This window comes from Xenopus tropicalis, chromosome 1 (assembly GCF_000004195.4).
Source record: "Xenopus tropicalis strain Nigerian chromosome 1, UCB_Xtro_10.0, whole genome shotgun sequence".
Taxonomy (NCBI): domain Eukaryota; kingdom Metazoa; phylum Chordata; class Amphibia; order Anura; family Pipidae; genus Xenopus; species Xenopus tropicalis.
Window position 1 is genome coordinate 87,292,645 of NC_030677.2, and position 105,920 is coordinate 87,398,564.

Below are 105,920 nucleotides of genomic sequence, written 5' to 3' on the forward strand. Positions count from 1 at the left end.
ATGCCTACAAGGGTAATTGAATGTTGTACTACTATGTACTAATGCTGCGTGGCTGTCAAAAGCCAAAGTCAAGAGAGCAGCCTGGTAAATGTTCTCCTCCTCCTCCTCCTTTTTTGTAATATATTGTTTATACAGGGCAGCTTTACAAGTCCTCCTCTCCCTTTGCTTTCCAAAATGCAAGTCACTAATGCCTACAAGGGTAATTGAATGTTGTACTACTATGCACTAATGCTGCGTGGCTGTCAAAAGCCAAAGTCAAGAGAGCAGCCTGGTAAATGTTCTCCTCCTCCTCCTCCTCCTTTTTTGTAATATATTGTTTATAGAGGGCAGCTTTCCAAGTCCTCCTCTCCCTTTGCTTTCCAAAATGCAAGTCACTAATGCCTACAAGGGTAATTGAATGTTGTACTACTATGCACTAATGCTGCGTGGCTGTCAAAAGCTAAAGTCAAGAGAGCAGCCTGGTAAATGTTCTCCTCCTCCTCCTCCTTTTTTGTAATATATTGTTTATAGAGGGCAGCTTTCCAAGTCCTCCTCTCCCTTTGCTTTCCAAAATGCAAGTCACTAATGCCTACAAGGGTAATTGAATGTTGTACTACTATGCAAGGGCCTAAGACAAGAGGCCAGCACTTACCTCATGTATCTGACTGCTTTTCCAAAGAAACAGATATGTTTACAAGTGATAAATGTTAAATATTGTTTATCATGTCTTGTATTTTTGTTAATGTTTCTTATTGCCTGGCTCTAGGGGCGCAACAAGTGTAATGCAATAAGTGCTTTGCACTTTTTCTTAGCCTTTGTCCTTTACGGGTCAAGCATTGCTGGGTTTCTAATGCCCCCTAGGCCTACAGTAACTTTATATTTCTTGTGGAAATGTTCACATGTTTTGTTTTTTAAAAAAAAAAAAAAAAACATCTATACACTTTGTTGGATGTTTAAAGTATTGATTTCATATTTATTATGACTGTCATTAAAGAGACATTCAAAATGGCTTTTCTTTACTTTATTTTGCATCATCATTTTCTAGATCAATTTAGTTGTAAAAGGCAGGAAGGTGTAAAGGTGAAGTTATTGCTCCAGCCAGTAAGGGGCCATTGATTGGAGGGAACACAGGCAATGGGATTTCACACAGCTAGCCAAGAGTCGCATCCTTCTGAGTCTCAGCAGCAAACAGCAGTCTCAGCAGCGTGCAGTCTTCTCCCACTGTGAGCAAGTGAGGGAAATTTCCTAAAATAACAATGATTCAATTAAGCCAAAAAAAATTGCTTTTTTTTTAACCTTGAACACCATTTAATTTCTGTTTAAACAGTCCCTTACTCAGTATTTGTGGGTCCCTTTACAAGAGCGCTTAATCCAAGCATAAGAGGTGGTCAACTTGATAGGGATTAGGCCAGCATCTGGGGCAGTCCCATGGATCCTGGCAGGATGTCTAGTTGGTCTTATCATTCAGAATGCATTTTGTGTTTTGTTTTGTTTTTTTTGGCCTGAAAGTGAACATATTATTCTGTAACAAGCAGTAATATTATTGTTTCTTAAAGGGGACCTGTCACCTTAAGAAACAATTCCAGATTATTTTCTATTGTGTTTTTCAAGCAAAATAAACTTTACTTACACTATATAAATTTATTTTTATCTTATTTTCTTCAGCCATGGAATTCACAATTGCAACAAGCGGGCAGGGGCCATTTTGTGGACACTGTTATTAAGGCAAGCTTTGAATCCTGCCAAAATCTTGTTAATGTGCCAGTATGGGGGGACCTGATGCCCATGTACATGCACTGGTTACAAAATAGGATGGTGAGGAGGGAGGGGGACTGTGAGGGGCACAGTGATATCTAAGAAGTTCTGAATTGAAAGTGAAAGTAACTGTCTGACCCACCCCTATGCCTGAGGCATAAAGGTGGGGCAGGCAATATATGATTGACAGTTGGGATTTTTAAATGCTTTTATAATCGGTTTGGATGTGTTAATAAAAAAATGAGTTTGGGTGTACTTTTTAATTTGAAATGGGCTTTTATTATACAGTTTTTTATGCCTGGGTGACAGGTCCACTTTAAAGCAGAGTAAGTGGTAGTCACCTGAAAGTGGCACTTAGCAGCAAAGGGCACAATGCCTGGCACTTCTCCATAGCAGGTCCGTCTCCCAGATGGTTGGTAACAGCAGTGACAGGTCCAAGCAACAGAAATGAGGTTTTAGCATTTCACCAGCAACATTCAAAAGCACCAAAGGATTTCAGTGGGGGTAGCCACACAACACAGTAGATCCCACAAACCTGAAAGTAGAATTACTTAGTAATGCTAATAATTTAAGGACAAGTGAACCCCAAACTTCATTTAGCCCTAATGGAAAACACACTTAAATTGACTGGGGTTGACTTGTCCTTTAAATGGTTGACTATTTTAACATGACGGATTTTTGTTTGTAAGCGTGTTTACTTACACCAGAAGGTGTCCCGGGAAGGCCTATACTGCTAGGGGCTCACCAGCACATCACAATCAGCGGGCTCTTTATAATTAAGAAAGGAAAAGATTTGATTACATTTAAAGAGACATTGCACTGAAAATGTGAACAAACTCATCATAAGCATGATAATGGCCATTCATTGTGTGTGCTCTACCTCAACACTGTAATGAGATCCCTCTATATCAGTGATCCCCAACCAGTGGTTTGTGAACAACATGTTGCTCCCCAACCCCTTGAATGTTGCTCCCAGGGGCCTCAAAGTAGGTGCCCATTTTTGAATTTCTGGCTTGGAGGCAAGCTTTGGTTAAATAAAACCCAGTGTAAAGCCAAACAGAGCCTTCTGTAGGCTGCCAGTCCACATAGAGGCTACCAAATAGCCAATTATAGCTCTTATTTGCACCCCAAGGAACTTTTTCCATGCTTGTGTTGCTCCCCAATACTTTTTCCATTTGAATGTGGCTCACAGGTATAAAAGGTTGGGGACCCCTGCTCTATATCAAGGCCTAACACCAATCAATCACAGTTGTTTCTGCACTGGCCAAAGTCACTTATGTTCATACAGTGCCAGAATTTACTACAAAAACAAACCAGTAACTAAACATACACATTTTTGTTGTCATCATTCATTTTCTTCTGGTTAACACAGTTGCAAGGGCAAGTTAAACACATTTAATGAGGTATATTATCAAGTGAATGATATGGTCAGCTTACAACTAAAGTGTGAGGCAATCAGCTGATCACGCACTCTTCTCCCCTGTGGTTGGTTATCCATGCGCCTGCCAACATACCCCTTAATCTCAGGTTCCAGAGCATAATTGATGTGTGCGCGTAGGCCATGATCCATTGCAACATTGTGCAACATGGCGCAGACAACAATGATCCCTGAAACCTTAATGGGGGAATAAAGAAGAGCTCCACCAGTGACTGAGAGGCATCGGAAGCGCGACATGAGCACCCCAAACAGGCGCTCAATCACATTGCGCGTCTTCCGATGGGCACAGTTGTATCTACGTTGGGCAGGTGTGCGGGGAAAACGAACAGGGGTCATCAGCCAAGGCAGAACCCCATATCCTGCGTCTCCTAGAACAAAGGAAAAAATAGGAGTGGAAGCACATCCACCCCTTGATTGAAAAGTTACATACACATGCATGTGACAGATTCCAAGGCTGCCTCCCATTTAGCAAATCCCAGCTATTACACATGCTCAGGTGTGAGGAGTTAATTAGTCCATCAGAAACACAGAAGTTCAAAGAAATGCTTTCTAAAACTACCATTCCCAAGATGCTTAGTAAAACAAGGGCAAGTAAAGTGGTGTTAATTTGGAGATACATTTTGGTACTATCAAGAACTGACATGATTACATAGTGAAATTCTACTGCACATTATATTAGGCCAATTGTATGCACAGAGGACTAATGGGTGTGTGTCGGCATGACCAATTAATTAATAGTTGTGAAAGTTGAGGTAAAAAAATGGTAAAAAAGTACTTACCCACCAGCCAGCCCTGCGGCTGTGCAATCAATGGCTCCCAGGCAATTTGGAAAATGGCCAATGAGGTAAAAGTCTTGCTTTACCGTTGTCCACTCTGCCTCAGTTGAGGGAAAGGAAATGAGCCTTTGCGAGTGCGGTAGAAGTGCCCTCAGCACTTGCCTCAGTATCCTGCTGAAGGTGGGCTGGCTCATACTGACAAGGCGTGCGGAGACCTGCTGGAAACTGCCACTGGCCAGGAAATGCAAAACTGCAAGCAGTTTGCTTATCCCGGGCAGGGCCTGAGACCGTGCCGTTACAGGATCTAGCTCCTGCCTAACCAAATCAAATACCTGCAAAATGGTGGCACGGCTCAGGCGGTACATCCGCCTGAAGGGAAGGGACACCTCTCCAAAATCGACGAGGCTGTCTGATCCTAGCAAGTGGCAAATGAACTGGGGGCTCCTGCTGATCAGCCTCTGCCCCCTCTAAAACCTCTAAAGCTGCCAGCAGTGCTGGAGCAATAACATCATGTTCCATGTTTAGGCAAACTGAAGTGAGTTCTAGGGGTTTTATACCTTTGGCAGCCTTTAACGAGCAAGCTGTGCAGTCTTTAACTCTTTCCTGTTTGTTTATCTGAAAAGGTTAGGGCAGCCTGTAAATGACTATATTTTGCTCTAAACACAAATCACACACAAACTACTCAACTTCCATTTGAAAGCCATGTATGATTGAAAATCCCTATTTGTATGTATGTATAACTTTATTTATAAAGCGCCACAAGGGTACGCAGCGCTGTACAATCTTACAGAAAACAAAATTACACAGAGAGGACAAGTGATATAATAAATAAATACAATAAATATATATATATATATAAGTGCCATGTGGTATGAGACACAGTTGGTTTAATTTCCCCTTGAAAGCCATGTATGATTGAAAATCCCTATTTGGTTTAATTTCCCCTTGAAAGTAGTAAAAGGACAGGCTGACAATGGTTATTCACTTTTTGGATTATTTTCGCCTTCAACACGAAAATTTCGGCTATTGAAGGCTTTGGTTACGATTTTTTCGGGATACAGTCGGATGTAAAATCCGACTGTAGCCCGAAAAAATCGTAACCCAAAAGCGTTTATGAATTCCGTATTTTCGCATGTTTGCGAATTTATCGTGAAATTTTCCGAAAAAGTCGTAAAAAATACGAAAAAGTCGTAAAATACGATAAAGTCGTAACGGCTCCGCAAAACGATACGAAAGCGCCGAAAAAGTCGCAAAATTACCGATGATTACGAAAAAAACGGATTCGGACGCAATCCGACCATTCGAGCCAGAGTAAATGTGCCCCCAAGAGTTAGCCTCTCTCTGGCTTTCCTTATGGCAGTACTGACTACTGAAATTGCAGGAGAGAAGGCACTTTCCGTCTGTGGAAAAAGAACACCACCCATTAGTCCAGCACATTACAAAAGCTGCAGATGCTGATAGATGTCTAGATCAGATGACTAGAAAGCTTTGGGAGAGGCTTTTAAAGATACAGCAACAGCAACCCACAAAAATCTTTAATAAAACTATATTTGAAACTTGCCTTGACTTTGAACCAACTGTGTATTACACTGCCAGCAGTAATGCAACTACCTTAACAACTTTACACTTGCAATAAGTGGCAGTGGTTTTCGCGCCACTTCGCAACATTCGGATCCGTAAATTTTGTGACTTTCAGAACGCAACCAGATATTTTCGTGGTTACTCCGAATTTTTCCCATATTGTGATTTTACCACAAAAAAAATGGATTTTAATGAATGGGCCCCCATTTGTTTTGCATATATCCCCTTCGTTCACAAGAACCAACACATTTTCCTAAAACATATAGCAGCTTTCACCCGGCCATTTTCCCTCTCACACGTCATCAGTTACATATACAAACAGCACATGTGCGCTGTAAAGTTCATGCAATTAAGAATGCAGGCTTACACAGGCAGAACTTACTTTGATAAAAAGTCCTGCTTGAATTGAGCAAGCACTGTAATGTTTAAACTGAGCTCAGGACAGAAGGTTAGGAAAAAAACATGTTTCTCCAGTAGAGGGCACAACTAGAGCAAAGTTTCAGCAGTGGCATCTCTTCACTGGCTGCTAAAAGAAGACAGTTCCTGAGTGAGGAGGCCGAGTAAGTTAGAGGAGAAGGAATCGTAAGTGATTAAGGGGATGCTCAGACTTACTATTAACCTTTTAACAACTGGACTGACAGATATTTAAAGATTTTAAATGGGTTGTTAATTAATTTAAAATAATTATTATATTATTATTATTAATGATTACATTTTTTGGGGGGGATTTACATGCCCTTTAAAAACAATCTATTTTTAAAAGTAATCAATCCCACCCCATTACTATGAAAGCTGCTTTTTACATGGAAAACATGCAAAAGTGCTCTTTTAGGCTAATGGTAGGCAGGGCTAACTAATCTCCTTCTGCGAGGGCAAAAAAATGCCAGAATATACCTTTGTAAATCCCATCATTGTTTTCTTTTTCACACATTTTCAAGGGGAAGTTAATCCCCTCATTGTTTTCTAATTTGCCCAGTTTCAAATTAAACTTAAACACATTATTGTTTTTCAAGAATGAGTGCCAATGCACCTAAAATGGCTGCTGGAGCAAATAAAGATGACTCATGGAAACAAACATCCATTTAATAATACTTTCAGCTCGAAAATTCTGGAACCCTGATTGAAATTAATACGAATATATCCAACCTCAAGTACACGCCACTTTCAAGGCCAGAACAACCCGAGTTTTAGTAAATGTGTCCCTAAATGTAAAAGCAAAGAATAAAGATAAATGGTACATGACTGCAATTTTGTGGCCCACAGTTGCCACAGCTTTATTGTTTTTACCAATAATACACTGGCATCACACAAGGCAAAAAAAGCAAGTCAGCATAAGTATAGTGCATTTTATGTTAAGTGATGTAAGAGCAGCTTTATTACATTACAAGCAGTTTCTGTTTTTTTCTATATATACATGGGCGTTTATATAGTACATTTAATATTTAATTTCATTGACATGAGATTCTTGCCATTCAAATTAACTTCCACATCAGCCACCCTTTTTGGCTGGAGATATTCTGGCTTGTGTACATGTTTACTTAATAAAATTAGAACAGCAGCAGAAAGTAAGGAGAGCATATCAGCTGGACAACAGTGAACATGAATATCATTTTAGAATATATGTTTCTTCTATTCATTGCAGTTTATTCATACATGGAATCTTTTGTGAAATTGTTTCTGCCAGTAAACAGGAAATCAGTTGCTGGAAATATTGTGTTGATTACAGGATCAGGACATGGCATTGGACGCAGAACAGCTCTTGAATTTGCCAAGCACGAAAGCATTCTTGTCTTATGGGACATTAACCAGGTAAGGAGCATATGTTATTTGTTCAAAGCTAATCTAGACTGCAATCTATAAACTTTGCATATATCAGTTCTGCATTAATGATACAGGTGACTGAAAAGCCTTCACCTAGTGGCAAACTGATAAGATTCTGGGGGCAGATTTATTATGCAGTGTAAAAAACAGAGTAAAAATTTGCCACACATATAGCAAGGCTGCAAAAAGTGAGATGCAATTTCAGAAGTAATGATAATCGGCATGTTGCACCTGCTATTTCCCATAAGTTGGTAAAGGCATGTATAGGCACAAGTAGTTTTTGTGAATAGCGCCAATGCATGCATAGTTTCTTGTTAAGATAAGAGCTTGTGTTTGTAAAATGAGATCTCTGTTGTACAAAATGCAACATGTTACCGTGTGCTAACACTTATGTAACTGTATTTTATGATACCAAAAATTAACGTAGTGACTAAAACGTGCATCGGTCAAAGCTTCCTTTTCCTTTAGGTGTTTCAGTTTCCTCTTATACTCCAAAACATTTTGTTAGGTTAACTGGGAGGTAAATAATGACGTTTTTTTCTAAATGACAGCATTTGCAATAAAAAAATTGAACCATAATGTACTCCTAATTCAAGGTTTGTTTTGTTACCAGTAATTCGTTATGCCATACTGAACTGCTGTTTAAGCAAGCACTGAACTTTCAGTGCCAAAATTATGTAATGTTTAACTAATCCAGATTGGTAGGTAAATAACGGAATTATTAACTATGAACAAAAGATTTTGGCACATTCCTCCAGACAGATTTGCAGGTTAGTCAGATGATCCTTGTTCCCCTATATCAAATAATGGCACAGATTCACCACTAGAATGAGATCAGGCATTTTTAGGGCTGTAGGATTTTCACATTTTTTGTTGGTGAGCATATCTAATGTTAACTTAGGGATCCTTGTTCTGCTAACAGATTCAATTTTAACTTTTACCCAAGCATTAGCATTTTATTAGAATGAAGACAAATCTATTGCATTTTCTGTTATAAAACATGCCCAGTTCCTGCCAATAAAAAGCAGCCCAGCATCATAATGCTACTGCTACCACTTTAAAACTCTTAAAACAATGTAGCAGAGGCCAGTTCCCCTTCAGCCAAGACTCTTACAATGGGGTATACCATGTCTATGGAGCTTATCAAAGGGTGAACTCTCACATTCTTCACTTGATAAATATTTCCCTACAAATCAAATGAAAAGAAAGGCTGACTTCCCTAATTCTAGCTCTGCTTTAGCTTCACTCTTTGAAAAATATGCACCAATACCTTGAATGCAGTTTGTATGTCCTTTATAAAAACATACATATTTTTTAATAGTGTAACATGTAAAATGTGTTATTTTAAAAATGTAAAACAGCAGAGCGCATGAGCTCCATGACTGGGTAAAGACGTCTCTTGCCTGAGCTCCGCAGTGAGAGGCCAAAGGATCCCCCAAAATCAGCACCCAAAAGCATATAACTGAATGGGGGATCCCCATACAACAACGGGAACACATGGGGAAAAAACAGAACCGTGAACCGGCCGGAACAATGTCACCGTTCCTCCATAAACCCGCGGCCTCAGACAAGCTGCGTAGAACACAAGATGGCGACGAGGACCCGGATCAAGCTTCAGAAACTAGCTCACCCGCCAGGCCACTCAGCCCAGACATCCGCTCGCACTCTTCACCTCAGGCAGCAGCAGCAGCCGATATACAAGCTCCTATCCCGGTAACTGCTGAAATATTAACACAACAACTAACAGCTTTACACAACTCCCTCACAGCAGCTATAGCGGGAGCTGTTAAAGACGCAGTACAGGAACTAAAGGCAGACTTGGGCTCACTATGCCAAAGGGTGGACAAACTAGAAACTATCCCTGATAACCTGATAATTAGACAGAACACTATGGAAGAGGACCAGCTAACCCTCTTGGAGGAACTAGCTAGCCTCAAAGCACATTGTGAAGATCTGGAGAATAGGAGCCGCAGGCAAAACCTTAGGGTTAGGGGGGCCCCTGAGAGCATTCAGCCAAAGGACATTCGGCAATACCTTAGATCGCTATTCTCTAAATTGTGCCCTGAGCTACCAGCAGAAGCATGGCGGTTTGATAGGGCACACAGATCACTTGGCCCCCAATGGCCAAATCAGCAAAACCCCAGAGACATCATAGTCTGTTGCCATTATTTTGAGAGCAAGGAGAAGGTATTGATGGAAACTAGAAACCTATCATCTATTGAATTCCAAGGGGCAAAACTGCAGATTAACAATGATATCTCCCCTATCACACTGGCAAAAAGGAGAGAGCTTAAGCCCATAACACAGCACTTGCGGGCACACAATGTCCCATACAGATGGGGCTTCCCCTTTAAACTGATAGTCTCCATCAAAGGGCAACAACACACCCTCTCCGACCCATCAAAAGGCAACAGGTTTCTCAACACCCTGGGCTTACCACCCCTACAGACAACCAAGGATAACCTAAAAGCCCAAGCCCCAAAACTGATCCCAGAGTGGGAAACGGTAGGTCCCCGCCAGACCCGAACATCGCCTGCAACCCCATTCCGAGCCGACTCCCCTACATGAAAATCTACACAACCCATAGGAACAAATGCTCCTACTACCAGACTTAGAAGGGGAAGAAAGTACTAATGACTGTTCCATTAGGCACACTTAACATGCCTCTCAAGCGGAAGAGGCTACCATCGTCTACGGCCTAGTCCTGCCAGCCATGACGCTCCACCAGACACTGGTATCAAGTGCCAAAATACCTATAGTGTCTCCGGTTACCAAATTTCAGGTAACACCAATGACTGTACAGGTTAAAGTTTTTCAAGTTTACGGTTATTTTTGGACATTTCTTTTTGTTGAACTACAAAGGCGATACAGTTCGCAACCACCCTCACATGTGGACAACTTGCCGGCAAAACTTACAGAATACAGAGACCCAGAAGGGACCACTACAACCCCCACAAGCACAGACGACTTCACAAACCAGACCCGGGTCAGAAACAACATTTTTACAAGGGAGGGGGGCCCTCAGCATAAAAGACCCTACCTCACCAAGAACAGCAAAGGGTCAACTCTCCAATCAACCAAGCCTCAACTCTCAACTCCCTCCACAACAACTATGCAACATAACAAACAATTTTATGTGGACCAAAAAACTTCCAACCATGCCTTGATGACACCAGGATCCGCACCACCACGAGAAGAGGAAGCAGAATTCCAAGCAGACAATGACAGGACAAAGAAAGGACACTCCTTTTCACTCCAGAAAGGACACTACGCTGGGTATAAAGGTACCAATGTATGAGCTTTACAATAGCACACATTACAACCCTGAATCCAAATGATACGCTTAATATCCATGAATGTAAAGGGCTTGAACAGCCCCAGAAAGAGTACCCTAACAATTAAAGAAATTACAAGATTCAGGGCAGACATAGCCTTTATACAGGAAACACACTTTAAGAGCACAGAAACCATTAAATTTTTTTTCTCGACACTACACTCAGTCCTTCCAAGTCTCTGGCCCCCACAAAAAAGCAGGGGTCACTATTCTAGTCCATAAGGACTGCCCGCTATCTATCACTAAACAAATAACAGACCCAAACGGACATTATATAATGCTACAAGGCTCCTACATTGGTACTACTCCAATTACATTACTCAATGTTTATATACCAAATGTTAAGCAGATACATACATTGTGCAAAATTTTATCTTTAGCATCCAAATACCCCTCTCCCATAACAATAATTGGGGGGAGACTATAATGTAGTATACGCTGAAATTCTGGACAGGGAATCCCCACCCTCTAGATCCTCACAAGCCCCCCAAAAATCAAAACAATTTCGGGCTTTGATTAGATCCCACGCTCTGTTTGACCCATGGCGTATAAACCATCCCAGGGAAAGGAGATATACCTTTTACTCCTCCCCACACAAGACCTCAATGAGGCTAGATTATTTCTTTATTTCCCAAAATTGTCTCAAATTCCCGATAACTACCTCTATTCAAGCGATCTCCTGGTCAGATCATGCACCCATACTCCTTAATATTTCTCTTTCTCCCTCAATACAGAAGCAAATTCACTGGAGGCTAAACGAAACTATTTTAAATGACCACAACAACAAAGAAAACATAGGGAATCTCATTAAAGACTATTTTGCACATAATAAAGGATCCATAGACTCTAAATCCCTTATCTGGGAAGCCCATAAGGCAGTAATTAGGGGACACATCATCTCACTTACCTCAGCAATGAAACAAAACAAGAGGCGGGAATTGCAGGACCTGGAATCCAAACTTCACAGCCTAGAAAAATCACACCAGCATCATCCAAACCCTAAGACAGTACAAAAAATCCAGGAGCTTTGCTCTTCCCTAAAGAAACTAGCCATAAGCAACGCAGAAAAAACACTTATTTAGGCCAAAAGGAAATACTATGAAATGGGAAATAAAGCCCATACCCTCTTGGCAAACCAATTGCGAAACCGCACTAGGCAATCTCAAATTTTAACTATAAAAACCAACACTGGAGAATCTTTACATAACCCGCTTCAAATAGCCCAAGCATTCCACACCTATTACACCTCACTATATAACCTGTTCCCAATATCTCCCCAAACAAACACAACTAAATTAGCACAGCTTACTCAATTCTTAGAAAACTGCAACTTACCTACACTAACAAAGGAACAATTAGCTCACCTCAACAAAGAGGTTACCAACAAAGAAGTTCTCCAGGTCCTGAAATTCCTCCCACCCCATAAATCCCCCGGCCCAGACGGGTTCTCCAACACTTACTATAAAACCTTTCAGGATCTCCTTACCCCAATCCTAACAGAACTATTTAACAACTTCCTCCAGGGCACAGAAAAAATCCCAGACACTATGGGCCAGATTCACTAAAGTCCGAAATAAGGAGTGCTATTTATAGCATGCGTTAAAAATCTTATCACTTCTTATTTTTCGCTCGATTCACTAAAAGGACACTTGTCATAATTAAGAAGCGATGTTCTTGGCGTTATTTATCTTGCGACAACATATTTTCAAGCAACGTGCTGCGTAATATGTTGTGCGCTGCGTAATATATTGCTTGAAAATATGTCGTTGCAAGATAAATAACGCCAAGAACATCGCTTCTTAATTATGACAAGTGTCCTTTTAGTGAATCGAGCGAAAAATAAGAAGTGATAAGATTTTTAACGCATGCTATAAATAGCACTCCTTATTTCAGACTTTAGTGAATCAGGCCCTATGTTGTCCTCCTATATAACGGTACTACCAAAAGAGGGCAAAGACCCCACACACTGCAATAACTACAGGCCCATAGTGCTCCTCAATAATGACCTAAAGATCTTCACTAAATTGTTAGCAAACCGATTGGCCCCAATACTACCCCATTTAATTAACTCTGATCAAGTGGGTTTCGTCATGGGCAGACAGGCAGGGGACAACACCCGGAGAACAATAGATTTAATAGACACTATACAATCCCAAACCATCCCATCCGTAGTCCTAAGCCTTGACGCAGAGAAAGCGTTCGACAGACTCGATCAAATTGCTATACACAACCCCCTCAGCCTACTTGAAAATGAATGAGAGCACAGGGACACCAATCCACATCAATAATGGCACAAGGCAGGGGTGCCCGCTCTCTCCCTTGCTATATGCCCTCAGCATAGAACCCCTAGCAGCCAGGATAAGAGGTCATCCTGATATTGCAGGTATCACGGTAGGCAAGGAAACATACAAGATCTCACTCTTCGCGGATGACGTGTTATTGACGCTTAGTAACCCCTTTGTATACTTACCCAATCTACACAAAACCTTAACAGAATATGGCACCCTTACGGGATATAAAATAAATTGGACAAAATCTGAAGCCCTCATGTTCCACCTAGAAGAGAAAACTAAGAAAGCCCTGCAAGCCAACTTCCAATACAAATGGCAAAAAGCCCACATTAAATACCTAGGGATAAAAATAACACCACATTACCACCAATTATACCATGCAAACTATGCTCCTCTGATAAAACAAATTGTGTCAGACATGCAAGAATGGAAACAATACTCCACCTCCTGGTTTGGGCGCATAGCTGCAGTTAAGATGACCTTACTCCCCAAACTGTTATACCTCTTTGAAACCACCCCGGTCCATATCTCCAACTCAACATTGGGGTATATTCAAAAACAGATAATCAAATATATCTGGAACACAACCAGAAATAGAATACCACAATCAGTTCTACTAGCTAGACGGAACCAGGGAGGCCTAGCAGTCCCAAATGTTAAGAAATTTTATGAGGCGACCCACTTACGCCAAACTCTAGCATGGCTACAACCCTGCGCCCCCACTAAATGGGCCAAATTAGAGGCGTACTGGACTCAACCCCACCATATTAGCAACCTGTTACTATTGCATAATTTTAAGGTTCAGGCACCATATCCAGCCCCAAAATCTATAGGGTTCACCCTAGACATATGGAAACACTACAACAGGAAATACCATATATGTAGATATCCTTCCAACCTAACCCCACTCCTAGCGAACCCTGAGTTCCTACCAGGTCAACAAAGACCCTTCCAGACAAACTGGGCAGGACACGCTCTAACAAGAGCTATAGACTTTGTAAACCCACTAAATCATAAATTGTATACTTATGAAGAACTTCTCAGAAAATGCAAGTGGAATACTGACAAAAAACTGGAAAACATGCGCAAAATGGTAGTCTGCACCCAGCAGAAAGAAAGCGCAACAAGGCACTAATGAAATGGTATCTTACCCCAAACAGAATCTCCAAATTTACCCTAATAGCAGCCCCATGTGCTGGAGAGACTGCCATCAAATAGGTACCTTACATAATGTACCATGGGCCTGTCTTAAAAACATCAATAGATATAGAATTACCCCACCTTCTATTGGGACTCCCCCTCCCTAAGACCACCAACTCAAACCAAAAACTGGTCAACCAAATAGCCACTGCAGCCAGACTAGCAATTACTGCTAAATGGAAATCCACAGTAGTCCCCACTATCCAAGAAGTCATCTCCAGGGTGGACAACAACAGAAAATTGGGATAGCTGGGACTACTTTCAAACAGTGGAAAACAATAACACTCTGCCCACCTGAAAAGGGGGCTCTCCCAGAAAGCTACTCAATGACACCATCACAATAAATCCAGTAAAACCGGCAACAATACCACAAAACTTGCCTTACTGTACTGAACTATAACTCCATGTTAAATAATGGTCCGTTATATTTCTCTCTTATTTAAAATGATTTTTTGGGGGGTTTTTTTTCGGTTTACTCTCTTTTCTTCTCCCTTGATGGTTATAAATGTCTGCCACTATGGATAATGACGTACAGATAGTGTAAAGAGACACGAAACAGTTTGTGCAAAAAAAAAAAAAAAGAAAGAAAGAAAGAAATGTTTTCTTGCCATGCTATCACTGTAAAACAGAACAGAACAGGACTACACCTAGGCAATGAGCTTAAATAAATAAAGTATACCATGTTACTAACATTCCAGATCAATGTTGTGCCTTGTACTGAACTGAAAGTCAACCGATGCGACTAATCCCCCTTCCCTTTTCCTTTCTGTACCCCCCAAACTTTTTTCTTTTCAATAAAAATTGTAAGTTACAAAAAAAAAAATGTAAAACAGTAAAAGCAAAGGTTTTTCCCCTTTTGTTCTCGGCATCATAATTTATTTATGCTTTGCACTTTTAATGGTTGTGTCCCTTTTGATTTGCTTAACCCACTGCCTACCAATGACATATGTGCTTCACTGTCAGCAAGCAAAGTGAAATCCTGCCAACAACATAGCACCTACATTTCTAGGTTTAAGGTCACCGCACAGTTCCCACATCTCCTTTTATAGTAAGGGGGTGTCACTATGGATGCCTATGGAGCTCTATGCATATGGCCAGTTTTATTCTGTTAATTCAGTTTGAACACGAACCCCACATGTAATAACAAGCATAAAGTTTGCCCAGGTGCAGTAATCCATAGCAATCAATTAGATGTTTGCTTTAAAAGGGTGACCAATAAATGCTCATTGATTACTATAGGTCATAAGAAGTACTGTATAGCAAATTTTACTCATGATATTTTGTAACCCCCAAAGCACCTTTTATATTATTCCCGAAATGTGACTGGATGTGTACTAGAACTGGCAGAGTGAAATCCAGTTGGTATTTTGAGCATTATACTTATCTGTGCTTACATTATGTTTCTTTGTTCTGTATATTTAACATTTATGACCATTTATTTGGTCTACTCCCTGGTTACACCCAGGTTTGTTTATGAGTAATATATTGAACAGGTAAAACTATAGGTGGATCTGATTTACTAAGAAAGTTCAGTAGCAATTATATTTACAAATAACTTTAAAAACATTGCAAATATATAATTAATATATATCTTGGAAAGTTGGTAACACCCTGAAAAAGATATGGTGCCTGGGTGCAACGTCTGAGTAGACAGTGATGTAATTAACTTTTACTGGCAATACTAGTACACAATTAATTCCAAAATAGAATTATTACCAATATAAATTAAATAAAATAAACATGGTGCCCAAACTATAGACAATGTCCAAACAATTTATGCAGAACTGGTGTACTGTCAATAATGGTATCAAACCAATTGTATACAAGAAATTTAAACAGGGTCTCTAAATTAATACAGCATCACACTTCTGCATATTTAAATAATTTATAACTGCCTGTACATTTTGCTAGTCCCTAGTGCTAACACTTGCTTACACCATGCTATACTGGATCTAGTGGTCTCTAACAACCCAGAATGTATTGCAAATGTGCAAAGTGGTTGAACACCTGGGTAATAGTGACCATAATGTTTTTCATTTAAAGTTTGGTGCAATAAACAAATATACACTGGGGCAACAAAGACCCTGAATTTTAGAAAAGCACATTTTTGCTCCTTAAGGGCTTAGAGATTGGAGCATTATGTTTTCTGCTAAAACATAGAACAGACATGGCTGTCATTTAAAAATGATATAGTTTATTCCATTAAGAAGTAAATGTAGAGGAATTAAGAATCACCTTATGTGGGGTTAATTCGGAAGTAAAGAAGTAATTAAGAAAAGAAAAGGAAAGAATTTAAGAAATATAAATCAGAGGGGACAGAAGCTGAATTTAATGGATATAAAATGACTATAACAAGTGTTGTAAAACAGCAATCCAGAAGGCAAAGATAGAAAATGAGGAGTGTATTGCAGCAGAGGCTACAACTAACCCTAAAAAGTTTTTTAAGTATATTAATAGTAAAAAGATGCAGGTTGAAAGTGTGGTCCAATTGAATTATGGTAAAAATATGTTTACAACGGATACAGAAAAGGCAAATGTGCTAAACTAGTTATTTTCTTCAGTGAATACAGTAGAGGAGTCAGAGTGCCAAGACCCACCCAATATCTGCAGTGTTGGATCTGCTCATCCTAGTCAGTGGTTGACATAGGATATGGTGCATAAACGTTTATTCAAAATTTTTTACTATGGCCTCTGTTTCTGATATTCTCACACTCCCTTTCATCTAGTATGCAGGGTCGGACTGGGGGGTGCAGGGCCCACCAGGGCTCCCGCCCCAGGGGCCCTGCAGGTGCCCCAGCCGCGTCCCCTAACCACCCCCCAGGGGCCCCCCTAACCCCCCCGAAGGGCCCCCACCTGACATCCTCCCCGAGCGCGTATAAATTGAACGCGTCGGGGAGGAACAGTCAGTAGCGGGGAGCGCCGGCAAAGGTCGGACTGGGCCGCTGGGGCCCACTAGGGCCGGGGCCCACCGGGATTTTTCCCGGTGTCCTGGTGGCCCAGTCCGACCCTGCTAGTATGGTACCTATAGATTGGAGAAAAGCTAATGTAATTTCTATATTTAAAAATGGATTACAATCTTAGCCTGGCAATTATAGGCCAGTAAGTTTGACACCTGTGGTGGGCAAGTTATTTAAAGGCTTGTGAAGGGATCACATACAAAATTATGTTATGTAGAATGGCATTATGAGATGTAATCAGCATGGCTTTATGAAGAACAAATTTAATTTTTTTTTATGATGAGGTTAATAAGAAGCTGTGGAGTGCCCCGTTTGAAAAAAATAACAAAAGTGGTTAACTAAGATAACCATGGCAAGCTTTCAGAACATTTTAGTTCCTTTTTCAAGCTGATAGAGCTGTTAAAAGGTGCAAAAATTCGAGGGAGCAAGGGGTTATTCTCCCCCGACTCCGTCCCTCTAATCTAAAGGGGTGGCCTCTGGTGCGTTGATCGCTTTTATGGGAAAAAAGAACACCCCCTATCTGCCTATAATCCCCTCTAATCTATTAGTACAGAGTAATCATGTCCCCTCGCAAGTGCCTCTTTTCCAGAGAAAACAACCCCAACCTCTCCAGCTCATTAATATCCTTCTTAAAGGAACAGTAACACCAAAAAAATGAAAATGGATTAAAGAAATTAAACTATAATATACTGCTGCCCTGAACTGGTTAAAGTTGTGTGTTTGCTTCAGAAACACTACTAGAGTTTATATAAAAACCCTGGTGTGTAGCCATGGGGGCAGCCATTCAAAAGGAGAAAAGGCACAGGTTACATAGCAGATAACAGATAAACCCTGTAAAATACAATGGTATCTAATCTGGTATCTGCTATATGACTTGTGCCTTTTCTCCTTTTTTCCAGCTTCAATGGCTGCCCCTATGGCTACACATTAGCTTATTTATATAAACTATAGTAGTGTTCCTGGAGCAAACTAGTTTTACCAGTGCAAGGTAACAGTAAATTATATTTTAATTACTTTAAAATTACTTAAAATTTTTTGGTGTTACTGTTCCTTTAAGGGCTGGAGCCCAAAACTGCACCGCATACTCAAGGTGAGGCCGTACCATGGACCTAAAGGGACCTAAAGTGGCAAAATTATGTTTTCATCCCTTGAGTCAATGCCCTTTTTTTATACAAGACAGCACTTTATTTAAAAGGGAAAAAAGAAAAGCTTTTAAGAAATATAAGTCAGAGGGGACAGTAGCTGTGTTTAATGAATATAAACACTATAACAAGTGTTGTAAAACAGCAATCCGGAAGGCTAAGATAGAAAATGAGGAGCGCATTGCCGCAGAGGCCAAAACTAACCCCAAAAAGTTTTTTAAGTATATTAATAGTAAAAAGATGCAGGTTGAGGGTGTGGCCCCATTGAGTTATAGTAACAATATGGTTACAGCGGATACAGAAAAGGCAGATGTGCTTAACCAGTTCTTTTCTTCTGTGTATACAGTAGAGGAGCCAGAGTGCCAAGTCCCACCCAATAGCTGCACTGTTGCCTCAGTTCCAACTACGCAGTGGTTGATACAGGATATGGTGCTTAAAGGGTTACACAAGATAAATGTAAACAAGGCACCTGGGCCAGATGGAATACACCCTCGGGTACTGAAAGAGCTAGGGTCAGATTTACAGTTGCTTTTGTTTCTGATATTCTCAGACTCACTTTTATCAAGTATGGTACCTACGGATTGGAAGAAGGCTAATGTCATTCCTATATTTAAAAAGGGAGTCAGATCTCAGCCTGGCAATTCTAAGCCTGTAAGTTTGACATCCATGGTGGGCAAGTTATTTGAAGGCTTGTTATGATCAAATACAAAATTATGTACTGGAGAGGAGAATGGCATTATGAGCAGTAATCAGCATGGCTTTATGAAGGACAGGTCATGTCAGACCAATTTAATTGCTTTTTATGATGAGGTAAGTAAGAAGCTGGATAGTGGGGATGCAGTAGATGTAATCTATTTGGATTTTGCCAAAGCATTTGATACCGTTTCCCACAAACGACTGCTTTCTAAACTAAGGTCTACTGGTCTTAGTGAAGTCGTTTGCACATGGATAGAAAACTGGCTACAGGATTGGGTACAGAGGGTGGTTGTTAATGGTACATTCTCTACTTGGAGCAAGGTTCTCAGTGGGGTCCCTGAGGGTTCTGTATTGGGTCCACTTTTGTTTAACTTGTTCATAAATGACTTAGGGGAGGGTATTATAAGCAATGTGGATTTAATGTGGATAAATATAAGGTCATGCACCTGGGATGTAAAAATATGTAAGTCATTTATACCCTTAATGGGACTGCACTAGGCAAATCCATAATGGAAAAGGACCTTGGAGTCCTTGTAGGTAATAAACTTGGCTGTAGCAAGCAATGCCAGGCAGCAGCTGCAAGTGCAAACAAGGTTTTGAGCTGTATTAAAAGGGGTATAGATTCACGGGAGGAGGGTGTTATTCTTCCCCTTTACAGAGCACTGGTAAGGCCCCATTTAGAATATGCTGTTCAGTTTTGGTCTCCAGTGCTCAAACGGGACATTATTGAATTAGAGAGGGTCCAGAGAAGGGCAACTAAGCTGGTAAAGGGTATGGAAAGTCTCAGTTATGAAGAAAGACTGGCCAAGTTGGGTCTGTTTACGCTGGAGAAGAGGTGCTTAAGACATGATTACTATGTATAAATATATAAGGGGATCATATAATAACCTCTCTAATGCTTTATTTACCAGTAGGTCCTTCCAATGGACACAAGGGCACCCACTCCATTTAGAAGAAGGGAGGTTCCATTTAAATATTCTGAAAGGTTTTTTTACTGTGAGAGCTGTGAATGTGTGGAATTCCCTACCCGAATCAGTCGTATTGGCTGATACATTATATAGCTTTAAGAAGGGGCTGGATGGATTAGCAAGTGAGGGAATACAGGGTTATGGGAGATAGCTCTTAGTACAAGTTGATCCAGGGAATGGTCCGACTGCCATCTTGGAGTCAGAAAGGAATTTTTTCCTCTCTGCAGGAAAATTAGAAAGGCTTCAGATGGGGTTTTTTTGCCTTCCTCTGGATCAACTAGATAAAGTTAGGCAGGTTATACATAGGCATTATGGTTGAACATGATGGACGTACGTCTTTTTTCAACCTAACTTACTAACTTACTTTTATCTCTATTTTAGCTTGCCTGATAGCTTTTTTGCATGCTTTATTTGCTTCCTTGTACCTGATGAAAGTTTCTGCTGTCCCAGCTAACTTGAATGCTTTAAAAGCATGTTTTTTCTTACCAACCTCGACACTAACACTTTTATTCAGCCATAAAGGTTTTGCTTTGCGATACCTCTCCTTGCTTACAAGGGGAATATACTGTTGTGTATACTTGCAAAGTAATGTTTTAAAGATGTTTTATTTTCTTTCTGTGTCTAACCCTAGACACATTGCAGAGATGCCCTTATACTGGCAAAGTCTGCACGTCTAAAATTAAGCATTTTAGTTAATCCCTTATAGAGCTGTCTCTGCAGCATTATCTCAAAGGAGACCATGTTGTGATTACTGTTCCCCAAATGCTCACCTACACAAATGTTAGAGATGAGTTCAATATTATTAGATATTACCAGGTCCTCATTCCTAGTAGGTTCATGAACCGCCTGAAATAAAAAGTTGTCATTTAGCATATTTACAAACCTATTAGCTTTTCCTGACTTAGCCACCCCATTACTATAGTCAATGTCTGGATAATTAAAGTCTCCCATAATAACAACTTGACTGAGTTGTGAAGCCTCCTCCATTTGCAACAGTAGCTGCGCTTCATCCCACTCACTTATACGGGGTGGTTTATAGCATACACCAATGATCATTTTCTTTGTAACCTTCAGCCCTACTGAAATTTCTACCCAAACAGATTCAACATTTTCATTGGTAATGCCTTTACTACATGGCTTTAAATCTGACTTTACATAAAGACAAACCCCTCCACCCTTTTTAATCTCTCTGTCCCTCCTAAAAAGTGTGTAACCATTTAAATTCACGGCCCAGTTGCATTTTTCATCCCACCAGGTCTCAGTGATACCAATTAAATCATAATTTTATTTATCTATTATTATCTGAATACCCCCTGTTTGTATTAATGTATTCTACTGTACAGCGCTGCGTACATAAGTAGCACTTAGATATAAAGATAAAGATATATATACATACATACATTTTCAATACATGCAATAGCCTGCAGCTCCCCTAATTTACCCGACAAACTTTGCACATTAGCCAGCATGCTAACGGAGAGTTAGAGCTAAGGTGAATATTAGTCTGTTTCTCTTGTAACAACAGAAGCTCCATATCTGATAAACTATATGCCCCCCTCACTCCTCCCCCACAACCCTTTGCTAGTCCCACTGCCCCGTCTACACTATCTTCCATAAAACTCTAGCTCACCCACCCCCCTTGTCTAGTTTTAACACTCCTCCAGCCTCTTAACCATTCTCTCCCCTAGCACAGCGGACCCCCTTTTATTGAGGTGCAATCCGTCACAGCTGTATAGATTGTACCCCAAAGAAAAGTCAGCCCAGTGCTCTAGGAACCCAAACCCTTCCTTCCTACACCAAGACTTTAGCCACGCATTTAGCTCCCTAAGCTCCCGTTGTCTCCCTAAACTTGCACGTGGCTCCCGCAAAATTTCCGAAAAAATTACTTTGGAGGACCTTTCCTTAATCTTAGAGACTAGATCCCAGAACTCACTCTTTAAGGTCCTCCACCTACTATTATTAAATAAGAGAGGGTACAGAGAAGGGCAACTAAGCTAGTAAAGGGTATGGAAAGTCTCAATTAGAAAAAAGACTAGCCAAGTTGGGATTGTTTACACTGGAGAAAAGTTGCTTAAAGGAGAATGCAAGTCAAAATGTAAAAAGCATACTGCCCAATAGCCCTCCTATTGTTTAGTAAAAACGCCACACTTTTGGCTCACCTAATCAAATATTTACTCAGTCACACTTACTTCACATTTTCTAGAACAGGCAGCCATCTCTAAAAAGGTGTACACAAATCACAGAAAGAAATCGCCAGCGCTCGGTCTAACCCACGCTGTAGTGTTGACCAGCTGCTAGAAACACACTATTGTACCAGCGCTCGGTCTAACCCACAATCTGGAGTTGACCAGCTGCTATAAACGATAAAAAGCCATTAATTATACACAAAGAGAAAGAAAGTTTGCCAGCGCTTAGTTTGCCTTTAAAAATAATTTTTACAAAAAATTAGGTGTTAGTACCACACTTTGGCCAAAATATGTAAGCTCACGTGCCACGTCAAGGCCCCTCATTGTACGTGAGTCCTACACTGTCTAATGACTTTGAGTCTGTGATGCAATTAAAATAAAGTCCCCCAGAAAACAATGTGACTGAGTAGTAAGACCTATTGCACCTACCTTTAGCTCAAAAAGGCTCTAGTGGAAAAGCAGGGAGCTTTTAAGCCCCAGCTCATTAGCACACACATGAAAGTGATTCATTGGTTTAAAGGCTACATAGCAGCTAGAAGCAAAATTTGGCTACAATTTGTACACAAATCACAGAAAGAAATCGCCAGCGCTCGGTATAACCAACGCTGTAGTGTTGACCAGCTGCTAGAAACACACTATTGTGCCAGCGCTCGGTCTAACCCACAATCTGGAGTTGACCAGACTCAAAGTCATTAGACAGTGTAGGACTCACGTATAATGAGGGGCCTTGACGTGGCACGTGAGCTTACATATTTTGGCCAAAGTGTGGTACTAACACCTAATTTTTTGTAAAAATTATTTTTAAAGGCAAACTAAGCGCTGGCAAACTTTCTCTCTCTTTGTGTATAATTAATGGCTTTTTATCGTTTATAGCAGCTGGTCAACTCCAGATTGTGGGTTAGACCGAGTGCTGGCACAATAGTGTGTTTCTAGCAGAGTACATTAATACAAACAGGGTGTTAAGATAATAATAGATAAATACAAAGTATAACAATAAATACAGATAAATACAGCTGCAATAAGTTAAGAGTCGAGGACACAAGAGGAAGGAGGACCCTGCCCCGTAGAGCTTACAATCTATATGGGAGGGTAACTAACAGACACAAATAGGCAAATATAAGTGCTGTAGGTCACAGTGGGTGACACTACAATATAAGTGCCAGTTCCCAGATCAGTTGCTGGGCGAGTGCTCCAAAAGGTAGTCTTTAACTCTATTTTTAAAAAGACTGGGAGAGGATTCTCTCTGGAGGAAATCAGGGAGGGCATTCCAAATGTAAGGGGCAGCAAGGCAGAAAGGTTTAAGGAGGGAAACCGCAGTAGTAGTGGGGGGCACAACCAAGCGATTGCTCTGCGAGGAACGAAGGAGTCGACCAGGAACGTACAGAGACACAAGGGAAGAGATGTAGTGAGGAGCAGAGGAATGGAGGGCTTTGAAGGTTAGGAGAAGAAGTTTGTAAGATATTCTTTGTTTAATAGGAAGCCACGGACTTTAGCAGGGGAAGGGCCTGAACTCTCCTGGATGAGAGGAGGAGAATTCTGGCAACATAGTAAGTTGGGTTGAAAAAATACATACGTCCATCAAGTTCAACCATAATGCCTATATATATATAACCTGTCTAACTGCTAACTGATCCAGAGGAAGGCAAAAAACCCTATCTGAAGCCTCCCTAATTTGCCGAAGAGGGGGGCATGGCATGACTCCAAGATGGCATGGATCAATTTGTAATAAGAACTATCTCCCATATAATCCCCTTATATATAATAATAATCTGTCTAAGGATTTATTTACCAGTAGGTTCTTCAAATGATACAAGGCCACATATTCCGATTAAAAAACAAGGAGGTTCCATTTTAATATTCTGAAAGGTTTTTTAACTGTGAGAGCTGTGTAGAAATCTCTCCCTTAATCAGTCGAACTGGCTGATACATTAGATAGCTTCAAGAAAGGGCTGGATGGCTTTTTAGCAAGTGAGGATGAAGAAATACAGGGTTATGGGCGATAGCTCTTAGTACAAGTTGATCAAGGGACTGGTCCTATTGCCATCTTGGAATTTTTTCCCTCTCTACGGCAAATTGGAGAGGCTTCCGATGGGGTTTTTTTTTTGCCTGGATCAACTAGCAGTTAAGCAGGTTAAATATAGGCATTAAGGTTGAACTTTCAACCTAACTTACTATGTTACTATGTTATCATTGGCTTAGTGTCAAAGCCAAATGTGTCTGAGTAAGATTAAAGGCATTATAGCCAGCACATTCAGAGTGATTCCGGTCTTTATGGCACCTGTCACACATGGCAGATTTTTGAGAAACCCCACTCATGCTTCAAAAAGCTTATTGATTTGCCTGCACCCAGAACCATTGCGTCTTTGAGCACACCACAATTTGTTTTGTGTGCTGACCTCAAAATTTGTGTGCACAGCCACACATCTTAGAGGAAACATTGCTTTTATCGTCATCCATTCAGATTAGAAGAAAGGACGTGTGTAAAAAGGGTTTCTCCAGTGAGGGCTGTGAGGTGTGGAACTCTCTTCATGAGGTGATTGTACTGTTAGACACATTAGATAGCTTTTAGAAAGGGTTGGATGCCTTTTTAGAATGTGAGAAATAAGTTACTGAATTGGCTGAACCTGATGAACATTATCTTTTTTTCAACCTCATCTACTATGTTACTATGTTAATTAAAATGTTCACTGGTTTTGAAGTAATTTAAATGTAATTCCTATTAAAAGCAGTATCTGTCCAGCCACAATCCACAGGGTTCCCATTTACTGCCAAGGAACAGTGTAATTAAATCACCATCAAGTTAAAGTTGCAGCACATATTTACCTTTCTGTGATGTGTCCTTTCCAGAAAGGTGTTGAGGAGACAGCAGATGAATGCAGGAAATTGGGGGCTACAGCTTATGCCTTTGTTGTGGATTGCAGTACCCGGAATGATATTTATAGGTGTGCTGAGAAGGTGGGTGGCTCATTTTTTAACTTACATATGCGTGCATCCTCTTTGGATGTTTACAGTATAACTGCAAGTATTTTAAGATACCCACTACAATTATAAATCAAAAAATCTGCGGGTCAGATACTAAAAGTTTAAAGGTCATGTAAACCCCCCACAAAAAAAATTATGCAAGGAACCTTTTAATTGTAAATTACTAAAAATCATCTGTTGGATTAAGAGAAGTGACTATATGTTGTAGTAGTAGCTAAAAGAAAAAAATACAGGTTATCTAGAAAGGGTGTATATAAGATAATTAACCTTTTTTCTATCATCAATATTCATGGGATACCCTTATTGGTTATAGGATTGTTGGGGAGCTTTTGGTGACAAGTGTGTGAGTTATAGTTCCATTTTTTCCCTTTTCCTTTTTTGTTCAAAACATTCCTGCCCTACTTCTTTATTAAGGCTTTAGTTCTCCTTTAAATACTGGCTTTAGGATGATTGATCCAATGTTGACCATGATACCTAATATAGCAGAGCTGCATTAAACAGTCTCTGCATCTGTTTTGGAAAATAAAGTATACCACCTTACTGCACTTTAACTACTTTTTTTTGTTTCACAAAGGTCAAGCAGGATATTGGAGATGTGGATATTCTAATAAATAATGCTGGAGTGGTTTTTGGCACAGAATTTCTTAAGCTCCAAGACCATCAGATTGAGAAGACTTTTAGCGTCAACATTCTTGCTCACTTCTGGGTTAGTAATATGCACAGAATGTACAATAGTATACTTTTATTAGAACCCACAGACCCGTTTCACAAATATACTGTATGCTGAAATTGCACATTAATCAGAATCCCTGCTTTACCTTCTATATCCTTAAACCCCCCTAGCTGCTGCAGAATCTGATGGCTCTGTTGTTACACTCCTTTTTATAGTAAATGCATTTATTTCAAGTCCCCTGGTTTTCTCAGAAGCAACCTGGTTTTAGAGCCCTCCCCTTCACTCACACTATTATAGGCCATTTCCCCAGTATTTCGCAAATTCCCTTCTCTTTCCCATGCCCGCATGTGCAGTGAGCACGTTCTGATGTGCTACAATGTTGGTTTAAGATGTTGTCAGGTGCAATGATGTAATCAATGATGTCACAGGAGGCAATGCCCCTCATGGCACTTTTGACATTGACATCTATGTAAATGCAAACATTAATGCTGCTGCGCTGTCACTAGTGGGATTTAAATATAAGCAATTGGAAGGAACATCGCACTACAGTGTTCCTAGGGTGCACAGTGTTTATATGGTATGAACTGGATTGTATTGTGTTAAAGACACAAAAAAAGGGAAACTGGCACATCTATTTCTATTAAAATATAACCTTTATTGTTATAAAGTAAAATCTCGCTAAAATAGATAGAAAAGATGTGAAAAAAGATTTGTTTCTCCATATGCAATCACCACGCAGATATAATAAAGTCGATTTTTATCACTATTTGTTTTACCTCAAACACTATGTACATATGAGTGATATTGTGCAAAAAGAAAACGCAGACAAAATGTTTGAATAGTGATAAAATCGACTTTATTATATCTGCGTGGTGATTGCATATGGAGAAGGTCATAGTAGAGTAACTCACAATCAGGTTTCCAACCTGAAAAATACGCAAATACTTACCGTTCATTGGAGATGCGATCCCCCGTATATCACCTAACCACACACGATATACTGCACAGACAAATCATACAATTGTTATATTTGTTGCCAGTAGGGACCAATCAAGATAATAAAGATACAAGTTAAGTAACAGTAGGAGAGTGTCAGCTAGAAGTGAAGTATCAAGGTGTGAATTCATCATTTTAAACAAATCTTTTTTCATATCTTTTCTATCTATTTTAGCGAGATTTTACTTTAAAGCAATAAAGGTTATAATTTAATAGAAATAGGTGTGCCAGTTTCCCTTTTTTTGTGTCTTTAACATAATACAATCCAGGATTTAAATATAAATAACAATACAATACATAAGATACAAATAAGTGCAATAAAAAAAACTTCCTTTATGAGGCAAACACATATTAGTATACCAGCATAGAAACCACCACATGTATATAGTATTTAGAAAAGGTTGTTTTTATTTATTTAAATACTAGACTAAAAGAACCAGAAAAAAACCCCATGCAAGCATAAAATATGAAAATAGTAATTTTTTTGTGAGAGAGTGATATTATTTTTCATAATAAGATATGTATAAATTAAACACATACCAAGTATATTGCAATTCTAGCCTCTATGTTTTAACCCTTTAAGTGTTAGCAGAATTTCACATTTTGGTTCCCCTCAGTGCCAGACATTTTGTAAACATTCAGTGCTCTCTCTCATTTTTGGGGCATTTACTGGGGGGGGTCAAAATCTGTGTTTTCCACTTGTGGAACAAGATTTAGAGCTCAAAATAATAAAAAAAAATTGATATTTTTCATGATATTGGGATTTATACATATTTTATTTTATAGACAAAAATTCTACTGATTTGGAAAGCATCATGTCTAATGTCAAAGCAAACATGCCAATACCTGTACAGATTTCTCACTTCTTTAGATCAAAAACTCCCAATACGGCATACTTTAGATTCCAAAGCCAAAAATCCTGGAACATTAGGTTTACCCCAGGAAACCATATATAAAGTACGCATTCTGCCGAATTTGAAATGGGTATACATGTCTTCCAACTCCTAAGTACCAAACAGCAAAGCATCATATCTCCCACATAACATTAGGTACCAAGAAAAAACATCCTAAATATGAAAGCCAACGGTCCACTGAACAGTATGATGCCCATTGTGCATAAAGTTAGTGCATACAAAATCTCTTTAGCTACTGAAAATTCAACACATTTACTGCATTTTTGTGGGGTAAAAACACAGCAGCATGTATTGAAAGATTTCAAAGCGGTTGTTCACTGATTAAATTTTTGTGTGTGGGGTTTACATGTCCTTTAAGATACACCTTTTACAGATTACAAGCTAGTGGTCCAGATCCCCTCCAGTGAAAACCTCGAAAATAGATTTTAGCCCCTTTCTGAACTGTGGTCTGTAATACCTTGAGAGAGTTACCTCCAGCTATCAATCCTAAATTGGAGTACAAGGATGGCCTTTCTAGTTAATGATGTCTAAGTTATGCCCCTATTGCTTTCTTGCTTGTTCCTCAACTTTACTAAAGGGTGTCCCTTTAGGTTAGGGTAAACTCTAAACTTTATTGTTGTCCCAGGCTCCCCTGTAGATGTCCACCCTAGACAGAAGATTGAGGCCAAAGAAGAAGAGTCCCCAGTCACTATATTAAAGGGGACCTGCCACACAGGCATAAAAAGCCTTTAAAAAAGCATTTAAAAGTTCCAGCTATCAATAATTTATTGCCTGCCCTGCCTTTATGCCTTAGGCATAGAGGCGGGGCAGCAATTACTTTTACTTTCCATGCAGCACGCACTTCCATGCAGCACCCCCTCCCTCCTCACAATCAAATTGTGTAGCCAGTGCATGGGCATGGACACCGGTCGCCCATTCTGGTGCAAGAACAAGATTTTGGTATGATCCAACCTGCCTGCTTGCTGTAGTTGTGTAATTACAATACAAAAGGAAACAAGATTTAAATAATATATAATATATATAGTGTAAATTAAGTTTATTATGCTTTACTAACCAATAGGAAAGAATTTGGAATTGTTAAAAGGAAAGTTAAACAGGAAATGGTCAAACCTTCCCTGGGCTTATAGGGGAATAACTATGGATACATGTAAAGGGACTTAAAAATGAAGGGAAAATAACCTAGTAGGTGATTGATCAAGCCATAGAAGAAATTAACTCTATGGGTCCAAATGTATGGAAAATAACGATATTCTTTGGCAGAAGATTGAATTTTGATTCAGAATTTTTCTGTTAGAGCGCACTGATTTAGTAGCCTAACTACCAGGGAAGCATTGGGTGCAGCTTGTATCCCAGTGGGGGGGGGGGGGGGAGACTGGGGGGCAGGTGCAGTTTTTGCACCAGGGTCTGCAGTCCCCTAGTTATTCCACTGCACTGATTTCTGTGTAATTAAAAAGTTTCTTGTTTTTTAATGCAAGACTACCAAGTCCTTTTTGTCAGCAATGATGAAGAAAGATCGAGGACATATTGTTACAGTAGCATCCATAGCAGGTCAACTTGGCGTCCCATATTTGGTAGACTATTGGTAAGTATGCCAAACTCAGTATATACCCATTTATACTGTGTATATATATAAATATGAGAGAGAGCGAGAGAGCGAGAGAGAGAGACATATATATTACTTGTATTATATATTATTACTTGTGGTTTTACACTTATGGGATATACATATATAAATAATGTATTTAAACTAAAATGATTTATATACACATTGCGATTAATTATGCAAATTTGTTGGGAGTTCTGATTGGTTGAATTTTGTATTTATGGTTGCACCTCACTTCCCTTCCCCATCCTGATGACGATCCTGTGAGGATCGAAACGCGTTGATGCGATGATTAAATAAACACAAAGAAAATTTTTTACTCTATATTTATGCCGTGAGTGCTACAAACTTGCTATATATATATATATATCAATCCAAATGGTGTCCGCACTCCAAGGCTCAATGTTCTGCGGGGTGCTAGCCAAAATTATGTCTGTATAGAAAATAATCATCTGTGGCCAGCACACCTTTCAATGTTTCATCAAAAAATTTTTATTTTAAATATATTGTTAAAACCAACGTTTCGGTCCTTATTAGGACCTTTCTCAAGGATCCTTGAGAAAGGTCCTAATAAGGACCGAAACGTTGGTTTTCACAATATATTTAAAATAAAAAATTTTTGATGAAACATTGAAGGGTGTGCTGGCCACAGATGATTATTTTCTATATATATATATATATATATATATATATATATATATATATATATATATATATATACACTGTATATATATATATATATATTGTAAGCGAGATCAGACATACAGACAGTCCTTTAGGTGAATACAGTCCATTTTATTGTGTACAGTGACTGACTCTGGAATCCAGCAGAAGCATAAGTACAACAAAAGTAAACAAAACCCTTGCCACACTTGGGCTCTAACTAATACACAGGGTGCTTCCCTCTCTATTACCGGTCCCCTACTGGGATTGCCGGCTAAACCAAAGACACAACTCCCCAGAGTCACAGTACCTTTTGAGAGTCCTTCTGTTTGGGAGAAAATGCTCCAAGCTGCTTCAGGCAGGCACAGACCCTCACACAGCAAATTCAATCCACAGTCTCAGCTCCAGTCCCCCACTCTCTCTGACTGCAGGCATATCTAGCCTGCTAATTATTCCCCAGGTGTGATTCCTTTGGGGAATTAACCCACTCAGCACCGCTATACATGAGGGAGTAGGAGATGAACCTAGGGGAACTATATCTCCCTTCCACCTGTTTACCTGTTACCGGTTCACATTATATATATATATATATATAAAACATTTCCTCATGCTTACATTATTTTTTTTCCCTGACAATATTTCAGGTCTGCTAATTAAATGGATGGTAGATGCCTTGAAAACTGACAGAACCATATTAGCTCCGTTCAAAAATAAAAACATTTAATTTTGTAAATATTTAGTTGGCCTGAACACAGTGGGGTCATTTACCTATGTGCAAGAGTGCCCCCCCCCCTTCCTTAGTGCTTGTCTAACAAGTACTTTCTCCACAAAGAAATTCTGCACTCGTCCCTGCTCATAGCTAGTTAATGATATTACAAATCTTTCCTTATTAAAAAAAAAAAAATTAAAGGTACTTTGCATACCTAATTACAACTGAAAGGCCAGGCCCAAAAGCCCTGGTTGACTGGGTTAATGGATGACTTTGAATTAGAAAGTCAGGAATTCTGGGAACAATTTAAACCAACTCAATGGACCCAACCATGAGCCCTATAGAAAACACATCCATCCATCCATGAAAGAAGAGTAAAATAGTAACAGTATTCTTCTTTTCTTTGTGTGGAAGGGTGTTTTAAAGTGTGAGGATACAAAAGAAACTACCCACTGTATGAGATTACATGGAGAGACTAGGCAATATACATACAATCAGTGTAGCTTTAATGGTAAACTTTGTTCTGAATTTACATGCAAAACAAGACCTAAACATTTTGTAAACACACATAATCTTACATACACTATTGTATATTGTTTCAGTAGTGCCTTTATTTGATGTAATCTCTTTCAAGGAAACTATTTACATGTGCAGGGCTATCCTTTAACACACATGTTCAAAGGAAAAAGTCTGCTAACAACTTTGTCTGTACTTCTGCAGCATTTTAAGAAAGCATTATATTTTAAAAAACAATAGCTGCAATTGTATTGCAATTGTATTGGTGCTTTTGGGGATGTAATAAAAATGGTATGTCAGTTGAAATTAATACTTTTTATTTTCTGGTTTTACCGGTCTATTTACTGATGAGAAATCACCCACCTCCTATATTAAATATATTTATATGAAATATTAAAATGTTGCTGCTCCTAAGATGTAATTAGGAAAAGATAGATGCATGAGGAGATGCAATGTGACTACAATTTATACCATATACTCTTATAGTCAAGTACCAATGTGGTTAAAAACTAATTTTGTTTGTGTGTACTTACATGTTTATATATATGCATAGAGTACTTTTATTGGGAACATTGTACAGGTATGGGATCTGTTATCCGGAAACCGTTATCCAGGAAGCTCCGAATTATGGAAAGTCCATCTCCCATAGATCAAATAATAATCAAATAGTTTAGATTTTAAAAACGATTTCATTATAATTATTGAAATATTGAAATATATTATAATATAATTATTCCTTATTGGAGGCAAAACAATCCTGTTGGGTTTAATTAAAGTTTTATTTATTTTTTAGTAGACTTAAGGTATGAAGATCCAAATTACAGAAAGACCCCTTATCCAGAATGCCCTTGGTCCCGAGCATTCTGGATAATGGGTCCTATACCTGTATACGAAATCAACATGCACTGACCGAGGGTTAGATTATGCTGCACCATTTACTACATTTATGAATAAACTCACCACAGACTGTGCTGTTTGACATAAGATTATGCTGGAAATGCTTTTTGTTTGTTACAGTGCAAGTAAATTTGGACTGGTTGGATTTCATGAAAGTTTAACATCAGAATTAAAATTATTAGGAAAAGATGGGGTGAAAACCACTTGTTTGTGCCCAGTCTTTGTGAACACTGGATTTGTTCAAAATCCAAGTACAAGGTAAGTAAACAGTAAAAGAGTAGTTACGCCTGTGTATTATTCCTGCTTGTGCTTCGTTTAAGGGTCTCAGTCTTGTAAATTATTTTCCTTAAAAATCATGGACAATTCAGGAGGAAAATATAAAAATAAATCTACTAAAGGGTTCTTATATTCTCAAGAACTGCCCAAAATATTACAAAAGGAAAGTGTTCTGCTTATTTCTAAAGGGTTTTATAGGGTATATAGGGCTATATTAGTATGAAAATCTAGAGATACAGTTTAAGTCAATACCTTCCATTAGGTGCGTATAACTAGCTATTCCTACATTTACTTAAGTAACTTAAATACCTTCTACCAGTCTTCTAATATTGTAAGCCACAGCAGAGGTATCTCTATGGAAAGTCATCTATAACAACAACAACATCAATTAGATAAGTTGACAGGTTGAAGGATTTATTAATATAATGTATTATTATCAGCTTGCTTCAGAACTTTTCAGTGTTGCGGTGGAAAGATAACAGCACAAAGGGGATTTGGCGAAGTGAGGGTTGTTTATACATTGTTGTATAAGAAAACATATGCAGTATATAGAAACCTGAGAATATACCTGAGAAACACTGTTTCTTGCTTTTAAAGGTGCATCTTATGGGGTGAACAGGTTAAAACTGAGCATTCTGGCTTTGTTTGTTGGGAAGTATTAGTTTTATGAATGAGCCAGCATTTTTATAGTTTTTTGAGTTATCACTATAACTAGGGGCAGCTTTATTAAAATGTGACTTTAAAGCTGAATACATAAAAACTCAACCACCCTCTATCATTTCTATGGGATTTTAATAAGCATATTTATTAGTTAGTAAACTCTAACTTTCACATATTGATAAATATGAAAAATAGAGCATGGGTGAGTTTTTATGTATAAGGTTCTAAACATTTAGAAAAATATGTCACGTGATTTTGCGTCTAGCAAGTTTAAATTTATCACTGGTGTGCTGGATAGTGTATTGCCTTATTCTGGATAAACACAGAAAAGCAATTTCAAAGTTAAATTTTAATGCACTGCTTTTCTTAACATTACAAACTATATTAGGTTTATTTGCTGGAATATTTATTTACTACATCACCAGATAATATGCTCATTGTGGCAATTTAATTTATTTTTTCATTTCCTCTTTCTTTATGGTTAATTTTTAGGGTTTGGCCTGTGCTTAAAACCGAGGATGTTGTAAAATGCCTAATGGAAGGAATCCTAACAAATAAGAAAATGATTATTGTACCTTCATCAGTCAAATACTCATTAATAATGAACCAGTAAGTTTTAATAACAGGGGGAATCCCAAAGGGTAATGCTTTTTCATCCTCTCCACTGCATCCACTCACTTGTGTGTCTGCACCCAGAGGCATTGTGTCAGCCTGGGTGCGACACACAGAGCAGATTTTGCCACAGAAACTTGTGAGTATGCATATTTGTACCAAAATTTGCAGTGTCTCTGGGTGCATGAAAAAAAGTGAGCGGATCCCAGTGGATTGGCTGAGCAGGCCAAAAGCAAAAAAAGCATGTATGTGCTCCCCCAGCCGTTAATATTGGTGTATTATATTTAAAGTTAATGGTTTATGTATATATTCATTGTTATACTGCCACCTAGTGACCAAGGTCATATTGCAAGTTTATTTCTAAATCTGTATACCCTCCCACCCCCTTCCTTATGTGTGACATCAGTTCCTTCCATCATGCCATTCAATTTCTGTTCCTGCTTATGTGTGAGGAGCTACTCCAGGGGTTAGGAAAGTAATATTCCTTTTTGACCTCCAGCATTTGTTAATCCAATCCAACTTTTGTTCACCCACAAAAAATAAAGAACCTTTGTGGATTCCAAGTGTCTGGTGGGTTCTGCTATCTGGCAAAGATTGCCCACAGTGGTTGTGCCCAGCTCCATACAGGCCCAGGGAGAGGGGTCTCAGGGGAAACTCAGCCATTATCACAGCAATTTTAGTCAGAATAATGTAATAAAAAGAGAAAGGATGTAATACATTTGCTCATTGCCCCAATTACCATAAAATGGTTCAGTCATAGCTGTTAGGAATTATATTAAAATGTTGCTTAAGATTTATGAGCCTGCTCTGCCGTTTTAAGAGTGTTGTGCTCCAAACAAGCATATATACAATAGAATACATGGCAGTTACCGTGAAAAAAACATAAAACTGGTATTAAATATTACATTAATCCAAAATATCCAATACATAGCAAGTGTGGTTTAAACTGTTTTCCTATTTTAAACAGGTTTCTTCCTGAGCGTGTGATTGCAACTATGACCAAGATGCAGGATATCCAGTTCAGTACTCCATACAGATGTGACAAGAAAGAGGATTAAAGATATCAAGTTATTTATCAGTGTTTTATAAGAAATATTAATACACTTCACACATTTATTATTAACTTTCAGAGGAGCCTAATCATATTTTACAACAAGATCTATTAAATTCTAATTATGCAATTATTATGTGAGAGTTTTTGGGACAGCAATATCTGGTGTATTCCCTTGCATGCAACACACACATACTTTAAGTCTAAATTTATAGTAATTACATTTATATTTGATATTTTACATTGTATAGGTCAGCTGTCTACTAATACATAAAATGTATTATTTGTTCTATATATACATATCTTATGTTAAATTAAAAACCGTTTGTTCAAATATTATATCTTACACGTTTCTGTTGTGTATTTAGATACTAATTCTGTCATGTTTAACCAAATCTCCAATCCCCTCGCCTATTTATTGGACTTGTATCTGGTAAGGGGTTGTCATTATGCTGAACAGAACATGTGTTATCATGACCAGGTCATTGAGCTAAGGACTGAATATTCAAATTACAGATGAAGCCACTTTGGTTTGTGTGGTCACACGAAAGATTGTTCAATCAGCCACTAACCGTTCAGGGCTGAAACGGCAGATAAGGAGGTAGAAACAATAGGATTTCTACCTCCTTCTGCCAATTCAGCCCTGAAGGCAGATTTTGCTCAGGCGCCTTCTATGGCGCCCGATCAAAATCTTTTAACCTGGCCGATCGGCGAGACGACCGATATCAGCAGACTCCTGCGATAACGGTCGGCTCGCCGACTTGCCATACACATACCGAATATCGTACGAAACGAGGTTTCGTACGATATTATCGCTGCGTGTATGGCCATCTTAACTAAACTCGCTTTATAATTTAACTCACTTATCCCATTTAACAGAGGAATTTGCATCACAGAGTGCCATCTATTTAAGGAGTTGCCTTATGTAAACAATGCTGCTGTTTGAACGCTTATTGCATGCTTTTTTGCATTAAAAAGCATGTGATAATTAAGTCCCGATTCATCAAAATAATTTTGCATGCATTAAGACGCATATCACATGCGCAAAAAATGCATTATTTACTTCACATTGGGGTAATTCTCGCATAGAAATAACGCACGCAGCAGGAAAAATAACGCAAGAAAACCGCTCATCGCGAGTTAAATAACACAAAGAACATCGCTTCTTAATTATGACATGTGTCCTTTTAGTGAATCGAGCATTAAGTCGCAAAAAATAAGAAGTGATAAAATTTTTAACGCATGCTATAAATAGAGCTCGTTTTATCGACCTTTAGTGAATCAGCCCCTAAATGTGCTAAATGAGTTTACATGACTAAAGATAACACAGTTTCTTCAGTTTATCTCGAATCATGACCCATTTAACTCACAAATCCAAGTGGCTACATCTTTACCTTTATTTAAAGCACTATGTAGGTAGATAGATTGGGTAGAGGTCTAAATTTTCAATTTTTTTTTTTCAAATTTTTTTAAAGATCTTCACCTGTATGGCTAGCTTAACTGGGAAGCCACAGATCCAGCCATTGGAGGATCAGAGTAAATATCTATGTGTAAGAAGAATGAGCTAGTATCAACAGATGCAGTACTTAGCTTAAGGGCTGCAAATATTTCTAATAAGTACAATATATACATGTTTTTTCACAGTTGCAAATATAACAGAAAAGGGGGGGAGCGCATTAATTATATAGAGGACTCAGTGCTTTCCTTTTCCTTTAAATGTACCCTATACATTTTATTTTATTTTTTTGGGCTGTATGCAGTGGCATAACTAGCGTGTACTGAGCCCCTCTGCAAAAAAAATCTTTGGAGGGCCCCAGCCCACCCACCCACTCCCCACCCCTGTCGACCCACCCAGTCATATCTTGCGCCCGTTTGCGTCTCCCCTCCGCACCAGCAGGGGAGGGGCATTTCTTTTCAGCTATAGAGGAAACCCCCTGTCCTCCCACAACTGCATGGCCTGCTTCCTCTATAGTTATGACACGGCTGTGTGCAAAAAAAAATTTGTGTGTGCTTTTTAAAATCATGTGCATACTTTTAAAATCTGTGTGCAATGAGAAGCGGATGAGTCAGAATAAGTACAAAATTAGTGGATTTATACACAGCTTAAAGGGCTCATTGTTTACATGCCCTCCATTATATACTGTGTTACTGGAATTAAGTTATGTTGATATTTGGAACCAGGCTTTAGTTCATTTGCTAATCTAAAAAATCAAGAGAAATATTTTCCCAACTGAAGTAAACTAGCTTGACGTCTACTGATTGCCTTCTGGGCTAACAGAGTTGTGGAACCTGATGGACGTTTGTCTTTCTTCAACCTAACCTTTTTATAATTATGGTAAAAAGAAATACAAGCAACTACAATTTCTGGAAACACATTTTATGCAGGTTTTGTTACTAGTTTGTAACTATTGCTTGTAGACAATGAAAGAATAAAATAGGTTAATATGGTATATTATAGATTTTGTAGAAATGAAGACATAAATGAAGACATATGCAAGCGGTGACAAGGTTAATAATAAAGAACATCTCACAACATGCAGCATGGATGTATGAAAACGGCAGGAAATCACAATCACAAAACATTGTACGTCAGCCATAAAGACTGATTCAGATTTAATTCTTTTAAAAGTATGCATTGTCTGTAAAACGGAGAAAATATACAGTCACTAAAATACAAGTAAATTAATAGGAAGTGCTCCCTTGTGTATTGGTGATGTGCAGGTCAACAAAAAGTCAGTCTGCTTCCAACCCTAATTCACCCTGTTCTAAATCAATCCAGTATGGCGTCATTACATATATATCTGTGCCTAACCCTTTCTGACATCACAAGGGGGCAGTGCGGTCACAAGTATATAAATAAGTGATGCATGTCAGAAAGAGGAGAAATTGGAGCACACTAATTTCATGACAGGGTGGGGCAGAGGATAGATTTCGGCCCACCACCTGCTGGAAGAATGCTGCACCATGCAACATTGTATACTTGGTAAAGAAAGGTAGTCCTAGTTTGTGTGAACTGGATTTCCCTTCTCTGGTTTACTCCCCTGCATCTCTAAAATTGCCCAGGAAGTGGCAAGGGACTTCATTATAAAAGGGAAAGCCCACATGTGCTTAAGGTCTTTTCTGGGACCTCACTGGGAAGTGGTTACAGGTCTGGGTAACAGCAAGTTCAAGTTAGAGTGAGGGTTAGCTTCTAAAGTAGTCACTTTAGGAGTGAAAGTTAGGTTTAGGGGAATATCTAGTATAAATAAATCTAAAGCAACTGGACTTGTTAGGTAAGTTAGCTGGGCAGTTGATTGCCCCACTGAGGAGGTCAGAGGGGTTAGCATCCTGCGGTGGTTAGACCGCTAGTGTAGGGGTGCAAGTGGGCGAGCTCAGCGGCAGGTAGTGTGCCAGGGAGCAAGACCCCACCTGTGGATCGCCTATACTGGGGATAAGGCCACTTGGGCATTTGTGACACCTCATCATCCAGAGAGGTGTGTTATATGATACTGGATGCTAACTCTGATCATTCATGTGCGATTAGTGTGTGTCATTACTGAGATTGCCGGCACAAAAACTGCCTGGGAGTTAATAAAGAAGTTTATTTGGTTCGCACAAAACATCCAGTGGTCCTGGTCATTTACTTAAAGCGTAAGTTTTATTGGCATATATTGCATTATGCCAATTTGTAGAGCATGCACTGAAAGCGACTAGGAAAGGAGTTCTTGGAAAATGGAGAAGTTTGTTTTCATTGTTATCTCTGCAGTTTAGATAAACCACAAATACCCTTTTATAATTATTAACACATATTTATAAAGCACTAACATATATGGCAGTGTTGTACAATAAATGGGTGTATACATTAAACATCCTCTTACCTAAAGATCTTACCTATTTGCCTCTAAAGACTGTGACAGGTTATGGCATAAAGTGAGAGAATCTATAGCAGACTAATGCCAATAAGACCTACTGTGTTCACTGCTGCTGTGTATACAGACAATACTATCCAGGCAAGCCTATCGCCAAGCAAGAAAATTCATCTTTCTACTCACTTTTTAATGTATGTTTACCATTTTGTGTGAAATAAAGGCTAAAACTTAAGAAGCTAAAACACTGCCAATATCTTTTTAACTTAGATATACTGTATTACTAGAGAGGGCCAGGACATAATGAAATAGCAGATGAGATTGACAAATTAATGTATTTTGTACAGAGAGGTACTATACAACCCCACCTTACCTCTACCTAATGACCTAGTTGCACACTGTACCTGGCAATTTGTGCCGTTGTCCACGGCAGAGACATGTTCAGTGCCTCCAGGTAGTTATGCCACTGTCTTCTGTACAAAATCCTTTAGCCAGTCTTTCTACCCGCATACAAGAAGATTTTGGATTAAAAACAAATGATTCATGCAGTGCTTCAAAAATCTATGTACACCACAATAACTTGTACACAACAAATGTCCAACTTACAGGCCTATAACTGCCAGGATGAGATGTAATTTCTTTTTAAATATTAGAATTATATCAGCTTTCCTCCAGTCCATGGGTTCCATGTCAGATGAAAGGGAACCTGAGAAAATCAAAAAGAGTGGACTGATTAAGCTCTCTAAGAACACAAGAGTGTATTCCATCCACATTTTTTAAACATTTAGGGGGATTTTTATGAACGTTCAAGTGTGGGTTTTTTTCATGATTTGAGTGTGTTAGTGTTAAAACTCACAATTACAGTTATGGTTCAAAAACTCAATTGTCTGGTATTTAAGTGCAAACACCCTAAAACTCAAATGTAAAACTTTGCCATCTATAAGCTTGCAAGTTTCAATGGGAGCTGTAAAGCCATATTTTCAATTTGAGATATTCAAGTTTGTAAACTTGAAAATTTGAGGTATTCACAAATTTACCATTCTAATAAATAAGCAAACATTTGATATGCAATTCTATTCGATTTAGAAAAACAAACTCGAGTTTACAAACTAGAAAATTGATAAATTAGCCCATTAAATACAAAATAATGTGTCAGTCACTGACAACTTGTTTGAGCTGAGCCATTTCTTTCAGTAGTTGTACATTTGTCATTCACTCTGGGTTGTTAGAGGTCATTAGATTCAATCCAGCAAGATTTATGGGGTCCTCAACAGTCTGCGAAGTAACATTTTCATGTAGCAGATAACTTGGAATAAAACTAGAAGAGGGGCCTGGCCATGCTGCACTTACTTGGATTACTGGGTCTCCTGCTGTCAGGTAGCAGCAGACTTCGGAAGGGAGGGTGGGAGCTCAGGAGCTTGCGTGTTTTTTCTTCTAAGCAGCTTTCCTTATGCTCATTTTTGACAGAAGTTTAAGTCCTAGTAAGTCACATGGGGATTGGATGGGCTGACAAGAAAGTTTAAATGTCCACCATCCAATCCCTTTGTGGCTCTAACAGGACTTTTCTGACAAAAATGACCAGTTCAGAAAGCTATGAAGGAGAGCACGCAGGCACCTGACCTCCCGTTCTTTCAGCTCACTGACATCAAAGAGGGCAGCTAATCTAATTACAGCACTGCAGGGCCCCCCTTAAGGGATAAGAAAGTGGAAGTTGCAATGTATTCTTTAAAAGGGACGTATAGTCAGAAACTATGAGCCCTAACGGCCCCAGGTTCTCCATTAAAAAAAGAAAACTATTTCTAATATACATTTGTTAAAAAATTTTATAAGAAACACAATTGTCAGCTACTTGTCAGCTCTGACTATTGATTGCAGAAATCCTTAGGAGGCGTCAGGCTGGACTACAGTGAAACGTCACTGCAGCATATGGGTTTGTTTTATGCTGCTGCTTCTCACTAAAGCTAACATTAGTCAGAAACAACCCAGGAAACTCTGCCTCTGTAATATGACACTGCCATTGCTTGTGTAACTATACTGTATAGTACAGTTACACAAAGAGGAAGAGAGAAAACTTTATTCTGCTTACACACACACAACTTGTTCTTAGCTGAAAGCAGATGAGCCTCCAACTGTTTGGACTATAATTCCCAGCATCCCAGACAAGGTACGTGTTGAGCCCATCCCTCATTGCCAGTATAATTTATTTACTCTTGTTCTGTGACAGCTTTCAAAGATTAAAAAAAAATAGCAAAAAGCAGTAAAATCAACTTGCTGGAAGTGCCGCTTTGCCTACCATAGTATTAATTAAGATAATTAATTAAGGTATTTATTTTCTCAGTGACTTCTGATTCCCTTATAAATTGCAAGGTCCACTACATGCCCCTCTACATGTGACTGAACCATATGCCCAGTCCATATGCCCAGTCCATACAGCATCCATTTATTAGAGCATGCTGGGGTTTTCAGTACCTTTAAAATGAAGTCCTCACAAGTGCTGGTAACTGCAATTTTAGGTAATTCTCACAAGTCAGTATGCACAGGTTCTCAAGTACTGTTCATGTTATGCAGCACAACAACAGGGTGTGGGCCTTCCATGGTAATATCACCTTTGGCCTGCATGTATTTCTAAAGATGAAAAGCAAGATATTCTCCACCCACAGGGAAGCCTGTAGCTAACATGCTATTTGGTAAAGCTGTGCCTATGCTAGGTGCGTGATCATTAAATGGAGTACAGAAAAAAACAGACTGTTAATGCAACAGCAGACTGCACAGAACTGATTTAACATTTACGCTTATATTCTCAACTTCCAGTATCATGGGGCCGGATCACATAGGGAGGCTTTAAGGGGTGGTGGCATTCTTAGGATCATCCTCATTACACATTTAAAATAGTAGTTAGATTAGTAGTAACACTAGTAAAATCAGTAAAAAAAAAAAATATATATATATATATATATATTCATATTCATTTTTTACATTTAACCTGAAATACAACAATTCACTATAACAGGGCAAAAAATGGCTTAAACATACACTCTATACCTGACAAAGTGTAGCATGGGTATGGTTCTACAATTATTATTATTATTATTCATAATCATTACTTTTTACAAAGCTTCTTTGGTCAGTTCCAGTTTTTAACTGTTTTGCTGTGGCTATTGAAAATCTGATTGTAGTTCAGCAGATAGTACCAGATATGCATAACATAATATAAAATAGCATAACATAATCATACAAAACACCTGTTAGGCAGTGCCATCCTGTGGTCAAAATTTGAATTAACATATAAACAGAACGGTGCATCAAGTGACTTATAAGGGAACATGCTTAAAATTTCATCAGTTTCTAAAGGGGTTGAATGTTATCAAGTTCAGTCGAGTTCCTTTTTTGTCCATCTGAAGGAGTGTAGAGGAAATATAGCAGCAAATCTCTTCTAAGGACCATTTAGCTTTAATGAAAGTGCTCATTCCATCTTTCTGAATAAATTTTAACTGTGTTATGTCTTTGTAACAGGTCTCTAATCTTCTCTAAGTTGTAAGTGAAAAGCAAACATGAAGTTATCCATCCTTGGTGCGACCGGTCAGACAGGCTTGTTCTTGATATCCCAAGCTTTACAACAGGGACATGAAGTGAAAGCACTTGTGAGGAATGTCAGCAAAATCACCATCCAGCATCAAAACTTAAAGGTGTGAAAACCTCAAATTCCCCGATCTACTTGATATTCTTAATATGCAATTTTATGATGATAAGCTGAATGCATTGATACAATGAAGGTTTTGATATTGTAGGTTGTTCCCAGTTCATATTCTCTGCAGTATGGCTGTGGAGGTTTGGAATCTATTATTTGGAAACCCATTACAAAGAAAGTTCCAAAGATTTTTCCTTGGATTACCACACATTAAAGCTTGAATCACTTTGTGGGAGTGGCAAATGTTAGGCAGCCCCCTGGTAATCACTTACCTCATACCCCAGGCCAGTGCTACTGTTAGCAGAAAACTGCACCAGTTGGGGTACTTCTGTGTGACTGATCCTTTCTTCAAGTGGGGGGCGCATGCGAACTAAGAGAAGAGAAAACTAAAAGCTGGCTTTTTCACTCTACTGCACATATGCCAGCCCTGGGATTTTAAAGGAAGTAGAAATGGATCACTCTGTGGTAGGGATGTAGCGAACCCGCGCAAAAATGTTCGCGAACCCGTTCGCGGACTTTCGCCAAAACTCGCGAATATTCGCGAACTTTGCGAACCCCATAGACTTCAATGGGAAGGCGAACTTTAAAACCTAGAAAAGCCATTTCTGGCCAGAAAACTGATTTTAAAGTTGTTTAAAGGGTGCCACCACCTGGACAGTGGCATGCAGGAGGGGGATCAAGGGCAAAAACTTCTCTGAAAAATACTTGTAAAAAAAACGCCAAAAAAAAAGCGCCAAAAAAAAAACCGCAAAAAAATAACGCAAAAAAAAAAAAACGCCAAAAAAAAAACCGCAAGCTATTCCTATGTATATGCATAGGCGATAAAACGAAGCGAAAAAACGCGGCGGAAAAACCAAGGCGAAAAAACGCGGCGCCAAAAAAAAAACGCGGCGAACCCAAAGTGGCAAACATCGGCAAAAGTCCGCGAATTTGCGCGAACACCCGATGTTCGCGCGAATTAGTTCGCCGGCGAACAGTTCGCTACATCTCTACTCTGTGGTACTCTCCCAGAAGTACTGGTGCAGTTTTCTGCTAACATGAGCACTGGCCCAGGGTATTAGGTAAGTGATTACACTCACTGGGGGGTGGGGGAGATGCCTAACATTGGTCTGCATCAGTGATTCAAGCTTTCCTTCTCCTAAAAAAAACATTTCAACATTATATAGACTCAATAGGGTTGTTTTGCAACCAATATTGATTAATGCAGCTCAGTTAGGATCAAGTATAAGGTAATATTTTATTATTACAGAAAAAAAGGAAAAAACACAGAAATATTTGCTGAAAACTGACTCCGTGGGAGATAACCTTTGCATGATTCTGAACTTTCTGGATATTTTGTTTCCAGATACTGGATTCTATAATAGTATTTCATACCTTTTTTAAGTATAGTCTAGAAATATCTACCACCATAAGTACAAATCAGGTAAATAATATGAGTATGTTTTGTAGGTGGTGGAAGCAAACATATTTTCATCAGAATCTTTAGAAGAACATTTCAAGGGGCAAGACACTGTTATGTCCTGCCTGGGTTTTCAGTATAAACTTTTTTCATCTATATCTGGATACAGTGACTCTATGAAAGCCATTGTGACAGCCATGCGTCAAGCTGGAGTAAAGAGGATGGTGACAATGACTTCTTGGTATACTGGTCGTAAGTATGCTTTGTGTTTTAGTCAGTTTGACACAGAGTACTGCCTTGTCTAATTAATAACATTATTCATAAAAAAACACACATATAACATATTTGTCTCAGAAAAATAGAATAGACGAAAAATAGAACCTTTCATAAGTCCCATTTTTTTTGTTCAGAAGATAAAATAAAAAAACAACATTATGAAGCAGTCTTCAGTTAGCAAGCAATTTTTTATTTTTAATGTATTTAATGAACAGTGGAATTTAGTGTGTTTCATCACACAGAATCAATTTCTGTAAACAAACAGTTAATGGATTGAAATCTAATCTATGGTACTTCACCCACTAGAGCAAAAAACTAAAGGCTAAATACAAAACTTCCATTGTACCAAACATACCCCATTAACAGAGTATAAATACAATGCTCTTTTTCAGTGCTGTCCAACTGGCGGCCCGTGATCCCCCCTCTGTGTGGCCCCCCCCTGTCTGGCTGCTTTGATGGCTTACCTTTATGTAAGCTTTAAATGTTATCAGTACTGAGATTAACTGGCCCCCTGCATGTTTTCTCACCTCAGCTTGTTTAAAATTGTAATTCCCTATGTTGTTCACACCTTTTAAGCCCTGCATTGTTCACCCCCTGCATTGTTCACACCTCAGGCTCAGGCTGTAATCACCCCCATTGTTCACCTGTTCACACCTCAGATATGAACTGTCTGGACTATGCTGACTGTGTGCATGGCACACACAGGCAGCATAGGGTAGGCAGAGTATGGCACACAGGCAGCTAAGGGCAGGCAGAGTATGGCACACAGGCAGCTAAGGGCAGGCAGAGTATGGCACACAGGCAGCTAAGGGCAGGCAGAGTATGGCACAGACAGGCAGCATAGGGCAGGTAGAGTATGGCACACACAGGCAGCATAGGACAGGCAGAGTATGGCACACACAGACAGCATAGGGCAGGTAGAGTATGGCACACAGGCAGCATAGGGCAGGTAGAGTATGGCACACACAGGCAGGGTAGGTCAGGCAGAGTATGGCACACACAGGCAGCATAGCACAGGCAGAGTATGGCACACACAGGCAGGGTAGGTCAGGCAGAGTATGGCACACACAGGCAGCATAGGGCAGGCAGAGTATGGCACACACAGGCAGGGTAGGGCAGGCAGAGTATGGCACACACAGGCAGCATAGGGCAGGCAGAGTATGGCACACACAAGCAGCATAGGGCAGGCAGAGTATGGCACACACAGGCAGCATAGGGCAAGCAGAGTATGGCACGCACAGGCAGCATAGGACAGGTAGAGTGCTGCCTGTGTGTGCCATACTCTGCCTGCCCTATGCTGCCTGTGGGAGGTGAACCTGGCAGGGGTTTGTTCTGGGAGTTTGTTAGCAGTTGGAAATAGCCATTAAATGGTCCCTAAGGTGTGTAATTATGTGCTGGGGGTTGCTGTGCTATCCACAGGGGAGGAGGTATATGGATTTAAGGGTATGTCTTAATATGACATAATATAATAATTTCACATATGAATGACAGTTGATATCCCCATAGTAAGGACCAAGCATTTGGGTTTTTGCTGCACTACTATTATGATAAAATAGGTGTGGTTTGAAGTGGGTGTGGTTTAAAAAAAGGGGGGTGGTCAAACTGGCTTCCATTAGCGGCCCTCCACCATGTATGCTAGAAAAATTCCGGCCTTCGGCACCGCAGAAGTTGGACAGCACTGCTCTATTTCAGGTGTTACTTGTGCAAAATCACCATATATGATTTCATAAATCTGTGAAGCACAATTTCATTTTCATCAATTCAGCATGGTCTCTGCAGCACAGGCACACTATCATGGTTTCCTTTAAATCTGTGAAATCAGGTCTGTCTCTGTAAAAAAAACATATTTATTTTTGGAAGTTCAGAGTGTTTATGTACCTTTTATATTGAATAATGAGCTCATGTCAAAAAGATGGGTATAGTTTCCCATTAAAATAAATAGCCTCCTTATAAATGAAATACATCTAAACAAATGAAAAAAGTAAACTATTTTTAAATGCATTCTGAAAGGCACCAACTATTTTAATAGGTCTCTGCAACATTTTATAACATTGTATTATGCAATAAAGTTTATTTACAAGTTCAAGGTTGAACTTGAACTTTTTTCAACCCAAATTACTATGTACATTACTATGTTCTGACTGGAAGAGTTAACTTTATATGAAGAAAAAGTGTAGAATGTGCAACTTGTATGTATATCTTTATTTATAAAGCGCTACTTATGTACGCAGCGCTGTACAGTAGAATTCATTAATACAGACAGGGGGTTAAAGATAATGGATAAATACAAAAGATAATGGATAAATACAAAGTACAACAATAAATACAATGAATACAAGGTGCAGTTGCAATAAGAGTCAGAAACACAAGATGAAGGAGGTCCCTGCACCGTAGAGCTTACAATCTATATTATATTTTGCAACTTGCAAAAATACTTAGTCTCTTCAGTGTATACTGCACTTACACAAAAACCATGGTCATCGGTCTAAGTTTAAACTGTCAAATATTAGTCATTCACGTAATGCTGGTGCAAACCTGCCTCCGCAGTGGTTTATTGGAGCAATCAGTAGAAATACACAGTACAAACGTTTCGGGGGCCTCCCACCCCCTTTCTCAATGTGGCATTTCCCCTCACCAACACAACATGAACAAAATTTAAAACCCAACACACACCTCCGTAGCCATGTGAAATCTCGTGATATCGATCAAGTCATCTGCAGAATCCGGCATCATGCTACCAGGAAACAGCATGGAGCCTGGTTGCCAAGGCAACATGTAAACAATTCTGTATCCTTACACAAATTGCATAAGTTACTGTGCAAAAGCAACTAACATTAGAAAAGAATGTCCTTGTATAAACACTGAACAATACCAGCCAGATGAAACATAATACACCAGTCTGCAGGATCCCATGATAATTTATACAGATTTACAAAAACCATTGAAATTCTAGTATCTCATTAAGACCCTGGGGAGTAAGTGTATCTAAGAAAATGTCCAGCGCACCTCGCGCTGTACTAGTGTAGGGATCTCCAAAATTGGGCTCTCTAGGATGGTTCCCCTAGCACAGGCTCCCAAGGGTGGTTTGGGAGGTAATTAGTTAACAGGGAGTATCCCTGCAGTTTCAGTTAGCAGCCACTGGGTGGTGCATTAGACTATATAAGGGAGTGCAGCCATGTGCTGTTAGGTCTTTCTGCCTGGGAGCCCCTCTGGACAGAGGTGAATGACAGGCCTGTGTTTAGATAGTAGATCTGGGAAGTGGTAGACCACTCTAGGAGTGAGAGATAGGTTAATAAGTGGGCAAACATTGCCCCTACAGGAGATATAGGGATTAAGATTCCCCAGCACTCATAGCTGGAGTCAGGGACAACAGTGTTAAATTCAGGACATTGCCTATTCCAGTGGGTGCTCGGGCGTGAGTACCGGGGTGAGGTCTCAAGGGAGTGTCCGCTTGGCGGGAGTACCAAGGAGAGTCCTAGAGAGGGTCTCCTGGTGCGAGTACCGGAGGGAACTCAAAAGGAGGATCACTTGGCGGGAGTACCGCAAGTAGCCCCAGGGAGAGAGGGTCTCCAACGGGAAATGTGTGTGTAACCTGATGTTTAACAGTACTCCTGTGTAACCTGCCTGTCTGCTCTATCTGCAAGTAATAAATAAGTTCCACTGGTTAAGCATCATTCCAGTGTCCTGGTCTCTTCATCCAAAGAGGATCCTCACTGCCTGGTAAGCAGCTACCCCAAAGGGCAGGGGCAAGGTACCGTGAGTGCTGGGAGTCCCTGACCAGAGATTGCAGTACAGTATCAATTTCCCAGGGAGGGGAGTGACAGTTCATTCTGTCCCTATCCTGGGTAGAGGCACGCCAATAAGTAAAGTAACATCTGTTCCCCCAAGTAAGCGGGGGCTCAGGACTCCTGTTAGCGCCAAAAGTAGCAGCAGTAGCAGCACTGTCTAAAAAGTGGGCTACACTAGTAAACTGTACTAGTAAGCTGTACTCTCCTGGGTCTCTTAACATGTTCCAAACCTGGAATCTTAGCTGGGCAGCATTATGTCCCTTTTCTACAAAGTGACATAATGCGACCAAAGTATTTCTCTTATTCACTATATCAGATTTGTGTTGCCCAATGCGATCTTTGAGTGTCTGGATGATTTTTCCTACATAGCCTAAGCGACATGGACACTTGAAAAGTAAACCACATATTTACTCACACATGTATGATATTGTGATTTCTGATTTTCAATGCAGCCCCTGTCCTAGGGTGCATACAATGATCTCCTCTAATAACACTGTGGCACTGTACCGGACACAGGTCTAGACAGAAACGCCTGCCTTAAACTAGATTCTTTAGGCATTGCGTGCACCAGTCTGTCCCGAATATTTCTTTGTCTTTTAAAGGTAAACACGGGAGAATTTGTAAATAGTGCCCCAACCTGCGGATCATCATGCAAAATATGCCAATTTCGTAGGATAATGTTCTTTATATCAGTAGATTCAGGACAAAAAAGTATGTACGAATGCAATGCGGTCTATCCTCTGGCATTCCTATTAAAAATTATATCCTATTAAAAAAGCAGGAGTGCATGTTGTGCTGAAACCCCTGCAGTTCCATAACAAATGTTTTTGTATAGTATCACACTTTTAATTGGAACATTCCAATTAAGGTTATCAGTAACCACCTTTAAAACCATGCCTTTAAAATGCTTAATAAATAAAATAAACTTTTATGCATCACCTATCGTAGATGTTTGTTGAGAATTCTAGCATTCTTTGAGGCGGGAATGCCCACCATCTGCAGCATCTATGCGTACGCGTCCTTTCCCTTTTTGACGCGCGTGTGTATGTGCATGCATGTCCTTCTGTTTGTCACGCGCGCATATGCACTCACGTCCCGCGTATGACGTCACTATGGTGCTTTTTGGCTTATAATCGTTGCCCGACATAGGTCTACCTCCTGATAGTTCCTGGGTGTGTTCTTTGTACTGTTTTGCTCTGTTCTGACTCCTGCCTGTTCCTGACTACTCTCGTATTGCTGCCTAAACTGACCTTTGCCTGTTTTCGGCTATTTCTATTCCGGCCTGACCTCTGACTATTCTGACTCGTTTATTATTTAAATTGGTGATAATTACTAAAATCTGTAACGCAAAGACTAACAATTGTCAGAATGCTTCAGTAAATTAGATTATTTTATTTCAATTTGTGTGTTGTCTGGCTGCAAAGAAACAAATGCATCCTAGCTTAGTTAGTAGGCTGATAGAACACAGAGCTGTCATATTTGAATGGGAAGTGGCAGCGGTGGTTTTAGTTAGTCCTTCACCATGGGATATTACACAACCCTGTGATAAATCTGACAGATATAACACTTTTTTTTCTATATAGTATATTTGTAATAACTTTTTACCACAGTGCCAACTGGTCATCTTGCCCACCATTCCCAGTCATTCATAGCGTAGACTTAGACATGTGCCTGGGTAGTAGAAGAAAATCCAAAAACATAACCAAAAACGTAACATAACAGCACCTTCCAAGTTAATGTCCTTGTCCTTTAACACTGGACACCAATGACAGATTCCAGACCTTTTTATCCAGATATTCCTTCCTTTAACAATAAATGGAATCTTGTTCTTTTGAATATGTTTGTTTTTGTGACATTTTAAAATGTTGTATTACTACATATGTAATAAACACTGTAAATTCTTCTAAACATATTAATATATCTTTTTTCATAGCTGGCTCCGGAATCAATTCTTCCTTTTTCATTCGCAATCTACTTATACCACTTATCAAGAGTGTGCTTACCAACATGTATGAGATGGAGCAGTACTTGGAAATGGAATGCTCTGATCTGAACTGGACTGTTGTAAGGCCACCTGGACTTCAGAATAATCCAGCCACAGGTAAGATGTTCCACCTTTAGTTGAGAATAATAATTATCCTAAGGCTTCCATTGATAACAGACAGAGGCTCCTAGTCAACCATTAGTTGTGAAGGATTACAGATTTCTGTGTTCCCTTTTTTTCTGTCCATGGGTTAAAGAACAGGATTGTCAACTGGCCTTGGTTTAGGAAAAGGAGAATTTTGATCTCCAAAATGTTATGTTTAATACAATTCTACACGTACATTAACAGTACTTAAGTGTCATGTTTAATACAAGTACATTAACTGGTTTCTTTATTAGTGAGTTGGCAGAGGGAGAAACCAACAATTCTGAATTCATTTTAAACAGCATATTTATCTTGTTGCAAAGAAATGTAAGAAATATATGAGTGATATTAGTTCAATATTATTAAATCAACAGTTGGCACATTTGGTGTGCCAAGCTGTGGTTTGTGCTCACTTTCTGCAAGAATCACTGAAGTACTAATCTTCACTTTGGAAATTACAACAACCATCAACAGTGAGCAGACAAACTTATAGTTAACAGCTTTTTAGAGATTGCAGGCTCATCAGGAGAGGACCACGTCAATGAGCCGATGCAGCCCTAGTCCTGATGGGATAATTATGGACCATTATCAGGCAGATGTCGGTCAGGCAGGCCCGTCAAAGGGCCCTTAGGATAAGGGCACACAAAGGGGCTGATTTACTTACCCACGAACGGGTCGAATGGAGTCCGATTGCGTTTTTTTCGTAATGATCGGTACTTTGCGATTTTTTCGTATGTTTTGCGATTTTTTCGGATTCTTTACGAATTTTTCGGATCCAATACGATTTTTGCGTAAAAACGCGAGTTTTCCTATCCATTACAAAAGTTGCGTAAAAAGTTGCGCAATTTGCGTAGCGTTAAAACTTACGCGAAAAGTTGCGCATTTTTCGTAGCGTTAAGTTTTAACGCTACGAAAAATGCGCAACTTTTTACGCAACTTTCGTAATGGATACGAAAAACTCGCGTTTTTACGCAAAAATCGTAATGGATCCGAAAAATTCGTACAGAATCCGAAAAAATCGCAAAACATACGAAAAAGTCGCAAAATATTCGTTTTCAAGTCGGAACTTTTCCAATTCGGGTCGGATTCGTGGGTTAGTAAATCAGCCCCAAAGAGTATGACCCACATCTTTCTGACTGCATTTTGTAGTCAGGCGGAGAGAAGAAGATCAATTCCTATACACTTCCGGGTTAAGCTGCACTGAAAGGGGGAGGAGGTGGTGTGGCTTGATGTCTGCCTGCATGGACGCATCTTAACAGAGCTCCGTGGCCAGATCTACCCTGAGAGAAGTTCAGCCCTGCAAACAAAATGAAAAAGCATGGTAAGGCTCCTACACAAACTCCCAAAGCTTAAACAAATAAAACCGCTAAAGATTTAGAAGCGGAAAGTGAAATATTTACGCACATAGCAGAGGAGAAAAACAAATCCAAGATGGCGCTGGCTAGAAAGCGCGCATTAGAGAAAGACACTGAAAGTCAGCACAAACTTTCTGAATCAGACAGTGAAGGCAAGGAAGACATTAGATCTTACCTAAAATAGCTTCCATCTAAAGCAGAAATTAAAAATATGTTACAAGAGCTTACCACAGCAATAAGAGACGAGATGAGAGATCTCAAAAAAGACATTATAAGTATTGCAGCCAGAACTGATGCGATTGAAAAAACTCGTGAGAAACTACTTAAACACAATACTTACCTATACAAAACGATTGATGGACAGTCTGAACAGATTCTTGAACTTGAAAGGCAAATGGAGGATTTTGAAAATAGAAGTAGAAGGATAAACCTAAGAATAAGGGGAATTCCTGAAGGGATATCACAAGGAGAACTTAAAGGAGCACTACTCCAAATCTTTAATGGCATATTGGGCAGAGAACAAATGTCTGAAATAAAAATGGACAGGTTTCATAGAGTGGCCAAAACTAAAAATGCACCACCAGATTCCTCAAGAGACGTGCTCTGTGCACTACATGAATACACACTAAAAGAAGAAATTTTACTCAAATCAAGAGAAATGAAAAATATTACTTTTGAAGAAAGCAAAATAATACTGTTTCAGGACTTGTCATGGAGAACACTTAACAAAAGAAGATTACTCAAACCTCTAACAGATTCACTGAGAGAGAAAGGAATACAATTCAGCTGGGGGTTTCCATTCAGTCTGATAGTGAGAAATAATGGACAACTTCTTATTCTTAAAACGTCTAAAGATACTGATGACTTTTGCAAAAAACTGGACATAGAAAAGATTCCACTACCAGGCTGGGACACTAACAACACTTCTGACATCAATCTACCTAAAGCATCCGAATTTTGGAGTACTCCATTGAAGCATCTAAGAAGATCCCCACACACCGAAAATGAGAGAAAGAGAAATATCCTTTTTATCTGATAGAAGTGAAACCTGAAAATTCAAAATGTGGTCAGAACTAATACTAATCTTAATTATGTTTACCTTTTGAGTGAATATAATCCTTCATATACTAAATGAAAGGGTTATATCCTTATATGTTGTAAGGTATAATATGGTATAAGTTTATTTCTTAAAAATCTCTCTGAACAATTGTTTGGCTAATACAATGTTTTTCATTGATGCCATAAATTGAGCTGTTGATTACAAGTTATTGTTAACTCTTATTGCGTAATACTTAACAGGGCATAATAAAGAGATGGATACATATACTCATCTCTTTTACCTCTATAAAATATACTCAGGGTAGAAAAATGGTCAGATATAGACAAATTATCTGCTAATAAGATACAGGTGTATCTAACACCCCCCCCCCCCCCCCCACTATTAAGATAGTACAGAGTACTTATCTTATAGAAAACTGACTGCTTACATATATGATGAAGCAAAATATAAACATATAGATAATTGCAGTTCTAGCAAATGCTAGTTATTTTTTGTATATAGTTTTTTCCTGCTATTCTTCCTTGTCATATAAGTTATACATGACAATTACACCCAAAAGTAATTTAAAGAGACATAAATCAAAGTGTATAAATCACTACTCAGATATACAAAATGGTTAAAATCAAACTTACATCCATTAATGTAAATGGATTAAATGAACCTATTAAACGAGCACAGATGCTCAATCATTGTAACAACCTGGGTACTAAGATAATATTTTTTCAGGAAATGCATTTATTAGATAACGCCACTTTTAAAATTCACCATAGATACTATGACAAAATATAGAAAAAAAAAACAAATGGTGTATTAATTGCTATCCACAAAAACATTCCTTTTTCGGTATCTGATACATATACTAGAAAAGATGGTAGATGCTTAATGGTTAAAGGTGTATTGCTCGATCAGAAAATAACTTTGTGTAATATTTACTTACCCAATAAAAACCAGTTGAAAATTTTGAAAGAAATTCTGATTAACTAAGGTCCTTTAAAGAAGGCATAGTTCTTTTGGGAGGAGATTTTAATTCTTAATACATCTTCAAAGAAATCATATTTACCCTTCTCGCTAATAAGAGGTATAAACCAAATCTTGGATACAAATTTATCTTCTGATATTTGGAGAATTCTTCATCCCCAAGAAAGGGATTATACGCACTATTCATGTGTACATAAGAACTATGCAAGGATTGACTATATTTTTATGGAACATAAATGGTTAGAATTAGTCCATAAATCTAGTATTAAAAATTCATTTCAATCAGACCACTGTCCAGTAACCATGATATTCAAGTTACCAACAATTATAAAAAAGAATTTTAATTGAAGGTTAAACGAAAACCCTTATTTATAAAGAAACACACAGAGAAGAGGTATTGGAAAAATTAAAACAATTTTTTATTGATAACTTAGAAAAAGATCTCAACATATAAGATGGGAAGCCCATAAATGTACAATGAGAGGGTACTTGATATCGCAGGGATCACGCTGCAAAAAAGAAGGAAAAAAAAAATAGATCAATTACTGAAGGAAATCAATATACTAGAAACACAACACAAAATCACACAATTAGTATACCAAGAATTAATAGACAAAAGGAAAATATTAAAATATTAAATAATATATTAAAAAATATCCTAGATGTGGACTCAAATAAAGCGTTTATGAGAATAAACTTAAAATACCAAAATTAGACAAAGCTATATCTAAAAACTTAGATATACCCTTCACTAAGGAAGAACTTTCAAAAGTAATAAAGGAATTACCATTAGGAAAAAGCCCAGGCCCTGATGGCGTCACAGTCTGCTATTATAAAACATTTGAAAATACTGTTAATCCAATTTTACTTAAAATGTATAACTCACAAAATAAAGGAACTCCATTACCCGATCAATCACAGGAAGCCCATATAACACTGATTTCCAAGCCAGGGAAAGATCCACATGAATGTTCTAGTTATAGGCCAATCTCACTCATAAATAGGGATGTAGCGAACTGTTGGCAGCCAATCAGGCAGCCAATCAGGCAGCTCTCCCTCCTGGGCCACCCCCCCCCCCTTGGACCACTCCCTTCCATATATAAACCGAAGCCCAGCAGCCATTTTACATTCTGCCTGTGTGTGCTTGAAGAGATAGTGTAGGGAGAGAGCTGTGATTGATTTGAGGGATAGTTTAAGTAGGTTTTCTGGCTAGTAATCTACTACTGCTCTGTATTTGTGTGGGTAGAGGAGCTGTGTATTCATTTGAGGGAGAGTTTAAGTAGTTTTTCTGGCTAGTAATCTACTTTCTACTGCTCTGTATTTGTGTGTGGAGACAGCTGTGTATTGATTTGATGGAGAGTTTAAGTAGTTTTTCTGGCTAGTAATCTACTTTCTACTGCTCTGTATTTGTGTGTGGAGACAGCTGTGTATTGATTTGATGGAGAGTTTAAGTAGGTTTTCTGGCTAGTAATCTACTTTCTACTGCTCTGTATTTGTGTGTGGAGACAGCTGTGTATTGATTTGATGGAGAGTTTAAGTAGGTTTTCTGGCTAGTAATCTACTTTCTACTGCTCTGTATATTTTGTCTAAATAACAATTTGTCTAAATAACAATAATAATTCCGTGTCCAGAAACACAACCTGAGTGACGGTTTTCCACCAGCAATAATATATTCCGTATCCACTACTGTATACGTTGCCCTTGCAGGCCTTGTTGCCCGGTGTCTGCAACCAAGTGCCACCTAGCTGTGTGAGCTTTTTCACAATCTGTCTAAATAACAATAATAATTCCGTGTCCAGAAACACAACCTGAGTGACGGTTTTCCACCAGCAATAATATATTCCGTATCCACTACTGTATACGTTGCCCTTGCAGGCCTTGTTGCCCGGTGTCTGCAACCAAGTGCCACCTAGCTGTGTGAGCTTTTTCACAATCTGTCTAAATAACAATAATAATTCCGTGTCCAGAAACACAACCTGAGTGACGGTTTTCCACCAGCAATAATATATTCCGTATCCACTACTGTATATGTTGCCCTTGCAGGCCTTGTTGCCCGGTGTCTGCAACCAAGTGCCACCTAGCTGTGTGAGCTTTTTCACAATCTGTCTAAATAACAATAATAATTCCGTGTCCAGAAACATCACCCTAGTTGTTGTTGTTTTGTAAAAATAAAAAAAATGCCAGGCAAAGGCAGGCCGCCACGCAGAGGCACTAGGGGCCGTGCTGCTATGATATCCTGTGGCCCTAGGAAATTGCCCAGTTTTCCGAAGGCACTTACCCTGAACTCCCAAAATGCTGAAGAGGTAGTTGACTGGCTTACACAGCACACCCCATCCTCTACTGTTTCTAACTTTGCCACAACATCCTCATCCTCCTCTGCTATGGGCACCCCACGTACCACTTCCTCCACCACCGCCGCCCCTTCTTCACTGGAGTCAGAGGAGTTATTTACTCATGAGTTTGTTGAACTGAGTGATGCGCAACCATTATTACCAGAAGAAGATGAAGGAGATGCGGACGTTACACCAGATATCATAATTCAGGCAGGCAACACAACAGAGATGGACATAAGGTGTGATGAGGTCCCCGCTGCTGCTGTCTTCTGTGAGCTGTCAGAAGAAATTGATGCATCTGAGGAGAATGATGATGAGGAGAGTGATATTTTGTGGGTGCCCACAAGAAGAGAGCAAGAGGAGGATAGTTCAGATGGAGAGACGGAGAGTCAGAGAGGCAGGAGGAGAATAAGACTTAGAAGAAGCAGGGACAGCTCCCAGGGAACAGTAGGGCAACAACATGAATCGGCACCTGTGCTCAGGTAGCCAACGCACCCGCCAACTTCTACTGTTACTGCTAGAAAGCCCACATCAAAAGGCTCAGCAGTGTGGCATTTTTTTAATGTGTGTGCCTCTGACAAAAGCGCTGTAATTTGCAATGAGTGCAGTCAGAAACTGAGTCTTGGGAAGCCCAACACCCACTTAGGTACAACTGCTATGCGAAGGCACATGAACGCCAAACACAAAGCACTATGGGAGCAACACCTCAAAGGCAGCAGCCAAACGCTAAGCCACCCTCCTTCTGCTCCAGCATCTTACTGCTCTACCTCTGCTGTCCTTGACCCATCTCAACCACCCTCCACTCCGCCTTCCAGTTCCTGCTCATCTGCCCCCAGCCAAGTTTCTGTGAGGGCCATGTTTGAGCGTAAGAAACCAATGCCTCCGAGTCATCCCCTTGCCCGGCGTCTGACAGCTGGATTGTCTGCACTCTTAGCCCGTCAGCTTTTACCATACCAGCTGGTGGACTCTGAGGCTTTCCACCAATTTGTAGCAATTGGGACACCGCAGTGGAAGGTACCCAGCCGCAATTTTTTTTCACAGAAGGGAATACCACACCTGTACCAGCATGTGCAGAGCCAAATCACTGCATCTCTGTCATTTAGTGTTGGGGCAAAGGTCCATATGACTACTGACACATGGTCCTCCAAGCATGGTCAGGGCAGGTATGTCACCTACACTGCCCACTGGGTGAACCTGGTGATGGCTGGGAAGCAGGGAATGCGTGGTTCAACAACAGTGGAGTTGGTGTCACCGCCACGGGTTGCATGCGGGTCTGCCACCACCTCTACTCCTCCTTTGCTGTCTAACTCGTCTTCTAAGTCGTCTTCTAACTCGTCTTCTAACTTGGCTTCTTCCTCGGCTTCTTCCTCCTCTGTTGCTGTGTCCTCCTCCACACCTGTGCACCCCCAGATCCACATAGGCTATTCGACGTGCCAGGTACGCCGTTGTCATGCTGTCTTGGGCATGACGTGCCTGGAAAGTAGAAACCATACCGGATCTGTACTACTGTCATCTCTGCACTCACAGGCCGATCGGTGGCTGACCCCACACCAACTGAAAATTGGAAAAGTGGTGTGTGACAATGGAAGCAATCTGTTGGCAGCACTGAGACTCGAAGTACCCAGGATTGCAGGACATTCTCAGGCAGTCCAGGAAGGTGTCTGGCCATTTCAGACGTTCCTACACAGCCATGGCACGCCTTGCTGACATTCAGCGGCGGCACAACTTGCCAGTCAGGCGTTTAATTTGCGACAGCCAGACTCGCTGGAATTCCACGCTAATGATGTTTGAACGTCTGCTGCAACAACAAAGAGCCATCAATGAATACCTATTTGAACTGGGTGGTAGGACTGGATCTGCAGAGCTGGGGATTTTTTTCCCCCGTTACTGGGTGCTTATGCGCGACGCCTGCAGGCTGATGCGCCCTTTTGACGAGGTCACAAATATGGTTAGTCGCACTGAAGGCACCATCAGCGACCTAATACCCTTTGCTTTTTTTCTTGAGCGTGCCGTGCGACGAGTGACAGATGACGCTGTAGACCAGCGTGACCAAGAGCCTGTTTTCTGGGCGGAATCACCAGAACGTTCCCAGGCACCTGCTGCAACGCAGGGAGAGGTGTCAGAAGCGGAGTCAGAGGAGGAAGGTGGCTTTGTGGAGGCAGAAGACCAACAGGAGCAGGCTTCCCAGGGGGCTTGTGGTCACCTTTTGTGGAGCCCTGGTCTTGTACGTGGCTGGGGGGAGGAGACGGTGGTGGATGAGGACGTAGTCCTTGATAACGAGGAAGGGGAGATGGATACCTCTGCATCCAACCTTGTGAGAATGGGGTCTTTCATGCTGTCATGCCTGTTGAAGGACCCCCGTATCAAGAGGCTTAAGGAGAAGGACCTGTACTGGGTGGCAACGCTACTAGACCCTTGTTACAAGCATAAAGTGGCAGAAATGTTACCAACGTACCACAAGTCCGAAAGGATGCTGCATTTCCAAACCAGCCTGCAAAACATGTTGTACAATTCTTTTAAGGGTGATGTCACTCCACATTCCAGGGGCAGAGGTGCCGGTAATCCTCCCACGAGCACACCTGCAAGGACAATGCACTTTGGCCACTCTGTAACGTCAGACATGCAAAGTTTTTTCAGTCCAAGGCAGCGCCAGGACCCTTCTGGATCCACCCTCAGAGAACGCCTCGACCGGCAGGTAGCGGACTACCTGGCATTAACTGCAGATATTGACACTCTGAGGAGCGATGAACCCCTGGACTACTGGGTGCGCAGGCTTGATCTGTGGCCAGAGCTGTCACAATTTGCCATAAATCTGTTGTCTTGCCCTGCCTCAAGTGTCCTCTCAGAAAGGACCTTTAGTGCAGCAGGAGGGATTGTAACTGAGAAGAGAACTCGCCTAGGTCACAAAAGTGTTGATTACCTGACCTTTATTAAAATGAATGAGGCATGGATCTCGGAGGGTTACTGCACGCCGGAAGACTTGTTCTGACTGCCCATGCAGCTGTCCTTCTCTGCACGCCGCTTGACACCACACACAGCTGTCCTTTAGCGTCCTCCTCCACCACCGTACAAACTAGGGTGCAAATCCTACTGGCTTAATTGTAAGCCAAACTTTTTGGACAGGTAAATCCTGAATTTTTCTCTCTTCTACTCTTCTGTGCTTGTCACCCTATCTGAGTTCTTTGAAAGGGTTTGGCTGGGGCATGGTTATTATACCATCTAGCTTTGATGTTTTTAATGTCTTCTGTGCTTGTCACCCTATCTGACTTCTTTGAAAGGGTTTGGCTGGGGCATGGTTATTATACCATCTAGCTTTGATGTTTTTAATGTCTTCTGTGCTTGTCACCCTATCTGAGTTCTTTGAAAGGGTTTGGCTGGGGCATGGTTATTATACCATCTAGCTTTGATGTTTTTAATGTCTTCTGTGCTTGTCACCCTATCTGAGTTCTTTGAAAGGGTTTGGCTGGGGCATGGTTATTATACCATCTAGCTTTGATGTTTTTAATGTCTTCTGTGCTTGTTGTCACCCTATCTTAGTTCTTTGAAAGGGTTTGCCTGGGGCATGGTTATGATCCCATCTATCTAAGATATTTTTTCTGTCTTCTGTGCTTGGTACGCTATCTTCGATTTTTTAAAGGTTCTGCCTCAGGATTGGTTATGATACCATCTATCTAACATATTTTTTCTGTCCTCTGTGCTTCAGTGGCTGCAACAAAAAAACCATAATTTTTTAGGAATGTACACATTCCTGATTTTTCAGGGTTCTGCAACAGCGGCAAAATCGTATCTTTTATGGTCACCACAGGTGATCGAAAAGGTAGGACAAACCTGGGCCCACACTGCAGAATCAGTGTTTTTTGGTTCACGTTACTGTACATTGAATTACCTCTGCCTGACCATGCACGTGCGCACAAGCACGGTGACTGCTAAACACACCACTACAGAAATATTCCCACCGACGGGACGAACGTCCTGGAGGTGACAAGCAACTAGTAAAAACTAATATTCGCACACTTGACAGTATCATTAAAGCTTTTTGCATTTTTTTTCGTTGCAGTAAACGCGGCGTTTTGTCTTTGCGTGTGAACCGGCCGTAACCTTTACACGACTTGATTGGAATGTAGATGCCGGACTTTTTAAAGCAGTTTATTACATAAGTTTAGGAATGTAGTGTGTTTTCTCCCCTTAACAGCACAAAACGCAACGCTGTGTCAACAACGTATTTTTCAGAGAAATTTTTGCCCTTGATGCCCCTCCTGCATGCCACTGTCCAGGTCGTGGCACCCTTTAAACAACTTTAAAATCAGTTTTCTGGCCAGAAATGGCTTTTCTAGGTTTTAAAGTTCGCCTTCCCATTGAAGTCTATGGGGTTCGCAAAGTTCGCAAACGTTCGCACTTTTCGGCGAAAGTTCGCGAACGGGTTCGCGAACATTTTTTTTTAGGTTCGCTACATCCCTACTCATAAATATTGACCAAAAAATCTTTGCTAAACTTATAGCAAATAGATTAAAAACATACTTACCAGCTTTAATCCACGCTGATCAATCCGGATTCATACCTGGAAGAGAAGGGAAAAGTAACACAGTTAGATCATTAAATATAATAAAGGTTATGAAAAACAAAAAGAAAGAAGCTCTAATTATATCAATGGATGCTGAAAAAGCATTTGATAGGATTAACTGGTTTTACATGGAGAATGTCTTACTTGCAATGGGATTTGGTAATATTTTAATTACATAGTAAGTTGGGTAGAAAAAATACATACGTCCATCACGTTCAACCATAATGCCTATATATACTTGCCTAACTTCTAGTTGATCCAGAGGAAGGCAAAAAACACCATCTAAAGCCTCTCTAATTTGCCGCAGAGGGGAAAAAATTCCTTTCTGACTCCAAGATGGCAATCGGACCAGTCCCTGGATCAACTTGTACTAAGACCTATCTCCCATAACCCTGTATTCCCTCACTTGCTAAGAATCCATCCAGCCCCTTCCTAAAGTTATATAATGTATCAGCCATCACGACTTATTCGGGGAGGGAATTCCACAACTTCACAGCTCTCACAGTAAAAAATCCTTTCCGAATATTTAAACGGAACCTCCCTTCTTCTAAATGGAGTGGGTGCCCTCGTGTCCGTTGGAAGGACCTACTGGTAAATAAAACATTAGAAAGGTTATTATATGATCCTTTTATATATTTATACAAAGTTATCATGTCACCTCTTAAGCGCCTCTTCTCCAGTGTAAACAGACCCAACTTGGCCAGTCTTTCTTCATAACTGAGACTTTCCATACCCTTTACCAACTTAGATGCCCTTCTCTGGACCCTCTCTAACTCAATAATGTCTCGTTTGAGCACTGGAGACCAGAACTGGACAGCATATTCTAGATGGGGCCTTACCAGCGCTCTGTAAAGGGGAAGAATAACCCCCTCCTCCTGTGAATCTATACCCCTTTTAATACAGCTCAAAACCTTGTTTGCCCTTGCAGCTGCTGCCTGGCATTGCTTGCTACAGCCAAGTTTATTATCTACAAGGACTCCAAGGTCCTTCTCCATTATGGATTTGCCTAGTGCAGTTCCATTAAGGGTATAAGTGGCTTGCATATTTTTACATCCCAGGTGCATGACCTTACATTTATCCACATTAAATCTCATCTGCCACTTAGCCGCCCAGATTGCCAGTTTTTGAACAAATTTATGAACAAATTAAACAAAAGTGGACCCAGTACAGAACCCTGAGGGACCTTATTCCAAGTAGAGAATGTACCATTAACAACCACCCTCTGTACCCGATCCTGTAGCCAGTTTTCTATCCATGTGCAAATAACTTCACTAAGACCAATAGACCTTAGTTTAGAAAGTAGTCGTTTGTGGGAAACGGTATCAAATCTACTGCATCCCCACTGTCCAGCTTCTTACTTACCTCATCATAAAAAGCAATTAAATTGGTCTGACATGACCTGTCCTTCATAAAGCCATGCTGATTACTGCTCATAATGGCATTCTCCAGTACATAATTTTGTATGTGATCCCTTAACAAGCTTTCAAATAACTTGCCCACCACGGATGTCAATCTTACAGGACTATAACTGCCAGGCTGAGATCTTACTCCCTTTTTAAATATAGGAATGACATTCGCCTTCTTCCAATCCCTAGGTACCATACCTGATGAAAGCGAGTCTGAGAATATCAGAAACAAGGGCCACTGTAATTCTGACCCTAGCTCTCTCAGTACCTGAGGTTGTATTCCATCTGGCCCAGGTGCCTTGTTTACATTTATCTTGTGTAACCCCTTAAGCACCATATCCTGTGTCAACCACTGTGTAGTTGGAGCTGAGGCAACAGTGCAGCTATTGGGTGGGACTTGGCACTCTGGCTCCTCTACTGTATACACAGAAGAAAAGAACTGGTTAAGCACATCTGCCTTTTCTGTATCCGCTGTAACCATATTGTTACTATAACTCAATGGGGCCACACCCTCAACCTGCATCTTTTTGCTATTAATATACTTAAAAAACTTTTTGGGGTTAGTTTTGGCCTCTGCGGCAATGCGCTCCTCATTTTCTATCTTAGCCTTCTGGATTGCTGTTTTACAACACTTGTTATAGTGTTTATAGTCATTAAACACAGCTACTGTCCCCTCTGACTTATATTTCTTAAAAGCTTTCCTTTTTTCCCTTTTAAATAAAGTGCTGTCTTGTATAAAAAAGGGCATTGACTCAAGGGATGAAAACATAATTTTGCCACTTTAGGTCCCTTTAGGTCCATGGTACGGCCTCACCTTGAGTATGCGGTGCAGTTTTGGGCTCCAGCCCTTAAAGGAACAGTAACACCAAAAAATTTTAAGTAATTTTAAAGTAATTAAAATATAATTTACTGTTACCTTGCACTGGTAAAACTAGTTTGCTCCAGGAACACTACTATAGTTTATATAAATAAGCTAATGTGTAGCCATAGGGGCAGCCATTGAAGCTGGAAAAAAGGAGAAAAGGCACAAGTTATATAGCAGATACCAGATTAGATACCATTGTATTTTACAGGGTTTATCTGTTATCTGCTATGTAACCTGTGTCTTTTCTCCTTTTGAATGGCTGCCCCCATGGCTACACACCAGGGTTTTTATATAAACTCTAGTAGTGTTTCTGAAGCAAACACACAACTTTAACCAGTTCAGGGCAGCAGTATATTATAGTTTAATTTCTTTAATCCATTTTCATTTTTTGGTGTTACTGTTCCTTTAAGAAGGATATTAATGAGCTGGAGAGGTTGGGGTTGTTTTCTCTGGAAAAGAGGCACTTGCGAGGGGACATGATTACTCTGTTAAGCCACATAGGGTGATTCTTAACACTTCTACTTTTTCTTATTAATGGAATAAATTGAGAACAGTAATGATTTAATATCATTTTTAAATGACAACCATTTCTGCTCTGTGTTTTTATCAGAAAACATAATGCCCCAATCTATGCCCTGAAGTGCTGCCCTTAAGGAGCTAAAATTTGCCTTCCTAAAATTCATTGTCTTTATTGCCCCCATGTAAATTTGTTTCCTGCACCAAACATCAAATGAAATAACATTATGATCACTATTACCGAGGAGTTCAACGACTTCCACATTTGCTATACGTTCTGGGTCATTAGAGATCACTAGATTCAGTATAGCATGGTTCCTGGTTGGCTCCTCAACAACCTGTGACATAAAATTGTCACAAGTTTATAAACTTATTCCCATTTACTGTCCTGGCAGTACTATGGCTCCAGTCAATATCAGGATAATTAAAATCCCCCATTATTATCACTTTCCCCAAACTAGCAGCAAATAATTGAGAAAATAATGTCTTTATATCAAAATCCAAGTGCAAAAAAAATGGAACACTATCAGACAAATTCCTAATTATAAATGGTACTAGGCAAGGATGTCCACTATCCCCCCTTCTTTTTGTTCTAACTATTGAAACTTTACTAATAGCAATAAGACAAAATAGGGACATTAAAGGAGTTACAATCTCTAAGATTGAACACAAAGTTTCAGATGAGTTTGCAGATGATCTTCTATTTTATGTAACCCAACCTCACATTACCCTACCTAATATGATGGTACTTATAAATACATTTAGCCAATTATCCAATTTTAAAATTAACACAAATCTGAAATTTTAAATATTACCATTTCCCAAAATAAAGTTCAAAATTTTAAAAAAAAATTTTCCTTTAAATGGGCCAAAGAAGAGATCAAATATTTGGGGACCTATTTAACACAAAATGAAAAACTTCTTTACCCTAAGAATTATCTTCCAATATTTGGAATGATAGATAAAGACACTCAAAAATGTTCAAACATTTGTATATCCTGGATAGGTCGAATAAATGTAGTCAAAATGCTAATTCTCCCTAAAATTCTATATATTTTCCAAAATATACTAATAGATATCCCTGGAATATTTTTTAATAAAATTAAAACAAAAGTTTCGAAATTCATATGGAAGAAATCCAAACCTAGAATAGCCTATGAAACTTTAACAAGAGTTAAAGAAACAGGGGGATTGGGTCTCCCATGTTTATATACATACTACAACGCAACTCAATTGTCTAGAATTATCTTATGGCAAAATGAGAAATATCCCAATCCAACCAAAAACGCAGAAAAAGGAGATAATATTAAATCACTAACTACCTTAATTTGGTCAGAGAAAATACAAAATCACTAAAAGTGATACAACGGTATACCCTACTATTAAATGGTGGTTCAAATTGAACAAAGAATACATGCTAGCCCCATATCCCTCCCCATTAATACCTTTGTTTAATAACCTGGATTTTAAAGCAGGAATAGAAAATGGGATAATTAACCCTTTAAGTGCCAGCCGAATTCGTCATTTCGGTTCCCCCCAGTGCCAGACGTTTTTTAAGCATTTTGTACTCATTCACTTTAACAATGTTTTTTGGTAGGAAAACCTCCACGAAACTAGGGAAATTATATATCGTTTTTTTCGTCACTAATTGGGCTTCGACATACATACCAAATTTTATAACTTTTCTGGAGATATGATGTGTATTTTGGGTGAAATATGTAAAAAAAAAATAAAATTATGAAAAATTTCTGTATATTTTGAGGTTTTTTTCCATAGAAAAGTTAATTTTACTCACTTTTTTTTATTGTTTGTAAAAGCCCTGATACTCCCAATTCCAACGATACCAAATATGTGGTGGTACCCCACAGTTCCTGTCCAGAAGTAACCCCCAAACTAAGGCAATACTTAGTACAATATCACACCAGAACAAAGCAGAAAAGCGCTTGTAACAGTTAATGCAGCATAACTTATATGTAAATCTAAAATATCCCCTCATGTTTGGTATCTTTAGAAACTACAGACCTTCAGGTTTCTAGGTGCAATGTAGTTTTCACTCAAAAGCCAAATACCTTTTGTCAGTGCATTGTGAAATTTGGAACTTTTTATGACATTTTTTTTTTTTTTCTAAAACGTAAACTTGGACGCATGATCAAATGTGGATTTGACAAAAAAAAATCTCATAAAAATTTTCTAGCAAAGGCATATTTGAAAGACAAACTTCTCCTGAATAAAATGATGCCCCATATGTATGGGTGCACATAAAGACATGGGCACCAAACACTCCAAAGCAGGGGCAATGCACAAGGGCAATTACAGCTAAAAATGTGGGGGCTGCGCTCTATGTGCACTTCCTGCAGTTTTTCAGTGTTAACCCCCCCTACCTGTGAAATAACCCCCACAAACTATATATTTCTGAAAAGTGCACACCTTCAGCTATTCAGAGACGCCACTCTCCTCTTTCTACATGGAAAATTGTGGCCGCAGTCCCTTGCAGAAGTTAGCGCTTTGGTCAGAAATCAAGGAAAAACCAGATACAAACCTAGATTTCTCCCCAAAATCTCCATGGCAACTACCAAAAACTTACTAACCATCAATCTGCAAGTTCCCCTGAATAAAACGATACCCCATATGTATGGGTGCACATAAAGACGTGGCCACCAAATGCCCCCAAACAGGGGCAATGCATAAGGGCAATTTCAGTTGAAATTTTGGGGGCTGCGCTCTATGTGCACTACCTGCAGTTTTTCAGTGTTAACCCCCCCTACCTGTGAAATAACCCCCACAAACTATATATTTCTGAAAAGTGCACACCTTCAGCTATTCAGAGACACCACTCTTCTCTTTCTACATGGAAAATTGTGGCCGCAGTCCCTTGCAGAAGTCAGCGCTTTGGTCAGAAATCAAGGAAAAACCAGATAAAAAACCTAGATTTCTCCCCAAAATCTCCATGGCAACTACCAAAAACTTACTAACCATCAATCTGCAAGTTCCCCTGAATAAAACGATACCCCATATGTATGGGTGCACATAAAGACGTGGCCACCAAATGCCCCAAAACAGGGGCAATGCATAAGGGCAATTTCAGTTGAAATTTTGGGGGCTGCGCTCTATGTGCACTACCTGCAGTTTTTCAGTGTTAACCCCCCCTACCTGTGAGATAACCCCCACAATCTATATATTTACGAAATGTGCACACCTTCAGCTATTCAGAGACACCACTCTTCTCTTTCTACATGGAAAATTGTGGCCGCAGTCCCTTGCAGAAGTTAGCGCTTTGGTCAGAAATCAAGGAAAAACTAGATACAAACCTAGATTTCTCCCCAAAATCTCCATGGCAACTACCAAAAACTTACTAACCATCAATCTGCAAGTTCCCCTGAATAAAACGATACCCCATATGTATGGGTGCACATAAAGACGTGGCCACCAAATGCCCCAAAACAGGGGCAATGCATAAGGGGAATTTCAGTTGAAATTTTGGGGGCTGCGCTCTATGTGCACTACCTGCAGTTTTTCAGTGATAACCCCCCCTACCTGTGAGATACCCCCACAATCTATATATTTACGAAAAGTGCACACCTTCAGCTATTCAGAGACACCACTCTTCTCTTTCTACATGGAAAATTGTGGCCGCAGTCCCTTGCAGAAGTCAGCGCTTTGGTCAGAAATCAAGGAAAAACCAGATACAACCCTAGATTTTGGTCAGAAATCAAGGAAAAACCAGATAAAAACCTAGATTTCTCCCCAAAATCTCCATGGCAACTACCAAAAACTTACTAAACCTCAATTTGCAAGTTCCCCTGAATAAAACGATACCCCATATGTATGGGTGCACATAAAGACGTGGCCACCAAATGCCCCAAAACAGGGGCAATGCATAAGGGCAATTTCAGTTGAAATTTTGGGGGCTGCGCTCTATGTGCACTACCTGCAGTTTTTCAGTGTTAACCCCCCCTACCTGTGAGATAACCCCCACAATCTATATATTTACGAAATGTGCACACCTTCAGCTATTCAGAGACACCACTCTTCTCTTTCTACATGGAAAATTGTGGCCGCAGTCCCTTGCAGAAGTTAGCGCTTTGGTCAGAAATCAAGGAAAAACTAGATACAAACCTAGATTTCTCCCCAAAATCTCCATGGCAACTACCAAAAACTTACTAACCATCAATCTGCAAGTTCCCCTGAATAAAACGATACCCCATATGTATGGGTGCACATAAAGACGTGGCCACCAAATGCCCCAAAACAGGGGCAATGCATAAGGGGAATTTCAGTTGAAATTTTGGGGGCTGCGCTCTATGTGCACTACCTGCAGTTTTTCAGTGATAACCCCCCCTACCTGTGAGATACCCCCACAATCTATATATTTACGAAAAGTGCACACCTTCAGCTATTCAGAGACACCACTCTTCTCTTTCTACATGGAAAATTGTGGCCGCAGTCCCTTGCAGAAGTCAGCGCTTTGGTCAGAAATCAAGGAAAAACCAGATACAACCCTAGATTTTGGTCAGAAATCAAGGAAAAACCAGATAAAAACCTAGATTTCTCCCCAAAATCTCCATGGCAACTACCAAAAACTTACTAAACCTCAATTTGCAAGTTCCCCTGAATAAAACGATACCCCATATGTATGGGTGCACATAAAGACGTGGCCACCAAATGCCCCAAAACAGGGGCAATGCATAAAAGCAATTTCAGTTGAAATTTTGGGGGCTGCGCTCTATGTGCACTACCTGCAGTTTTTCAGTGTTAACCCCCCCTACCTGTGAGATAACCCCCACAATCTATATATTTACGAAAAGTGCACACCTTCAGCTATTCAGAGACACCACTCTTCTCTTTCTACATGGAAAATTGTGGCCGCAGTCCCTTGCAGAAGTTAGCGCTTTGGTCAGAAATCAAGGAAAAACTAGATACAAACCTAGATTTCTCCCCAAAATCTCCATGGCAACTACCAAAAACTTACTAACCATCAATCTGCAAGTTCCCCTGAATAAAACGATACCTCATATGTATGGGTGCACATAAAGACGTGGCCACCAAATGCCCCAAAACAGGGGCAATGCATAAGGGGAATTTCAGTTGAAATTTTGGGGGCTGCGCTCTATGTGCACTACCTGCAGTTTTTCAGTGATAACCCCCCCTACCTGTGAGATACCCCCACAATCTATATATTTACGAAAAGTGCACACCTTCAGCTATTCAGAGACACCACTCTTCTCTTTCTACATGGAAAATTGTGGCCGCAGTCCCTTGCAGAAGTCAGCGCTTTGGTCAGAAATCAAGGAAAAACCAGATACAACCCTAGATTTTGGTCAGAAATCAAGGAAAAACCAGATAAAAACCTAGATTTCTCCCCAAAATCTCCATGGCAACTACCAAAAACTTACTAAACCTCAATTTGCAAGTTCCCCTGAATAAAACGATACCCCATATGTATGGGTGCACATAAAGACGTGGCCACCAAATGCCCCCAAACAGGGGCAATGCATAAGGGGGGGCTGTGCTCTATCTGCAGTTATTTAGTCTAAACACCCCCATACCTGTGAAATAACCCCCGCAAACTATATATTTCTGAAAAGTGCACACCTTCAGCTATTCAGAGACGCCACTCTCCTCTTTCTACATGGAAAATTGTGGCCGCAGTCCCTTGCAGAAGTTAGCGCTTTGGTCAGAAATCAAGGAAAAACCAGATACAAACCTAGATTTCTCCCCAAAATCTCCATGGCAACTACCAAAAACTTACTAACCATCAATCTGCAAGTTCCCCTGAATAAAACGATACCCCATATGTATGGGTGCACATAAAGACGTGGCCACCAAATGCCCCCAAACAGGGGCAATGCATAAGGGCAATTTCAGTTGAAATTTTGGGGGCTGCGCTCTATGTGCACTACCTGCAGTTTTTCAGTGTTAACCCCCCCTACCTGTGAGATAACCCCCACAATCTATATATTTACGAAAAGTGCACACCTTCAGCTATTCAGAGACGCCACTCTTCTCTTTCTACATGGAAAATTGTGGCCGCAGTCCCTTGCAGAAGTCAGCGCTTTGGTCAGAAATCAAGGAAAAACCAGATACAACCCTAGATTTTGGTCAGAAATCAAGGAAAAACCAGATAAAAACCCTAGATTTCTCCCCAAAATCTCCATGGCAACTACCAAAAACTTACTAAACCTCAATTTGCAAGTTCCCCTGAATAAAACGATACCCCATATGTATGGGTGCACATAAAGACGTGGCCACCAAATGCCCCCAAACAGGGGCAATGCATAAGGGGGGGCTGTGCTCTATCTGCAGTTATTTAGTCTAAACACCCCCATACCTGTGAAATAACCCCCGCAAACTATATATTTCTGAAAAGTGCACACCTTCAGCTATTCAGAGACGCCACTCTCCTCTTTCTACATGGAAAATTGTGGCCGCAGTCCCTTGCAGAAGTTAGCGCTTTGGTCAGAAATCAAGGAAAAACCAGATACAAACCTAGATTTCTCCCCAAAATCTCCATGGCAACTACCAAAAACTTACTAACCATCAATCTGCAAGTTCCCCTGAATAAAACGATACCCCATATGTATGGGTGCACATAAAGACGTGGCCACCAAATGCCCCCAAACAGGGGCAATGCATAAGGGCAATTTCAGTTGAAATTTTGGGGGCTGCGCTCTATGTGCACTACCTGCAGTTTTTCAGTGTTAACCCCCCCTACCTGTGAGATAACCCCCACAATCTATATATTTACGAAAAGTGCACACCTTCAGCTATTCAGAGACGCCACTCTTCTCTTTCTACATGGAAAATTGTGGCCGTAGTCCCTTGCAGAAGTCAGCGCTTTGGTCAGAAATCAAGGAAAAACCAGATACAAACCTAGATTTTGGTCAGAAATCAAGGAAAAACCAGATAAAAAACCTAGATTTCTCCCCAAAATCTCCATGGCAACTACCAAAAACTTACTAAACCTCAATTTGCAAGTTCCCCTGAATAAAACGATACCCCATATGTATGGGTGCACATAAAGACGTGGCCACCAAATGCCCCCAAACAGGGGCAATGCATAAGGGCAATTTCAGTTGAAATTTTGGGGGCTGCGCTCTATGTGCACTACCTGCAGTTTTTCAGTGTTAACCCCCCCTACCTGTGAGATAACCCCCACAATCTATATATTTACGAAAAGTGCACACCTTCAGCTATTCAGAGACGCCACTCTTCTCTTTCTACATGGAAAATTGTGGCCGCAGTCCCTTGCAGAAGTCAGCGCTTTGGTCAGAAATCAAGGAAAAACCAGATACAAACCTAGATTTCTCCCCAAAATCTCCATGGCAACTACCAAAAACTTACTAACCATCAATCTGCAAGTTCCCCTGAATAAAACGATACCCCATATGTATGGGTGCACATAAAGACGTGGCCACCAAATGCCCCCAAACAGGGGCAATGCATAAGGGCAATTTCAGTTGAAATTTTGGGGGCTGCGCTCTATGTGCACTACCTGCAGTTTTTCAGTGTTAACCCCCCCTACCTGTGAGATAACCCCCACAATCTATATATTTACGAAAAGTTCACACCTTCAGCTATTCAGAGACGCCACTCTTCTCTTTCTACATGGAAAATTGTGGCCGCAGTCCCTTGCAGAAGTCAGCGCTTTGGTCAGAAATCAAGGAAAAACCAGATAAAAAAACCTAGATTTCTCCCCAAAATCTCCATGGCAACTACCAAAAACTTACTAACCATCAATCTGCAAGTTCCCCTGAATAAAACGATACCTATGTCTGGTTGCACATAAGTACATGGCCGCCAAACCTGAAAATGCATAATATTGGGGCTGCACTCTATGCACCCCTTTTTTTTTGCCTGCACCCGAATGAATGGGATACGCTCGGGTGCAGGCACATGTAGCCGATATACGCATGAAAACGCGTGAGAATGCAAAGTCTCGCGTTTTCATGCGTATATCGGCTACACGTGCCTGCACCCGAGCGTATCCCATTCATTCGGGTGCAGGAACAAGTAGCAGGCGTAGGGCTGAATTTTCGGCAAGCGTTTTTCCACTTGCTGAAAAAATCAGCCCTACGCCTCGTGTGGCATCAGCCTAACCCTTGGCAATAGAAACTACCAGAACAATCTTAGCACCTCTGGACCTTTCTAGAACAACTGAAATCAAATGGAATAAAACCACTAAAAGCAATCAAAGAACAATAGTTGCAATGAAATCGGTAAGAGCCCTGGATCCACCAATGTCACTGCAAAAGCAACCTTTTTGGGGGCACTAAACACACAATAAAGAACAATGCAAAGATAAAACACCGTAAAATCCAATAAAACCACCTAAACCAACAGAAGAACAATAATTGCAATGAAATCGGTGGTCAGAGCCCTGGATCCACCAACGTCACTGCAAATTCAGCACCAAATAGCAATAAAAAAGTTACAGTGCAATAGAATAATTCAAAAACAGAAATCAATTATGAAAATGCCAAAAAAACACTAAAATGCAACCAAATAAATCAGATAATTATAGAGCAAGATCAGAAATAAAGTTTTAGTAAAAAAAAAGACTGCCAAAGAAAGCAAAGACAGAAAGAAAAGAAAGAAAGAAAGAAAAAAAAAAAAAAAAAAAAAAAAAAAGTGTAAGTGTAAGTGTGTGTGTAAGTGTCTGTGTGTGCTTGGGAAAGTTGTAAATAAGTGTGTATGTGTACAAAAGTGTAATAATGACAAAGATAGAAGAAAAAATGCAAAAAAAAAAAAAAAAAATTTTTTTAGACAGTTGAGATAGAAATAAGCAAAATAAACAGTGGTAGAGAGTTGTAGTTCAGCTTACCCAAGGCAGGCAGACGATCAGGGGCGATCAGGGGCGATCAATCCAGCAGGAAGGCAGCAGGGGAGCTCCATCTTGTCCCAAGTGCGCAGCAGGAGTGAGGGAGCCGACAGTAGGCGGCGCTATTTAAAGGGACAGCAGTGGACACGTCATCAACGCGTGTCCACTGCTGTCATTGGCTGGCGACGCGATCGGTGCGGCTGGGGGACCCGGATCGGTAAGTATGTCTTCATTGCTCGTTGCCTAGGGGGATCTGAGGGGTTTACAAGCGCTGCGCTGCTTTAAAAGCGAGCGCAGCGCTTGTAAACCCGACAGTGCCATTGGACGTAGATTCTACGTCCCATGGCACTTTGGTCCCTTGGTACCTGGGACGTAGAATCTACGTCCCTTGGCACTTAAAGGGTTAAATTATGGACAGAAAACAAAAATCAAACCATCAGGAATAAAGGATTTTATAGAAAAAAAAACAAATAATAACAATAGATAAAGTACATTCTATATTTAAAGATAATTCTAATTTCTTAATTTTTTATGAACAAATAAAATAATTTATCCATTCACTTCATATAATAAATTCAGAAAGAGAACTTACCTGGTTTGAGAATCTTATTAATAGAAATACTCATCTCCCGAGAATCCTATCATTTTTCTATAGAAAATTAATAGCAAAATATGATATCAAACCACCATTTGCTGGAAAATGGGAAAAAGATCTTGGTATAAGCCTAACATCAGAAAATTGGGAAAAAATATGTTACAATAACTCTAAGATATTTTCTTCAATGAAACTACAAGAATTTAATTACAAATTACTCTCAAGGTGGTATATTACTCCAGTTAAATTGAAAAAAATGTATGGTGTAACTGATATTTGTTGGAGATGTAACGCAGGAGTGGGGTCATATGAACACTTGTGGTACAAGTGTAAAAAACTAGATTACTACTGGAATTCTATTCAGAAAATTATTGAAAAAATTCTTCCAAAAGAATTTGAACTCAATTCTACAGCAGTACTATTGTTATATGATAACAAAAAAAATTATACAATTTCTAATCCACTGATTAAGTATATTATAACAACAGCTAAAGCAATTATCCCACGAAAATGGAAAACTTTAGAACTACCAACATTATCTGAATGGTTCTATCTATTAGAAGAATCTAAATATATGGAAGAATCAATCGCTTATAAACGTGGGAATATACTTAAACACTTCCAAAACTGGAGACTATGGTCTGAATACATAGAGCGTAATCAAAAGAATTAAGGTACCCCACTCCCTGAGATGCAACTCTAAAAATAAATAAAACAGATATAGGGCCTGATTCACTAAAGGGCGATAAAACGTGCGCTATTCTTATTGTGCGCTAAAATTTTTACCGCCGCTTAATTTTGGCGATTTTTCGCACGATTCACTATAAGCATACTTGCGCTTTTTTACGCGCGATATTGCAAGCGTTATTTAACTCGCGAAAGACTATTTCAATGCGGTATTTGCCTGTACATGCGCTAAATTACGCGAATAATCGCCGAATATGAATGGTAGCATAGAAATAGTGTATAAAAATTGTCGAAGCATATAAATGGTGTATATAAATATTAGCCACATATAAATAGTAGATGCTTATAAATAGTAGCCACTAGTGATGAGCAAATGTGTTCTGGTTTCTTTAGTGAAAAATTAGCAAATCTTTCGAAAGATCCACGAAACGGCAAAAATGTTGTGCGGGCAAAAAAATTGTTGCCCGTGACTATTATTTTTTGACACTTGTATCAATTTTTGGATGTGCGGTGAATTTTTGCGTGGCAAATTTTTTCATGCGTTTTGCCATTGGCGGATTGTTTTGCGAAACGCATGAAAAAATCCGCCACGAAAAAATTCAACGCACGTCCAAAAATTCGCTGCGAATCCATGCCTGGCGAAACATTTCATCACTTGTAGCCAAATAGAAATAGTCGCGCAAATGAACGCACGCCATGTTAGCCATACACGCCAATACTTGCGGAAAATTACTGTATTAAAAATGAACATTTCGCTGCAAACTGGCGGCTGCGTCACTCTGGGGGAAACACAGACTTGAATAAATAACACTGTCCATATTTTATTGCAAAAAATCATTTACTGTACTTTTGTATAATTTTTCGCCTGCCTGTAGTAGGTGTTAATTTTCGTATAGCCGAATGCGATATTTAGCACGCAAAAGTTATAGTGAATCATGCGATCGTATTCTTTTCAGCGCGGAAATTAACGCAAAACAGTAAAACTAGTGCGAGAAATACCCCATGCGAAAATGGCGATTTTTCGCACGCGATAACACTATGGTGAATCGCGCGCAAGTTATTTTGCGTTTTTTAACGCGAAAAAGCGTGCGATAATTTTTATCGCCCTTTAGTGAATCAGGCCCATAATGTCTTTAAGAGAAATTACAATTCTATATTAGGAACATCTTCTTTAAATTCTGAGTAAAATAATGTCAATAATTGATAAATGTCTCTAAACTGTAGTTGAAATAACATTCTAGGCTAGAAATGTTAAGAAAATAAAAATATGTCATGATAGATACTTACCTTCAAAGTGTAATAATACATACCTTTATCCCCATCCTTCTTCATTTCTGTATTCACAAAACTTGACAAAAATCAATTGAAAAGTTAATTGAAAAAAAAAAAAAAAAGCTGCACTGACAGGCACAGCTCTGGCTACACTTAGGGGAGTGGCCCAAAAAAGACATGCTTTTGCATTTTGGGCTGATCTCTGCTCTGCTACTCTTGGGGGCTGATTTACTAAGACACGAATTCGAATCCGAATTGGAAAAATTCCGATTGGAAAACGAACATTTTGCGACTTTTTCGTATTTTTTGCAATTTTTCCGGCGCCTTTACGACTTTTCGGAAATTGTCGCGACTTTTTCGTTACCAATATGATTTTCGCGAAAAAACGCGAGTTTTTCGTAGCCATTACGATTCGCTCATATCTTGTCGCGACTTTTTCGTATTGAGCGCTCGTAAGCGGCGGCCGAAACTTTCAGACTTGATTTTGGAAGCCTCCCATAGGACTCAATGGCACCCTGCAGCTCCAACCTGGCCCAAGAAAAGTCACCATACTGAAGCTTGAATGAATCCGAACGCTACGAAAAAATTGCAACATTTTGCAAAACTTCCGCAATGGCTACGAAAAAGGCGCGACTTTTCGCGCAAGTTTTAACACTACGAAAAAATCGCCAGATTTTGCGCAACATTCGGATGGCAACGAAAAAGTTGCGATAATTTTCCGAAAAAATCACCAAATACCGATCATTACGAAAAAAACGCAATCGGACGCATTTGGCCAGTTCGTGAGTAACATATGCTTCATATGCCCTTGCCCTTATGCGGGCTAAGCTACACTGCCGATTTAAAAGGACCAAGCTGGTATCTTATATTGGCCTATATATGGCCTTTTTTACTCTGCAGTCCATGAAAAGTTGGAGAATTACACTGGGTTTGACGCACCATGCCTAGAGGCCAGTGTACTGTTTACATTTACTGTATATTCAATCCTTTAGGAGGATTTAGTTCACTTTTTATATATTTCTTTTTTACTAGTAGAGCTATGGGATCTGTTATCCAGAATGCTTGGAAGTTGGGGTTTTCCAGATAAGGGGTCTTTTCACAATTTGCATCTTCATTCTATAAGTACAAAAAAAAATGTTTGAACACTGAATAAACCCAATAGGATTGTTATGTATTCAATAAGGATTAATTATATTTAAAAAAAATGTTTTAAAATGTAAAATTATTTGATTAAAATTGAGTCTATGGGAGATGACCTTCTTGGAATTCTGAGATTTCTGGATAACAGGTTTCTGGATAATGGATCCATACCTGTATACAATAAGGTTATAGGTTAGCCTATATATACTGTAACATTTGTGATTTCCTTTTTTCCTAGACAAAGAAATAATGACTTCTGAAGGCTTCTTTGTCCCAGGTGATGATGGATACCCAGTAACTAATACTGTAGCTCGAGGAGATGTGGCACGCTTTATGCTCTCAGTCCTTAATGATGAAAAATGGACTAGAAAAATAGTTGCAATGTGTTGTAAAGCATAGATACATGCTGATTTGTAACTGAAATTACTTTGTACAAAGAAACTGACCATTATCTTTTTTACAGTAAATAGAAAATGTATACTTTAAAATCTGAAATCTTGATATGAAATATATTGTGAATTATTCTCCTTATGCTGTAATCAGTCAATAAGGGTTCATACACACTAGTGGTTATCCCTGCATTCCATGTGTTTCACCACAAGGAAACCCAGCAGTAAACACAGTCCTTTCACAGTAGTATTGTATTCATAGTGCTGCAGGAAAGGACTGAACGCATCAAGTTGATCTTTAGGTGTCTTTCTTGAGTACAAGAATGGACAGATGACATATTCTAATTTTCAGAGATTTGTAGCAAAGTGTATTATCTATTTTCTTGTGTAAACTGAAAACTTCTGAAAAGCAAAAAATATGCCCCATCCTCTTCAAGCCTATCTGTTTTGTCTGTGATTCTACATTTTACAATCCTTCTATAAATCCCTCTACAAAGATGCAAATAAAAGTGCGTTTGCAGCAAAGGTGCTAGAAAGTGGTTTATATAAAGCTGTTGTAGAAAGATTTTATTGAATTCACTACTGAATTGATAATTGATTCTTTTGTTGCGATTCAGCAAAGGGAATGCAAGCCAAGCCAAGGCACACAAACATGCTAGGTCACATCAGCCATTTAATGGGCAGAGTTCTGCCTTTTGCTTTCACTTGTTACAGTTAAAGCTGCATTATTTCTGGTCATGTGATCTCTGAGGAAGCACACAGCCCATTACTAAATGGTAGATCAATGAAAATGGAATCCTAGCACACTAAAACCTATACTGACCTATTTATACACTTACCTACATAAACCATATATACCAACATCAATACCAACTAGATCCTAGTATCACAATAGCCTGGATACCATGCTTGTTCAAGAACTCATCCAAGTCCCTCTTAAACGCATCAACAGAATCTGCCATCACAACGTCACAAGGAAGGGCATTCCACAACCTCACTGCCATCATCGTAAAAACACCTACACTGCTTCAAATGAAAGTTCTGTTGCTCTATTCTAATGGGGTGGCCTTTGGTGTGTTGGTTGTTTTTATGTGAAAAAGTACATCCTCTATCTGTCTATAATCCCATCTAATATACTTTTATAGAGTAATCATGTCCCCCCTGCAAGTGCCTTTTTTCCAGAGAAAACAACCCCAACCTTGAAAGTCTAACCTCTGTTTAAATCTTCAATACCCTTTACCAGTTGCACGTCTCTGCACTCTCTTCAGTTCATTAAGATCCTTCTTAAGGACTGAAACCCAAAACTGCACTGCATACTCAAGGTAAGACCTTACCAGAGACCTATATAGAAGCAAAATTAAGTTTTCATCCCTTGAGTCACTGGCTTTTTTTTTTTTATACAAGACAGCACTTTATTTGCTTAAGTTGACACAGAATGGCATTGCCTGGAAATAGACAACTTGTTATCTACAAAAATCCCCAGATCCTTCAAGTAAGGATACCCCAACACACTAGCCAGGGGCAGGTCAAGTTGACCGGGCGCCCTATGCAACCCGGTCGGCCACCTCACCCCCACCACGTTATGACAACCAGCGGGGGTAAAAGAAGGGAGCGTGGACTAGGGGTAGGCAGAAGAGGTTGCTGTCTGGCACCCCCCAGTCATTGCGCCCTAGGCAGGTGCCTCTTCTGCCTACCCCTAGTTCCGGCCCTGACACTAGCATTTAGTGTATAACTTGCGCTTATATTATTTCTACCAAAGTGCATAACTTTGCACTTGTCAACATTTAACCTCATTTTCCATTTTGCTGCCCAGTTTTCCAATTTTGTCAAATCGCTCTGCAAAATGGTAAGATCCTGCATTGAACTTATAGTTCTGCACAATTTAGTATCATAGTATCATAGTAACAATTTAAAAAGCAAAGGACCAATGACTGACCCTTGCAGTACTCCACTAACAACACTGGCCCAATTAGAAAATGTTCCATTTACCACCACTCTTTGTAATCAATATTTCAGCCAGTTTTCTATGCAATTACAAATATTATGTTCTAGGCCAATATACCTCAATTTTATCATTAACTTTTTGTGAGGTACTGTGTCAAATGCTTTATCAAAGTCTAAGTAGTTGACATTCACTGCCATTCTAGCATCGAGGTTCGTGATCACCTCATCAACTTATTGGCATGTGTGTTCTCAGCCGGTTTCCATGATCTTTCTTCTGGGCCAAAACCTTCCCAGATACCAGAGGATGACCTTGAGAAATGCGTGAATCCAGGATTTCTGAAATCAAAAACTCTTCTTTGACATTAACTAAAATTGAACCAGGAGGGGTGAGTTTGGGTGAGAAAATCTTCCCTTAACACAGGGTTTCAGTAAGCTTACATTAAAAAAAGGATGTACTCGTAGTGAATCAGGTAAGTCCAGACAGTAAGCTACTTCATTAATCTTACTCATAATTACAAAAGGTCCTACAAACTTAGGAACCAGCTTTACAGGGACATGTAGCTTCAAGTTTTTTTGTGGACAACCAAGCCCCTACTTCGAAAGCTACCTCCTTGCTTCTGGGTTTGTCAGCATACCTTTTGGAACGAGTGTTAGAAATCAAGATAGTATGAAGGTTATGGAGAGCTGTTAATTGTTCTTGGCCTGCTGGCACAGAAGAAGCACTAGGCATTCCAGGGAACATGGAAGGATGGATGCCTGTGTTTGCAAAAAACGGGGTCATCTTAATAGTGAAGTGAACTGAGTTATTGTATGCAATTCTGCTGTAGAAAGGAACGTAACCCAATCATTTTGCAAAGATGTTACAAAGCAACGTAAGTATTGCTCTAATGTTTGATTGGCTCGTTCCATTTGTCCATTGGTCTGAGGATGAAAAGCAGTGGAAAAACGAGTCTGAATACCAAGAGATCTACAAAATTCTCGCCAGAATCTAGAGGCAAATTGCGTGCTTTAATCTGACACACATGGAGATCCATGGAGTTGAAAAATTTCACTCACCGCCAAGTCAGCAGTTGTAGCTGCAAAAGGAAGATCTTGAGCTGGAATAAAGTGTGCCATTTTTGTAAGGCGATCCACTACAACCAGTATGGTGTTAAACCCTTGAGATCTTGGAAGGTCTACAATAAAGTCTAAAGACAATGAACTCCATAGCTATTTTCGAATAGGCAATGAACTCCATGGCTATTTTGGAATAGGCAAGGGTAGCAGTAAACCCATAGGTGCTTTTTTGGGTACCTTGCTTCGGGCACAGATGTGACAAGTATAAACAAAGTCAATAACATCTTGTCGAATACTAGCCCACCAAAAGTTTCTCAAAGTGAGTTTCAAGAACTTGGAGATACCTAAATGACCTGCAATTTTGGAGCTATGGGTCAACAATAGGACCTGTTTTTGGCAGGACACTGGGATAAACACCTGCTCTTCATTCAAGAAAATGCTCCTTGTCAATAACTGGAATTTTTGATTTAGGTGATATAGGAGTCAAAGTCAGGGGTCTGTAAAGAGTGTCAGCTTTCCCATTCTTCTTGGCGGGATGGTAGGAAATAACTAAGTCAAACCCTGAGAAAAACAAGGACCATCTAGCTTGACGGGAGTTGAGACGTTTGGCAGATATTAGGAATTCCAAATTTTTATGATCAGTGAATACCATAATGAGATTCCTAGCTCCATCCAAAAAATGTCTCCATTCTTCAAAGGCAGTTTTTTTATTGCCAGTAATTCCTTGTTCCCGATATCATAGTTTCTCTCTGCCTCAGTCAACCTTTTTTATAAAAAGGGGCAATGATAAAGGAGAGATTTTGGGTCATGATGTTGGGAGAGGATTACACCGATAGCATAATCTGAGGAATCCACTTTAACTGTGAATGGTTCTCCAAATCTGGATGTTTTAAAATGGGTTAAGAGGTAAACAATGGCTTTAATTTATCAAAAGCAGCTTTTTCCCTGTTAGACCACTGAAAAGGGACCCCTTTTCATGTAAGATGCGTGATAGGAACAACAACAACTGAAGAAAAGCCCCTAATGAAGCGTCTATAGAAATTCGCAAACCCTACAAACCACTGAACTTAGGGATTGGGATTGGCCATTGTAACACTGTGTGAACCTTATCTACATCCATTTTTAGCCCATCAGGATAAATGTAAAATCCTAAAAATTGAATGGAGGTTAACTCAAATTGACATTTGCTGAGCTTAACGTATAGGTTGTGCTGTGTGTGTCTTGACGTGCTGCTGATGCTGCTCAAGTTCATCTGAGAAAATCAATACATTATCCAAATGATGAATACAAATTGGTCAATGAGGTCATGAAAAATATCGTTGACAAAAAATTGAAATGTTGTGGAGGTACCATGATCTAATCAATGACTGCTCACCAGTAGAGATGTAGCGAACCTCACAAAAAAAGTTTGCGAACCCGTTCGCGAACTTCCGCCAAAAAGTGCGAACGTTCGCGAACTTTGCGAACCCCATAGACTTCAATGGGAAGGCGAACTTTAAAACCTAGAAAAGCCATTTCTGGCCAGAAAACTGATTTTAAAGTTGTTTAAAGGGTGCAACGACCTGGACAGTGACATGCAGGAGGGGGATCAAGGGCAAAAATGTCTCTCAAAAATACGTTGTTGACACAGCGTTGCGTTTTGTGCTGTAAAGGGCGCAAATCACACTACATTCCTAAACTTGTGTAATAAACTGCTTTAAAACGTCCGGCGTCTACATGCCAATCAAGTCGTGTAAAGGTTACAGCCGGTTCACACGCAAAGACAAAACGCCGCGTTTATTGCAACGAAAAAAAACACAAAAAGCTTTAATGATACCGTCAAGTGAGCGAATAATAGTTTTTACTAGTTGCTTGTCGTCCTGTCGGTGGGAATATTTCTGTAGTGGTGTGTTTAGCAGTCACCGTGCTTGTGCGCACGTGCACGGTCAGGCAGAGGTAATTCAATGTACAGTGAAGTGAACCAAAAAACACTGGTTCTGCAGTGTGGGCCCAGTTTTGTCCTACTTTATTGATCACCTGTGGTGACCATAAAAAATACGATTTTGCCGCTGTTGCAGAACCCTGAAAAATCAGGAATGTGTACATTCCTGAAAAATTATGTTTTTTTTGTCGCAGCCACTGAAGCACAGAGGACAGAAAAAATATGTTAGATAAATGTTGAAAAAGTTTGTTTTTTTGAAGCACAGAGGACAGAAAAAATATGTTAGATAAATGTTGAAAAAGTTTGTTTTTTTGTTGTCGCAGCCACTGAAGCCCAGACGACAGAAAAAATATGTTAGATAAATGATATCACAACCATTCCCCAGGCGGAAACTTTAAAAAAACTAAGATAGCGTACCAAGCACAGAAGACAGAAAAAATATGTTAGATAAATGATATCACAACAATTCCCAAGGCAGAACCTTTAAAAAAAACTAAGATAGCGTACCAAGCACAGAGGACAGAAAAACTCAGGATTTACCTGTCCAAAAAGTTTGGCTTAAAATGAAACCAGTAGGATTTGCACCCTAGTTTGTACGGTGGCAGAGGAGGATGCTAAAGGACAGCTGTGTGTGGAGTCATGCGGCGTGCAGAGAAGGACAGCTGCATGGGGAGTCAGAACAAGTCTTCCGGCGTGCAGTAACCCTCTGAGATCCATGCCTCAAACCAGTAGGATTTGCACCCTAGTTTGTACGGTGGTGGAGGAGGACGCTAAAGGACAGCTGTGTGTGGAGTCATGCGGCATGCAGAGAAGGACAGCTGCATGGGCAGTCAGATCAAGTCTTCCGGCGTGCAGTAACCCTCCGAGATCCATGCCTCATTCATTTTAATAAAGGTCAGGTAATCCACACTTTTGTGACCTAGGCGAGTTCTCTTCTCAGTTACAATCCCTCCTGCTGCACTGAAGGTCCTTTCTGAGAGGACACTTGAGGAAGGGCAAGACAACAGGTTTATGGCAAATTGTGACAGCTCTGGCCACAGATCAAGCCTGCGCACCCAGTAGTCCAGGGGTTCATCGCTCCTCAGAGTGTCGATATCTGCAGTTAATGCCAGGTAGTCCGCTACCTGCCGGTCGAGGCGTTCTCTGAGGGTGGATCCAGAAGGGTCCTGGCGCTGCCTTGGACTGAAAAAACTTTGCATGTCTGATGTTACAGAGTGGCCAAAGTGCATTGTCCTTGCAGGTGTGCTCGTGGGAGGATTACCGGCACCTCTGCCACTGGAATGTGGAGTGACATCACCCTTAAAAGCATTGTACAACATGTTTTGCAGGCTGGTTTGGAAATGCAGCATGCTTTCGGACTTGTGGTACGTTGGTAACATTTCTGCCACTTTATGCTTGTAACGAGGGTCTAGTAGCGTTGCCACCCAGTACAGGTCCTTCTCCTTAAGCCTCTTGATATGGGGGTCCTTCAACAGGCATGATAGCATGAAAGACCCCATTCTCACAAGGTTGGATGCAGAGGTATGCATCTCCCCTTCCTCGTTATCAAGGACTACGTCGTCATCCACCACGGTCTCCTCCCCCCAGCCACGTACAAGACCAGGGGTCCCCAAAAGGTGACCACAAGCCCCCCAGGAAGCCTGCTCCTGTTGGTCTTCCACCTCCACAAAGCCACCTTCCTCCTCTGACTCCACTTCTGACACCTCTCCCTGCGTTGCAGCAGGTGCCTGGGCTCGTTCTGGTGATTCCGCCCAGAAATCATGCTCTTCATGCTCCTGGTCACGCTGGTCTACAGCGTCATCTGTCACTCGTCGCACAGCACGCTCCAGGAAAAAAGCAAAGGGTATTAGGTCGCTGATGGTGCCTTCGGTGCGACTAACCATATTTGTGACCTCGTCAAAAGGGCGCATCAGCCTGCAGGCGTCGCGCATAAGCACCCAGTAACGGGGGAAAAAAATCCCCAGCTCTGCAGATCCAGTCCTACCACCCAGTTCAAATAGGTATTCATTGACGGCTCTTTGTTGTTGCAGTAGACGTTCAAACATCATTAGCGTGGAATTCCAGCGAGTCTGGCTGTCGCAAATTAAACACCTGACTGGCAACTTGTGCCGCCGCTGAATGTCAGCAAGGCATGCCATGGCTGTGTAGGAACGTCTTAAATGGCCAGACACCTTCCTGGACTGCCTGAGAATGTCCTGCAATCCTGGGTACTTCAAGACAAACCGTTGGACTATCAAATTTAGAACATGTGCCATGCAAGGCACATGTGTTAAATTGCCCAGTCACAGTGCTGCCAAAAGATTGCTTCCATTGTCACACACCACTTTTCCAATTTTCAGTTGGTGTGGGGTCAGCCACCGATCGGCTTGTGAGTGCAGAGATGACAGGAGTGCAGATCCGGTATGGTTTCTGCTTTCCAGACACATCATGCCCAAGACAGCATGGCAACGGTGTACCTTGCACGTCGAATAGCCTATGGGGAGCGGGGGGTGCACAGGTGTGGAGGAGGACAGAGCAGCAAAGGAGGAAGAAGCCGAGGAAGAAGCCAAGTTAGAAGACGAGTTAGACGATGAGTTAGAGAGCAAAGGAGGAGTAGAGGTGGTGGCAGACTCGCATGCAACCCGTGGCGGTGACACCAACTCCACTGTTGTTGAACCACGCATTCCCTGCTTCCCAGCCATCACCAGGTTCACCCAGTGGGCAGTGTAGGTGACATACCTGCCCTGACCATGCTCCACATAACGTGACATACCGTGCCCCAACACTAAATGGCAGAGATGCGGTGACTTGGCTCTGCACATGCTGGTACAGGTGTGGTATTCCCTTCTGTGAAAAAAAAGGGTGGTTGAGACGGGTCAAGGACAGCAGAGGTAGAGCAGTAAGATGCTGGAGCAGAAGGAGGGTGGCTTAGAGTTTGGCTGTTGCCTTTGAGGTGTTGCTCCCATAGTGCTTTGTGTTTGGCGTTCATGTGCCTTCGCATAGCAGTTGTACCTAAGTGGGTGTTGGGCTTCCCAATACTCAGTTTCTGACTGCACTCATTGCAAATTACAGCACTTTTGTCAGAGGCACACACATTAAAAAAATGCCACACTGCTGAGCCTTTTGATGCGGGCTTTCTAGCGGTAACAGTAGAAGTTGGCGGGTGCGTTGGCTGGCTGACCACAGGTGCCAATTCATGTTGTTGCCCTACTGTTCCCTGCGAGCTGTCCCTGCTTCTTCTAAGTCTTATTCTCCTCCTGCCTCTCTGACTCTCCGTCTCTCCATCTGAACTATCCTCCTCTTGCTCTCTTCTTTTGGGCACCCACAAAACATCAATCTCCTCATCATCATTCTCCTCAAATGCATCAATTTCTTCTGACAGCTCACAGGAGACAGCATCAGCGGGGACCTCATCACACCTTATGTCCATCTCTGTTGTGTTGCCTGCCTGAATTATGATATCTGGTGTAACGTCCTCATCTCCTTCATCTTCTTCTGGCAATAATGGTTGCGCATCACTCAGTTCAACAAACTCATGTGAAAACAACTCCTCTGACTCATCCAGTGAAGAAGGGGCGGCGGTGGTGGAGGAAGTGATACGTGGGGTGCCCATAGCAGAGGAGGATGAGGATGTTGTGGCAAAGTTAGAAACGGTAGAGGATGGGGTGTGCTGTGTAAGCCAGTCAACTACCTCTTCAGCATTTTTGGAGTTCAGGGTAAGTGCCTTCAGAACACTGGTCGATTTCCTAGGGCCACAGGATATCATAGCAGCACGGCCCCTAGTGCGTGGCGACCTGCCTTTGCCTGGCATTTTTTTTATTTTTACAAAACAACAACAACTTGGGTGATGTTTCTGGACACGGAATTATTATTGTTATTTAGACAGAATGTGAAAAAGCTCACACAGCTAGAGGGCACTTGGTTGAAGAAGACACTGGCAACAAGGCCTGCAATGGCAAAGTATACAGTAGTGGATATAGTATTGCTGGTGGAAAAATGTCACTCAGGTGGGTGATGTTTCTGGACACGGAATTATTATTGTTATTTTTAGACAGAATGTGAAAAAGCTCACACAGCTAGAGGGCACTTGGTTGAAGAAGACACTGGCAACAAGGCCTGCAATGGCAAAGTATACAGTAGTGGATATAGTATTGCTGGTGGAAAAACGTCACTCAGGTGGGCGATGTTTCTGGACACGGAATTATTATTGTTATTTTTAGACAGAATGTGAAAAAGCTCACACAGCTAGAGGGCACTTGGTTGAAGAAGGCACTGGCAACAAGGCCTGCAATGGCAAAGTATACAGTAGTGGATATAGTATTGCTGATGGAAAAACGTCACTCAGGTGGGTGATGTTTCTGGACACGGAATTATTATCGTTATTTTTAGACAGAATGTCTAAATAAATATCTAAATATCTATATCTAATATATATATATATATATATCTAATATATAAGAAGAAAAAGAAGCCGCTCTCTCAGGACTTAGGTGCAAAAATAAAAAGTAATTTATTGAGTAGATGAACTGACATTTCGGCTGAACACCTAAACTTTAACTTTGAGAAAGGCTGAGGTGTTCAGCCGAAACGTCAGTTCATCTACTCAATAAATTACTTTTTATTTTTGCACCTAAGTCCTGAAAGAGCGGCTTATTTTTCTTCTTATCTCGTTTTCACTTTGAAGACTGCACTCAGGCGGATTTGCGATTTATACGTGAGTCAGTATTGCATTTTGACTTTTTATATCTAATATATATATATATACCTAATATCTAAATAATAAGATTAAAAAAAAAAAATAATAATAATAATAATAAAACAAAAGTGATCTCTGGTTGGTGCTGGTGGTGAACTACTAGGAGCAGCACACCAGTCCCCAACACAGCTAGACTAATAGTACTGGGCTCTATAAATTACAGTAGAAAAGTAAAAAAATACAAAAAAAAAAATGATGTGCATGTGTGGTTGGTGCTTATTGCACTACTATGAGCAGCACACCTGTCTCCAACACACAGACGGAGCTGCAGTACACAATGAAAGGAACACTAGAGTATCAGTAATCAGAAAATAAAAGCAGTCCTTACAAGGACTATTGGGTTACAGCAGATGATCAGCACAGGACAGCTGCCTGCCCACAGCAGCTACATACAGAGCAGTAGAAAGTAGATCACTAGTCAGACTCAGCAAAGCTACCTAAACTCTCCCTCAAATCCCTGCACACTTGGACAGCTCTCTCCCTATGTGCTGCTAATACAGAGCAGTAGAAAGTAGATCACTAGTCAGACTCAGCAAAGCTACCTAAACTCTCCCTCAAATCCCTGCACACTTGGACAGCTCTCTCCCTATGTGCTAATACAGAGCAGTAGAAAGTAGATCACTAGTCAGACTCAGCAAAGCTACCTAAACTCTCCCTCAAATCCCTGCACAGCTTCTCTCCCTACACTATCTCAAACACACAGGCAGAATATAAAATGGCTGCTGGGCTTCGGTTTATATATGGAAGGGAGTGGTCAAGGGGGGGGTGGTACTGGAGGGAGAGCTGCCTGATTGGCTGCCATGTATCTGCTGGTCTGGGGTGAGAGGTCAAAATTTGGCGCCAGCTAAGGCGAACCCAAATTGCGAACATACGCGGAAAGTTCACAAACTTCCGGACTTGCGAACACCCGATGTTCACGCAAATTAGTTCGCCGGCGAACAGTTCGCTACATCCCTACTCACCAGCAACCACGATTGCAAGAGATTTCTCCTAACTAAAAACTTCAACTGGCAAGTCCCCAGTCACCAGCTTCTTCTCTTGAGCTCCTCAGATTGGCCAGTGAATACAGTTGAGCTCCATTGGCTGTTGGAATTCACAGACCCCCTTCACTGTGAGGATAGGCACCGTGACAGAATGCTGGATCTATTTATAAATACCTTGTACTGACTGCAACCAAAGTAAAACTATATACATAAACAGTCAGTCCCCGCTACTGGCACGGGGCACCTGTCACGGGGCACCTGTCACATTGCTCCCCCTCCCTCAGAATTGGTGTTACCAGGCTTCCCCATTATTGGGTAAAGCCCTGGGACACCAGAATTGGGTAGACCTCATTCTTCCTGTCTAGACAAGCCATCAGCATTACCATGTTGTTTGCCACTGTGGTGCTGGATGGAGAAGGAATACTGCTGTACGATCAAACTCCAGCGAAGTACCTTCCCATTATCCCCCGAAACTCGATGCAGCCAGCTGAGGGGGTTATGGTCGGTCATTACTGTAAAGTCTCTGCCATACAAATACGGCTGTAGCTTTTTCAGGGCCCAGACTATAGCAAGGCTTTCCTTCTCCACTGTAGCATAGGCTCTTTCCCGCGGCAATAACTTTCGGCTCAAGTAGATAATCGGGTGTTCCTCCCCTTTATTGTCCACTTGAGATAAAACGGCTCCAATTCCATAAGTAGACACATCCGTTTGAACAATAAAACGTCTTGTAAAATCAGGAGTAGCCAGGACTGGGGTGTTGGATAAGGCAGATTTCAGGGTGTTTATTGCTTCCTCACATTGGGGAGTCCACTGTACATCTGTAAGGGGTTTAACAATGGAGCTATAGTTAGGTATTTCCTATAGTAATTTGCAGTCCCTAAGAATGCCTGCACCTGTTTCTGAGTATGGGAAGTGGGCCACTTGGTAATAGCTTCTACTTTGGCAGGATCTGGACGTAGTCGCCCTCCCCCCACATAATGTCCTAGATAAGGCACCTCTGTCATGGCAAACTGGGCGTAGTGTAAAGGCCAGCCTTCTGGATCCTCTATAAAACTTGCTGTAAGTGGTGAAGATGTTCCTCCCAAGTGTTACTGTAGACAGCGATGTCATCCAGGTAAGCCTGAGCAAAGTTTTGACACTCACTAAAAAGGTAGTTCATCAGACGCTGTAAAGTTGCAGGTCCATTCTTCATGCCAAACTGAGATCTAATGTGGTTAGGTAGCGGGCCCCCCCAAGGCGCTCCAGGAGCTCATCTATGCTGGGCGTTGGGTAGGCATCAGTCGTTGTGATAGAATTGAGTTTCCTATAATCCACGCAGAATCAAATACTCCCATCTTTTTTAGGCACCAACACTACAGGGGCAGCCCAGGGGCTGTGTGAGGGTACAATAACACCCATTTCCAGCATTGTATCTAGCTCTTTGCGTATGGTGACCTGTACTGATTCAGGTAAGCGATAGGCCTGGCAGCGAATTGGAGGGTGATCCCCAGTGAGGACTTGGTGTTCTGTTGACTTAGTGTAACCTGGGATAGACGAGAATAGGTATTTGTATCTTTGCAAGAGTTCTTGCAGTTGCTCCTGTTCGGAGGTGGATAGTTGTTTCCCCACTGTAACTTGCTGAAGAGATGGATTTTGTGGATCAGGAAGTAAATCAGGAATACTGGACTCCTCAGAATGCTCCTCAGAAAGGGTAGGCTGCATATGGCTGAAACCATTCCACCTCTATCATAATAGGGTTTCATCATGTTGATATGTACAGTTCTACATTGTTGGGGGGCATTGTGTGGGGCTACAACATAAGTGGTGTCATGGTGTCATCTATTACTACATAAGGACCATCCCAGGCAGCTTGCAGTTTGTCCTTACGGAATGGCAGTAAAAGGAGAACTTCCTTCTAGAAATACCTTGCACGGGCATTACAGTCATACCAAGCCTTCTGCTGTTGCTGAGCTGTGGAGAGATTTTGATGGGCTAGACAGGTCATCTGGTCTAGCTTTTCTCGGAATTTAAGAACATATGTTATAACTGGTTCCCCATTTGCTTGGTTTTCCCCTTCCCAGTACTCTTTTAGCAGGTCTAGAGGACCACGGACTCGTCGCCCATACAGAAGTTCAAAGGGTGAGAACCCAGTGGACTCATTGCGGAACTTCCCTATTGTAAGGTTCCTGACCGCCGACTGTAAATTTAGTAATCCGTGGGAGCCCTCCTGCCAAGACAAAGACGTGCACGGGAACAAGAAGGACACAACCAAATGGAAGTTCAAACTTGTTCAATTTATTGTCAAGTGATCATCACTTTTATAACCTTCGGTGCACATGTAACTACATAAGGGTGTGTTATAGCAAATAAGAAAAAGACTATTGTTGCTTCAAAGATGGCCTTCAAGGATGGCTAATGTGGGACAGGAATTTTAAGGAGGACACAAGGAGTAGAAAAGGCGTTAGTGCACAGATAAGATTAAGTTGTTTCTCAAGGCTTATATTTCGTAAGGTGCAAGCTGTGCCAGGGTACTATTTGGGAAAAACAACTATTATGGGATGTTCTAAAATGGAGTATGATATGCTAAACATCAAAGTGTATCAAAGTATCAAAATACATGCATATATGAATATATGATTATATGAATATGAGAATATAGGATATTATATCAAACCTCACAATCCCTCCTTTTATCACAAAGTTGAAGATGAAATCTATGGAGGGAGAATTTTAGGTACCCTCCCTTTTATCACGAAGTGATAACACTTAAAGTTAATCATTATAACGTGAACAACACATGCGGATTAATGAAGGCACACATTGAATGATAATCAAACAAATGATAATAATAACGACAACTTCAATAACAGTCTTGACCCAACCACTAGTCTGGGAACCAGCTAGTGAGCCAGTCCCACCAACCTTGATCTTTATGTTGGGTAATGTTGTCAACTAAACCGTGAAGTATGTCGAGCTGTTAGTTAATGGCATGTGTATGATCAGAAAGATTAAAACATCATAAGCCTTCAAAGTATTCACAACCATGATTATGCTTGAAAAGCAAATAATCGATCGCTGCACAATTTTGTAATACAGCTTTTCTAACGTCTCCTATGTCAGTCAATAGATTTGCAATTGCAATGCTGGTAGCATTAATGCTCTTAATTATGATGCAAGCGATTTTATTAATTTGTTTACCCTGATATACAGTCAATCTTGGTACTCCTACCAGTGAAAATCCTAGCGCTATTATTTCAGACTTAGACATTAAATGTAAGTCTGACTTGCAATCTTCAGGTAGGTGTTCATAATCTGTGCCTCTCTTAGGGCGTTGGGCCTGTGTGGTCTAGTTAAGGCATAAGGTTCACAGAAGATTTTAACTGGAATGTAATTAGACAAGTTGTTCCCACAAGAGAAGAACCAACCTCTGGGCATTGGCACATGCTTATCTAAACTAGGTGACAGAATGGTATAATTACATGACATAGTTGTGGTGATGTTGATGCATTGAGAGGTCAGCCTACTGCACACTGGGTGCGGGTCAGTACTCTTAGTCAAACGTGCCTGAATGCATGCGGGGATTTCGCTAATGTTACAAGTCATGTTATAGCATATGTCACTTGCAGTTAAATTGTGAGTAACTATGGAAGCAAAATTCTTTCACATGCGCCTAGTAGCATTTTGATCTGCAACATAAGCATATACAGGGACATGTGTTTCAGTATCAGAATCTTGCACTTCAGAGTCATTATTCTTAACCTATAAAATGACAGTAAGCACAGTAGTGGGAGTAACAACAGCTATGAAACAAGTCTTAATCAGTTCAGTTGCACTAGTGACATCCTTTAGGCACCTGTAACTAGTGTTAAGAACAATCCGTGCCATGTATTCCCACAAATTGTCATCACGTATGTCTAATGCTCTCTTGTCTACCGTTATGTTCCTGTTGGGGGCGGTCCGGAGACTGTCCACACAACCAGGGTAGCTCCTCATGGTGATATGCACACATGGTGCTGAGGAAAATGAAGTAGACAAATCCTGCTAAAACAAGAATTTTGCTGAGGAAAATGATGAGGTAGATTTTCAGACTCGATTGCCGTTTCCTGGGGCGAGGACTGGGTAGGGCCTCAAGGGGGGGTCGCCGTCGTCATCTGAGGATGGTGTATCCTGTGGAGTAATCCTCACAGGGGCCCTCTTGAGGTGCATTGTGTGTATACATTGGTTGCTGTCAGATGTCAGGACTGCGGTTCTGGAGATGGCTATCACGGTCGTGGGATCTCCGTATGGGGTGGTTCCCCCTTTCTTTGGATGGAGTCACACACGATGTCTCCTGGTTGATATGGATGTGTAGGTTTCTGTGAAGGAATAAGAAAAGAGAGAGAAACATCATTGTTGTGACTATTCAAAACCTTTATCAATTCAGTTACATATTGTTCCCGTATCTGATCCAAATCGCCTGGTATAATGATCAAGGTATTCCTTGTCCATGGAGTGGGAAAAGGCTTACCCATTAAAATGTCAAATGGATTTTTTTTTTTTTGTTCTCCCATTTACCTACTGAACCTTTCTACTATGACAAGGGGGTATTGATACCCTCCAGTTTCAATGTTTCACTTGCTATGACTTTCCTTTTTACATGACACCATGTACTGCATAATGAACAGTGGTGCTGCATATTTCTGGAGACCTATAATCCCTCCTTTTGACCAGAGACCATTGTCGTCGATGGTCAACATATTATCCTGCCAGTATGTTAAATCTGCAGAAGTGGCATATAATTGTAGCTCATATAAGAGCAAATCATGCGGCAGAGATGGCAGCATGCATAAGGCAGTAATATCAGGTGGGGGCTGCGCAGGGGGGTCAATTGGATGGGCAGCCACCGGCGGTAGAGTGCCCACGGCACTTAACTACCACTAGGGTGCGTGGAAGCATAAGGGCTTGTAACAATTCTTCTATATAAGTAGCATGCGCAATAGGCTTACCATCAGCACTTGTGAAGTATAGAAAGTTGTAGGATGGAATAAGGTAACAGCAATAGAAGACTCAACAGCTACCGTGCAAGCTGCTAACACCCTCAGGCAGGCAGGCATGCCTTGCACAGTGGGTGGTAGCACCTTGGAGAAGTATGCTATGGGTCTTTAACTGTTTCCGTGAATCTGGGCTAAAACCACAGCCATGGTCTTACAATTTTCCTGCAGTACAACACAAAGGCAAATTATAGTATATCTTATTAGGCAGACTGAGTATAGGTGCAGATGCCAATACCCCCAGTAAAGCTTTAAATGCATTTGTGCCTGTCAGGAGCAGCCACAGGTGGGTGGCTGGCAGGTACAGCCACAGATGGGTGGCTGGCAGGTAGGAGCCTATATGCTGTGTAATATGGAAATAACGGGTACTGTTGTAGACAGGCAGAAGGCATATTGAGATGCAGAGACATTTATTATGAAGAAATACAAGTCCATAAAACAGGCCAGTGGTCAGAGGCAGGCGGCAAAACAATACAAGTCCGTAAAGCAGGCAGAGGGTCAGGACTGGCAGCAGGCAAGGAAGGTCCGAATAACAGGCAGTGGTCAGGGGCAGGCTGAAGACAGAGAGCAGTCAAATAAACAGGCCGAGGTCAAATACCGGGAGATCCAACAGAAGTCAGGGACAGGAGACGAGGAACGGAACCAGGCAGGAGTCAGGCAGGTACGGTCACAGGAACACGGGCAGGTACGGGTACAGGAACCAGGTAGGAGTCAAGCAGGTACGGACACAGGAATCACAAAAAGGGCTTAATGAACAAGCAACCAGGGGTTGCTTCTAACTGGCTTATAAAGCCCGATAATTGTCCAATTGCAACCACCTGGGCTTACTAAGGGAGGAGGAGGCGGCGACGAGTCTGAGCAATGGAGCAAAGAGGGGTGAATATAATGGTCAGGGCTGGACGCCCAAGGTCTCAAGTGGCTCAGCGAGGTAATGCAGATCCTGCCTAACATAGAGTCCAAAGTTCGAATACAGGCAGGTCCTGACAGTGCCAGTTTCAGTCCATTGCAAATTGTCAGATTCAGAGTCTTTAAGTATGCTCCTTAAGACGCTTTCAAAATATGAACAGTCTGGAATCCATTGTCTGCAAAAACCAACCGTGCCCAAGAACGTGAGCAATTGTTCCTTAGTTTGTGGCTTTCTATGGCTGAGATTGCCTGGATTCTCTGTGGGTTAATTAGTCTCTGCCCCTGAGATAACAAGAAACCCAAATACTGCACAGATGGCTTGCAATACTGCACCTTTTTAATGATACCTTGTGCCCCTCCTCACACAGGTAATTCGGCAGTGAAATAGTGTCTTTTTCACAACCTTCTTGGTCTGCACTACATAACAACAAATCATCAACATATTGCAGGAGAGTTGACACTGACTGATATCCCCAGCCCTTTAAAGATTCGCGGAGTACATACCCATAAATCACGCTGCTAACGGCATACTCATTGCTAATTGCGCAAAGGTGATTGACGCCGATCGCACGTGAAGGCAAACAAGGGCCTTGTCTTCTCACTTACTGATATAGAATGGTAGGCATTCACTAAATTTATGACACTGTAGTATGTTGAGTCTGAAGGTGTAGAGGTAAGTAAGGGGTTAATGTCTGTTACAACGGGTACCATCGGGTGTATGAGTTTGTTGATGGCCGTAAATCTTCTCTTGATACAAGGAATACTGTTTTTTTGATAAACAGGTGTGTGGGTCTTTAAGAATGCTTTGTAGGGGGTACAAGACACACATCCTACGTTGATTTTGGAAATAGCCCACACGGCAGGTTAACTTGATCTAATGGACAAATGTCCGGACACTAATAAAATTGTGCCATATGTCCTCTAATATTCTCTGAAACCTTCTTGTTTACAGGCTAAGGCAACTGCCATAGACTGTTTACCAGTCCATAATCCTTCCATTTCTACATGCATTAACCCTGATAGACCTGATATGTCTAAGATAAATAAGGCATGAGGCTATGTATTAGAGGAGTTGTATCAGAACTGTGTAATACAGAAAAGGATATAAGTTATTATTGCACGGATGCAAGTGTTCCTTCCAAGACTGGGATCTTTTGTAGTGGGAGGTGTGGTTCCAAACAAATTTCTTTAGCATCATTTAGTCCTCGAGCTGCAGTTCCCTCAGTGAAGGTTGGATCTGGAACAAAAGAGAACCCCTGACCATGCAATTTAGTTAGTTCACAAGTCAATTGAGATACAAAATTAGTTAAAGCATCAGCGTGTAATTGCAGCTGTTGGGGAAAGTAACACCTTAATCTGGGAGCCGACCCAAACAAAATTTTGAAGGAGACAGTTTACAGTCCCCCCTTGGTCGGTATCCAACACTGAACAGAGCTACAGGCAATCTGTTAGGTAATTGCATTTTTTTTTTTTTGAGTGTTTCTTATTTTTTTTTACTTTTATATATATATATTTCTTCCCCTCTATGGCTGCCACCAGCTCACATGCTGGTATCCCTTCCTTCACCTTATTATTGGTTTGACCCCTGGAACCCAGCAGAGAGAGATATCCAGGGTCCTAAATTTCTGACTCGGTTTTGCTCGTCTTGTTCACACTCTAACAACCCCTCCTTAAGGTGGCAAGCACACTCCACGGGTAGGTATCCGCTGGAAATAGCATTTTCCCAAATCTGTATTATACTTTTCCCTAGACTTTCTTGTCCCACAGGGAAATGGACATTAAGCCGGTAACACAGAATGTCCGGAACACTGAACAATACACGTTTTCTACCAAGGTAAACTTCAGGATACCCCCCTTTCATGATCTTAGCTAGTTGCCACCCCCCTTCTGTAATACCAAACAGAAGTCCACATACACAATTATGACACAACATATCTTCCCCGTGCACTATACTAGGTTAACCCACCAAAGTTAAGATATCCCACACACAATCGCAATCCAGTGTGATTATCCCCACTCCAGCATGTACACCGCTCTGCTGGAATGTAACTATTAACCCCTCTTATGCCTGTCACTGACCTTCACGGGCACAACTTCGGACTGTTAACAGAGACCAGTTATAGGGAGGCAAAAGAAAACATAAAAACAGAAAACATAAATCAGGCAATAGATACCATGTGCAGGTTCAATAAATTGGGCTGCAGGCAAGAGGAACCTGTCTTTGCTGGCTGCCAGGAAGCCACTGGGGACTACGGACTAATTCACAATAGGATATGGGGATGACACGGTAAAGAAACTAAAATCTAAGTTCCCACCGTGTCCCGGAGGTGATCAGTCTCCGTCCCGTCCCATGTCAACTGTTCGGAATCCTTATATTTGGCTTAAAGGCAGACAGGACCTGCAGTCTCACATTGGGCTCAAATTGTCAGGGACACAATCAGTCCTCACGTTATTTATTCCTGTTCAAATTAGTTCAGCAAAGCCTGTGGGTGCGCACCGAAAGAATCATACTGACACCAGGTTCAGTACTCCTTGCAAGTTTTATCATGAATGGGTGATGGTAATTTCTTAGAAATTTTATTTCATTTATTTTCAACTCCTTATAATGAAAATTAATTGCAACAATTCTGAAAAAGCAAACAGGCTGTACTGAAATCAAGGTCCCTACAACACTACAAAACCTTATTAGCTCATTCAGAGGTATTACTTAATGTTGCAATAAATTTTAGATGACCGATTTAAAAATATAACATTTACTTCTAAAGACAATAACAAAGATACAACACAGACAAACAGTAATTCATCCAACAGTATCGCAACAAGAGACCCGTGCCTACCTAATGCCCCTCCTTTAGAGGCTTACCTTTGAGTTTACCAAAAACTCCTTATTACCTTTGGCTACTTCCCACAATTAACTCTTAATGCCGTTAATTTCCAAAAATATAAGCACGCTTGGCAAAGCAAAGTTGTCGGGGCTGAACTGAGATCAAGGTCCCAACAATACCCACAACGACACGCGATCACTCTTAATACCCTGCGTGTTTATGTGAACATTTATATATATTACAGTACAATATTGGCTGATAGAGAAAAATAAGAAAATCCCTTAAGGAGGCTCCCAATGAAATACAAACAAACCAACTTGAACGGCCAACTTCCTGCTCCTTCAGCAGGCTATAGATCAACCTCTATAAATCCTGCGCTCTCGCAGCGCAAACAAAAAAACCTTGCGCTCTCACCAGCGCAAACAAAAAACCTTGCGCTCTCAGCAGCGCAATAAAACACTTTGCTACCGCAGCAAAATTAAATTAACCTTTGTATGCAGACTCCGATTGGTTGCTGCCAAAACACAGACGTGGAGGTGCCGCAGCCAGACAGAGTAAAACTCAAAATTATACTCACCCTTCCAGCTGACGACACCCCACTCCTGGTACCATAAAACTGTAAGGTTCCTGACCGCTTACTGTAAATTTAGTAATCCGTGGGAGCCCTCCTGCCAGGACAAAGACGTGCACGGGAACAAGAAGGACACAACCAAATGGAAGTTCAAACTTATTTATTGTCAAGTGATCATTACTTTTATAACCTTCAGTGCACACGTAACAACATAAGGGTGTGTTATAGCAAATATAGGTGTGTTAGAGAAAAAGACTATTGTTGCTTCAAAGATGGCCTTCAAGGATGGCTAATGCGGACAGGAATTTTAAGGAGGACACAAGGAGTAGAAAAGGCGTTAGTGCACAGGTAATATTAAGTTGTTTCTCAAGGCTTATATTTCGTAGGGTGCAAGCTGTGCCAGGGTACTATTTGGGAAAAACAACTATTATGGGATGTTCAAACCTTGCTGTTTGCTGTTACAAAATGGAGATACATTTCTAAAATGGAGTATGATATGCTAAACATCAAAGTGTATCAAAGTATCAAAATACATATCGTATATACTCGAGTATAAGCCGACCCGAATATAAGCCGAGGTACCTAATTTTACCTAAGAAAACTGGAAAAACCTATTGACTCGAGTATAAGCCCCTCAATTTCATCGACCAACCAACGACTGTATTGCATGTAGTTTGAGTACACTCTTGATAAATACAGATGAGAGGACATATCTGAATGAGCCTAGATACCCTACATGTAGCATTTGTCACTATCTCCATCTTTGCTATTGGAAGTGTGGGACCTAGGTGGAGGCAGGAGTTTAGGGGACCTACATAAATAGCAATTTCAATATATATGTTTATAGGTAAAACAAATCACATTCTGGACGTTTTTTGATGGACTTCAGCTGTGAGGCCCAGGAACATCTTGTTATGGATTCTGCTAATCAGCACCTAATAAACATGTCTCACTTACCACAAACATTTGAGCAAACCCTTAGCACACACAATTCTGCATTAGAATAAAGTACTTACGCATCCCTTAACGGCTCGCTGTAACACCAGGGTACATTCCCACAGCTGTAAAGAGCATGTGCCTGCCAATCCTACACTGCCCCCACAACTATCGTTCCACTTCATGGCAAGCGATTTTCGAGCTACAGGTTTGAAACCAAACTGACTGCTGACTACGTTTGCTACGCGCTTACAGTTCAGCGCCATCTAGTGGCCGCAAAGCAATAGCACCAAGATGCCTCTCAGTTACATCACGCTAAGCCGTGGGCCCTGCTGCTGTGGCAGCCGACTTTTATTCTACACGTCTTTAGCATAGAGGGCCGAGAAAGCGTGTGCGGTGCAGCGATCAACTCGTCAGTTAAGTAAAGGCAATCACTAGCGCCGAGAGGGCGGGTACTGCAGCTCATTACCCGGGCAGTGAGACGTTACGGGGTGAAGGAATATCACGCATGCGGGGTACGTGACCTCATGCGACTTTAACCATTTGGGCTCTGGCAGAGGCGGGCGCCGCACAATGGAGTCGGACGGGTGGGTTAGTAGAAATCGCGGAAGGAAGCTTTCACGTATATACCCGAGTATAAGCCGAGGGTCACTTTTTAAGCACATTTTTAGGGCTGAAAAACTCGGCTTATACTCGAGTATATACGGTACATATATGAATATATGATTATATGAATATGAGAATATAGGATATTATATCAAACCTCACACCTATATGCAAACAAGAGTTGAGGCAAGTAACGTTCCCAGTCTTTTTCGCCTGATTCCACAAAAGTCTTAGCATAGTTTTCAAAGTCCCATTAAACCTTTCACACAGTCGGTTGGTTTGGGGATGATAAGGGGTTGAATGGATTGCTTTTAGCCCACACCTCTGCCATAAGCACTGCAGAATCTGGGATATAAACTGAGGGCCTTGGTCAGATAATATCTCACTTGGGAATCCAACTCTAGAAAAAATCTGGATGAGGGCATCAGCCACTAACACAGCATCAGTTTGCTTGAGAGCAATGGCCTCTGGTTGGCATAGTCCACTACAGTTAATATGTACTGTTTCCCTGCTCGGCTGGGCTTTGCTAATGGTCCAATCAAATCTACAGCCACCCTCCGAAATGGCTCCTTTATGATAGGGAGGGGCTGCAAGGGTTGACACTGCATTTCTCCAGCTCTCCCAATTCTTTGGCAACTATCACAGGAATGGCAAAAGTGTGCTACATCCTGAGCAATGCCTGGCCAATAGAAGTTTTTTGTTAACCTGTGTCAGGTTCGTTTCACTCCTTGGTGTCCAGATAGGATGATTTCATGAGCTAAATGCAATAACTGCAGGCGATTTGGCTGGGGAATTACTAATTGTCGAGTGCAAGCCCAGGGTCGCCCCAAAGGTGCCTTGGTGACCCAAAAATAACGGCCATGCTCAAACACAACCCCTGTGATCATCCAGTTTCCCAGCCAGCAGGCTTGGGTCAGTTTCTTGGGCATCCCTAAAAGCAGTCAGTTGTTAGTCATTTAAAGGTTTACATAGGTCTGTTAGGTTAGTGTCTCTGGTTACCTGTTCTGATGTGTTGCTAGCTGTCAGTTCTGAAGTTGTTGAGGATACACATGACATATCTCCTCCTATGAGACTGCAGTGAATGTCGCCAAAATCATTGCCCACCAATACTGGAGCGGGAAGATGATCAAGGACCCCAACTGTATGTTGTATAGGTCCATTACCCACATTCAAACTGACTTGAGCCACTGGAATCTCCTTCGTGGTTCCTCCAGGGAGAAGAATATGAGCAGATTGTCCTGAGAGGACATCCGAGGCAGAGAGCATGTGAGGTTCCACTAGGGTAATGTAGGCCTGTCCTTGAGCAGCAGTTAACTCCCATCTGAGAGCAGTTACACTGTGCTATAAGATGTGTATTAGAACCACAGCGGAAACAGTTCCTGTTTAGTGCAGAAGGTTGTTGTAGTGTTGGCCAGACAGGGCATGGAGTTGAAGAACCTGCCTGTGGTTTTGTTCCAGGATGGGCCACAACAGATGGCAGAACTGTGGAAGGCATATTACCTCTGCCACGGTGAGTTTGAGCCTATCCTTCTAAGCACTTGTCAGCCAGCTGAGCTGCTTCCGCTAAAGTTTTCGGGGAACAATCCCATATCCACCCCCTGATTTCTGGCAAACATTTTTCCATAAACTGCTCTAGTAAGCACAATTGACGCATACCCTGTATTGTCTGAACTTGGCTTGTGTTAACCCATTGGTCGAAGGCTCTCCGCAATCGATTCCAAAAATCCCAGTATGTATCAGAGGCGAGTTTATTTAGAGTGCGGAATGACTGCCGATATGTTTCTGGAGAGATAGCATAATGATTCAGCAATACGCACTTTACTTCCTCATAATCAGCACAATGGGGATATGGGATCTCTCTATAGATGTCACTCGCTTTCCCCCCCAGTTTACCAGCAAGTATCTTGGTCCATTCTGCCTTAGGGACAGCTTAATCCTCACACATAATCTCAAAGATGTGCAGGTATGTGTCAATTCCTTCCCGGTAGTTATCAAAAGAGGGAAAGGCTGCATGGGTGAGCTTGACAACAGGTTTGAAATGATCAGTATTGGGGGGCTGCAGTTCTGTGCTCATAGTAGGAAGTGGGACTCTCCTCATCTGCTCCTACTGACTGGTCAATTCCAGCAGTTTAAGACGTTCTGAACCAGGTATAAACTTGCCATATCTGTCAGTGCTGGCTGAGAAGCCTTTGTGTGTTGGGCAATAAAAGCTGCCATCTGTGCTTTAGTTAGACCAGTAGTTTTGATTCCCCTATTCTTACACAAACTTTTGAGAATGGGGACATGAAGTTCAGCCAATTCTCAATCAATGCTCCATGGTATGTGGTTCTGGGCACAGTCTCTGCATAAAAATGATCCCACTGCTTGGCCACCACTTTCTGTCATGGCAAGTACCGTCATCTAATTAATGACTGCTCACCAGCAACCAGGATTGCAAGAGAAATAACTTCTTTATTTAATATATAAAAACTCCTAACTGAAAGCTTCAACTGGCAAGTCCCCAGCCACCAGCTTCTTCTCTTGAGCTCCTCAGATTGGCCAGTCAATACAGTTGAGCTCCAATGGCTGTTGGAATTCCCAGACCTCCTTCACTGTGAGGATAGGCACCGCGACAGAATGCCGGATCTATTTATAAATACCTTGTACTGACTGCAACCAAAGTAAAACTATATATATAAACAGTCAGTTCTCGCTACTGGCACAGGGCACCTGTCACAGTGGGGCAGTAGTTAAGCCAAGGGCATCACCAATTAATCAAACTATCCATAGCTAGTACGGAACGCAGCCTTCCACTCGTCCCCTTCTTGGATGCCAATTAAGTTGTAAGCCCCCATAAGGTCCAACTTAGTAAAAACTTGGGACAAGAGTTTTTACAGGTTATCTCGTTTAATTAATGGTTATCTACACAGGGACGCAGAGTGCCATCTTTTTTCTGAACAAAGAAAATAGCATCCCCCACAGGTGAGGAAGAGGGATATATAAATCCCTTTTTAAGGTTTTCAGCAATGTATTTTTGAGCTCTTTAATTTGGGTTCCGATAAATTAAAAATTGTTCCATAAGGAATTTTTGAACCCGAAATCAAATCTATAGGGCAATAGTATGCCCAATGGGGAGGAATTTATCTGCCACTCTTTTATCAAACACATCCTCAAACTCTTTATACTGGAAAGGCAAAGTGAAATTAACTTTGGTAATTTTCTATACTTTGAGTTGATCGAAAGGTGATCTCCCCTGTTACCCAGTTGATTATGGGATTAACTTTTAACAGCCATGGAAACCCCAAAATTACATCAAAAGGAATTGAAGGCAGAATGTCCAAATAAATATTTCCCACAAAAACTTTATTTGCAAATAAAGAAACATGAGTAACTCACAAGTTATTGGACCCGAACACAAGGCAGAACCATCCAACACTTCAATCGTCAGTGGAGAGGACTTACATATTGGCTTGAAGTCAGCCTGGGTCATTAATCTAGATTAAATTAAATTGCCTCCGGCTCCTGAATCAATAAGGGCTCTTGATTCAATCTGCTTGTCTGCTTTCTGCAAGACTACAAATAAAGTAAAATATTTAGTATTCTTTAAAACATAAGGGGAGGTACATCTGCTATACCTTTCAAGGACTCTTTTAGAATAGGTTCCACTGGGTTTTTTGGGACACTTAACTGAAAAGTACCCTTCCCTCCGCAGTACATACAGAGGTGCTTGGCTCTGCACTATTCCTTTCCTCCAAAGAAATAGGACCACGGATAAATCCCACTTGTATAGCTTCATCCCCTGAAGCCACACCCTATGGGAATGGGTAGAATACTGCTGGGGTTGCAGCTGATAATTAGCTTGCATTGGTTAAAGAAACCCCTAAAAGTCATTTTGTCCCCAGATTTTGAAACTATTTTAACAATTCACAGCTCGGCTCCCGGGTGCAGCTGCTGGCTTACAAACAAAGTCTGTAACTCGTTGTCAGCATAATAGCTGCTAGGCTGGCGTTTTGAAACTATTGTAATAACTCACAGTTCAGCTCCCAGGTAATGCTAAAGGTTTGCAAAGGTACTAGCTGTGTGAGCGACTTGATTGAACTGTCAGGGGAGTGCACGCAAGGGGTTTAACCCTTTCACTGCCAGCCGTTTTGAACAAAGCGGAACTTCTACTGCCAGACAGTTTTTAAACATTTTGCACTGTTTCACTTTAGGGGCCTTTCCTTGGGGGAACTTTTAGTTTACCCAGGAAAATAATATATTGCTTTTTTCAGGACAACCTAAGCTTTTAAAATATGGTAGAATTTTTGTGTAATTCCAATTTTGTAACAAGATATAGGCTTCTAAATGTCTAAAAAATGACACACATACCAGAAAGAAAAATTATGTTATGCATGAAAATACACCTGATTTGGAAAGTCTCATGTCTCCTGAACGTGCCAATACCAAATATATATAGTTTTATGGAGATTTCTCACTTGTATAGGTCACAAACTCCCAGCAGTACACTACCAAATTTCCAAAGCACTGCTCCAGAAAGCTGCATACTTTAGATTTTAAGGCCAAAAATTCCACTAACAGAAAGTTTATACCAGAAAATTTTACATTTTTAGAAAGAAGAGATTCTGGGGAATCCAGAATAGGCACAACTGTCTGTCTACTTCAAACTATCAAGTCACAATGCTTTCCTAAAGTTATTGGTTTTTATCAAAATTTGTGAATTTTTTTTAAAATCACTTCAAAGCTTCCAGTCTATAGTATCTTAACTCCTAAAGGTCATAAAGTAACCAAAATCTGCAAAATCAATACATTTACATCATTATATGTGGGATAATGCTAGTAAAAAGTACATTCACCCCAGAAAGTCATATATTTTTGGAAAGTACACATTCCCCCGAATCTAAAATGGGTACCCATGTCTTTCTACTCCACAGTACCAAGCCATAAAGCTTTCCTAAGTTTGACGATTTTTATGGCATTTCCAAAAATCACCTCAAAACTTCAACTATGCAGCATCTTATTTTCTACAGGTCATTAGGTACCAAGACAAAACACCCTAAATATGAACCCCAGAGGTCTACTGAACAGTTTGATGCCCAATATGTATAGGTTTACCTAAGTATGTGGCATGTAGGGGCCCCAATGTGAACATATACCCATATGTACTGTCATTTCTGTCATTTCAGCTTCTGCAAAATCAACATTTACATCATTACATGTGGGATAAAGCTAGTAAAAAGTACATTCACCCCAGAAAGTCATATATTTTTGGAAAGTACACACTCCCCCAAATCTAAAATGGGTATCCATGTCTTTCTACTCCAAAGTACCAAGCCGCAAAGCTTTCCTAAAGTTGGCAATTTTGATAACATTTCCAAAAATCCACTCAAAGCTTCCAGTTTCCAGAATCTTATCTCCCACATAGCATTAGGTACCAAGATAAAACACCCTAAATATGAATGCCAGGGGCCCACTGAACAGTTTGATGCCCAATATGTATAGGTTTACCTAAGTATGTGGCATGTAGGGGCCCCAATGAGAACATACCCCCATATGAACTATCATTTCTGTCATTTCAGCTTCTGCAAAATCAATACATTTACATCATTATATGTGGGATAATGCTAGTAAAAAGTACATTCACCCCAGAAAGTCATATATTTTTGGAAAGTACACATCCCCCCGAATCTAAAATGGGTACCCATGTCTTTCTACTCCAAAGTACCAAGCCATAAAGCTTTCCTAAGTTTGATGATTTTTATGGCATTTCCAAAAATCACCTCAAAACTTCCACTATACAGCATCTTATTTTCTACAGGTCATTAGGTACCAAGATAAAACACCCTAAATATGAACCCCAGAGGTCTACTGAACAGTTTGATGCCCACTGTACATAGGTTTATCAAAGCACATGGCACTTAGAGACCCCCAAATATACCTTGTGCACACTAATTTCATGGCTTTTCTTTACCTAATTCATAAACACATGGCAGTTTTATGAGGGGTAGAAGCTGCAGAAATGTAGGGTGACCCCTAAAATCCCTATATTTTTGGAAAGTACACATTCTGACAAATCCAACAAGGGTAAAGAGTCCTTTCTACACCAACGTACCAATCTGCAAAGCTTTCCTAAAGCTAGTGGTTTTTATGACATTTCAGAAAATCACATAAAAATATTGCAGTTTGCCGCATTTATCTCACACAATTTCTTGCATACAATGGCAAATCACCCCAAATAGGAACACCAGAGGCCTACTGAACAGTTTGATGCCCAATATGCATAGATATACCAAAGTCTGTGGTGTGTACTGAACCCAAAATGAAAATAGCGCATATGGATTTCTCGCCAACTTAGCTTTTGCACACAGAGCCCCCTGACAGCGTATTATGTACCGTAACCCCCCTAACTATACAGAGACCCCCAGAAAACCATATATTTTTGGAAAGTACACATTCTGACAAATCCAACAAGGGTGAAGAGTCTTTTCTACACCAAAGTACCAATCTGCAAAGCTTTCCTAAATTTAGTGGTTTTTGTGACTATTAAGAAAATCGCATAAAAATGTTGCAGTTTGCCACATTTATCTCACACAATTTCTTGCGTACAAAGGCAGCTCACCCCAAATAGGAACACCAGAGGCCTACTGAACAGATTGATGCCCAATATGCATAGATATACCAAAGTCTGCGGTATGTACTGAACCCAAAATGAAAATAGCGCATAAGGATTTCTCGCCTGCCAGCTCAGCTTTTGCACACAGAGCCCCCTGACAGCCTATTATATGCAGTAAAACCCCCAAACTACACAGGGACCCCCAGAAAACCATATATTTTTAGAAAGTACACATTCTGACAAATCCAACAAGGGTAAAGAGTCCTTTCTACACCAAAGTACCAATCTGCAAAGCTTTCCTAAATTTAGTGGTTTTTATGACATTTGAGAAAATCGAATAAAAATGTTGCAGTTTGCCGCATTTATCTCACACAATTTCTTGCGTACAAAGGCAACTCACCCCAAATAGGAACACCAGAGGCCTACTGAACAGATTGATGCCCAATATGCATAGATATACCAAAGTCTGCTGTATGTACTGACCCCAAAATGAAAATAGCGCATAAGGATTTCTCGCCTGCCAGCTCAGCTTTTGCACACAGAGCCCCCTGACAGCCTATTATATGCAGTAGGACCCCCAAACTACACAGGGACCCCCAGAAAACCATATATTTTTGGAAAGTACACATTCTGACAAATCCAACAAGGGTAAAGAGTCCTTTCTACACCAAAGTACCAATCTGCAAAGCTTTCCTAAAGTTAGTGGTTTTTATGACATTTGAGAAAATCGCATAAAAATGTTGCAGTTTGCCGCATTTATCTCACACAATTTCTTGCGTACAAAGGCAGGTCACCCCAAATAGGAACACCAGAGGCCTACTGAACAGTTTGATGCCCAATATGCATAGATATACCAAAGTCTGCGGTATGTACTGACCCCAAAATGAAAATAGCGCATATGGATTTCTCGCCTGCCAACTCAGCTTTTGCACACAGAGCCCCCTGACAGCCTATTATATGCAGTTCGACCCCCAAACTACACAGGGACCCCCAGAAAACCATATATTTTTGGAAAGTATACATTCTGATGAATTCAAAATAGGTAAAGTTATTTTTGTACACCAAAGTTACACATGGCAAAGCTATGCTAAAACAGATCAGGAATACTAATATAGGGATAAAAATGTGCAAATAAATGAAACAACAAAATAAGTCACACGACAGCATAATTAGTGGTCAGAATATCTGATCCAATAGTCACGCTGTCAAAATAAACAGTTTTTGGGGGAAATAAAAAAAAAAAAAAAAGAAGTAAAATGAAAAAAAAATTAAAAAAAATTTAAAAAGTTTTTGTGAGTTTGTGTATACATGTGCACATGTAAAAGTTGTGTGACAGTGTGTATATGAGTGTAGATGAGTGTATATAAGTGTATATAAGTGTGCAAAGTGGGAAAAAAAAACAATCTGTGCTAAATTGTGTTGTATGTGTGTATAAATGTATATAAATGTATGTAAGTGTGTGTAAAAGTGTGTATAAACAAAAATAAACTCAAACTTACCTGTCCTGAAGATCAGATCGGTTCCCTGCTCCTCCATGCTGCACTCGTCGGAAGGAAGTAGGTGGGAGGCGGCTCTGAGGGGAAGCAGGAAGCAGTACAAGCAGCAGATGCGATGCGATCGCATCTGCTGCTTGTAGGGTGGTCCTGCGACAATCGCATCGCAGGACCATCCCCCCCAACCCCCTCGGCTCCTTGCCAGATAGAACTGTCTCAAGTAGCAACTACCCACTTGGATGCTTTGCAGCTCACTCAACAGGGTCCTCAACAAATCACTCAAGTAGCCCGGACTTTGCTGCCTCCTCCTCTAGTAGCTTCTGGACCCGCCCATTGCCTAAGATTCCTCCTCCCCTGAGTTATGGGGGTGACCCAGAGACCTGTCAGGGATTTCTGAATCAGTGCAAGTCATCCTCTGTACCTGAACATATTGGTCATGTCATACAAGTACTCCACCAGTTAAGAGAGAATCATTTTTATGCCAAGATTGAGAAATGTGACTTTCACAAATCTGAAATTTCGTTCCTTGTGTCGGAAGTGGTCAATGGTACTGCTTACCAAATTAGCAGTA

General features: G+C 40.6%; 2 protein-coding genes and 1 long non-coding RNA gene across 4 annotated transcripts; 2 read left to right on the forward strand and 1 right to left on the reverse strand.

Moving 5' to 3' along the window:
* The first annotated feature begins 7,063 nt into the window (after positions 1–7,063).
* hsd17b13 (hydroxysteroid (17-beta) dehydrogenase 13) lies at positions 7,064–35,015 on the forward strand. 2 transcript variants are annotated; one of them, NM_001011240.1, is given in 7 exon segments: positions 7,102–7,338; positions 24,972–25,079; positions 25,681–25,812; positions 29,165–29,271; positions 32,198–32,335; positions 33,506–33,622; positions 34,593–35,015. In NM_001011240.1, coding segments are annotated over 7 exon segments (903 nt in total). In that variant the 5' UTR covers positions 7,102–7,128; the 3' UTR covers positions 34,684–35,015.
* Positions 35,016–37,037: 2,022 nt separating this feature from the next.
* LOC108645709 lies at positions 37,038–39,959 on the reverse strand. The gene is made up of 2 exons (XR_001923943.2): positions 39,872–39,959; positions 37,038–39,227 (listed from the first exon to the last, which is right to left on the reverse strand). It is a non-coding gene; the product is annotated as an uncharacterized LOC108645709 (long non-coding RNA).
* A 545-nt stretch (positions 39,960–40,504) lies between these two features.
* Positions 40,505–76,300, forward strand: LOC100496714 (uncharacterized protein At2g34460, chloroplastic). The gene is made up of 5 exons (XM_002941495.4): positions 40,505–40,685; positions 42,035–42,207; positions 43,659–43,860; positions 49,606–49,773; positions 75,625–76,300. The coding sequence occupies exons 2-5, from the start codon at positions 42,073–42,075 to the stop codon at positions 75,783–75,785; spliced, it is 666 nt and encodes a 221-aa protein (XP_002941541.1). The 5' UTR covers positions 40,505–40,685; positions 42,035–42,072; the 3' UTR covers positions 75,786–76,300.
* The last annotated feature ends 29,620 nt before the right edge of the window (positions 76,301–105,920 follow it).

What these genes read in the sequence shown, in the direction of transcription:
- LOC100496714 (XM_002941495.4), top strand. Translation starts at nt 42,073, where the DNA reads ATGAAGTTATCCATCCTTGGTGCGACCGGTCAGACAGGCTTGTTCTTG. An exon ending in TCCAGCATCAAAACTTAAAG is followed by an intron (nt 42,208 to 43,658) that starts GTGTGAAAACCT and finishes TATGTTTTGTAG; the next exon opens with GTGGTGGAAGCAAACATATT. An exon ending in GACTTCTTGGTATACTGGTC is followed by an intron (nt 43,861 to 49,605) that starts GTAAGTATGCTT and finishes CTTTTTTCATAG; the next exon opens with CTGGCTCCGGAATCAATTCT.
- hsd17b13 (XM_031899159.1), top strand. Translation starts at nt 7,129, where the DNA reads ATGAATATCATTTTAGAATATATGTTTCTTCTATTCATTGCAGTTTAT. An exon ending in TCTTATGGGACATTAACCAG is followed by an intron (nt 7,339 to 24,971) that starts GTAAGGAGCATA and finishes TGTCCTTTCCAG; the next exon opens with AAAGGTGTTGAGGAGACAGC. An exon ending in CCATATTTGGTAGACTATTG is followed by an intron (nt 29,272 to 32,197) that starts GTAAGTATGCCA and finishes TGTTTGTTACAG; the next exon opens with TGCAAGTAAATTTGGACTGG.